Below are 140,855 nucleotides of genomic sequence, written 5' to 3'. Positions count from 1 at the left end.
AAGTTTCAGTTTTGGACATATATCCTCAATCTCAAATGAGAAAATTATTAATTGTTGTTACATGCTTATGCATAAAAGAGGAGTCCATTATCTGTTGTCTATGTTGTCCCGGTATGGATGTCTAAGTTGAAGAATAATCAATAGCGAGAAATCCAATGCGAGCTTTCTCCTTAGACCTTTGTACAGGCGGCATAGAGGTACCCCTTTGTGACACTTGGTAAAAACATGTGCATTGTGATGATCCGGTAGTCCAAGCTAATTAGGACAAGGTGCGGGCACTATTAGTACACTATGCATGAGGCTTGCAACTTATAAGATATAATTTACATGATGCATATGCTCTATTACTACCGTTGACAAAATTGTTTCATGTTTTCAAAATCAAAGCTCTAGCACAAATATAGCAATCGATGCTTTTCCTCTATGGAGGACCATTCTTTTACTTTCAATGTTGAGTCAGTTCACCTATTTCTCTCCACCTCAAGAAGCAAACACTTGTGTGAACTGTGCATTGATTCCTACATATTTGCTTATTGCGCTTATTATATTACTCTATGTTGACAATATCCATGAGATATACATGTTACAAGTTGAAAGCAACCGCTGAAACTTAATCTTCTTTTGTGTTGCTTCAATGCTTTTACTTTGAATTATTGCTTTATGAGTTAACTCTTATGCAAGACTTAATTAATGCTTGTCTTGAAGTGCTATTCATGAAAAGTCTTTGCTTTATGATTCACTTGTTTACTCATGTCATATACATTGTTTTGATCGCTGCATTCACTACATATGCTTTACAAATAGTATGATCAAGATTATGATGGCATGTCACTCCAGAAATTATACGTGTTATCGTTTTACCTGCTGGACGAGCAGAACTAAGCTTGGGGATGCTGATACGTCTCCGACGTATCGATAATTTCTTATGTTCCATGCCACATTATTGATGTTATCTACATGTTTTATGCACACTTTATGTCATATTCGTGCATTTTCCTGGAACTAACCTATTAACAAGATGCCGAAGTGCCGATTCTTTGTTTTCTCTGTTTTTGGTTTCAGAAATCCTAGTAAGGAAATATTCTCGAATTGGACGAAATCAACGCCTAGGGGCCTATTTTTCCACGAAGCTTCCGTAAGTCCGAAGACGAACGAAGTGGGGCCACAGGGTGCCCAAACCCTAGGGCGGCGCGCCCACCCCCGGCCGCGCCGGCCTATGGTGTGGGGCCCCTGTGCCCCCTCTTGACTTGCCCTTCCGCCTACTTAAAGCCTCCGTGGACGAAACCCCCGGTCACCGAGAGCCACGATACGGAAAACCTTCCGTAGACGCCGCCAACGCCGATCCCATCTCGGGGGATCCAGAGATCGCCTCCGGCACCCTGCCGAGAGGGGAATCATCTCCCCGGAGGACTCTACGCCGCCATGGTCGCCTCCGGTGTGATGTGTGAGTAGTCTACCCCTGGACTATGGGTCCATAGCGTAGCTAGATGGTTGTCTTCTCCCCATTGTGCTATCATTGTCGGATCTTGTGAGCTGCCTAACATGATCAAGATCATCTATCTGTAATTCTATATGTTGCATTTGTTGGGATCCGATGAATAGAGAATACTTGTTATGTTGATTATCAAAGTTATATCTACGTGTTGTTTATGATCTTGCATGCTTTCCGTTACTAGTAGATGCTCTGGCCAAGTAGATGCTTGTAACTCCAAGAGGGAGTACTTATGCTCGATAGTGGGTTCATGCCTGCATTGACACACAGGACGATGTGAGAAAGTTCTAAGGTTGTGTTGTCTTGTTGCCACTAGGGATAAAACATTGATGCTATGTCTAAGGATGTAGTTGTTGATTACATTACGCACCATACTTAATGCAATTGTCTGTTGCTTTGCAACTTAATACTGGAGGGGGTTCGGATGATAACCTGAAGGTGGACTTTTTAGGCATAGATGCAGTTGGATGGCGGTCTATGTACTTTGTCGTAATGCCCAATTAAATCTCACTGTACTCATCATGATATGTATGTGCATGGTCATGCCCTCTTTATTTGTCAATTGCCCAACTGTAATTTGTTCACCCAACATGCTGTTTGTCTTATGGGAGAGACACCTCTAGTGAACTGTGGACCCCGGTCCAATTCTCTTTACTGAAATACAATCTACTGCAATACTTGTTCTACTGTTTTCTGCAAACAATCATCTTCCACACAATACGGTTAATCCTTTGTTACAGCAAGCCGGTGAGATTGACAACCTCACTGTTTCGTTGGGGCAAAGTACTTTGGTTGTGTTGTGCAGGTTCCACGTTGGCGCCGGAATCCCTGGTGTTGCGCCGCACTACATCCCGCCGCCATCAACCTTCAACGTGCTTCTTGGCTCCTCCTGGTTCGATAAACCTTGGTTTCTTTCTGAGGGAAAACTTGCTGCTGTGCGCATCATACCTTCCTCTTGGGGTTCCCAACGAACGTGTGAGTTACACGCCATCACTCCCCAGCTCAGCGGCGGCCACCATGTCACGGCGAGCGGTGGGCTTGATTTTCCGCGTGGCTCCCCAGCTCGACATCGGCGGCCTCCAGGGCGTGGCGAGCAACAAGTTTGCTACGTCTGCGTCACACCCAGTCGACAGAAACGACCTCGCTAAATATGTGCGGGTAGTGACCTTGCTAGGCACGGGTAGGCGGCCGCCCGCTAGGTCCGGCCTCCACGACAAAGGGAAAAGGACCCGTTAATTACATATTAACCGGTGTGTTAATGCATATTTATCATTTTCTATTAATCGTTAATTAAACATATTTTATCCCATCTCATCCCGTACATGTTTGCCCATGAACCAAACACACATGTTAAGTCAACCCACGAAGGAGTATCAGCAGATCCTAGCCGTCTAAATAGAACAAAGTTTAGAGGGGGGGACACCGGAGCTAAAATGCCGACATTGATGAAGGTAGAGCAGGAGCGCATCCATCAGGCGCAGGCGTCGGGCCCTGGAGGTAGTTTTGGAGCCAGCCTACTTCCATTGATAGCTAGAGGAAGAAGGTCATTGGGCCGCTGCAGTGCCAAGGCATTGGTTCCCCAAATTTGGTGGGCCGATGTGTCACGGCGAACGGGTCGGTCCGTTTAGATCGCCCCGATGAAGATGCCATAAGGAACTTTTGTATAGAAGGAAACAGTTGAACTGCTTTTTTTAGAGGGACTGAGTGAGTAGGTTGATGAACCGATAGACAACATGACACACTGTCCCTCTCTCTTGCACCAGCACCTAGGGGCATGTACCTCCCCCAAAAGAAGAAAGAAGGAAAAAAAAATCTATTCTAAACCCTAAACTCATAGAGGTTTAACGAAATGAACCCTGAACTCTAAATCCCTGTCGTCTGAACTATTGAATCCCAGTCTAAATTAAACACTGAAACAGTTTGGCGCACCGGGAAAAGAAACAATCCCATTCGTGTCACTAACTAGACGGGGCCGCATATCCGATTCGTCTTTTACACCAATCAGTATGTCTTAATTAACGTCTTCCAGTACTATGACAAACAATTAAGAGAAAAGACATATAATACTTAGTTCCCGAGAAAAGACATATAATACTTACAGTTAGTTGCCAAGAAAATACTTTCCATTTATTTGACCCTCCGATTCATATTAGTTAATATACTTTTTTTAGATCATATTAGTTAATATACTAATATAGATATATCTAGACACATTCTAATGGTAGATAGATCCACTTTAACATCAAATAATATGGATTGGAAGTAGTACAAATAGAAATGCTATAAGAGGCCCTGCACCAGCGCCAGAAAACAAGAATAAGATGTGCTGAAGTAACTTGTGACCTCAAAGCAGGGGCTACTATGCCTAGTTTCTTCGACGATCATTATCCAGTCTTTTGTTTCTATCAGTCGCTCATCCCATTTTACATAAAAACACTAATTGGATTTCATAACACAGCCTAATTGTTTCCATAGCAAACCTTTTCTTCTACGAATATTAGAAACAAATCACAAGCAGAAGCACAGGCCCCGCTTGCCTACAAAACAGAGCATGGCCGTAAATGAAGATACAGGAGGACACAGGCTAAAAGCCATGTTTGCAGGACACAGATCATTCAGTCCACGAGATCTTTTTGCAAGACAAAACTAGTTGAACAGGTCAAGCAATGATCTTACAGAACCCCACATTCACCACCAAGGGCATACATTAGACACAAAGTAAATGTATACAGATACAGCAGCAGCTCAAACAACATTACAACAAGACCCTAGTCCTCACATAATCTGACATCAGGATTTATTCAGAATGTATTAATTTGGTTCCAAGCAAGACAAAAGAGTAAGATGCACATGATGCTTAAGCTACGATTTTGTTCTACATGAAAGATGGGATGTAGGCTCGCTACAATGCATCAAGTTCGGAAACATGCACGGATGCTACTGGCTAGCTACTGCATATACAACAAAACAGGAGAATACAGCAGAAAAATGAACCCGAAACTGGTTCTCTACTGCCTCTCTCTTGATTCTGACCTATCAGCCTTCCTATTCCCAGTCATCCCATGACTGCTCTCTGTCGTCATTCCTGTCATGCTGCCTCTCGCTGCCTGAAGGTTGCTGGTCAAAGTGTTGATCTTTTTGCCTGTCGTACTGAGGTCTATTGTTGCTGGAAGGTTGCCTATCAAAGCGGCGATCATTTCTCGGTGCAGATCCGTCAACCGGTTGGTCATGTACAAAGCGGCACTGCTCTCCTTTGTAGCAGCGACCATTCCTCTTGAAGGCATAGCAGATTCCCTTCTTAAAAGGAGGTGTCCTCCGTGACCCTCCACCGCCAGACTGAGGCCTCCATGGCCACCCATCTGAGTTACCACCGTTAAAGTCCTGCTGGTTATTCCAAGTCTCATTCCCACTTGGTGAATTCCAGTTCATAATATCATTCCCCTGTCCTGTCACGGGAGCGCTCCAACCAGCATTTTGATTCTTGTTCCCAACCTGGGGTAACCAACCAGGATTAGAATTTGCATTTCCTTGTGACATGGCACTCCCCCAAGGGGCCATGGCAACTCCTTGCATCTGAGCCCAAGTCATAGCAGCCGCATTTGGAGTCCTTTGGCCTTGAGCTGTGGTCCACATCATATTCATGTTGGCGTTTCCCGGATTCGGTGTGACCCAACCCATGTTCTGGACTGCATTTTGCTGTGTCGGCATAATCACCCCCATGTTGTAGCCTGTGGCACCTTGTTCTGGTGCTGCCCAAGGGGCCATCGCAACTCCCTGCATCTGAGCCCCCATCATAGCAGCCGCATTTGGAGTCCCTTGGGTTTGAGCTGTGGTCCACATCATATTCATGTTGCCGTTTCCTGGATTCGGTGTGACCCAACCCATGTTCTCGACTGCATTTTGCTGTGTCGGCATAGTCATCCCCATGTTGTAGCATGTGGCGCCTTGTGCTGGTGCTGCCCAAGGCATGTTCGGTGCGACCCAACCCATGTTGTGAAGTGCCGATCCCCAGTCCATATTTCCAGCCACGTGAGCTTGGCCAGATGTGTTTGCAACTTGTGCAGGCGTGGACCAGCCACTGCTTTGACCATCTCCTCCGGCAGCACCTGATGTTGACATCAGCTGAGCCGAGTTGGAGGCATCAGTTGATTGGTTCCTTGCATCTGCAGGTGATACCACAATAATGTCATTAGGTAGGTTTGTACTTAAAAACCATAATTCCAAGGAGCACAACAGTTGTTTAAGATTAAAACCCTTTAGACTTTAACATGGAACTAATGGCAAACAAGATTTCAGAAGAAAACAAGCCATGTAAATGGACAAGCAATGAGCTAATCCTTCAAATTGCTAAGTGTTTGATTGTGCAGCACCGGCCTGTGCACCTACTGCAAACGGAAAGAAATAATGTATATCAAAACAAAAATACATCTGTACTACAAATTATAAGCTTCAACCAAATTGCAAAGGAACTTAATTTCACCTGAAGACTGCAAATTAACTGTTTTTGTGCCAACTGTTGCAGAGCAGGCTGAGAAAGTGTCGTCAGATGTACTGTAGTACCAAACTGACTTGAGGAGGCATTCCAACTTCCAATAAGAGATTGTTGACTTGCAAAAACTGCTTGAGAATTTTGCATCCTATAATAACTTAGTGCACCAGACTGGATCATGGTTGATCCAGGATTTGTTGTGTCCTGCATTTGACTAACTACATCCGGGAAAGACTATGACTTATTTAGAACCCCTGATTTTCCGTCACAAAGGGAGTCACTAAATGGTCTAGCACCAACATTTGAGTTGCCAAGTGGCCCTCTCCGCCGCTATCGACCTCCAGCACGATATTCGGGGTGGCCGGCATGCCCTTGACCGGCTGGGGACAAGGGTGGGCCTGAAAGAACCCAGAGTTTGCGGAAGTTAGACCATCTCCAGTTGCGCCCCCCTAAATCGTCCCTCAAAGCCTTTTGGGGCACGCCGGACACTTAACCATGCCTAGCCGCGCGCCCCAAAGGCATTTGTGGTCCGGCAAGGCCCAATACCATGTTCGGTGCCCCGAGGCCGTCCCGCTACACAGGGGTCGACGCAACACAGGGCGACGTGGCAACCCACGGGCCAGCCAACTTTTCTATAATGGCGGGAGGCAGGCGAGACATCCCGTCGTTGCTACGCCTTCTCCATGCGTCGTGGTGGCGTTAATGCCGCAGCGCTGCTTCCCGCCCTTTCCCTGCCACTTCCCGCGTCGCCTCCACCTATACAACCCGCTCTTCTTCTCTATCGCCACTAGAGTCGCCGCCGTAGCACAAGACCTTCCATCCACCTCCACGAAAATGCCGCACCGCCACGCAACAACCTACTCCATGCTGCGCCGCAATGGTTGCATTGCGCCTACACTGGCAGAAGAACCTGTGCTCAAGCCCGAGCTCGACGAGGCGGATATGGAGGAGTTCGCGCCATTGAGGCGCAGTTCATGGCAAGCGCAGAGCAAGAGGTGGCGGCCGAGGCGAAAGCGTATGCAGCAGACGGGCGGCAAAGGAGGAAGAGGAGGAGGGGGACGACGACGATGACCTGGAGGAATCGAGCGACGGGCCAGACACAAAGGAGAAGTCGGCGCAACTGAAGGCGGTCAACTCCTACGAGTTATTGAAGAAGCTCCAGGACGACTCCCGCGCCTCCGAGAGTAGGAGTTCGAGGCCACATGGCGCCGCATCGTCAGAATGTCCGTCGAACAGGAAAATTTAAATGAAAACATTAATTTTCGCTATATTTTATTGCTGGTAGGCAGCTTTTGGGGGGCACGCGACTGGAACATGCGCGCCCCAAAATCGGCGGCGCCTCCAAACGCTCGATCCCGGTACTTCTTTCGGACGCCGTTTGGGGGCGACGACTGGATGCTCTTAGTTCGGGATTGGAGTAAGAAATCGCTGGATATTATCAAACGGTTAGCTCATACCTCAAAAACCAATGCCCGAGACTGACCCGGGCGGGGGCGGCAGAGGGGCGACGAGGTAGGGCGGGGGAGGCGACGCGGGTGAGCGGCGCCGGAGTGTTTCTGGGGGCGCGAAGCGTCGGCGGCGCGGCGCGGCGACGTCGGCAGCTCTAGGGCACGGCGGCGGCTGGGATGGGCTTGGACTGCTGCTGTGGTAGTCGGGTTTTTTTTTGGCATGTGCTGTGGTGGTCGTTGGTGGGCCTAAAGGACTGTGTATACAAGGAAACGGTTGAAGTTTCTCTAAAAAAAGGGGGAAAACGGTTTAACTGCTTTCGTTTTTTTTTAAGGGAACTGCTTTCGTTTTTAGAGGGAGTCAGGGAGCGGGGGTTGAACTGAGCTGATAGAAAAACATGATGCAAAATCCCCTCTCTTGCACCCGCAGCTAGGGGGCGTACCTAAAGTTCTGATTATAGCTATTTAGATTTTTTTTTTGAATGTTGATTCTCACCATTCAAACGTTTTAAATATCGCCGCTTATCTCATTTGATTATCCAAAGTTATGGGGAGCATTTCCCTTCTTGGCCACCTTGTTAATGAAAGGTTGGAGTAATTTTATTTTCGGAGCAAAATTATAAATAAAATTAGTTGCCCTTGCCTACTTTTTTGGTGACAGGAGAATACATGAATTTTAGCTTTAACAGCTTGTAGTCGTTTTTTCCAGAGAAAAAATGTGTGGACAACTAAGTGTTACCGTTGATAGCTTGTTGCTTTTGTTGGGATGTACTAGTGTGTGTGGGCATTCCGTGTGTGTGGGTGCAGTTGGAGGACCTACTGACATCAATTGGTCCGGAAACTCCCGTGCTATTTACTAGGTGAGGTCTCCGGCCCCAAATTTTATATGATATCAGTGGTTTACCTCGCCCACATATTGTGTGAAATAATCATAGAGACTTTTTTTAGAGAAAACACAACCGCTTGTCCTACTTTACAGAGAACGCACACATATTACGGACACACACACCACCAAAAACAACCACACAAAGAAACATCGGGCTAGCAAACAGCTACAGGTTTAACATGAAGGAAGAGCCCAAGCAAGAGCCGACAACACCCGATGAACATAATTATCCAATCCCTCCACGGTCCACGCGGTCTGACAAGGAAGTAGGAGTTCTTCACGGCTAACTTCACAGGATCCATCATCATGAAGGCTTTGGACACTGGTGAATTGCTTACGTGATGTATTTGGGAGCCTGCAGTGATTTAAATCACTACGGGTGAGGGCATGCTGCAACTGAACGTCTATAATGCTTGTCAACAGTGAGTATCACCACTGACCGACACGGTGACACCTATCCAGTAGTGGTGACGATACCTCTTACCCATAACTTTTTAAGGCCCAAAACTGGTTAATTATTTGGTTTTCAGGCAGGTGAGTAGTTTGATGGTTTGTACTAGTGGTCGATACACCTTTACTGTGTGATGGAAGCATTTTCTTGCCATGCAAATTTTTGGTATGCAATTATAACGATACTCACTACAAGAAAAGTTGCCATGGCCGACGAAGTTGAAGTCGCGCCGTGGTTGCTGGTGTACCATGGCCGACGATTTTGGGTATGTCCGTTGTGCATGTTAAAACGTTTTTTTCTCGTTTTTGAGGCCACCTAGCCCGACGAAAACGGCCAAAACGTTGCGTATGGTGGCCCGGGACGTGGTGCATCTCGAATTCTTGGGTTCGCCGGCCGAGTCAACGCAAATCCGCACCGCCGAGGGATGTAGGGCCCAGATGGCAGCCTCTCTGGCATTGTTTTTTTTCTCGATCGCGCCATCTCGTTCAACGCTCTCCGATCGAGCCGTTTACGATGCAGGATCATGGGTCCCGCATGTAATCCTCTATGAACCGAAATTCTTTCTATTCTTGGATTTTTTTTTACCCCCTGATTTCTAGCTACTTCCTTTTTCTTTTGATCCCTTGCCGCCTTGGAAACATTGAGACCGCTGCTGCTAATTGGGACCCGCATGTCATCCTCTATGAGCAATCAACTTTCTTTTCTTGGAGTTTTTTTTGGCACCTCAAATTTGGTCACTTGCCTTTTTCTTTCGATCACCTGCCGCCTCTCAAACGGTGATACCGCTGCTGCTAAATGGGACACGCATGCCATCCTCTATGTACTATAAAACTTTCTTTTCTTGGATTTTTTTGGCATCTCGTATTTGGTCACTTACCTTTTTCTTTCGATCCCCTGCCGCCTCTCAAACGGTGAGACCGCTGCTGCTAAATGGGACTCGCATGTCATCCTCTATGTACTATAAAACATTCTTTTCTTGGATTTTTTGGCACCTCATATTTGGTCACTTGCCTTTTTCTTTCTATCCCCTGCCGCTTCTCAAACGGTGATACCGCTGCTGCTAATTGGGACCCGCATGTCATCCTCTATGTACAATCAAGTTTCTTTTATTGAATTATTTTTGGCTCCTGATATTTGGTCACTTGCCTTTTTCTTTCGATCTCATGCCACGTTTGAAACGTTGAGGAACCTGCAGGCTCATGGGACCCGCATGTCATCCTCTATGTACTATAAAAGTTCATTTTCTTGGTTTTTTTCACCCTCTGATTTTTGGCTATTTCCTTTTTCTTTTGATCCCCTGCCGCCTTTGAAAAGTTGAGGACTCTGCTGGCTCATAGGTCCCACATGTCAGCCTCTATGTACAATCAAGTTTCTTTTCTTGAATTATTTTTCGATCCTGATATTTGGTCACTTGCCTTTTTCTTTCGATCTCATGCCACGTTTAAAACGTTGAGGAACCTGCTGGCTCATGGGACCCACATGTCATCCTCTATGTCCATCAACTTTCTTTTCTTGGATTTTTTTGACCCTCTAATTTCTGGCTACTTTCTTTTTCTTTTGATCTCAAGTCGCATTGAAAACGTTGGGACCGCTGCTGCAAAATGGGACCCGCATGTCATCATGTATGTACAATAAAAGTTTTTTTTTCTTGGATTATTTTCCACCCTCTGATTTTTGGTCACTTGCCTTTTTCTTTCGATCTCATGCCGCCTTTGAAAACGTTGAGGAACCTGCTGGCTCATGGGACCCGCATGTCATCCTCTATGTACTATAAAAGTTTTTTCTTGGATTTTTTTCTTTTGATCCCCTGCCGCCTTGGAAACGTTGAGTAAGCTGCTGACTCATGGGACCCGCATGTCATCCTCTATGTACAATCAACTTTCTTTTTCTTTTGATCTCAAGCCGCATTTGAAACGTTGAGACCGCTGCTGCTAAATGGGACCCACATGTCATCCTCTATGTACAATAAAGTTTCTTTTCTTGGATTATCTTTGGCTCCTGATATTTTGTCACGTGCCTTTTTCTTTCGATCTCATGCCGCCTTTGAAACGTTGACTAAGCTGCTGGCTCATGGGTCCTGCATGTCATCCTCTACGAACAATAAAAGTTTCCTTTCTTGGAGTTATTTTTTGACCCCTAATTTCTGGTTATTTGCCTTTTTCTTTTGATCCCCTGCCCCTTTGAAATGATGAGGACACTGTTGGCAGGTTGGTCCCACATGTCATCCTCTATGAACAATAAAAGTTTCCTTTGGTGGATTTATTTTTGACCCCTAATTAATTTCTGGCTATTTCCTTTTTTTTCTTTTGATCCCCTGCCGCCTTGGAATCGTTGAGGATGCTGCTGCCTCATGGGTCCCGCATGTCATCCTCTCAGAACGGTAAATATTTCTTTACTTGGATTTTGTTTACCAACTGATTTTTGTCTTATTTTTCCTTTCGATCTCCTGCCGCCTTTAAAACGTTGTCGAGAGGCTGCTGGCTCACGGGTCCCACATGTCAGCCTCTATAAACAATAAACGTTGAGGATGCTGCCTCATGTGTCCCGCATGCCATCCTCTCAGAACGATAAATGTTTCCTTTTCTTCGATTTTTTTACCAACTGATTTTTGGTTTTTTTTTCATCCCCTGCCGTCTTTAAAACGTTGACGACGCTGCTGGCTCATGGGACCCCGATGTCAGCCTCCCCGTACAAGAAACATGTGATATCTTGATTATTTTGCAGACAATTGATACGTCTCCGACGTATCGATAATTTCTTATGTTCCATGCTTGTTTTATGACAATACCTACATGTTTTGTTCACACTTTATGATGATTTTATGCGTTTTCCGGAACTAACCTATTGACAAGATGCCGAAGTGCCAGTTCCTGTTTTCTGCTGTTTTTGGTTTCAGAAATCCTAGTAAGGAAATATTATCGGAATTGGACGAAATCAACACCCAGCATCTTAGAATCCCACGAAGCTTCCAGAACACCCGAGAGCCACCAGAGGAGGGCCTTGTGGGCCCCACACGTGTGCCCGGCGCGGCCAGAGGGGGGGGGCACGCCCCCCTACTGTGTCGTCGCCTCGTCAGCCCTCCGACTCCGCCTCTTCGCCTATTTAAAGGTCCCTGACCTAAATCTTCGATACGGAAAAGCCACGGTACGAGAAACCTTCCAGAGCCGCCGCCATCGCGAAGCCAAGATCTGGGGGACAGGAGTCTCTGTTCCGGCACGCCGTCGGGACGGGGAAGTGCCCCCGGAAGGCTCCTCCATCGACACCACCGCCATATTCATCAACGCTGCTGTCTCCCATGAGGAGGGAGTAGTTCTCCATCGAAGCTAAGGGTTGTACCGGTAGCTATGTGGTTCATCTCTCTCCCTATGTACTTCAATACAATAATCTCATGAGCTGCCTTACATGATTGAGATTCATATGATGATGCTTGTAATCTAGATGTCATTATGCTAGTCAAGTGGATTTTACTTATGTGATCTCCGGAGACTCCTTGTCCCACGTGTGTAAAGGTGACAGTGTGTGCACCGTGTGGGTCTCTTAGGCTATATTTCACAGAATATTTATTCACTGAGTTATGATTTGAGTTGGATGTCTCTATGAAATTGTGGTGTGTTAGTACCTCCTGTGAATGCTCAAAGTGACAGCGTGGGGTGTTCATTAGTACTTGGGAATACATCTTTAAGGTTTGCCTACATGATGAATTAGAGTTCGTTATCTTGCCAGAGAGTAATTCGGAATAGCATAGTGAAGTGCTTATATTTATATTCCTTTATGATTGCAATGTTGAGAGTGTCCACTAGTGAAAGTATGATCCCTAGGCCTTGTTTCCAATACTGCTATCGCTGCTTGTTTACCGTTCTACTGCATCTGTACTGTCTGCAATATTACCACCATCAACCACACGCCAGTCCTGGACAGCAAAGCACTTTTCTGGTGTCGTTACTACTGCTCATATATATTCATACCACCTGTATTTCACCATCTCTTCGCCGAACTAGTGCACCTATTAGGTGTGTTGGGGACACAAGAGACTTCTTGCTTTGTGGTTGCAGGGTTGCATGAGAGGGATATCTTTGACCTCTTCATCCCTGAGTTCGATAAACCTTGGGTGATCCACTTAAGGGAAACTTGCTGCTATTCTACAAACCTCTGCTCTTGGAGGCCCAACATTGTCTACAAGAATAGAAGCACCCGTAGACATCAAGCACTTTTCTGGCGCCGTTGCCGGGGAGGAAAGGTAAAAGGTACTCACACTCCGGATCTCGGCTACTAAGCTATTTTCCGGCACCGTTGTAAGTGCTCAAAGCTATTTCCTTTAGATCCTGCAATTGCATCTTTTTGTTTCTTGTTTTACACCAGTTTGGCATAATGGAAAGCAACATGGAGCTTTTTATTCTTTTTCCTGAGTTAAGACATGGATGGTTTGATCCGAAAATTAAAAAACCCATGGAACATATTAGTATGAACACTTTGAATACCATTGTTGCTAATGATATGGAAAATTATAAGCTTGGGGAAGCTGGTTTTGATGAGCATGATCTTTTTAGTCCCCCAAGCATTGAGGAGAAAATTTACTTTGATGATACTTTGCCTCCTATTTATGATGATTATAATGATAGTAGTCTTTTGGTGCCACCTACTATGGAGAGTGAATTTGATTATGATTATAATATGCCTCCTATATTTGATGATAGCTACTTTGTTGAATTTGCTCCCACTACAACTAATAAAATTGATTATGCTTATGTGGAGAGTAATAATTTTATGCATGAGACTCATGATAAGAATGTTTCATTTGATAGTTATATTGTTGAGTTTGCTCGTGATACTACTGAAAGTTATTATGAGAGAGGGAAACATGGTTATATGCATCTTTATAATATTAAGTTTCCCCTCTTTATGTTGAGAATCTTGAAGTTGCGCTTGTTTTATCTTCCTATGCTTGTTACTTTGCTCTTCATGAACTTGTTTATTTACAAGATTCCTTTTCATAGGAAGCATGTTAGGCTTAAATTTGTTTTCAATTTGCTTCTTGATGCTCTCTTTTGCTTCAACGCTTACTTCTTGCGAGTGCATCATTAAAACTGCTGAGCCCATCTTAATGGCTATAAAGAAAGCACTTCTTGGGAGATAACTGATGTCTACGCCCCCCTCCTTTTCCTGTAGACAGTGTTGGGCCTCCAAGAGCAGAGGTTTGTAGAACAGCAGCAAGTTTTCCCTTAAGTGGATCACCCAAGGTTTATCGAACTCAGGGAGGAAGAGGTCAAAGATATCCCTCTCATGCAACCCTGCAACCACAAAGCAAGAAGTCTCTTGTGTCCCCAACACACCTAATAGGTGCACTAGTTCGGCGAAGAGATAGTGAAATACAGGTGGTATAAATAAGTAGTAGCAACGGCACCAGAAAAGTGCTTTGCCCAAGACAGTAAACAAGCAGTAGTAATGCAGCAGTAGTAACGCAAAGAAACAAAGAAACAAGCAGCGATAGCAGTATTTAGGAACAAGGCCTAGGGATTAGACTTTCACTAGTGGACACTCTCAACATTGATCACATAACAGAATAGATAAATGCATACTCTACACTCTTGTTGGATGATGAACACATTGCGTAGGATTACACGAACCCTCAATGCCGGAGTTAACAAGCTCCACAATTCAATGTTCATATTTAAATAACCTTAGAGTGTAAGATAGATCAACACAACTAAACCAAGTACTAACGTAGCATGCACACTGTCACCTTCATGCTAAGAAAGGAGGCATAGATCACATCAATACTATCATAGCAATAGTTAACTTCATAATCTACAAGAGATCATAATCATAGCCTACGCCAAGTACTAACACGGATGCACACACTGTCACCATTACACCGTGCAGGAGGAATAAAACTACTTTAATAACATCACTAGAGTAGCACATAGATGAATAGTGATACAAAACTCATATGAATCTCAATCATGTAAAGCAGCTCATGAGATTATTGTATTGAGGTACATGGGAGAGAGATGAACCACATAGCTACCGGTACAGCCCCGAGCCTCGATGGAGAACTACTCCCTCCTCATGGGAGCAGCAGCGGTGATGAAGATGGCGGTGGTGTCGATGGAGAAGCCTTCCGGGGGCACTTCCCCGTTCCGGCGGCGTGCCGGAACAGAGACTCCTGTCCCCCAGATCTTGGCTTCGCGATGGCGGCGGCTCTGGAAGGTTTCTGTGGGTTTCGTCGAACGTGATAGGGTTTTCGCGACGGAGGCTTTAAATAGGCGGAAGAGGCGGCGTCAGAGGGTCGAAGGGGTGCCCACACCATAGGGTGGCGCGGGCCCCCCTGGCCGCGCCGGCCTAGGGTTTGGTGGGCCTGTGCCCCCTCTCTGGCGGCTCTCGGGTGTTCTGGATGCTTCCGGGCAAAATAGGAACCTGGGCGTTGATTTCGTCTGATTCCGAGAATATTTCGTTACTAGGATTTCTGAAACCAAAAACAGCAGAAAACAGGAACTGGCACTTCGGCATCTTGTTAATAGGTTAGTTCCAGAAAATGCACGAATATGACATAAAGTGTGCATAAAACATGTAGATAACATCAATAATGTGGCATGGAACACAAGAAATTATCGATACGTCGGAGACGTATCAATAACCCATGTGTTTATTTTACTACAGCAATTTTGTTTTGTATTTGTGTCTTGGAAGTTGTTACTACTGTAGCAACCTCTCCTTATCTTAGTTTTGTTGCATTGTTGTGCCAAGTAAAGTCTTTGATAGTAAGGTTGATACTAGATTTGGATTACTGCACAGAAACAGATTTCTGTCTGTCACGAATCTGGGCCTAATTCTCTGTAGGTAACTCAGAAAATTATGCCAATTTACGTGAGTAATCCTCAGATATGTACGCAACTTTCATTCAATTTGAGCATTTTCATTTGAGCAAGTCTGGTGCCTCAATAAAATTCGTCTTTATGGACTGTTCTGTTTTGACAGATTCTGCCTTTTATTTCGCATTGCTTCTTTTGCTATGTTGGATGGATTTATTTGTTCCATTGACTTCCAGTAGCTTTGGGCAATGTCCAGAAGTGTTAAGAATGATTGTGTCCCCTCTGAACATGTGAATTTTGATTATGCACTAACCTTCTAATGAGTTGTTTCGAGTTTGGTGTGAAGGAAGTTTTCAAGGGTCAAGAGAGGAGGATGATACAATATGATCAAGGAGAGTGAAAGCTCTAAGCTTGGGAATGCCCCGGTGGTTCATCCCTGCATATTTCAAGAAGACTCAAGCATCTAAGCTTGGGGATGCCCAAGGCATCCCCTTCTTCATCGACAGATTATCAGGTTCCTCCCTTCAAACTATATTTTTATTCGGTCACATCTTATGTACTTTACTTGGAGCGTCTGTTTGTTTTTGTTTTTGTTTGAATAAATGCTTGTGTGGGAGAGAGACACGCTCCGCTGTTTCATATAAACACACGTGTTCTTAGCTTTTAATTTTCATGGCGAAGGTTGAAACTGCTTCGTTAATTGTTATATGGTTGGAAACGGGAAATGCTACATGTAGAAATTGGTATGATGTCTTGAATAACTTGATACTTGGCAATTGTTGTGCTCATGTTTAAGCTCCTGCATCATATACTTTGCACCTATTAGTGAAGAAATACATAGAGCTTGCTAAAATTTGGTTTGCATGATTGGTCTCTCTAGAGTCTAGATATTTTCTGGTAAGGTGTTTGAACAACAAGGAAGACGATGTAGAGTCTTATAATGCTTGCAATATGTTTTTATGTGAGTTTTGCTGTACCGGTTCATACTTGTGTTTGTTTCAAACAACCTTGCTAGCTTAAGCCTTGTATTGAGAGGGAATACTTCTCATGCATCCAAAATCCTTGAGCCAAACACTATGCCATTTGTGTCCACCATACCTACCTACTACATGGTATTTCTACGCCATTCCAAAGTAAATTGCTTGAGTGCTATGATACGTCTCCGACGTATCGATAAATTCTTATGTTCCGTGCCACATTATTGATGTTATCTACATGTTTTATGCACACTTTATGTCATATTCGTGCATTTTCTGGAACTAACCTATTAACAAGATGCCGAAGTGCCAGTTGCTGTTTTTTGCTGTTTTTGGTTTCAGAAATCCTAGTAACGAAATATTCTCGGAATTGGACGAAATCAACGCCCAGGGGCCTATTTTGCCACGAAGCTTCCAGAAGTCCGAAGAGGAGACGAAGTGGGGCCACGAGGCGGCCACACCCTAGGGCGGCGCGGCCCCCCCTTGGCCGCGTGGCCCTATGGTGTGGGGCCCTCGTGCCGCCTCCTGACCTGCCCTTCCGCCTACTTAAAGCCTCCATCGCGAAACCCCCAGTACCGAGAGCCACGATACGGAAAACCTTCCAGAGACGCCGCCGCCGATCCCATCTCGGGGGATCCAGGAGATCGCCTCCGGTACCCTGCCGGAGAGGGGAATCATCTCCCGGAGGACTCTACGCCGCCATGGTCGCCTCCGGAGTGATGTGTGAGTAGTCTACCCCTGGACTATGGGTCCATAGCAGTAGCTAGATGGTTGTCTTCTCCCCATTGTGCTATCATTGTTGGATCTTGTGAGCTGCCTAACATGATCAAGATCATCTATCTGTAATTCTATATGTTGCGTTTGTTGGGATCCGATGAATAGAGAATACTTGTTATGTTGATTATCAAAGTTATATCTATGTGTTGTTTATGATCTTGCATGCTCTCCGTTACTAGTAGATGCTCTGGCCAAGTAGATGTTTGTAACTCCAAGAGGGAGTATTTATGCTCGATAGTGGGTTCATGCCTGCATTGACACACAGGACAAGGATGAAAGTTCTAAGGTTGTGTTGTGCTGTTGCCACTAGGGATAAAACATTGATGCTATGTCTAAGGATGTAGTTGTTGATTACATTACGCACCATACTTAATGCAATTGTCTGTTGCTTTGCAATTTAATACTGGAGGGGGTTCGGATGATAACCTGAAGGTGGACTTTTTAGGCATAGATGCAGTTGGATGGCGGTCTATGTACTTTGTCGTAATGCCCAATTAAATCTCACTATACTCATCATGATATGTATGTGCATGGTCATGCCCTCTTTATTTGTCAATTGCCCAACTGTAATTTGTTCACCCAACATGCTGTTTGTCTTATGGGAGAGACACCTCTAGTGAACTGTGGATCCCGGTCCAATTCTCTTTACTGAAATACAATCTACTGCAATACTTGTTCTACTGTTTTCTGCAAACAATCATCTTCCACACAATACGGTTAATCCTTTGTTACAAGCAAGCTTCGGTGAGATTGACAACCTCAGCATTTCGTTGGGGCAAAGTACTTTGGTTGTGTTGTGCAGGTTCCACGTTGGCGCCGGAATCCCTGGTGTTGCGCCGCACTACATCCCGCCGCCATCAACCTTCAACGTGCTTCTTGACTTCTACTGGTTCGATTAAACCTTGGTTTCTTTCTGAGGGAAAACTTGCTGCTGTGCGCATCATACCTTCCTCTTGGGGTTCCCAACGAACGTGTGACTTACACGCCATCAAGCTCTTTTCCCCGGCGTCGATTCTTGCAAAGATCAAGACACGCTACAAGGGGAGTCTCCACTTCTCAATCTCTTTACTTTGTTTTTGTCTTGCTTAGTTTTATTTACTACTTTGTTTGCTGCACTAAATCAAAATACAAAAAAATTAGTTGCTAGTTTTACTTTATTTGCTATCTTGTTTGCTATATCAAAAACACAAAAAAATTAGTTACTTGCATTTACTTTATCTAGTTTGCTTTATTTACTATTGCTAAAATGGCCAACCCTGAAAATACTAAGTTGTGTGACTCACAACCACAAATAATAATGATTTCTTATGCACACCTATTGCTCCACCTGCTACTACAGCAGAATTCTTTGAAATTAAACCTGCTTTACTGAATCTTGTTATGCGAGAGCAATTTTCTGGTGTTAGTTCTGATGATGCTGCTGCCCATCTTAATAATTTTGTTGAACTATGTGAAATGCAAAAGTATAAGGATGTAGATGGTGACATTATAAAATTAAAATTGTTCCCTTTCTCATTAAGAGGAAGAGCTAAAGATTGGTTGCTATCTCTGCCTAAGAATAGTATTGATTCATGGACTAAATGCAAGGAAGCTTTTATTGGTAGATATTATCCCCCTGCTAAAATTATATCTTTGAGGAGTAGCATAATGAATTTTAAACAATTAGATACTGAACATGTTGCTCAAGCTTGGGAAAGAATGAAATCTCTGGTTAAAAATTGCCCAACCCATGGACTGACTACTTGGATGATCATCCAAACCTTCTATGCAGGACTAAATTTTTCTTCGCGGAATTTATTGGATTCAGCTGCTGGAGGTACCTTTATGTCCATCACTCTTGGTGAAGCAACAAAGCTTCTTGATAATATGATGATCAACTACTCTGAATGGCACACGGAAAGAGCTCCACAAGGTAAGAAGGTAAATTCTGTCGAAGAAACCTCTTCCTTGAGTGATAAGATTGATGCTATTATGTCTATGCTTGTGAATGATAGGACTAATATTGATCCTAATAATGTTCCATTAGCTTCATTGGTTGCACAAGAAGAACATGTTGATGTAAACTTCATTAAAAATAGTAATTTCAACAACAATGCTTACCGGAACAATTCTAGTAACAACTATAGGCCATATCCTTATAATAATGGCAACGGCTATGGTAATTCTTATGGGAATTCTTACAACAATAATAGGAACACACCCCCTGGACTTGAAGCCATGCTTAAAGAATTTATTAGTACACAAACTGCTTTTAACAAATCTGTTGAAGAAAAGCTTGGGAAAATTGATATACTTGCTTCTAAAGTCGATAGTCTTGCTGCTGATGTTGATCTTTTGAAATCGAAAGTTTTGCCTAATGAAAATCATCATAATAAAATTGTTACTACAGCAAATGCCATCCAAGTTAGAATTAATGAGAATATAAGATTAATGGCTGAACTGCGTGCTAGGTGGGATAGAGAAGAAAATGAAAAACTAGCTAAAGAGAAGAATGTAGCTAAAGTTTGGACTATTACCACCACTAGTAATGCTAATGCTACACATGTTGCTGCACCTCCTACTATTGATAATAAAAGAATTGGTGTTAGCAATGTTTCCACTTCTAATGCAAAGCGCGAGAAACTGCCTGAAACTGCTAAAATCATTAAACTCGCCTGTGATAAAACTGCTGAAATTTTTTCCAACATTGGGGATGATGATCCCATTGCTTTAGATTATAATGGTTTGAATTTTGATGATTGCCACATCTCTGAAGTTATAAAGTTCTTGCAAAAACTTGCTAAAAGTCCTAATGCTAGTGCTATAAATTTGGCTTTCACACATCATATTACAAATGCTCTCATAAAAGCTAGAGAAGAGAAACTAGAGCGCGAAGCCTCTATTCCTAGAAAGCTAGAGGATGGTTGGGAGCCCATCATTAAGATGAAGGTTAAAGATTTTTATTGTAATGCTTTATGTGATCTTGGTGCAAGTATTTCTGTTATGCCTAAGAAAATTTATAATATGCTTGACTTGCCACCGCTGAAAAATTGTTATTTGGATGTTAATCTTGCTGATCATTCTACAAAGAAACCTTTGGGGAAAGTTGATAATGTTCGCATTACCGTTAACAATAACCTTTTCCCCGTTGATTTTGTTGTCTTGGATATTGAATGCAATGCATCTTGTCCCATTATATTGGGAAGACCTTTTCTTCGAACTGTTGGTGCTATCATTGATATGAAGGAAGGTAATATAAAATATCAATTTCCTCTCAAGAAAGGTATGGAACACTTCCCTAGAAAGAGAATGAAGTTACCTTTTGATTCTATTATGAGAACAAATTATGATGTTGACACTTCGTCTCTTGATAATACTTGATACACACTTTCTGCGCCTAGCTGAAAGGCGTTAAAGAAAAGCGCTTATAGGAGACAACCCATGTTTTTACCTACAGTACTTTATTCTTATTTTGTGTCTTGGAAGTTGTTTACTACTGTAGCAACCTCTCCTTATCTTAGTTTTGTGTTTTGTTGTGCCAAGTGAAGCCTCTAATCGAAGGTTGATACTAGATTTGGATTTCTGCGCAGAAACAGATTTCTTTGCTGTCACGAATCTGGGCTGTTTTCCCTGTAGGTAACTCAGAAAATTATGCCAATTTACGTGAGTGATCCTCAGATATGTACGCAACTTTCATTCAATTTGAGCATTTTCATTTGAGCAAGTCTGGTGCCTCGATAAAATTCGTCAATACGAACTGTTCTGTTTTAACAGATTCTGCCTTTTATTTCGCATTGCCTCTTTTGCTATGTTGGATGAATTTCTTTGATCCATTAATGTCCAGTAGCTTTATGCAATGTCCAGAAGTGTTAAGAATGATTGTGTCACCTCTGAATATGTTAATTTTTATTGTCGCTAACCCTCTAATGAGTTGTTCTAAGTTTGGTGTGGAGGAAGTTTTCAAGGATTAAGAGAGGAGTATGATGCAACATGATCAAGAAGAGTGAAAGCTCTAAGCTTGGGGATGCCCCGGTGGTTCACCCCTGCATATATCAAGAATACTCAAGCGTCTAAGCTTGGGGATGCCCAAGGCATCCCCTTCTTCATCGACAACATTATCAGGTTCCTCCCCTGAAACTATATTTTTATTCCATCACATCTTATGTGCTTTTTCTTGGAGCGTCGGTTTGTTTTTGTTTTTTGTTTTGTTTGAATAAAATGGATCCTAGCATTCACTTTATGGGAGAGAGACACGCTCCGCTGTAGCATATGGACAAGTATGTCCTTAGTTTCTACTCATAGTATTCATGGCGAAGTTTCTTCTTCGTTAAATTGTTATATGGTTGGAATTGGAAAATAATACATGTAGTAATTGCTATTAATGTCTTGGGTAATGTGATACTTGGCACTTGTTGTGCTCATGATTAAGCTCTTGCATCATATGCTTTGCACCCATTAATGAAGAAATACATAGAGCATGCTAAAATTTGGTTTGCATATTTGGTTTCTCTAAGGTCTAGATAATTTCTAGTATTGAGTTTGAACAACAAGGAAGACGGTGTAGAGTCTTATAATGTTTTCAATATGTCTTTTATGTGAGTTTTGCTGCACCGGTTCATCCTTGTGTTTGTTTCAAATAAGCCTTGCTAGCCTAAACCTTGTATCGAGAGGGAATACTTCTCATGCATCCAAAATACTTGAGCCAACCACTATGCCATTTGTGTCCACCATACCTACCTACTACATGGTATTTTCCACCATTCCAAAGTAAATTGCTTGAGTGCTACCTTTAAAATTCCATCATTCACCTTTGCAATATATAGCTCATGGGACAAATAGCTTAAAAACTATTGTGGTATTGAATATGTAATTATGCACTTTATCTCTTATTAAGTTGCTTGTTGTGCGATAACCATGTTTACTGGGGACGCCATCAACTACTCTTTGTTGAATTTCATGTGAGTTGCTATGCATGTCCGTCTTGTCTGAAGTAAGAGAGATCTACCACCTTATGGTTAAGCATGCATATTGTTAGAGAAGAACATTGGGCCGCTAACTAAAGCCATGATCCATGGTGGAAGTTTCAGTTTTGGACATATATCCTCAATCTCAAATGAGAAAATTATTAATTATTGCTACATGCTTATGCATAAAAGAGGAGTCCATTATCTGTTGTCTATGTTGTCCCGGTATGGATGTCTAAGTTGAGAATAATCAATAGCGAGAAATCCAATGCGAGCTTTCTCCTTAGACCTTTGTACAGGCGGCATAGAGGTACCCCTTTGTGACACTTGGTTAAAACATGTGCATTGTGATGATCCGGTAGTCCAAGCTAATTAGGACAAGGTGCGGGCACTATTAGTATACTATGCATGAGGCTTGCAACTTGTAAGATATAATTTACATGATACATATGCTTTATTACTACCGTTGACAAAATTGTTTCATGTTTTCAAAATCAAAGCTCTAGCACAAATATAGCAATCGATGCTTTTCCTCTATGGAGGACAATTCTTTTACTTTCAATGTTGAGTCAGTTCACCTATTTCTCTCCACCTCAAGAAGCAAACACTTGTGTGAACTGTGCATTGATTCCTACATATTTGCTTATTGCACTTATTATATTACTCTATGTTGACAATATCCATGAGATATACATGTTACAAGTTGAAAGCAACCGCTGAAACTTAATCTTCCTTTGTGTTGCTTCAATGCCTTTACTTTGAATTATTGCTTTATGAGTTAACTCTTATGCAAGACTTATTGATGCTTGTCTTGAAGTGCTATTCATGAAAAGTCTTTGCTTTATGATTCACTTGTTTACTCATGTCATATACATTGTTTTGATCGCTGCATTCACTACATATGCTTTACAAATAGTATGATCAAGGTTATGATGGCATGTCACTCCAGAAATTATCTGTGATATCGTTTTACCTCCTGGACGAGCAGAACTAAGCTTGGGGATGCTGATACGTCTCCGACGTATCGATAATTTCTTATGTTCCATGCCACATTATTGATGTTATCTACATGTTTTATGCACACTTTATGTCATATTCGTGCATTTTCTGGAACTAACCTATTAACAAGATGCCAAAGTGTCAGTTGCTGTTTTTTGCTGTTTTTGGTTTCAGAAATCCTAGTAACGAAATATTCTCGGAATTGGACGAAATCAACGCCCAGGGGCCTATTTTGCCACGAAGCTTCCAGAAGTCCGAAGAGGAGACGAAGTGGGGCCACGAGGCGGCCACACCCTAGGGCGGCGCGCCCCCCCTTGGCCGCGCGGCCCTGTGGTGTGGGGCCCTCGTGCCGCCTCCTGACCTGCCCTTCCGCCTACTTAAAGCCTCCGTCGCGAAACCCCCGCATCGAGAGCCACGATATGGAAAACCTTCCGGAGACGCCGCCGCCGCCGATCCCATCTCGGGGGATCCAGAGATCGCCTCCGCACCCTGCCGGAGAGGGGAATCATCTCCCGGAGGACTCTACGCCGCCATGGTCGCCTCCGGAGTGATGTGTGAGTAGTCTACCCCTGGACTATGGGTCCATAGCAGTAGCTAGATGGTTGTCTTCTCCCCATTGTGCTATCATTGTTGGATCTTGTGAGCTGCCTAACATGATCAAGATCATCTATCTGTAATTCTATATGTTGCATTTGTTGGGATCCGATGAATAGAGAATACTTGTTATGTTGATTATCAAAGTTATATCTATGTGTTGTTTATGATCTTGCATGCTCTCCGTTACTAGTAGATGCTCTGGCCAAGTAGATGCTTGTAACTCCAAGAGGGAGTATTTATGCTCGATAGTGGGTTCATGCCTGCATTGACACAGGACAAAGGATGTAAAGTTCTAAGGTTGTGTTGTGCTGTTGCCACTAGGGATAAAACATTGATGCTATGTCTAAGGATGTAGTTGTTGATTACATTACGCACCATACTTAATGCAATTGTCTGTTGCTTTGCAACTTAATACTGGAGGGGGTTCGGATGATAACCTGAAGGTGGACTTTTTAGGCATAGATGCAGTTGGATGGCGGTCTATGTACTTTGTCGTAATGCCCAATTAAATCTCACTATACTCATCATGATATGTATGTGCATGGTCATGCCCTCTTTATTTGTCAATTGCCCAACTGTAATTTGTTCACCCAACATGCTGTTTGTCTTATGGGAGAGACACCTCTAGTGAACTGTGGACCCCGGTCCAATTCTCTTTACTGAAATACAATCTACTGCAATACTTGTTCTACTGTTTTCTGCAAACAATCATCTTCCACACAATACGGTTAATCCTTTGTTACAGCAAGCCGGTGAGATTGACAACCTCACTGTTTCGTTGGGGCAAAGTACTTTGGTTGTGTTGTGCAGGTTCCACGTTGGCGCCGGAATCCCTGGTGTTGCGCCGCACTACATCCCGCCGCCATCAACCTTCAACGTGCTTCTTGACTCCTACTGGTTCGATTAAACCTTGGTTTCTTTCTGAGGGAAAACTTGCTGCTGTGCGCATCATACCTTCCTCTTGGGGTTCCCAACGAACGTGTGAGTTACACGCCATCATGCTACCTTTAAAATTTCCATTCTTTGTCTTTGCAATATATAGCTCATGGGACAAATAGCCTAAAAACTATTGTGGTATTGAATATGTACTTATGCATCTTATCTCTTATAAGTTGCTTGTTGAGCGATAACCATGTTCCTGGGGACGCCATCAACTATGCTTTGTTGAATATCATGTGAGTTGCTATGCATGTCCGTCTTGTCTGAAGTAAGGGCGATTTACCATGAGTTGAATGGTTTGAGCATGCATATTGTTAGAGAAGAACATTGGGCCGCTAACTAAAGCCATGATCCATGGTGGAAGTTTCAGTTCTGGACAAATATCCTCAATCTCATATGAGAATATTAATTGTTGCTAAATGCTTATGCATTAAAGAGGAGTCCATTATCTGTTGTCTATGTTGTCCCGGTATGGATGTCTAATTGAGAATAATCAAAAGCGAGAAATCCAATGCGAGCTTTCTCCTTAGACCTTTGTACAGGCGACATAGAGGTACCCCTTTGTGACACTTGGTTAAAACATATGTATTGCGATGATAATCCAGGTAATCCGAGCTAATTAGGACAAGGTGCGGGCACTATTGGTATACTATGCATGAGGCTTGCAACTTGTAGGATATAATTTACATAACACATATGCTTTATTACTACCGTTGACAAAATTGTTTCTTGTTTTCAAAATCAAAGCTCTAGCACAAATATAGCAATCGATGATTCCCTCTGCGAAGGGCCTTTCTTCTACTTTTATGTTGAGTCAGTTCACCTATTTCCTTCTATCCTAGAAGCAAACACTTGTGTTAACTGTGCATTGATTCCTACATACTTGCTTATTGCACTTGTTATATTACTTTGCATTGACAATTATCCATGAGATATACATGTTACAAGTTGAAAGCAACCGCTGAAACTTAATCTTCCATTGTGTTGCTTCAATGCCTTTACTTTGAATTTATTGCTTTATGAGTTAACCCTTATGCAAGACTTATTGATGCTTGTCTTGAAAGTACTATTCATGAAAAGTCTTTGCTATATGATTCAGTTGTTTAATCATTGTCTTTACCATTGCTTAGAATCGCCGCATTCATCTCATATGCTTTACAATAGTATGATTAAGATTATGTTGGTAGCATGTCACTTCAGAAATTATCTTTGTTATCGTTTACCTACTCGGGACGAGTAGGAACTAAGCTTGGGGATGCTGATACGTCTCCGACGTATCGATAATTTCTTATGTTCCATGCTTGTTTTATGACAATACCTACATGTTTTGTTCACACTTTATGATGATTTTATGCGTTTTCCGGAACTAACCTATTGACAAGATGCCGAAGTGCCAGTTCCTATTTTCTCTGCTGTTTTTGGTTTCAGAAATCCTAGTAAGGAAATATTCTCGGAATTGGACGAAATCAACGCCCAGCATCTTAGAATCCCACGAAGCTTCCAGAACACCCGAGAGCCACCAGAGGAGGGCCCTGTGGGCCCCACACGTGTGCCCGGCGCGGCCAGGGGGGCACGCCCCCCTACTGTGTCGTCGCCTCGTCAGCCCTCCGACTCCGCCTCTTCGCCTATTTAAAGGTCCCTGACCTAAATCTTCGATACGGAAAAGCCACGGTACGAGAAACCTTCCAGAGCCGCCGCCATCGCGAAGCCAAGATCTGGGGGACATGAGTCTCTGTTCCGGCACGCCGCCGGGACGGGGAAGTGCCCCCGGAAGGCTCCTCCATCGACACCACCGCCATCTTCATCAACGCTGCTGTCTCCCATGAGGAGGGAGTAGTTCTCCATCGAAGCTAAGGGCTGTACCGGTAGCTATGTGGTTCATCTCTCTCCCTATGTACTTCAATACAATAATCTCATGAGCTGCCTTACATGATTGAGATTCATATGATGATGCTTGTAATCTAGATGTCATTATGCTAGTCTGATACGTCTCCGACGTATCGATAATTTCTTATGTTCCATGCCACATTATTGATGTTATCTACATGTTTTATGCACACTTTATGTCATATTCGTGCATTTTCTGGAACTAACCTATTAACAAGATGCCGAAGTGCCAGTTGCTGTTTTCTACTGTTTTTGGTTTCAGAAATCCTAGTAACGAAATATTCTCGGAATTGGACGAAATCAATGCCCAGGGGCCTATTTTGCCACGAAGCTTCCAGAAGTCCGAAGAGGAGACGAAGTGGGGCCACGAGGCGCCCAAACCATAGGGCGGCGCGGCCCCCCCTTGGCCGCGCGGCCCTGTGGTGTGGGGCCCTCGTGCCGCCTCCTGACCTGCCCTTCCGCCTACTTAAAGCCTCCGTTGCGAAAACCCCAGTACCGAGAGCCACGATACGAAAAACCTTCCAGAGACGCCGCCGCCGCTGATCCCATCTCGGGGGATCCAGGAGATCGCCTCCGGCACCCTGCCGGAGAGGGGAATCATCTCCCGGAGGACTCTACGCCGCCATGGTCGCCTCCGGAGTGATGTGTGAGTAGTCTACCCCTGGACTATGGGTCCATAGCAGTAGCTAGATGGTTGTCTTCTCCCCATTGTGCTATCATTGTCGGATCTTGTGAGCTGCCTAACATGATCAAGATCATCTATCTGTAATTCTATATGTTGCGTTTGTTGGGATCCGATGAATAGAGAATACTTGTTATGTTGATTATCAAAGTTATATCTATGTGTTGTTTATGATCTTGCATGCTCTCCGTTACTAGTAGATGCTCTGGCCAAGTAGATGCTTGTAACTCCAAGAGGGAGTATTTATGCTCGATAGTGGGTTCATGCCTGCATTGACACCTGGGACAGTGACAGAAAGTTCTAAGGTTGTGTTGTGCTGTTGCCACTAGGGATAAAACATTGATGCTATGTCTAAGGATGTAGTTGTTGATTACATTACGCACCATACTTAATGCAATTGTCTGTTGCTTTGCAACTTAATACTGGAGGGGGTTCGGACGATAACCTGAAGGTGGACTTTTTAGGCATAGATGCAGTTGGATGGCGGTCTATGTACTTTGTCGTAATGCCCAATTAAATCTCACTATACTCATCATGATATGTATGTGCATGGTCATGCCCTCTTTATTTGTCAATTGCCCAACTGTAATTTGTTCACCCAACATGCTGTTTGTCTTATGGGAGAGACACCTCTAGTGAACTGTGGACCCCGGTCCAATTCTTTATATTGAAATACAATCTACTGCAATACTTGTTCTACTGTTTTCTGCAAACAATCATCTTCCACACAATACGGTTAATCCTTTGTTACAGCAAGCTGGTGAGATTGACAACCTCACTGTTTCGTTGGGGCAAAGTACTTTGGTTGTGTTGTGCAGGTTCCACGTTGGCGCCGGAATCTCTGGTGTTGCGCCGCACTACATCCCGCCGCCATCAACCTTCAACGTGCTTCTTGACTCCTACTGGTTCGATTAAACCTTGGTTTCTTTCTGAGGGAAAACTTGCTGCTGTGCGCATCATACCTTCCTCTTGGGGTTCCCAACGAACGTGTGAGTTACACGCCATCAAGGTCTTTTTTCTCTCGCGCTGCGTTGCGGAGATCAAGACACGCTGCAAGGGGAGTCTCCACTTCTCAATCTCTTTACTTTGTTTTTGTCTTGCTTAGTTTTATTTACTACTTTGTTTGCTGCACTAAATCAAAATACAAAAAAATTAGTTGCTAGTTTTACTTTATTTGCTATCTTGTTTGCTATATCAAAAACACACAAAAAAATTAGTTACTTGCATTTACTTTATCTAGTTTGCTTTATTTACTGTCTTGCACTCTATATTAAAAATACAAAAAAAATAGTTACTTTTATTACCATGTCTAGCTCTGAACCTGTTACTTCTTCGCCTGAAGAATTAGTCTTCACTTTCAAACAAGGGGATGAGGAGAGTTTTAAGGATGCTTGGTCTAGAATTTTTACTTCTTATCGTAAAACTGAACCTCAAATGACTCTAAGTTTGCTCCTTAGTAATTTTTATTTTGGTCTTATGGTCCGCTATAGATATGCTTTGGATACTTTAGTGGGAGGAGATTTCCTTCATTGCAATGGGGATCAAGCTTTTAATGCCATAAAGAAGTTGGTTGCATCACATGATTCAGCTAATAACTTTGATTCAGCCCTCACTAGCATTTATAATAGATGAAACAATCTCGAGATAAGTACATCTCGCTTGGATGACAACTATTGCCATGTTCGTAATCGTCTTGAACAAGTTTTAGTGAACTCTAAACTTTCATTGTGGGATCCTACTGTTAAAATTGTTATCGGTGATCGAACTCTTCATGCCAACTGTGATATTATGTCTGAATTTTGCCTTATGCCTGAAAGCATTTATAAATCTTTGAAACTTTGGGGAGTCGAGGAAGGAGGAGAAGAAATAACTCTCATTGATAACTCTGTTATAATTCCTAAGGGAATAGCTGCAGGTGTGCATACAACCATTCTTGGAAGAACAATATCCATTGACTATCTTGTTATTGAATGTGTAGGGACAGGAAAAATCACACTCGGAAGATCCCTGCTGAAACTATTGGGAGCAGTCATTGATGTGGGAGAAGGCACCCTGAAATTCACCTCTATATCGGGGGGAAATCATATATTCCCTAAATTAAAGGGAAAGAAAAGCAATAAGAAAGGTAAGGGTAAAGCCCAAGGTAAGGTTGACGCACCATCTCTTGATAATACTTGATACACACTTTCTGCGCCTAGCTGAAAGGCGTTAAAGAAAAGCGCTTATGGGAGACAACTCATGTTTTTACTACAGTACTTTGTTTTTATTTTGTGTCTTGGAAGTTGTTTACTACTGTAGCAACCTCTCCTTATCTTAGTTTAGTGTTTTGTTGTGCCAAGTAAAGTCTTTGATAGTAAAGTAAGTACTAGATTTGGATTACTGCGCAGAAACAGATTTCTTTGCTGTCACGAATCTGGGCTGTTTTCCCTGTAGGTAACTCAGAAAATTATGCCAATTTACGTGAGTGATCCTCAGATATGTACTCAACTTTCATTCAATTTGAGCATTTTCATTTGAGCAAGTCTGGTGCCTCGATAAAATTCGTCAATACGAACTGTTCTGTTTTGACAGATTCTGCCTTTTATTTCGCATTGCCTCTTTTGCTATGTTGGATGAATTTCTTTGATCCATTAATGTCCAGTAGCTTTATGCAATGTCCAGAAGTGTTAAGAATGATTGTGTCACCTCTGAATATGTTAATTTTTATTGTCGCTAACCCTCTAATGAGTTGTTCTAAGTTTGGTGTGGAGGAAGTTTTCAAGGATCAAGAGAGGAGTATGATGCAACATGATCAAGGAGAGTGAAAGCTCTAAGCTTGGGGATGCCCCGGTGGTTCACCCCTGCATATATCAAGAAGACTCAAGCGTCTAAGCTTTTGGATGCCCAAGGCATCCCCTTCTTCATCGACAACATTATCAGGTTCCTCCCCTGAAACTATATTTTTATTCCATCACATCTTATGTGCTTTTTCTTGGAGCGTCGGTTTGTTTTTGTTTTTTGTTTTGTTTGAATAAAATGGATCCTAGCATTCACTTTATGGGAGAGAGACACGCTCCGCTGTAGCATATGGACAAGTATGTCCTTGGTTTCTACTCATAGTATTCATGGCGAAGTTTCTTCTTCGTTAAATTGTTATATGGTTGGAATTGGAAAATGATACATGTAGTAATTGCTATTAATGTCTTGGGTAATGTGATACTTGGCAGTTGTTGTGCTCATGATTAAGCTCTTGCATCATATGCTTTGCACCCATTAATGAAGAAATACATAGAGCATGCTAAAATTTGGTTTGCATATTTGGTTTCTCTAAGGTCTAGATAATTTCTAGTATTGAGTTTGAACAACAAGGAAGACGGTGTAGAGTCTTATAATGTTTTCAATATGTCTTTTATGTGAGTTTTGCTGCACCGGTTCATCCTTGTGTTTGTTTCAAATAAGGCTTGCTAGCCTAAACCTTGTATCGAGAGGGAATACTTCTCATGCATCCAAAATACTTGAGCCAACCACTATGCCATTTGTGTCCACCATACCTACCTACTACATGGTATTTCTCCGCCATTCCAAAGTAAATTGCTTGAGTGCTACCTTTAAAATTCCATCATTCGCCTTTACAATATATAGCTCATGGGACAAATAGCTTAAAAACTATTGTGGTATTGAATATGTAATTATGCACTTTATCTCTTATTAAGTTGCTCGTTGTGCGATAACCATGTTCACTGGGGACGCCATCAACTACTCTTTGTTGAATTTCATGTGAGTTGCTATGCATGTTCGTCTTGTCTGAAGTAAGAGAGATCTACCACCTTATGGTTAAGCATGCATATTGTTAGAGAAGAGCATTGGGCCGCTAACTAAAGCCATGATCCATGGTGGAAGTTTCAGTTTTGGACATATATCCTCAATCTCAAATGAGAAAATTATTAATTGTTGTTACATGCTTATGCATAAAAGAGGAGTCCATTATCTGTTGTCTATGTTGTCCCGGTATGGATGTCTAAGTTGAGAATAATCAATAGCGAGAAATCCAATGCGAGCTTTCTCCTTAGACCTTTGTACAAAGCGGCATAGAGGTACCCCTTTGTGACACTTGGTTAAAACATGTGCATTGTGATGATCCGGTAGTCCAAGCTAATTAGGACAAGGTGCGGGCACTATTAGTACACTATGCATGAGGCTTGCAACTTGTAAGATATAATTTACATGATACATATGCTTTATTACTACCGTTGACAAAATTGTTTCATGTTTTCAAAATCAAAGCTCTAGCACAAATATAGCAATCGATGCTTTTCCTCTATGGAGGACCATTCTTTTACTTTCAATGTTGAGTCAGTTCACCTATTTCTCTCCACCTCAAGAAGCAAACACTTGTGTGAACTGTGCATTGATTCCTACATATTTGCTTATTGCACTTATTATATTACTCTATGTTGACAATATCCATGAGATATACATGTTACAAGTTGAAAGCAACCGCTGAAACTTAATCTTCCTTTGTGTTGCTTCAATGCTTTTACTATGAATTATTGCTTTATGAGTTAACTCTTATGCAAGACTTAATTGATGCTTGTCTTGAAGTGCTATTCATGAAAAGTCTTTGCTTTATGATTCACTTGTTTACTCATGTCATATACATTGTTTTGATCGCTGCATTCACTACATATGCTTTACAAATAGTATGATCAAGGTTATGATGGCATGTTACTCCAGAAATTATCTGTGTTATCGTTTTACCTGCTCGGGACGAGCAGAACTAAGCTTGGGGATGCTGATACGTCTCCGACGTATCGATAATTTCTTATGTTCCATGCCACATTATTGATGTTATCTACATGTTTTATGCACACTTTATGTCATATTCGTGCATTTTCTGAACTAACCTATTAACAAGATGCCGAAGTGCCAGTTGCTGTTTTCTGCTGTTTTTGGTTTCGTAAATCCTAGTAACGAAATATTCTCGGAATTGGACGAAATCAACGCCCGGGGGCCTATTTTGCCACGAAGCTTCCGTAAGTCCGAAGAGGAGACGAAGTGGGGCCACGAGGCGCCCAAACCATAGGGCGGCGCGGCCCCCCTTGGCCGCGCGGCCCGTGGTGTGGGGCCCTCGTGCCGCCTCCGACCTGCCCTTCCGCCTACTTAAAGCCTCCGTTGCGAAAACCCCGCATCGAGAGCCACGATACGGAAAACCTTCCAGAGACGCCGCCGCCGCCGATCCCATCTCGGGGGATCCAGGAGATCACCTCCGGCACCCTGCTGGAGAGGGGAATCATCTCCCGGAGGACTCTACGCCGCCATGGTCGCCTCCGGAGTGATGTGTGAGTAGTCTACCCCTGGACTATGGGTCCATAGCAGTAGCTAGATGGTTGTCTTCTCCCCATTGTGCTATCATTGTCGGATCTTGTGAGCTGCCTAACATGATCAAGATCATCTATCTGTAATTCTATATGTTGCGTTTGTTGGGATCCGATGAATAGAGAATACTTGTTATGTTGATTATCAAAGTTATATCTATGTGTTGTTTATGATCTTGCATGCTCTCCGTTACTAGTAGATGCTCTGGCCAAGTAGATGCTTGTAACTCCAAGAGGGAGTATTTATGCTCGATAGTGGGTTCATGCCTGCATTGACACCTGGGACAGTGACAGAAAGTTCTAAGGTTGTGTTGTGCTGTTGCCACTAGGGATAAAACATTGATGCTATGTCTAAGGATGTAGTTGTTGATTACATTACGCACCATACTTAATGCAATTGTCTGTTGCTTTGCAACTTAATACTGGAGGGGGTTCGGATGATAACCTGAAGGTGGACTTTTTAGGCATAGATGCAGTTGGATGGCGGTCTATGTACTTTGTCGTAATGCCCAATTAAATCTCACTATACTCATCATGATATGTATGTGCATGGTCATGCCCTCTTTATTTGTCAATTGCCCAACTGTAATTTGTTCACCCAACATGCTGTTTGTCTTATGGGAGAGACACCTCTAGTGAACTGTGGACCCCGGTCCAATTCTTTATACTGAAATACAATCTACTGCAATACTTGTTCTACTGTTTTCTGCAAACAATCATCTTCCACACAATACGGTTAATCCTTTGTTACAGCAAGCCGGTGAGATTGACAATCTCACTGTTTCGTTGGGGCAAAGTACTTTGGTTGTGTTGTGCAGGTTCCACGTTGGCGCCGGAATCTCTGGTGTTGCGCCGCACTACATCCCGCCGCCATCAACCTTCAACGTGCTTCTTGACTCCTACTGGTTCGATTAAACCTTGGTTTCTTTCTGAGGGAAAACTTGCTGCTGTGCGCATCATACCTTCCTCTTGGGGTTCCCAACGAACGTGTGAGTTACACGCCATCATAGTCAAGTGGATTTTACTTATGTGATCTCCAGAGACTCCTTGTCCCACGTGTGTAAAGGTGACAGTGTGTGCACCGTGTGGGTCTCTTAGGCTATATTTCACAGAATATTTATTCACTGAGTTATGATTTGAGTTGGATGTCTCTATAAAATTGTGGTGTGTTAGTACCTCCTGTGAATGCTCAAAGTGACAGCGTGGGGTGTTCATTAGTACTTGGGAATACATCTTTAAGGTTTGCCTACATGATGAATTAGAGTTTGTTATCTTGCCAGAGAGTAATTCGGAATAGCATAGTGAAGTGCTTATATTTATATTCCTTTATGATTGCAATGTTGAGAGTGTCCACTAGTGAAAGTATGATCCCTAGGCCTTGTTTCCAATACTGCTATCGCTGCTTGTTTACTGTTCTACTGCATCTGTACCATCTGCAATATTACCACCATCAACCACACGCCAGTCCTGGACAGCAAAGCACTTTTCTGGTGCCGTTACTACTGCTCATATATATTCATACCACCTGTATTTCACTATCTCTTCGCCGAACTAGTGCACCTATTAGGTGTGTTGGGGACACAAGAGACTTCTTGTTTTGTGGTTGCAGGGTTGCATGAGAGGGATATCTTTGACCTCTTCCTCACTGAGTTCGATAAACCTTGGGTGATCCACTTAAGGGAAACTTGCTGCTGTTCTACAAACCTCTGCTCTTGGAGGCCCAACACTATCTACAAGAATAGAAGCACCTGTAGACATCAACAATAAACATTGTATTTCGCTCTGAGCTATTGCAAACGGATAAATTAAATATTTATTTTTATATAAACAAACTTATATGTTGAATCTCCTTGTTTTGTGTTTTTGCGAAGCATAGGACTTTCCTTTTTTTTAGATAAATCCGAACTTTCCTGTTTTGGAGTGGGCTGAAATTGTACGAGTCAAAAGGCCCAGCAGGATAGTTCGAATGCCAGATGTCCAGATGCAGCCCAATTGAAATCTTTCTTTTCTTGGATTTTTTTCACCCCTGATTTCTGGCTACTTCATTTTTCTTTTGGTCCTGTGCCGCCTTGGAAACGTTGAGACCGCTGCTGCAAAATGGGACCCGCATGTCATCCTCTATGTACAATAAAATTTCTTTTCTTGGATTATTTTTTGCTCCTGATATTTGGTCACTTGCCTTTTTCTTTCAATCTCATGCCGAGTTTGAAACGTTGAGGAACCTGCTGGCTCATGGGTCCCGCATGTCATCCTCTATGAACAATAAAAGTTTCCTTTGTTGGATTTATTTTTTACCCCTAATTTCTGGTTATTTGCCTTTTTCTTTTGATCCCCTGCCCCCTTTAAAACGATGACGACGTAGCTGGCAGGTCGGTCCCACATGTCATCCTCTATGAACAATAAAGGTTTCCTTTGATAGATTTATTTTTGACCCTAATTAATTTCTGGCTATTTCCTTTTTTTATTTTGATCCCCTGCCGCCTTGGAATAGTTGAGGGTGATGCTGCCTCATGGGTCCCGCATGTCATCCTCTCAGAAAGGTAAATGTTTCATTTCTTGGATTTTGTTTACCAACTGATTTTTGGCTTATTTTTTTGTTTCGATCTCCTGCCGCCTTTAAAACGTTGACGACGCTGCTGGCTCATGGGTCCCCAATGTCAGCCTCCCGTCTTGCAAATCCTCTTTACGCAAAGGTTGTATTTCTAGCTAGATAGCTAAGGTGGATTTGAATCTGCCGTGGTTCGGGCAGCTGTAAGCCTTTTTGCCTTTGATTAATGGAACTAGTGTATAGCAAGGTCAAGACATGTGGCTCGGTGTAATGAATCTATTTGAATCATGTTGTGGATTCAATCTGATAGTTCTCTAACAGGTCAGCCAAAATAGAAATTAAGTTTTTTTCTAAAACGGAAATGCAAATTAAGATGAACACAAACATTAGATATCATAATAGCCGATCATACATACATACTTGCTAAGAGAAAAAGCTTGCCAGAGTTTTACCACCCATACAATTAATTAGCAGTTCAGATAAGATAACCTTATATAAATATAACTACAAATGCATTTGCTAAGGGCTCATGGGACAACAGAACTAGACAACCGCAAACTTTATGACCAGCATGTCACAGTGGCATCGAAATATCTTGACCTTCAACTTTGATCCAATGCGAAGTTTGGCACCGCCAATGAACTTTTTCCACCTGGAAGTAACAGCCAAGCGGCCATCTATGAGACTGACGAAGTACCGTCCCTCCACGGTGAGACCTTCACTCTCCATGACGAGGGAAATCTTGCCCCTTCGGCCAGCATTGAGATCCTTGGAGATACTTTTCAAAGCAAGAGATACCACCAAAAATTAGTCAATGGCACCAATGCACTAAAGACTGAACCATGTGAGGCTTTGAGCAGAGAAGACATCAAGATAAGAGCAGTTATGCTGTCATATACTAATGAACATAGGCTTCTGATGCGTCCTGGTCACCACACGGGTGGCCACAACAATGAGCTGAGACCTCGGTGATCTGGCTGGGGCAGGTGCAGGAGCAAAGGCTGGTACACGAGCTGGTGCTGATGCAGGAGACTGCTGGGCAGGTGCAATAAACGGTGCCTCTAGAGGAACTGGTGCTGATGCAGGAGACTGTTGGGCAGGTGCGAACGGTGCGGCTAGAGGAACCGATGCTGATGCAGGAGCCTGCTGGTAGGTGTAGTATATGGGGCCTCTACGGGAACCAATGCTGATGTAGGGGCTCTTGGGTAGATGCAATAAACGGAGCTGGTACAGAACCGGTGCTGATGCGGGAGAGTGGGAAGCCGGTGCGGTCTTGGTGTGGGTGCCCTTTGTGACATCCGCTCTGTTCCATCGGGATCTGCAGCTTTGATCATGTTAAACCCAGCAAGCTAGAACAGAGGGAATGGTTTAGAACAACTGCTCGAGAATGCAGTAATCAAAGGATATGAGTACAAAAAGTTACATATTATATATTTGGAAGTGTCTCCAACTACGTAGCGATTACGTATATCTGCCCGTTTGAGTTTCTGATCCTCAGCTCGTCGCCCTTCTTCAGACCGTAGTCAAAAGCAAACTTTCTCCAATCATGTCTATACAAATATGTGATGGCATGCGTCTTGTAGACATACACCTCATAGACCGTGTAGGTGTTCATCAATTTGCCATTGCCATGCATAGTGAAAGACCCTTCATGCGGACACATCTGGTTAATCATTGGACGAAGTTCACAAGGTACAGTCTGCAGGTGAAAATTGATACTAATGTAAGAAGCCGGAAGACTAAAAACAAGACTTTACTATATGTCAATTCATGCTAAACCACTGAGAATACATACCTGTAACTCTGTGAAGGAGTTATTAGAAAGGTAGATAGAGCCATAGGAAGTGTTATATGTGGGGTATGTACATGGGCCCGCCATATTCCCACAAGCTCGGCATCGGGATGGTGAAGGAAACATGGGAGGTACTACTGGTGCGTAGCGCTGAATGTAAGTGGAAGAATTATGTTGTGTAAAGTGCATAGTTCAGAGCAATGCAAATGTTGACAAGCGAGTGCATAACACTATGTTACAAACTGAAAAGTCAAAATTTAGTGTATGATGAATATAAGCATGCTAATTTGGCGTTTCCGAATTCCAAAAAGCATTAGACAGAGCCGGTGATAATATCAGACATAAATCATGGCATGTATATGTGGCTTAAGAAAATATACCCGAACCCTTGGATGGTTACGGCTCGGCTGGTCCTTGGACTTGATCTTATATAAGCATCCAAAAGGTGGGGCTGACAGTAACTTGGTGGCAGCCTCTGCAGATGCCTCATCAGCAGCAGTTGCAGTCCTTTTGACCAATGAAGGCTTAGCAGTTTCAGTCTGCATATGAAAATTGAAGAGCAACAGACATCAGCAGTGATATATAAAATGAATCTATGATACACTGATGCATATAGTGCTGGATGTAAGTGGAAGAATAGGGTTGTGTGTGTTTCTGAACTATTGGTAAGCATTAGACAAAGCCGACAATAAACAGACAAATCAAATCATGTATGAGGATTAAGAAAATATACCTGCTTACTGAAAAGAATACCACCCAGCTGGCCTGTGGCCTTGTGCTTGAGGAGGTTTTCAGAAGATGGTGGCGGCACCATTGTCTTCACAGCAGCCTCATCAGGATCATTTTTTTCCATTTGAGTGGAGGCACAGAAGCTTCATCCTGCATATGAATAGCAACATAACTCATCATTGATATTTAATAAATCTATGAGATAGACTGATGCAAGTAGTGCGGGATGTAAGTGGAAGAATAGGGTTGTGCATAGACAACAGTTGACAACAGTGCGAATGATTACAAAAGAGGCCAACGGAACTCAACAGTTTATATACTGGATGAGACAGACTGAAAAGTGAAAAGTTAGTGTATGATGATTGTAAGCAAACGCAGTGTTTCTGAACCTTTGCTAAGCATTAGGCAAAGCCAACAGTAATTAAACAGATAATAATAAAATCATGTATGTGGATTAAGAAAATATACCAGATTCATTAAAAGGTCACCACCCAGCTGGCCCATGGCCTCGTGCTTGTAGAGGTTTTCGGATGATGGTGCCGGCACCATCGTCCTCACAGCAGCCACATCAGCCTCATTTTGCATCCACTTGAGTAAAGGCACAACAGTTTCAGCCTGCATAAGAATGAGAACATATCTCAGCAGTGATATTGAATGACTCTGAGACAGACTGATGCATATAGTGTTGGATGTAAGTGGAAGGGTATGGCTGTGTATGGACAACAGTTCACAACAATGCAAGGGTGTGTTCGGTTCTGAAACAGTGTGGAATGGAATAGAATGGTTCCATTTCAGAGGAATGGAATGGTTATATTTTTTTCGGTTGGGAAAAATGGAGAGCAGAACAGATCGAGGTTAAACTAATCATTTGTCTCAAAATTGTAATTAGCAATTGCAAATGACATTTTAATCTCAAAGTCGTAATTAACAGCGCCTAATGGTGCTCTTTTAATCTAAAAATCGTAATTAACATCATTTTTTGTTGGGTTAGGGGAACTGGAGAGTAGATGAACATTACTGTATGATGATTGGAAGCAAACGAATTTGGTGTTTCTAAACTTTTGGCTTCGAGATCTTATGGGCTTCAACTCTAGCCTACCCCAGCTTGTTTGGGACTGAAAGACTTGGTTGTTGTTGTTGTAAACTTTTGGCAAGCATTAGAAAAAACCGACAATAAACAGACAAAAATCAAGGCATGTTTTGTGGAGTAAGAAAATATACCATTTTTATTAAAAGATCACCACCCAGAATGCAGTTTTAGTGAAGCAGTTATCATTAGAAGATAGTCGCCAAAGCGACCCTGTGCAACATTATGATGTAAGTCTGCTTAGTACAAGTTCCATACATTGTCTTATTTATGCAACTTGTTATTATCTTATATCTACATTGCATAATAAATGTTCGAATAGTTCACTGTTGTAACTATGTTTGCAATATTACTAGAATGCAGTTGTAATGAAGAAGTCCTTAGTAGAAGATAGAGCGCAAAAAAGGTTCCGGGGTGAGCCTATGCAACGATATAATGTAAGTTTGTGCTTAGTACTTGTGACTATCTCATATCGACAATGCTTAATACATGTTTGCATAGTTCACCGTTTAACTCTTTTTGCATTATTATCAGAATGCAGTTGTGATGAAGCAATCTTCATCAGAAGAGAGGCCCACAAAAAGTTCCGATCTTTCTTCTGATGCATCCTCTCATAGCCGTCAACCTAGACCATTCCTTTCATCAAACAGTAAATATCTCAAGGCTGTACTTTACAAAAGACATGGTATTGCTGCTTTAAGATCTGTAGCTGATATGTTGACCAAGAGTACACAAGATTCAATCAAGGCGATTGCCAAATGTCAACGTGTTATTGATGATGCTAATAGAAGTCCTCAATGATTCTATGTAATTTTTTATTTGGGCACATTAATTGCCTTGTAATTTTCCTAGTTATTTTATTTGTGTATGTAATTGTGTGTATCATTGATATCAGATTTTAGGCTCATGAAATTTAATGCAAGTTGACTAGTCAAACAACCAGGGCCCTACAACAGATTGGGCCGGCCCATTTACAGTAGTGTGGGACCCACTTTCATTTTGGGCCGGCTCACTTACTTATTGGGCCGGCCCATTAACATGATAGTGGGCCTACCTGCTTATTGGGCCGGCCCACTATCTTGTTGGGCCAGCCCACTTGCTAAATGGTGGACCCCACATACTAAATGGGCCGGCCCTTTAACAGGCAAGTGGGACCCACCTGTGTTTTTGGCCCGGCCCACTTTCTTGTTGGGCCAGCCCACTGGCTATGTGGTGGACCCCACATACTAAATGGGCCGGCCCTTTAACAGGAAAGTGGGACCCACCTGTGTTTTTGGCCCGGCCTACTATCTTGCTGGGCCGGCCCATTTGCTATATGGTGGACCCCACATACTAAATGGGCCGGCCCTTTAACAGGAAAGTGGGACCCACCCGTGTTTTTGGCCCGGCCCACTATCTTGCTGGGCCGGCCCATTTGCTATATGGTGGACCCCACATACTAAATGGGCCGGCCCTTTAACAGGAAAGTGGGACCCACCCGTGTTTTTGACCCGGCCCACTTTTTTGTTCGGCCAGCCCATTTGATCTATTGTGGACCCCACGTACTAAATGGGCCGGCCCGATAGCAGGAAAGTGGGACCCACAGGCTAATTGGGCCGGCCCAATAACTTCTTGGGCCGGCCCACTTGCTTTAAGGTGGACCCCACTTGTAAAATGGGCCGGCCCGATAACAGGAAAGTGGGTCCCACATGGCTTGAGGGCCGACCGTTTTGCTCGTTGGACCGGTCAAACGAGTGCATTCGGCCCGGCCCACATGCTTAGTGGGCCGGCCCATTAATGTTTTGACCAGTCAACCTTAGAGGTTAGGCCCGACCCACGTAACTAATGGTCCAGCCCAGCTATATAGTTGACCGGTCAAACTAAGTCAGCTGGCCCGGCCCGCAAACTTAATGGGCCGGCCCGCAAACTTAATGGGCCGGCCCGCTTAAGATGTGGCAGGCCTCGTGTGGGCCTACCATCTACCATGGGGTTTCAGCCGGTTAACGCCGTTAACTGACAGTTAACGGCGTCTGCCACGTGGCAGTTTGCATGACGTCAGCAGTCAACGGGCTCCCGGAAACACTTCTGCAACGGTCCGATTTTCCGTGGCGGAAGGGCGCCCAAGCGCGACGGACCGAAAAAACGTGGTAGGACTTTGCCTGACGCAGTTTCGACAACAGAACCCATATCGTCGGGTTAGGCCCATAGGCGACGAAAAATACCCCTTAGTACGATTTTGGGACGTTGTCTATCAGAACTTTTCTTGTAGTGACTCTTAGATGACCCATGATCCGTTATGTAATACAACATTTTAGTGTGATGAAAACATAAACTCATGGACCGTAAGAATTTTTTCAAGGTGGCGTGAGAATTGTTTTATGTGACATGATCAATGAAAATATTCATGTTCTGTTTTGGAATCAATTTCCCCTTACTATGGGAACAATCATCTACATTTGTTGTCACGAAAGTAGTGACCATATCTAACAAGTTTTTATGATGTGAGTGGATTGCCCCTAACCAAAGCATACCCAGGAGACATCATCAAGGACAATGCATCACACAAAGAAGGCACATAATGCCATCACCGTTGGTGAGGCTCTCATAGGGGCGTAGCCATGTTTTTGTTGCACGAAGGCAGTGATGAAGCTTGGGCTGGTTTACTGGGGGAATAGGCTCAGGGGACAAAATTGCACTATCTTGGGCTAAATTGGGGAGGCAAATGGGCTAGACATGCATATGGGGTTCAACATAGCTCCGTCACTATGAAGGCATCTACCTGCTCCGGCACTGCTAACTACTTCATTGATGTGCACAACATATAACTTAGGCCATGTCACAGAAGTTCTTGTGTGTTGTAGCTAGGCGTCTGCTAGATGCGGCCAATTATTTGACCCGGCAATCCTCAATCCACCTGTAGATCGGCAGAAAATGACCCACACACGTATGTGGTATGCTAAGCTAGCCAACTTTGTGGTGTCGAACTAACCTTTGGCAAGTATCACAATTGCGCCAACTTTTTGGCATGCCTACCTTTGGCTCATAACCAAACGTTCTCTATGTGTGTGTGCTGGGGGGGGGGGGGGGGAGGATGACAACTTGGGGGAGGATGTTACCGTTTGCTGATGGATGGAATATGGATTAACAAATTATGTAATTGTTCGATGCATCATGTGTAATTCATGACAATATGCTAGTCCTAAAAAATATTGCATCGAAAGTATGGGAGAAAGAGTTCTGCTATGTACGTCTTGTTGGTTTGAGGTTTTTTTTTTTGAACAGGGGGCAGTCCCGAAGGACCGAGAAGCCGTATAAATTGAAAGCGGTGGGAGTACATCTTACAAAGTAGACCATAAGGAAAAATAAAATTACAAACAAGTCCACACTTTTTTGCACTTAGGACCCTAAATCTAAAACAGAAAGCACAAGCGGGCCCAGATCCATCTCCACCGCTTCGCCGCCACACACCACAGCCAAGAACACCGCCGCCGGGGACGCTACCACCTGGGACGGAGCTCCGGGGAGCTTGTTGTGATGGAGCTAAGAGGCCTCCTTGATGGCATGGCAGCCCGGAGGTTGTTGAACACCTGCAAACACCGGTAGGAAGAAACCGTCGCCGGTGACTGAGGGTGGAGGGGTCGCCCTCCAAGCGTCAAAGGCGTCAGCCCAGCCATGACTGCCGCGGATTTCCTCCAGAGAGAAGCTACAGAGCTCCCCTACCCCTGGACCGCCACCCAGCAGCCAAGAAAGACAATAATCTAGCCTTGAACATCACCACGACGAGAAAGACAGAGCTTGAAATCTTGGCCGAGATCTGAGGCAGTAGCACCAGCAGAAACCCCATCAAGATCTTGCAACTCCTCTCTCCCTCCACCACCTTGATGACCAGGACGAAATCAGGGCAAGAAATTTGGGGGCTCCATCTTTATTCAGAGAAGAGAAAAGAGGGGAAAAAGGAGCAAGGAGAGCTGAAGCTACTCATCGCCATGGATCCGGCCGGGAGGTGTCAGCATAGGAGCCAACCGTTACCTCTCCCCAACCAAGAATGGCAGGAGGAAGAAGAACCGAGGTTCCAGATCTAACCGCCAGATTATTCGCCGGGGAAGAAACTAAAACTAAAGAACCTACAACTACTAGGAGCCAGACCTCTCTGGCTCTCTCCCACCCAGCACCGGCCACCATGGCCGCCGACGGCGAGGGAGAGAGAGGCCGACGATGGGAGCAAAGGCAGAGGTCAAGGATGAGAAGCTCCCCACGGGTATTCTCCACGGGGGTAGGAGCACAGGGTAAAGCGTGTTGTGTCCCTTGTTGGTTCGAGTTGGTCTCGACTATCCCATCTTCTCATTTCTCCTCCAATTAAACAACCGGCGAAAACCGGTGAGAACCAAATAAAATCATCTATCGAGGTTTCTATTTTTTTTGAAACAAAACATAGTATGTTGCCAAAGTGGTGTTCTATAAACATGAAAGATTTGAAGTTCAAAATAAAAATCCGTTCATTTGGATGGTACACCAAAACAAAATTTAGTAGTGAATATCGACAAATAGTAGACCACCACTATTCATGCAAAACAAAATTTCTTACCTCCCAAATGAATACGAATTCGATCTTCAAAATTTATGTATTCATACAACAGCACCTTTACAACCTGCTTTTAACTTGTGGAGTTTTTTTTTGGGAACTTGTAGACGTGGCACTCTCTCTTCCTCCTCCTGGTGTGTCATTCTCCCGCCCCCCGCGACCGAAAGGACAACCGCTGCTGTCGGTGGGTTGCCGGCCGCCGGCCGCCGGCTGGCTTGCTGCACCGCACTCCTGCGACGAATCCACGCCTCCATCACGCCCAGCCCGCCTGGTCTTCTACTCCTCTCCTTTCCCCAAGCCCATCTCTCGTCTGTAGTCGCTCAGGGACCAGATGCGCGCCACCCTCTGTGCTCCAGTCCATCTCGCCGGCTGTTCGGTTCCGTGCCGCGACAACTGCAATGTGCCGAGGAGCGCGAGCGAAGGCTTGTGGGCGAATGCGCCGCGCGCCGTCACGCGCCCGCGGCCTGTTCGACGTAATTCCTCGCCGGGGCACCTCGTTGTGGGGCTCCGCCGCGCGAGCGCAAGATGCTCTTGCGGGTGTACGCGGGAATTCTGACACGCGGAACCAGGCCCGGCGCGTGCACGTTCCGCCCTTGCAAGGCGGTGACAGCGCACCAGGGACATTCCAAGTTCGAGCTGGAGCTTACCGTCCGACGTCCGTGTGGATGTAGTGAGGGCTGGTGTCCTGCCAACGACAGTCACCTACAGGCTTACATCACGGCGCTGTCAGGTTTGTGGGAAAGGCAATGACATCCTGCTTCGAATGCAGGTACACAAGTGCATCATGGAGAGTGGGATGCTGCCTGGCCTCAAGGTGGAGAATGCGCTCATTGATATGTACACCAATGTTGCGAGATGGAAACAGCTTGGGAGTTCTCTGAGGGCATGCAGGTGAGGAATGAGGTGTCCTGGACGTCGGTAATCTCTGGGTTTCTTACAGTAGGTCAGATTGATTGAACCATAGTACTGTTTGATCGTTTGCCTGAGAGGAACACTGTTTCATGGACAGCAATTGTTGATGGTTATGTAGAAGCTGGCCAGTTCACAGAGAGGCATTGGAGATTTTAGCAAAGTGATGGAGATGAGTTCACCATGGTGAGCATAGTAGCGCCATGCTCACAGCTTGGTGCTGTGGAGGCAGGGCAATGGGCGAGGATTTGCATGGGATCAAGATGGATACTTTCGTTGGCACCTGGCAATGCATTCATAGAATTGAGCGGGCATCGGACATGTTCAAAGAGATGCACAGTACAGCTAAGTTTAGCTGGACCACAGTTATGCTTGAGCATGTGTGGAATGTCCATGCTGAAGAGGCTATCGATATATTTTACAAGATTCTCAGGGCGTTTGAAGCTCCAGATGGAGTGACATTCTTTGGTGTTCTAACTGGCTGTGTTCATGCTGGCTTGGTTGACAACGGGTGAGAATTCTTTATCAGCATGATTGGGACCTATGGGATTGCTCCTAATGTGATGAAAAATGAATGCATAATCGACCTCCTTGGCCGAGCTAGGAAACTAAGAGCAGCACTTGAAACAACTGGTCAAATTCCCATGAGACCCAACTCTGGTATTCGGGGGGGCCTGCTGGCAGCTTGTAGGGTCCATGGTAACTCAGAGATAGGTGAATTAGCCGCAGAGAATCCCCTTGAATTGGATCCAGAGAAGAGCATGGCTTACATCCTTTTGTCCAACCTCTATGCAAAGTCTAATAGATGGGAAGATGTCCGGTGGCTTCGGCAGGTAATAGTTGAGAAAGGAATCAAGAAAAAACCTGGTTGCAGTCTGATTGAAATGAACGGCTTAATTCACGAATTTGTAGCTGGTGATATATGTCATCCTATGAGCAAAGAAATCTATTCCAAATTGGACAAGGTACTCACTGACTTGAAGGATATTGGGTATGTGCCTGCTGTAACTAAGGTGTTTGTTCAACTCACAGAAGAAGACAAATAGAAAGTTCTTTATTGTTACAGCAAAAAGTTGGCAGTCGCTTTTGCATTACTCGGATTAGAATTTAGTTCGACGATAAGGTTTTTGAAAAACTTGAGGATGTGTTTGGAACTTTGGATTGTCACAATGCAATTAAATTGATCTCCAAGTTGTATATGGGAGAGGTCGTTGTGAGGGACAGACACACTTCCATCATTTTAGACATGGACTCTGTTCTCGTAAGGATTACTGGTAACTCTTTATCCATCGATGATATAAAACAATGGAACATCTGTAGTAAGTCTTGGTGATCACTCAATGGTTAACTATTATTTCTCATTTCAAACGTTGTACATGCTGCTGATTTGTAGTTCTGAGAATGAAAATACAATCAACACAATATTCTCGCACCATTGGAAGCTACACATCTTGGTATAATCCTGTCCGTTGCTGAACGTTTATTGGGGCCGCAGCTTTTATTTATAGAAGGTGAGGTACATGTTATTGTTGCATGTCATTCAGAAATCTGTATTCTTTTTGCTGGTTTTATATTAGTAATTTTTAATTTGCTCATTTGAATAATTTGTTGTTTCTTTCTCAGAGTATTATTTTTTGAGAATTCCGATTCAAAACTTAAATGTTATAAGTAACAAAATGTATTTGATGTCCTTAAGGTTCCTTTACTAATGTGTCATACATGAATTCACTTATGAACTCACTGAGTTATCTTATACTTGGAACCTTTTCCAGATTTGCGTGTACTTCAACAGAGGAAATTCCGCATAGATTGATCTATCTTCTTCCCCAAAGTTGATTATTTCGGTGCAACAGTGTTCTTGCGGAAGTTCTACTGTTTGGTGATTAGGAAAACCAGGTCTTTTTCTATTCAAAGTCTGCAGCTTTCATATGTTTGATCCTGTTGCCATTTGAGCCTGAAATGAACTCAAAACATTGACCTACTTTAAACATAGGGTGTTATAATTACATGCTTGCTTAAAATTTCTGGGTATATCTTGACATTTCTTACGGCATTCATTCCATTTATACGCTTTTATTTTGAAGTTACATTTTTTTTCACCAACATACCATAGGGAGCCCCCTGCGGTTTAATATTTTCAAATTATCCTCATGCCTTTGTCCCATGGTTCTAAATAAATGCATATTATCCCTATAAAATATTCAAAGACTAAACCACATATTTAGCACATTTTTTCGTACCATGAGAATGAAGCTACACATTCAAAACCATGGGTTTCTTCATTAGTTTTGAGTCCGATCCTTTTATTTTCATATAATCAGGATAGGACAACTGTTGTTTGAGGTGATGGTTGAACCTCCTTTTAGGACAGGAGAGGTCCTTGTATTTTCTTGTTTGCCACACCATTAAGTCAGAAGTTTTTTTTTTAGTTTCGTATGTGCTTTATGCTGGTTCCATTTCCTTCTCTTCGGGTTATTCACTTCTAATCACTCGCTCTAACTGTCGGTTTCCATACTGTGTACATTGTATTTCACGTTTTATCCTTTACTGAATCTTAAAAACTCTGATACACAACTTGTTAGAGAGCTAATTTTATGTACTAGGATTCATTGTATTTTCCTTAGTAGTCTAGGGTTTTGGGAGTGATGTTTTGGCACATGGGATCATATGCTCCCTTTATTTTCAAATACATGTTAAACACATTTTAAAATGTCAAAAAAATTTAAACAAAAATTTCGCACATACATCTTCATGTGCTACACGCTCACAAAGTCGTTTCATGAAAAATCGACATGTCATGTGACGTGTGTAAAAAAAGACAAAATTTGGTGCTGAAACAAAGACTTGTCACAAGATAAATTTTCTCTTTTTCTCTTAGACTACAAAAAATATCATTTTTTCGTGAAACTTGACGAACACACATATATTATGGAGATGTACATGTAAAACTTTTTGTCAAAAAAATTCAACACTTGGAAATATGTTTTTATGGTAGAGAGATCATACGCACTTGGGAGCCGAATTGAGTTTCTGGTTTTTGTCTACTTGTACTTGTAACAGAGAGCTAAATATATTGGCTTGAGGCCTGAGAGGTAACAGAACAAGCTGCTCCCCTTATAACATTGAACATTATGTTGACTGCCATGAAACATGCGCAAGTGTTCTCCTCGGCGAAAAGAAGGTAACATGGGCAACAATGGGGGAGACAGATATTGCTGTCATTTATACCATGGCTAATCACTAAAAATCAAGCCACCGCCACTAAACAAACAATCAAGCTTAAGGTGCAACCGCTAGGTCTCTGGGGTCCTGACTTTGATCATGGATCTGTAGGCAAAGAAGCTCATGACACCCTTGATGCTAGAGGCAATTCGAAGTGCACAAGCTTTGATTGGATATCTTCCTGGACTCCTGCAACGAAAATGCATCCAGGAGGATATTCAATCCATGTCGTGCCGTGAAGCTTTGCTCCTAGTTTTGCAGCGCAGAGCCGCTGTGTGCCTTCAGTTGTTCCCTCAGCGTTTGATCAGCGCTTTGCCTGCGAGGCATTGTATACTCCCAGTTTCTATGGTTGAGTAGCTGTAGTTGATCTCTGTAGCTTTCTTTAAAAAGTGGGACTTTGGTTTATTTTTGAAATGAAATGGAACCAGGGATGTATACTCCCTGTGAATCTAAGAAAAAACAGCCATGGCCTCCAAAGCCTAGCAGCTGCCGCGCTTACTGCGGTGTCACAAAATTCTGCAGCGTTTAGCTTGCCGGCCCAATAACACGGGCAATGCTGTCGATGGCGTAAGCACCGGCAGGATTATTACCAGATAGATAGATTCTAAATTTAGATATCACAAGATCGTCTAGATTTAGATTTCTGAATAGTACTATTTCTGCCAGTGGGCAGTAGCACCGCTACTGCTGTGCGCAATTAAGCAAGCGCTCTACACTTGGGGACGAGGCGCAGAGGAGCCAGAGGCGGCGTGGTCAGCCCCGACGCCTCGCTCATGTCCAGATGCGTCCCGACGGGAAGCTCCCAGTCGAAGTGGCGCACGAGGTTAGCGAGCGCGAGCTCCAGCACTGGCATTGCGAAGCTGATGCCGGGGCAGAGCCGCCGGCCTGCGCCGAAGGGGAGGAGCTGGTAGTCGTTTCCTCTCATGTCCACATCCGCTGCGCTGCCGCCGCCCAGGAACCTCTCCGGCTGGAACTCGTCTGCCCTCTCCCCCCACGCGGCTGGGTCCCTCCCGACCGCCCACGCGTTGATGAAGAGCGCTGTCTTTGCCGGGATCTCGTAACCCTGTACAACCGCCGGCGCCGTGGACTCGTGTGGGATGAGGAGCGGTGCCGGCGGGTGAAGCCTGAGCGCCTCCTTCTGCACCGCCTTGAGGTACTCCATGTTGTTAAGATGGTTTTCCTCGATGGCCGGGCTGTCGCCGGTGACTCTGGCTATCTCTTCCTGCAGCTTGGCCATTGCCCGATGGTTCCCGACAAGCTCCACCATGGCCCATTCCAGCGTGACCGAGGATGTCTCTGTTCCGGCGGCGATCATATCCTGCACACGCGCGAAATCAACACAGAGCAGAAGGTTAGTTCAAATTTCTTGAGAAATCTTGGTGGAATTGCTCGGATGTGATTGAGGATCTGATCACCTTGACGATGCTTTTGATGTAATCGTCGGTGAGCTCGAATCCGGCGGCTCCTTCTTCTCTCAGCCGCAGCAAGACGTCCAGGAAGTCCTCCTCCCTCGGGCCACCGTCTCCCTTCTCCATGTGCTCGGCAACTATCTCCGACAGGAACTCGTCCCACGCCTCAACCTCACCGTCGAGCTTCTTCTCGAACCCCGTCGCCCACCTCACCACCTTCGCCGCCGCTTGCGGCATCACGTCCTCCGCCTGGAGGCCCGACATGAACGCCGCGGAGTTCCCCAAGAGCCGCTTAATCCTCTCCGCCGTGGCACCCGCGGCGCCGGTGGTGGCGCGGGTGACCACCGCGTTGCTGTACTCGTAGAGGAGCTCCCTCAGCTCCACGGCGCCATCCCCAGATGCTGCCGCCATCTCGCGGCGGATCCCGGCAACGAGGGCGGCCGCCTCGGCGGCGCGCACGGGGGCGAAGGAATCGGCGCGGCGCGGGGAGAGGAGGTGGATGACGGCCATCTTCTTGCTGCGGCGCCAGGCATCGCCGTGGGGCGCGAAGGATATGCTGTTGCAGCCGTAAGTGAGCTTGCTCACCGCCGCGCTGGGCATGCGGGAGGCGAAGGCGAGGTCGTGGTTCCTGTACAGGTCCGCAGCCGCCGCGGCCGTGGACACCACCAGCGTGCGCCTGCGCCCGAGCTGCAGTAACAGGAGGCCGCCGTCGGTGCCGTACCGAGCGTGCAGCTCGCGCAGGGAGCGGTGCGGGAGGCGGCCCAGGAGGTGGAGGTGGCCGAGCAGCGGCAGCCGAGGAGGCGAGGGCGGGAGCTTGCGGTTGCTGGCTCGAGCTTTTTTGATGACATAGCAGAAGACGAGGAGAACGGCGGTAAGGAGGACGGCGACGGCGTACGGAGACATCCTCCCGGCCTCCACCGGCCGGGAAAATGTGTTGTCCGATCAACCTCAGCTCGGTGATAATAGTCAGAACTGGAATTGTCCTGGCACCGTGTGGCGCTGTGAGGTTGAGGAGCAGCCACGGCAGCGTATTTTGTCTCCTCAGATCACTCCATTTTATCACTTGTGATTTCGTCCACGTGATAGTGTCAAACAAGCCAACCAGTGGCGGCTGTATAGAGCAAAATGGATTGGTTCAGATCTATCTTAATCATCATATTTTTTAAAAAGGAAGTCTTTCTATTTCTACTTTCTATTGAATCAAATAAAACTTAAGTTTGGATCTGAAATAACTTATGCTGTGTTTGGATGCACAGAATTTGCCCGTGGAATTGAATTGGACTAAAATTCCAAATCTGAGATGGAAAGGAAATGGTCTCCATTTCAATTCTGTTGTTTGGGTGTACATGATATTTGGTGTTGGAATAAAAAATTGGCACCAATTCTAATTTCTTGTTTGGATGCGCAATCATGGAATCGAATCGGAGAGAGGCAGGGAGGGCAAGAAGAGGCCTACCGTCGTCGTCCCCTACCGCCGTTGTTCCCCTATCGACCACCGTCGTCGTTCCCCTACCGCCGCCGTTACCCTACCGGCCAGGGAGAGGGCATCGCCCGCCACCATTCCCTGCCTGCCGCCGTTCCCCTACTGGCCAGGGGGAGGCCGCCGCCCGCCGCCCCACCCCTACTGGCCAGGGGGAGGCCGCCGCCCGCCGCCCCACCCCTACTGGCCAAGGAGAGGCCACCGCCCGCCGCCTGTCGTTCCCCTCCCAACCGCCGCCGTTCTAGGGTTAGGGGGGGTCGCTGAGGACGACCAGAGCCGGAGAGGAGGGCGCAGATTGGGAGAGGAGAGAATAGTTGGGGAGAGGACGACGCAGATTGGGTGGCTTACCGGAGCCGGAGACGCCGCCGCCGCCGGGAACGCCCGCATCGCTGGCCGGCGGAGGAGGCCGAGCTCCCGACGCCCTCGCATCCTCGATGTGTCACGCGTTGACGAAGGGGTACATACGAGTTGCGATTCCACACCTTTCCGAGGTACCGAGCTCGGAAAGTTTGCAAGTGAAACGGTACGCGCGCGGGGTGGCTCGGAATTGGCCCAAAGTTTCCAGGCCTCAATTCTATGGCGATCCAAACAGTCGAATTGGGCCAATTGGCTCCAAATTCCAATTCCATGGCCAAATTCTGTGCATCCAAACACAGCAGCAAGAAAGGTAGACACTGTCAATCCTTAAATATTAGTGAAAACACGCTTTCCTGCTGGGAAAGGAGCTTATATTCATGAATGCTATGTATCTAGATCATCAAACATGCATTATGACAGACCACGACCAAGCAATGATGGGTGTTATTATAGATGTGGTGCTTCTCGGGTTAGTGCACTGTTGTTTCCTGTGGCATGTGCTTCGGATAGCAAAGGATAAACTTGGAACAATATTTCGTACACACAGGGGTTTGAGAATGAGTTTTTTTACTGTATATATGGATTAGATATAGTACTAGAAGAATTTGAGAATATGTGGTAAGCCTTTTTTGGGAGATAGCCAAGACCTTATTACAATGTGTAGATGTAGGGATACTTGTAGCATATAATCCATCATTATCCGGTACTCCTTATGAATCTGGAAGCTTAGATCAAATAGGGAGCAGCCCCCTAGGCACTACCTAAACAAGTGTCTTGCACTTGGGGAGGAGGCGCAGCGGAGCTAGCGGCGGAGTGGTCAGCCCCGGCGCCTCGCTCATGTCTAGACGTGTCCCGATGGGGAGCTCCCAATCGAAGTGGCCGACGAGGCTGGCGAGCGCGATCTCCAGCGCCGGAAGCGCGAAGCTGATGGCGGGGCAGACCCGTCGACCGGCGCCGAAAGGGAGGAGCTGGTAGTCGTTCCCCCGCAGGTCGATGCTCGCCACGCCACCGCCGTCGAGGAACCGCTCCGGTTGGAACTCCTTTGCCGCGTCGCCCCACGCCGCCGGGTCCCGCCCGATCGCCCACGCGTTGATGAAGAGCGCGGTCTTGGCCGGGATTTCGTATCCCTGGACGACGGCGGCGGCCGTCGACTCGTGCGGGACGAGGAGCGGCGCCGGCGGGTGGAGCCGGAGCGACTCCTTGAGCACTGCCTTGAGATACTCCATCCTGTGCAGGTCGTCTTCCTCGGTGGTCGGGTTGCCGTTGGAGACTCGTGCTACCTCGTCTGCAGCTTGGCCATTGCCCGCGGGTTTTGGATGAGCTCAGCCATGGCCCATTCCAGCGTGATAGATGTCGTCTCGGTTCAGTAGAAGATCATGTCCTGCGTATGCAAGAAATGGCTTAGCCGTGGAGCAGAGGATCAAAAGGAATAGGAGTAGATAAAATTTGTTGAGAAACTATAATCAAGAGCATTATGAAACTATAATCAAGAGCATTATGCGATTAGTTGATTGATGGCCACCTTGACGAGGCTTTTGATGCTATCGTCGGTGAGCTCTAGTCCGGCGGTTCCTTCTTCTCTCTCAAAGCGACAGACGTCCAAGAAGTCCTCCTCATCTTCCATTGCGCTCGTAGTCACACTTGTTCTCAAGGTGCTTGTGCGATAATCTCGTTCAGAACTGATGCCACGCTTCGAGCTCTGCCGTCGTGTCAAAACAGCCACCGAGTGGCGGTTGGGCCTTTCAGCCTTGAAACATTCGCGTTCCAATAGTCGTCAAATCAAAGGAAAGTAAAAAGAAAAAGAAGAAGAGCAAAGCAGCCCAACTCGGCGTAGTCTTGAAAGCCCGGTGTGAGGTGAGGAGTAGTCCGATTAGATTTCGCGCGTACGCCAAAGGCGAAACGCAGCCCAAGGCACTAGTAGGCGGGCGAATTAGACGCGGACGCACCGTCGCGCCTCTCCTCCCGAAACGCACGCACAACCCCCTTTCCCACCCAACCAAACCCTAACGCACCAGCCCCCGGACAGGCGGCGGCGGCGCACCGGATCCAACGAGCGCCGCGCCGGGCTTGCTCGCCGGCGCGCGCGTGAATCCCTTCCTGCGCGCCTCGCAGCGGCATCGCGCGACTCGTGGAGCCGAACCAGGACGCGGCAGCAGCGACCCATCAGCACCAACGAACGACCCCCAACTTACTTGCCGCCGCCGGTGCTGCTCCTCGTCGCAGCCACGGTTTACCGGCCTCTCACGCGCCCTCGCCGTGGTAACCTCCCCATCCGACCCCCTCCATCGTCCGGTTTCTACTACCTCGGGCTTAATTAATTGACACCATTCCTCCCTAATAACATGCATGGATAGGTCTCCCTCCGCGTCGATTAAATCCGACCGGAGGGAGTACCACTCAAAATATGCAACATTTACTCTTTCTGTCCGCGGGAATAAAATCTCCAGAATATCGGTATGGGTCGTCAAATTTTTGGATGAAGTTGCTGATTAATGTTCCGTTGGTATATGTGCTTAACCATGTCTTAGTTACTTGCTTCTTAGGATTCCCGAAAATTAACTTGCGGCCATTACTAGTCATCCGAGCATGTGCCAATTTGCGGGCACAGTTCCATTCACTACAAAAACACATTGGATGCAAAATTAACTTGCTCTAAAAACATTTCGAGTCTTGTCATGCCTATAATACCGTGTACACCGCAGAAAATATTTGCATACAGTAGTGCTTCTCTCACTTGCGACTCTCTAATTGAGCTTAGTCCGTGCATTTTGCATTAATTCCCTTTCACTATTATTACTTTTGTCCGTAAAAGAATGCAAAATTCTGGAGATAGCCAAGACCTTATTACAATGTGTAGATGTAGGGATACTTGTAGCATATAATCCATCATTATCCGGTACTCCTTATGAATCTGAAGCTTAGATCAAATAGGGAGCAGCGTAGGTTCAAGCACTCGCACCCGTTTCATCCCTAGCCCTAGGCACTACCTAAACAAGTGTCTTGCACTTGGGGAGGAGGCGCAGCGGAGCTAGCGGCGGAGTGGTCAGCCCCGGCGCCTCGCTCATGTCTAGACGTGTCCCGATGGGGAGCTCCCAATCGAAGTGGCCGACGAGGCTGGCGAGCGCGATCTCCCGAGCCGGAAGCGCGAAGGCGATGGCGGCGCAGACCCGTCGACCGGCGCCGAAAGGGAGGAGCTGGTAGTCGTTCCCGCAGGTCGATGCTCGCCACGCCACCGCCGTCGAGGAACCGCTCCGGTTGGAACTCCTTTGCCGCGTCGCCCCACGCCGCCGGGTCCCGCCCGATCGCCCACGCGTTGATGAAGAGCGCGGTCTTGGCCGGGATTTCGTATCCCTCGGACGACGGCGGCGGCCGTCGACTCGTGCGGGACGAGGAGCGGCGCCGGCGGGTGGAGCCGGAGCGACTCCTTGAGCACCGCCTTGAGATACTCCATCCCGTGCGTGTCGTCTTCCTCGGTGGTCGGGTTGCCGTTGGAGACTCGTGCTACCTCGTCCTGCAGCTTGGCCATTGCCCGCGGGTTTTGGATGAGCTCAGCCATGGCCCATTCCAGCGTGATAGATGTCGTCTCGGTTCCAGCGAAGATCATGTCCTGCGTATGCAAGAAATGGCTTAGCCGTGGAGCAGAGGATCAAAAGGAATAGGAGTAGATAAAATTTGTTGAGAAACTATAATCAAGAGCATTATGAAACTATAATCAAGAGCATTATGCGATTAGTTGATTGATGGCCACCTTGACGAGGCTTTTGATGCTATCGTCGGTGAGCTCTAGTCCGGCAGTTCCTTCTTCTCTCAGGAGCAGCAGACGTCCAAGAAGTCCTCCTCATCTTCCATTGCGCTCGTAGTCACACTTGTTCTCAAGGTGCCGTGCGATAATCTCGTTCAGAACTGATGCCACGCTTCGAGCCTGCCGTCGTGTCAAAACAGCCACCGAGTGGCGGTTGGGCCTTTCAGCCTTGAAACATTCGCGTTCCAATAGTCGTCAAATCAAAGGAAAGTAAAAAAGAAAAAGAAGAAGAGCAAAGCAGCCCAACTCGGCGTAGTCTTGAAAGCCCGCTGTGAGGTGAGGAGTAGTCCAGTTAGATTTCGCGCGTCTGCCAAAGGCGAAACGCAGCCCAAGGCACTAGTAGGCGGGCGAATTAGACGCGGACGCACGGTCGCGCCTCTCCTCCCGAAACGCACGCACAACCCCCTTTCCCACCCACCCACACCCTAACGCACCAGCCCCCGACAGGCGGCGGCGGCGCACCAGATCCAACGGCGCCGCGCCGGGCTTGCTCGCCGGCGCGCGCGTGAATCCCTTCCCTGCGCGCCTCGCAGCGGCGTCGCGCGACTCGTGGAGCCGAACCGTAATGCGGCAGCGACCCATCAGCACCAACGAACGACCCCCAACTTACTTGCCGCCGCCGCCGGTGCTGCTCCTCGTCGCAGCCACGGTTTACCGCCCTCTCACGCGCCCTCGCCGTGGTAACCTCCCCATCTGACCCCCTCCATCGTCCGGTTTCTACTACCTCGGGCTTAATCCATTGCCACCATTCCTCCCTACTCACATGCATGGATAGGTCTCCCTCCGCGTCGATTAAATCCGACCGGAGGGACTACCACGCAAAAGACGCAACATTTACTCGTTCCTGGCCCGCGGGAATAAAATCTCCGTAATATCGGTATGGGTCGTCAAATTTTTGGATGAAGTTGCTGATTAATGTTCCGTTGGTATATGTGCTTAACCATGTCTTAGTTACTTGCTTCTTAGGATTCCCGAAAATTAACTTGCGGCCATTACTAGTCATCGAGCATGTGCCAATTTGCGGGCACGAGGTTCCATTCACTACAAAAACACATTGGATGCAAAATTAACTTGCTCTAAAAACATTTCGAGTCTTGTCATGCCTATAATACCGTGTACACCTGCAAAATATTTGCATACAGTAGTGCTTCTCTCACTTGCAGCTCTCTAATTGAGCTTAGTCCGTGCATTTTGCATTAATTCCCTTTCAGCTATTATTACTTTTGTCCGTAAAAGAATGCAAAATTCTGGAGATAGCCAAGACCTTATTACAATGTGTAGATGTAGGGATACTTGTAGCATATAATCCATCATTATCCGGTACTCCTTATGAATCTGGAAGCTTAGATCAAATAGGGAGCAGCGTAGGTTCAAGCACTCGCACCCGTTTCATCCCTAGCCCTAGGCACTACCTAAACAAGTGTCTTGCACTTGGGGAGGAGGCGCAGCGGAGCTAGCGGCGGAGTGGTCAGCCCCGGCGCCTCGCTCATGTCTAGACGTGTCCCGATGGGGAGCTCCCAATCGAAGTGGCCGATGAGGCCGGCGGCGAGCGCGATCTCCGCCGGAAGCGCGGTCGATGGCGGGGCAGACCCGTCGACCGGCGCCGAAAGGGAGGAGCTGGTAGTCGTTCCCCCGCAGGTCGATGCTCGCCACGCCACCGCCGTCGAGGAACCGCTCCGGTTGGAACTCCTTTGCCGCGTTGCCCCACGCCGCCGGGTCCCGCTCGATCGCCCACGCGTTGATGAAGAGCGCGGTCTTGGCCGGGATTTCGTATCCCTGGACGAAGGCGGCGGCCGTCGACTCGTGCGGGACGAGGAGCGGCGCCGGCGGGTGGAGCCGGAGCGACTCCTTGAGCACTGCCTTGAGATACTCCATCCCGTGCGTGTCGTCTTCCTCGGTGGTCGGGTTGCCGTTGGAGACTCGTGCTACCTCGTCCTGCAGCTTGGCCATTGCCCGCGGGTTTTGGATGAGCTCAGCCATGGCCCATTCCAGCGTGATAGATGTCGTCTTGGTTCCAGCGAAGATCATGTCCTGCGTATGCAAGAAATGGCTTAGCCGTGGAGCAGAGGATCAAAAGGAATAGGAGTAGATAAAATTTGTTGAGAAACTATAATCAAGAGCATTATGAAACTATAATCAAGAGCATTATGCGATTAGTTGATTGATGGCCACCTTGACGAGGCTTTTGATGCTATCGGCGGTGAGCTGTAGTCCCGCGGTTCCTTCTTCTCTCAAAGCGCAGCAGACGTCCAAGAAGTCCTCCTCATCTTCCATTGCGCTGTAGTCACACTTGTTCTCAAGGTGCTGTGCGATAATCTCGTTCGAGAACCGATGCCACGCTTCGAGCCTGCCGTCGTGTCAAAACAGCCACCGAGTGGCGGTTGGGCCTTTCAGCCTTGAAACATTCGCGTTCCAATAGTCGTCAAATCAAAGGAAAGTAAAAAAGAAAAAGAAGAAGAGCAAAGCAGCCCAACTCGGCGTAGTCTTGAAAGCCCGCTGTGAGGTGAGGAGTAGTCCAGTTAGATTTCGCGCGTCTGCCAAAGGCGAAACGCAGCCCAAGGCACTAGTAGGCGGGCGAATTAGACGCGGACGCACTGTCGCGCCTCTCCTCCCGAAACGCACGCACAACCCCCTTTCCCACCCAACCAAACCCTAACGCACCAGCCCTGCACAGCGGCGGCGGCGCACTGGATCCAACGGCGCCGCGCCGGCTTGCTCGCCGGCGCGCGTGAATCCCTTCCCCGCGCGCCTCGCAGCGGCGTCGCGCGACTCGTGGAGCCGAACCAGACGCGGCAGCAGCGACCCATCAGCACCAACGAACGACCCCCAACTTACTTGCCGCCGCCGGTGCTGCTCCTCGTCGCAGCCACGCTTACCGCCCTCTCACGCGCCCTCGCCGTGGTAACCTCCCCATCTCGACCCCCTCCATCGTCCGGTTTCTACTACCTCTGGGCTTAATTAATTGACACCATTCCTCCCTAATAACATGCATGGATAGGTCTCCCTCCGCGTCGATTAAATCCGACCGGAGGAGTACCACTCAAAATATGCAACATTTACTCTTTCCTGTCCCGCGGGAATAAAATCTCCGTAATATCAGTATGGGTCGTCAAATTTTTGGATGAAGTTGCTGATTAATGTTCCGTTGGTATATGTGCTTAACCATGTCTTAGTTACTTGCTTCTTAGGATTCCCGAAAATTAACTTGCGGCCATTACTAGTCATCCGAGCATGTGCCAATTTGCGGGCACAGTTCCATTCACTACATAAACACATTGGATGCAAAATTAACTTGCTCTAAAAACATTTCGAGTCTTGTCATGCCTATAATACCGTGTACACCGCAGAAAATATTTGCATACGGAGTGCTTCTCTCACTTGCAGCTCTCTAATTGAGCTTAGTCCGTGCATTTTGCATTAATTCCCTTTCAGCTATTATTACTTTTGTCCGTAAAAGAATGCAAAATTCTGGAGATAGCCAAGACCGTATTACAATGTGTAGATGTCGGGATACTTGTAGCATATAATCCATCATTATCCGGTACTCCTTATGAATCTGGAAGCTTAGATCAAATAGGGAGCAGCGTAGGTTCAAGCACTCGCACCCGTTTCATCCCTAGCCCTAGGCACTACCTAAACAAGTGTCTTGCACTTGGGGAGGAGGCGCAATGAGCTAGCGGCGGAGTGGTCAGCCCCGGCGCCTCGCTCATGTCTAGACGTGTCCCGATGGGGAGCTCCCAATCGAAGTGGCCGACGAGGCTGGCGAGCGCGATCTCCAGCCGGAAGCGCCGGCGATGGCGGGCGGGGCACCCGTCGACCGGCGCCGAAAGGGAGGAGCCGGTAGTCGTTCCCCCGCAGGTCGATGCTCGCCACGCCACCGCCGTCGAGGAACCGCTCCGGTTGGAACTCCTTTGCCGCGTCGCCCCACGCCGCCGGTCCCGCCCGATCGACCACGCTTTGATGAAGATCGCGGTCTTTTCCGGGATTTAGTTTCCCTGGACGACGGCGGCGGCCGTCGACTCGTGCGGGACGAGGAGCGGCGCCGGCGGGTGGAGCCGGAGCGACTCCTTGAGCACCGCCTTGAGATACTCCATCCCGTGCGTGTCGTCTTCCTCGGTGGTCGGGTTGCCGTTGGAGACTCGTGCTACCTCGTCCCGCAGCTTGGCCATTGCCCGCGGGTTTTGGATGAGCTCAGCCATGGCCCATTCCAGCGTGATAGATGTCGTCTCGGTTCCAGCCGAAGATCATGTCTCCGCGTATGCAAGAAATGGCTTAGCCGTGGAGCAGAGGATCAAAAGGAATAGGAGTAGATAAAATTTGTTGAGAAACTATAATCAAGAGCATTATGAAACTATAATCAAGAGCATTATGCGATTAGTTGATTGATGGCCACCTTGACGAGGCTTTTGATGCTATCGTCGGTGAGCTCTGGTCCGGCGGTTCCTTCTTCTCTCAAAGCAAGCAGACGTCCAAGAAGTCCTCCTCATCTTCCATTGCGCCGTAGTCACACTTGTTCTCAAGGTGCCGGTGCGATAATCTCGTTCAGAACCGATGCCACGCTTCGAGCCTCGTCGTGTCAAAACAGCCACCGAGTGGCGGTTGGGCCTTTCAGCCTTGAAACATTCGCGTTGCCCAATAGTCGTCAAATCAAAGGAAAGTAAAAAGAAAAAGAAGAAGAGCAAAGCAGCCCAACTCGGCGTAGTCTTGAAAGCCCGCCGTGAGGTGAGGAGTAGTCCAGCTTAGATTTCGCGCGTCGCCAAAGGCGAAACGCAGCCCAAGGCACTAGTAGGCGGGCGAATTAGACGCGGACGCACCGTCGCGCCTCTCCTCCCGAAACGCACGCACAACCCCTTTCCCACCCAACCAAACCCTAACGCACCAGCCCTGACAGGCGGCGGCGGCGCACCGCATCCAACGGCGCCGCGCCGGGCTTTGCTCGGCCAGCGCGCGTGAATCCCTTCCTCGCGCGCCTCGCAGCGGCGTCGCGCGACTCGTGGAGCCGAACCAGGACGCGGCAGCAGCGACCCATCAGCACCAACGAACGACCCCCAACTTACTTGCCGCCGCCGGTGCTGCGCCGCGTCGCAGCCACGCTTACCGCCTCTCACGCGCCCTCGCCGTGGTAACCTCCCCATCCGACTCCCCTCCATCGTCCGGTTTCTACTACCTCTCGGGCTTAATTAATTGACACCATTCCTCCCTAATAACATGCATGGATAGGTCTCCCTCCGCGTCGATTAAATCCGACAGAGGGAGTACCACTCAAAATATGCAACATTTACTCTTTCCTGTCCCGCGGGAATAAAATCTCCGTAATATCGCATGGGTCGTCAAATTTTTGGATGAAGTTGCTGATTAATGTTCCGTTGGTATATGTGCTTAACCATGTCTTAGTTACTTGCTTCTTAGGATTCCCGAAAATTAACTTGCGGCCATTACTAGTCATCTGAGCATGTGCCAATTTGCGGGCACAGGTTCCATTCACTACAAAAACACATTGCATGCAAAATTAACTTGCTCTAAAAACATTTCGAGTCTTGTCATGCCTATAATACCGTGTACACTGCAGAAAATATTTGCATACAGTAGTGCTTCTCTCACTTGCAGCTCTCTAATTGAGCTTAGTCCGTGCATTTTGCATTAATTCCCTTTCAGCTATTATTACTTTTGTCCGTAAAAGAATGCAAAATTCTGGAGATAGCCAAGACCTTATTACAATGTGTAGATGTAGGGATACTTGTAGCATATAATCCATCATTATCCGGTACTCCTTATGAATCGAAGCTTAGATCAAATAGGGAGCAGCGTAGGTTCAAGCACTCGCACCCGTTTCATCCCTAGCCCTAGGCACTACCTAAACAAGTGTCTTGCACTTGGGGAGGAGGCGCAGCGGAGCTAGCGGCGGAGTGGTCAGCCCCGGCGCCTCGCTCATGTCTAGACGTGTCCCGATGGGGAGCTCCCAATCGAAGTGGCCGACGAGGCCGGCGAGCGCGATCTCCGCCGCCGGAAGCGCGGCCGATGGCGGGGCAGACCCGTCGACCGGCGCCGAAAGGGGAGGAGCTGGTAGTCGTTCCCCGCAGGTCGATGCTCGCCACGCCACCGCCGTCGAGGAACCGCTCCGGTTGGAACTCCTTTGCCGCGTCGCCCCACGCCGCCGGTCCCGCCCGATCGCCCACGCGTTGATGAAGAGCGCGGTCTTGGCCGGGATTTCGTATCCTCGGACGACGGCGGCGGCCGTCGACTCGTGCGGACGAGGAGCGGCGCCGGCGGGTGGAGCCGGAGCGACTCCTTGAGCACCGCCTTGAGATACTCCATCCCGTGCAGGTCGTCTTCCTCGGTGGTCGGGTTGCCGTTGGAGACTCGTGCTACCTCGTCCCGCAGCTTGGCCATTGCCCGCGGGTTTTGGATGAGCTCAGCCATGGCCCATTCCAGCGTGATAGATGTCGTCTCGGTTCCAGCCGAAGATCATGTCCTGCGTATGCAAGAAATGGCTTAGCCGTGGAGCAGAGGATCAAAAGGAATAGGAGTAGATAAAATTTGTTGAGAAACTATAATCAAGAGCATTATGAAACTATAATCAAGAGCATTATGCGATTAGTTGATTGATGGCCACCTTGACGAGGCTTTTGATGCTATCGTCGGTGAGCTCTAGTCCGGCGGTTCCTTCTTCTCTCAAAGCAGCAGACGTCCAAGAAGTCCTCCTCATCTTCCATTGCGCCGTAGTCACACTTGTTCTCAAGGTGCCGTGCGATAATCTCGTTCAGAACCGATGCCACGCTTCGAGCCTGCCGTCGTGTCAAAACAGCCACCGAGTGGCGGTTGGGCCTTTCAGCCTTGAAACATTCGCGTTCCAATAGTCGTCAAATCAAAGGAAAGTAAAAAGAAAAAGAAGAAGAGCAAAGCAGCCCAACTCGGCGTAGTCTTGAAAGCCCGCCGTGAGGTGAGGAGTAGTCCAAGCTTAGATTTCGCGTGTTCCGCCAAAGGCGAAACGCAGCCCAAGGCACTAGTAGGCGGGCGAATTAGACGCGGACGCACCGTCGCGCCTCTCCTCCCGAAACGCACGCACAACCCCCTTTCCCACCCAACCAAACCCTAACGCACCAGCCCTGCATAGCGGCGGCGGCGCACCGTATCCAACGGCTGCGCCGCGCCGGCTTGCCAGCCGGCGCGCGCGTGAATCCCTTCCCCGCGCGCCTCGCAGCGGCGTCCGCGCGACTCGTGGAGCCGAACCAGGACGCGGCAAATGACCATCGCACCAACGAACGACCCCCAACTTACTTGCCGCCGCGTGCTGCTCCTCGTCGCAGCCCACGCTTACCGCTCTCTCACGCGCCCTCGCCGTGGTAACCTCCCCATCTCGACCCCCTCCATCGTCCGGTTTCTACTACCTCTGGGCTTAATTAATTGACACCATTCCTCCCTAATAACATGCATGGATAGGTCTCCCTCCGCGTCGATTAAATCCGACCGGAGGGAGTACCACTCAAAATATGCAACATTTACTCTTTCCTGTCCCGCGGGAATAAAATCTCCAGAATATCAGTATGGGTCGTCAAATTTTTGGATGAAGTTGCTGATTAATGTTCCGTTGGTATATGTGCTTAACCATGTCTTAGTTACTTGCTTCTTAGGATTCCCGAAAATTAACTTGCGGCCATTACTAGTCATCTGAGCATGTGCCAATTTGCGGGCACAGGTTCCATTCACTACAAAAACACATTGGATGCAAAATTAACTTGCTCTAAAAACATTTCGAGTCTTGTCATGCCTATAATACCGTGTACACTGCAGAAAATATTTGCATACAGTAGTGCTTCTCTCACTTGCAGCTCTCTAATTGAGCTTAGTCCGTGCATTTTGCATTAATTCCCTTTCAGCTATTATTACTTTTGTCCGTAAAAGAATGCAAAATTCTGGAGATAGCCAAGACCTTATTACAATGTGTAGATGTAGGGATACTTGTAGCATATAATCCATCATTATCCGGTACTCCTTATGAATCTGGAAGCTTAGATCAAATAGGGAGCAGCGTAGGTTCAAGCACTCGCACCCGTTTCATCCCTAGCCCTAGGCACTACCTAAACAAGTGTCTTGCACTTGGGGAGGAGGCGCAGCGGAGCTAGCGGCGGAGTGGTCAGCCCCGGCGCCTCGCTCATGTCTAGACGTGTCCCGATGGGGAGCTCCCAATCGAAGTGGCCGACGAGCGCGATCTCCAGCGCCGGAAGCGCGAAGCTGATGGCGGGGCAGACCCGTCGACCGGCGCCGAAAGGGAGGATGTGGTGACCCGGCATACCACTGCATGGTGTAGTATGCAAGTCTGATATAATACCAATGAAACACAGTTCCACTCGTATTATATCGCTCAGAGTGGTACAACAGAAACATATGCGGGTCCAAGGCATGTCTATAGAATTACAGCATTTACTTTGTTACATAAGATCATCACAGCCTCCTACTTTACAATGAGGTAAATCTGCAAATAAACTCCAGAAGAACGACTCGTAGTCTAATCCTATCACGAACTCTATTTGTAGAGTATTTGACTAGCTGTAGGGGCTATGAATAGATTCTAGCTAAATAGGAGCTAGGTTTAGGAAGCTAGTTCCTTTCTATGGCTAAACTAGGTTTTCTCCTTGTTGGACGTGGTATCTGACTCCTCTGACATGGTCCTGTCTCTTGAAGTAGTTGTTGACTCCTCGGTCTTCGAGTTGCACTGTAGATCCTCCATCGTGGCCTCCATATCTAAGCAGGGGATTTAAGAGTGGGATGAGTACGAGCGTACTCAACAAGTTCATTATAGGAAAGAGGTGTTTAATGCACTAGCTACGGCATTAGACCAGAAAGTCTAATACCAATGCAGGTTTTCATAATCATTTCTTCAAAAGATTGATTTTATTCAGAAGAACTATGTCCGTCAGCCTTCACCGGTTTACTAGAACTTCATGGAGCTCCTTTCCGGCCGCGTTCGCAGTTCCATATCCCGGAACAGGGAGTGACAGGTCACGGTTCTTTACACTCTGCAGAGGTGTGTTGCTTTACCCATAAGAGATCTTAACCTTGGTGCCAACCGGGCAATTTCCCCGTCCACACTTCCTTTGGTGTGAGGCCCGGTATAAGGTCTAGCCAATCATGTTCCTCCGCTACCTCGAACACCCACCCTTTGTTGCATGCGCCGACCCTGGGTCCACGTCGGTCCCATTATTCCCGTAATTTCAGGGTGGACCCCGACCACGACAACAGTGCTGGGCTCTACCATACACTCCTACGCCGGTGGCTGCAACCCATCATAGACCGCAATACCGTGGGGAATTAGAATGGGATCCCTACCCTACCGCTTGCACTTCGAACGACAAGTGTCTACGGACTTTGCCGTGGGGACTTAAGGCTTCCCCAGCCTACCGCTTGCCGCCGACAGATACAAGTGTCTACGGTAAAGCGCATCCGTTGATGAACGAGAGGTGGAAACACTTTTGACTACTCCGTCCCACTCCAGATCTTATGGTTAACACGGGTATTACTAAGACAAGAATCACTGGCGACATTTGTTGTTTAATCCTAGATGGATATAAACCCGTGCAATGGAACCTCCACCATATCAACACAATCCATGGTTCCATTGCCCACCACATAGTCATATTCATAGTTATGAAAGTAGTGGTTTTGATTTTTGTGCAATAGTGATAACCATAATATTTTGCAAGTAATTTGATAAAAATACTCAATTGACATGAGCAAGTGATGAACTTGCCTTTCTTGACTGCAAGATTATGCAGACAAGGTCTTCGATACGCAATAACTCCAAATTCTGAAATAGCACCATCGTCCGGTAAGGACGATGTTTAAAAGATTGGCAAGGATGCAATAATGCATAAGAATGAGATGCAATCGCTCTAAGCGTGACCTAACCCCGATGATTTAAGATTAGTGAGTGGTGATAATTGATTCAGGGTGTGTTGCACTTTTAGATTGATTCACTAACAAGGTTCTTATTCAGGTGTGATTACTTGGTATTATCAACAGGTAGATAATAAAGCATAGTAATCAATTGAGCACACAAAGAATAACAATTGTCATCATGTTATCAAGTAAAGAGCAGTGGTCAGTTTTAGTACTATATGGCATGGTTAATGATTGATTAAGGTAAGCCTAGGCATCCTAAGCAATTCATGATACATGGTTGTGGTCAAGGTTGGTTTATCTTGCTAGTGATGGCTGGCTAGGACTTATAGGTTCTTATAAGCAGGGTTGATGATGGTTCTCTGTTTACTTCAAAAGAATAACTTTTGAAGAACATACTTCTTAGATAATAAGAAGTATAACAATTAAGGTTGAGGTTGTCTTGTATTAGCTATTGGGTTTCTAAGTAGAGAATGGCTGGTTCTTAAATAGGATGGTTCATAAGTATCTCACACTAGTAGGGTTTAGTGGAATATGGTTAGGTAATGCACAATATTTGGTATAGTTGTTATTAGGGTTCATCACAATGGTGTGATGCTAAGCATGGATGAATAAGGATGATGGTTTTGACAGTAGAGGCTAGGGTTTAAACTTGGTTGATCCTACTTGATCAACTAGGTTTAGTGATATGCATACATGGAATACTAAATTGCTAGTGATAGGGTTCTACATTTTATGTAGACATAGGTATGTCTTTTAGTTGCTAATGATGGCTCTATGACTTGAAATAAAGTACCATGATCACCTGTTCTAACCTTGGGTTTAGGTTAGAAACAAATTAGGGTTCACATGTAATAATGGAACTAGGTTTTCTAATTAATTTAGGGTTTTAGGAGTCACATGAAAGGATAGGATTTTAATATCATTCCAAATGGAATTAGGGTTTTCTAATTACCATATATGTCTATGATTAATAACTTCAATTTAAAGTTGAAGTTATTAATAATTTTGAAATAAAAATAATATTGAATTTGGCATTTTATTATTTTTAAATAATTAATAATCAAGATAATTATTAATCAGGATTTAATTCCTATTAATAAAGATTTAATAAATTCTAAATAAAGAAAATTAGTTTTATTGTTTTCTATATTTATTTCACTGGTTTTTATTTATTTTATACCTTTTTCCTAATTATTGAATTTTAATTGAATTTAGAATTAAAATTAAAGGCTTAAATAACAAGTATTAATAATTAAATTTTTATTAAAAAAAAAATTTCATTTTATATTTTTATTGGATAGGATTTATCTTTATAAGAATTTTGATATCTTATATTTATTTTTCTGAGCTATATTGGATTTTCTACAATTTATCTAAGTTTCAGCAATTATTGGATTTGAAATAAAACAAAGGAAATGCTAATTGCACCCGGCTATCTACTCACAGAGTCTCTGACTCGTGGGCCGCTGGTTATGTCACCTCGCCACACGTGCATTGACTAAGGTCAAAATTGCCACGGTGGCAGGGAGGCTCACTGCCGGCGGGAATTGGCGACGATCGCCGGCGGGATAAGGTTCCCGCGGGGGTGTGCGGGTACTTGCTGGAAAGAGGACGACGAGGCGATCCTGGTGGTGGTGGCGCCGCCACCAAATGGTCGCCGGAGCTTAACCGGCGGCGAGACCTAGCGGCAGAAGCTCACGGTCTACGGTGCTAGGCATGCTATGGATGGCTAGTGGCGGAACTAGGATGCTCAGGCGAACCAGGAACTCACCGCGAACACGACATGCTTGTCGGCGAGACGAAAGGGGGTCGACATCGCCGGAGTTCGTCGTTCCCGGCGTTGGGGAAGACGAGGTCGACGGAGAAGCTACGGCTCGCCCCAACTCGATTCCTCTTGCAGGTAGAGCAAGTCGAGGACGACGGAGATGATGGTGGTCACGGCGAGGTCCGGGGTGCTCCGAACGGCGGCGATTGGAGATGGTCAAGGTTAGGGTTTCGGATTTTTGGGGAAAATTGGACAGCGAAGGAGAAGAAGACGTCTAGGGTTCGTCCAGAACTTTTATACGGCGCCTGGGCGCGTGCCTCGTCACACCGTCGAGGAAGGAGGAGGCGCCAGCGCGAGGAGAAAAGCTCCACGGCGTCGTGCTGTCCTCCAGCACACGGTGAAGATGAGGACGACGCCCCTCCTCTGTTATTTTGGCGAAAGGGTATCTTGGGCTGGCGTTGGGCCGTGGTGGTGGGCACTTCTTTGGGTTGCTACGGGCTTGGTTGCTTGCTGCGGCTGCTGTCAGTGCGTAAGGTCCAGGTAAGTTTTTTCCCTTCTTTTTCTTTTTCTGTTTTTATTTTCTGTTTTCTATTTTATTGTTTGAATTCAAATTTTGAATTCAGGTTATACTTGCAGGTTCTAAATTATCTGAGTCTCCAAAAGATTTGAGAATAATGCTTATAGCATAATTGTTTTGCTCAACAATAATTATTACTTGATTAAATTGGGATTGTTGTGAGAGTTATGCCAAATTAGAAATAAGCATGGGTTGAGGTAATTATTTCAATTCCCTAACCAATTTGGGAACTAGATCTATTTAGATGATTTGAAGTTTCTAACATGTGCAGGGTGAGCACATTTCTAGGTTTTCTAATACTTAGCAATATTGAAGGTTCACATATATTTTGATTAAGGCTAGGTTTTAGGATGAATGGTAATGAGGTTGGATTGGACCATGATTTTATGTGAAGAATTATTTCTAAGATGTTGTATGGTTTATCCTATTTCAAGGTTGGCATTATCATCATATTTTAATAGCACCATGAATTACCTAAGTTAGAGATTACCCTCATTATGGTTTGGTCTTGATTATAATGTTAAGTGGTTGAAAACCATACATGGTTTAACTAAAAGGTTTAGACCAGGTTTATCTTATACTCCATAATTAAGTATTGGTTTTATCTTCTACTATTTGGCTTCTATTATTAACCTGAATTTATCATTTAAGTAACTACATTGGTTATAGTTCTTTTTATAGTTAACTTTGGTCATATGGATATATGGTTTCTCACCATATGAAGTATAGTGTTTAACTCTAAGGTTTCCTTAGGTTCATAAACTGATGAATGAATGAGAAAATAGATGTGGTAAGATTCTACTTATTATCACCAATTGATTTACAATTATAGGTTGGAATATCAGCCTAGGGTTGCTTATTAGTTTCCTCCCTATGATTTCATGTGGTGAACGATATCCTCTTATCCTATTAAGATTTAACTTATCCTCACATACCTCAAGAGCATGATCATGGATTAGGCATGATCCACTTGTTCTTAATATCCTTACCTCAAGTTCTTAGGGTTTATGATCATTACCCAATTTATAATGATCAAAGTTTTACTTCCTAAGATATCTCTTATTTAATAGGTTTCCCACTCTCAAGATCAAGTGTTGTCTTGATCAATTAATTAAATACTTTCTTTTATAGTTTCTTGAATTGGACTACTATGGTTCCCTCTTAAGTTTATATCCCAGGAGAATGCCTGAGATATTATGTTAGGGTTCTACTTAATCAATGATGATATAATCATCAAGTGTATGGATAGTTATCTCCCTCATATTCAATTGTTTCCTTAACTACTTAAGTGTAACACCATAGCTTGGGGCTTTCTTATAAAAGAATGGTTTATCCTAGAGTTTATGGTGTACTCACCATATCTCAATAGGTATCTAGTCTAAACTCCACTTGGCTATCTTGGTTGAATTAATCTCCTCCTTACTTTATCAATTCATGGATATGTTATTATTCCATGTGATACTAGGTTGTCTCACCACTCCAAGATGTAATGGTTAATCTCCTAATACTTTTAGTTCACAGGTTGTCCTTTATTCTTAATTAGGTAAAGCTAGGATTGATATGAATGGACTCTCTCATTTGGAAAGGACTTCAATGCTAACCTAAGGTTATTCTCCAAAGATAATGATGTGGTCACCAATATCTATGGTTACATAAATGGGTTCTCTCTCTAGGAAATGTCTTCAATAATATCCTAGGGTTTCTCTGAGATGATGATTTGAATACATGGATGTATATTCAAGGTTTTATCATTGATCCTCTAATAAGTAACATAGAACTCTCACTTCTCTAGGTTTGATGTATATTAATATGTAGTAGAGAGGATTATATATTTCTAGAGTTTATCTCCTTGTCTTGCTTCCAAGAATGAAGTAAAATAAATACCATGAGATTAATGGTAGGATCATGGATTAGTTTAAGACATGGAGAAGATAAGTGGAGAATAGTTTCTTCAATTATTGTTACTTGATTTGTAATTGAATAGGTGTTCATATGTTATGACAAGGATTACCATATTATAATCTTTTATAAGATCAAGCAATTGATCATTGGGTAAAGTGTTGTTGTGTTGATTCTAGTTCCATTTGATCTAACCCCTTAGATCAAATCATCTCTACCCAAAACAAGGTTTAAGCAAAATCACATTGAAGTTTGTAGCGCTTGACTTGATGAGCTACTTCAATTCCACCAAGGTCAAGTGAAACTTCAGTTACTGTGACTGTTTTACTTTAAAGCGCGAAAATTCCCCAGATTTTCTATGCATGAATGCAATGCACACATCTGATTCCTCTATTTTTGTAACCCCATTACCTGGGATATTACAGTCTCTACCCCTTAAACTAAACTTCGTCCTCGAAGTTTGATCTCTCTCACGTTTCCGAATTGTGGATCTGACTTGTGCAGACTACTTCTTTTCTCGAACTCCATGGTGATCTCACTGGATATAATTGAATATATCCCTTGTCCAGATTCTTCCTGGAATCCATTAGTGTTTGACATCAAACAACTATTACTTCCTTTACTTCCATGATTTCCTCCAATATTATAAGCTTGTTTCCTTTCTCATTGAAGAATCAATGATAGGACTTCTTCTGGTGCTGCTAGTCTTAACTGAAGACTGATTTGATAGTACACTCCTAATTGATAAATAGGTCTTTGTTTTCCCTTACTACCAAAACTGCAATAATGGTACTAGTAAGGTATTTATCATGGGAATGTTCGTGATGGTTTATTTACCTAGGAATGGATTAGACTCATTTAGTCTATCCAATCATGGTTTATAGTTGATACCTATAACTATTTTGGGTTATTTAGGTTCCATGAAAGGAATCATTCTATTAGTCTGTGTTTCTGGTATGGTCAATTTCCTTCGGTCTTTGGCCTTCTTGAGCTGTATTTGGTCTATGGTATTTTCTTCGTCCAACTTCTTTATGCTTAACTTACTTGAGCTTTCGTACTTCTGAGTAAACACTACTCACTTTCTCAAGTTATAGTCCACTTCTTACTTCCTCGAGGTATGAACCTCGGCTTCCGGTTTGACATTCTTCTGAAAGTAGTGTTCCACAATCTTATGAAAATAAGATCGAACTTCCTCTCAGTTCAGACCTTCTTCATCTATCTTGCTCAAAGTATTGAGTCATTGTACATCCAACTCAATATTTTACTCTACCCCTTAGAGTTTTCTTATGGTCTTCAACTCCTTTTCTTCCAACTATTGGACTTATGGTTGGAATATTGGTCTGGTTCTAACTTATGGGTTTTACTTCTTCTAAGGTCTCGCGAAGAATGTTTGTGGTGTATCCACTCAATTGTGGACATCCAATGTGAATCCTTCGACTAAATGATTATAGATCTAGCTATTTGGCTGATAAGATTTTTATTGGTTCACAAACTTTTGTTACAAATAATTAAATCGTGGACTATTAGTAATACCAACTGATACCAGCTGTGGTTATTATACCATCTGTGGCTATTTGATATCTAAAAATGGATTCTATTATAGGTTCTGATCAACTGGACGAGACATCTTCTGCTTTACCTCGCAGTATTGATCCTATACCAATTGTGGTCTTCTGATATCTACTATGGTCTTCTTATATCTGCTATAGTTTCATATATTATCTTCCTTCCTTTAGGGTTTATTTTGCATGAAATCCACTAGCTGACACTATGAATATAGTATCCTAGGTGATTTCCCATGCATTCCCTCTTCCATAATGACTATGGTTCTACTTCTACTACTCCACAGTCATCATATTTCTCACCTTCATGCTTCCTATGTACTAAAGTACTCCTCTGTTGAGGTAAAGCACGAGTTTCTGATTGTACTTCCTTCAGAGTATTGTGGTTACTTCCCACAACTTTACTTCCTTTCTCTGATGAACCTTCATCTTGTCTTTAAAACCTTTAGAATTCGTCACTTCCTCACACGAATACCATTACCCTCTAGATCTATAGCATCAAGTAAGAACTTGATATTGCAACATGCATTTGCATATCGAAGTCAAACTTCATGTATGGATCTAGTCAAACAATGAAAATCCAATAAAATCCAAGAAGATTCAGCTTTGTGCTTATAATACACACCATCATAAGCCTGAATATACTAGTTGAGTAAGACATCTCTAAACATCAGGCTCTGATGTGTAGTATATAACACCACATAAGATAGGTTTATATCGTGATACTTAGCACGCATATTTGGTATTCTACTATTTGTCTCAACCTTTACCTTAATTGCACAATTGCAATGAGATAAACTTGAACAAAATGGTTTGGGATGGTTAAGGTTAACCTAATTTCCTTTGGAAGTACTAATTTAACTTCCATCTTGTTGAGGACTACTTTACATGCTACCTCTAGATTCTAATATAGCTACTCTAAATACCTAACTATTGGAATATAGCTCCTATACTTCCAAGTGTTTGTACTTATCATGAAACTATGGTCATGATGTGCTTGACACACTTCCCATATTTTTGGAACTCAGTTCTTGCACTATTATTTCACCTTTGGCTTCTTATTGTACTCCTCCTACATACTTTAGATGTTCATCACATAATGATTCACAGATGAATCATATATGATTTCTTTCTCTACCTTTTAAGTAGACATATTTTATTCCATTCACTCTTCCTTAACTCCCATGATTGACTCATCATGGTCTATACTACTCATATCACTTGTTTGTATCACTTACTATCAGTTGTTTCACAAGTTTAGATAAATTTTACTTACCCTATTACTTGTCTGGGTCTACATCTTTTATTAGGATATCTTAATTATCTTCATCACTTGATATTACTTCCATTACAGGTCTGAATAACTCTTATTTATTCATGACAGGTGTTGGTACACATCTTCCAATAGGATATCTTCCTTATGGTTGTATCCTCTCTTTGGGCTACCATGTATTGTATACCAACAGTGATCTACTCATCTATTGTTCTAAGACTTCAGGGGTACTATATGTTTGGGATTAGCTGACTAACTTTACTTTATCTTGGTAAGTTAGGTAAGAAATGTTGACTCAAGTGTGTCAGGATTATTCTCAAGTGAATATCCATCTCAAGTCATAAGAAGTGTGTGGTTTACCTAAAACAACTTCCTATAGACACTACCAATCCTATAGGTCTCCTTTAAAGGGTTTTAATCCTAAGGTCAAAGCATTTGCTCTGATACCAACTGTGGTGACCCGGCATACCACTGCATGGTGTAGTATGCAAGTCTGATATAACACCAATGAAACACAGTTCCACTCGTATTATATCGCTCAGAGTGGTACAACAGAAACATATGCGGGTCCAAGGCATGTCTATAGAATTACAACATTTACTTTGTTACATAAGATCATCACAGCCTCCTACTTTACAATGAGGTAAATCTGCAAATAAACTCCAGAAGAACGACTCGTAGTCTAATCCTATCACGAACTCTATTTGTAGAGTATTTGACTAGCTGTAGGGGCTATGAATAGATTCTAGCTAAATAGGAGCTAGGTTTAGGAAGCTAGTTCCTTTCTATGGCTAAACTAGGTTTTCTCCTTGTTGGACGTGGTATCTGACTCCTCTGACATGGTCCTGTCTCTTGAAGTAGTTGTTGACTCCTCGGTCTTCGAGTTGCACTGTAGATCCTCCATCGTGGCCTCCATATCTAAGCAGGGGATTTAAGAGTGGGATGAGTACGAGCGTACTCAACAAGTTCATTATAGGAAAGAGGTGTTTAATGCACTAGCTACGGCATTAGACCAGAAAGTCTAATACCAATGCAGGTTTTCATAATCATTTCTTCAAAAGATTGATTTTATTCAGAAGAACTATGTCCGTCAGCCTTCACCGGTTTACTAGAACTTCATGGAGCTCCTTTCCGGCCGCTGTCATCAGCTCCATATCCCGAACAGGAGTGACAGTCACGGTTCTTTACACTCTGCAGAGGTGTGTTGCTTTACCCATAAGAGATCTTAACCTTGGTGCCAACCGGGCAATTTCCCCGTCCACACTTCCTTTGGTGTGAGGCCCGGTATAAGGTCTAGCCAATCATGTTCCTCCGCTACCTCGAACACCCACCCTTTGTTGCATGCGCCGACCCTGGGTCCACGTCGGTCTCATTATTCCCGTAATTTCAGGGTGGACCCCGACCACGACAACAGTGCTGGGCTCTACCATACACTCCTACGCCGGTGGCTGCAACCCATCATAGACCGCAATACCGTGGGGAATTAGAATGGGATCCCCACCCTACCGCTTGCACTTCGAACGACAAGTGTCTACGGACTTTGCCATGGGGACTTAAGGCTTCCCCAGCCTACCGCTTGCCGCCGACAGATACAAGTGTCTACGGTAAAGCGCATCCGTTGATGAACGAGAGGTGGAAACACTTTTGACTACTCCGTCCCACTCCAGATCTTATGGTTAACACGGGTATTACGGCACAAGAATCACTGGCGACATTTGTTGTTTAATCCTAGATGGATATAAACCCGTGCAATGGAACCTCCACCATATCAACACAATCCATGGTTCCATTGCCCACCACATAGTCATATTCATAGTTATGAAAGTAGTGGTTTTGATTTTTGTGCAATAGTGATAACCATAATATTTTGCAAGTAATTTGATAAAAATACTCAATTGACATGAGCAAGTGATGAACTTGCCTTTCTTGACTGCAAGATTATGCAGACAAGGTCTTCGATACGCAATAACTCCAAATTCTGAAATAGCACCATCGTCCGTTAAGGACGATGTTTAAAAGATTGGCAAGGATGCAATAATGCATAAGAATGAGATGCAATCGCTCTAAGCGTGACCTAACCCCGATGATTTAAGATTAGTGAGTGGTGATAATTGATTCAGGGTGTGTTGCACTTTTAGATTGATTCACTAACAAGGTTCTTATTCAGGTGTGATTACTTGGTATTATCAACAGGTAGATAATAAAGCATAGTAATCAATTGAGCACACAAAGAATAACAATTGTCATCATGTTATCAAGTAAAGAGCAGTGGTCAGTTTTAGTACTATATGGCATGGTTAATGATTGATTAAGGTAAGCCTAGGCATCCTAAGCAATTCATGATACATGGTTGTGGTCAAGGTTGGTTTATCTTGCTAGTGATGGCTGGCTAGGACTTATAGGTTCTTATAAGCAGGGTTGATGATGGTTCTCTGTTTACTTCAAAAGAATAACTTTTGAAGAACATACTTCTTAGATAATAAGAAGTATAACAATTAAGGTTGAGGTTGTCTTGTATTAGCTATTGGGTTTCTAAGTAGAGAATGGCTGGTTCTTAAATAGGATGGTTCATAAGTATCTCACACTAGTAGGGTTTAGTGGAATATGGTTAGGTAATGCACAATATTTGGTATAGTTGTTATTAGGGTTCATCACAATGGTGTGATGCTAAGCATGGATGAATAAGGATGATGGTTTTGACAGTAGAGGCTAGGGTTTAAACTTGGTTGATCCTACTTGATCAACTAGGTTTAGTGATATGCATACATGGAATACTAAATTGCTAGTGATAGGGTTCTACATTTTATGTAGACATAGGTATGTCTTTTAGTTGCTAATGATGGCTCTATGACTTGAAATAAAGTACCATGATCACCTGTTCTAACCTTGGGTTTAGGTTAGAAACAAATTAGGGTTCACATGTAATAATGGAACTAGGTTTCCTAATTAATTTAGGGTTTTAGGAGTCAGATGAAAGGATAGGATTTTAATATCATTCCAAATGGAATTAGGGTTTTCTAATTACCATATATGTCTATGATTAATAACTTCAATTTAAAGTTGAAGTTATTAATAATTTTGAAATAAAAATAATATTGAATTTGGCATTTTATTATTTTTAAATAATTAATAATCAAGATAATTATTAATCAGGATTTAATTCCTATTAATAAAGATTTAATAAATTCTAAATAAAGAAAATTAGTTTTATTGTTTTCTATATTTATTTCACTGGTTTTTATTTATTTTATACCTTTTTCCTAATTATTGAATTTTAATTGAATTTAGAATTAAAATTAAAGGCTTAAATAACAAGTATTAATAATTAAATTTTTATTAAAAAAAAAATTTCATTTTATATTTTTATTGGATAGGATTTATCTTTATAAGAATTTTGATATCTTATATTTATTTTTCTGAGCTATATTGGATTTTCTACAATTTATCTAAGTTTCAGCAATTATTGGATTTGAAATAAAACAAAGGAAATGCTAATTGCACCCGGCTATCTACTCACAGAGTCTCTGACTCGTGGGCCAGTGGCCATGTCACCTGCCACACGTGCATTGACTAAGGTCAAAATTGCCACGGTGGCAGGGAGGCTCACTGCCGGCGGGAATTGGCGACGATCGCCGGCGGGATAAGGTTCCCGCGGGGGTGTGCGGGTACTTGCTGGAAAGAGGACGACGAGGCGATCCTGGTGGTGGTGGCGCCGCCACCAAATGGTCGCCGGAGCTTAACCGGCGGCGAGACCTAGCGGCAGAAGCTCACGGTCTACGGTGCTAGGCATGCTATGGATGGCTAGTGGCGGAACTAGGATGCTCAGGCGAACCAGGAACTCACCGCGAACACGACATGCTTGTCGGCGAGACGAAAGGGGGTCGACATCGCCGGAGTTCGTCGTTCCCGGCGTTGGGGAAGACGAGGTCGACGGAGAAGCTACGGCTCGCCCCAACTCGATTCCTCTTGCAGGTAGAGCAAGTCGAGGACGACGGAGATGATGGTGGTCACGGCGAGGTCCGGGGGTGCTCCGAACGGCGGCGATTGGAGATGGCTGGGCGGTTAGGGTTTCGGATTTTTGGGGAAAATTGGACAGCGAAGGAGAAGAAGACGTCTAAGGTTCGTCCAGAACTTTTATACGGCGCCTGGGCGCGTGCCTCGTCACACCGTCGAGGAAGGAGGAGGCGCCAGCGCGAGGAGAAAAGCTCCACGGCGTCGTGCTGTCCTCCAGCACACGGTGAAGATGAGGACGACGCCCCTCCTCTGTTATTTTGGCGAAAGGGTATCTTGGGCTGGCGTTGGGCCGTGTTGGTGGGCTGCTGCTGGGTTGCTACGGGCTTGGTTGCTGGGCTGCAGCCTGGGCTGCGGTGCAGGTAAGGTCCAGGTAAGTTTTTTCCCTTCTTTTTCTTTTTCTGTTTTTATTTTCTGTTTTCTATTTTATTGTTTGAATTCAAATTTTGAATTCAGGTTATACTTGCAGGTTCTAAATTATCTGAGTCTCCAAAAGATTTGAGAATAATGCTTATAGCATAATTGTTTTGCTCAACAATAATTATTACTTGATTAAATTGGGATTGTTGTGAGAGTTATGCCAAATTAGAAATAAGCATGGGTTGAGGTAATTATTTCAATTCCCTAACCAATTTGGGAACTAGATCTATTTAGATGATTTGAAGTTTCTAACATGTGCAGGGTGAGCACATTTCTAGGTTTTCTAATACTTAGCAATATTGAAGGTTCACATATATTTTGATTAAGGCTAGGTTTTAGGATGAATGGTAATGAGGTTGGATTGGACCATGATTTTATGTGAAGAATTATTTCTAAGATGTTGTATGGTTTACCCTATTTCAAGGTTGGCATTATCATCATATTTTAATAGCACCATGAATTACCTAAGGTAGAGATTACCCTCATTATGGTTTGGTCTTGATTATAATGTTAAGTGGTTGAAAACCATACATGGTTTAACTAAAAGGTTTAGACCAGGTTTATCTTATACTCCATAATTAAGTATTGGTTTTATCTTCTACTATTTGGCTTCTATTATTAACCTGAATTTATCATTTAAGTAACTACATTGGTTATAGTTCTTTTTATAGTTAACTTTGGTCATATGGATATATGGTTTCTCACCATATGAAGTATAGTGTTTAACTCTAAGGTTTCCTTAGGTTCATAAACTGATGAATGAATGAGAAAATAGATGTGGTAAGATTCTACTTATTATCACCAATTGATTTACAATTATAGGTTGGAATATCAGCCTAGGGTTGCTTATTAGTTTCCTCCCTATGATTTCATGTGGTGAACGATATCCTCTTATCCTATTAAGATTTAACTTATCCTCACATACCTCAAGAGCATGATCATGGATTAGGCATGATCCACTTGTTCTTAATATCCTTACCTCAAGTTCTTAGGGTTTATGATCATTACCCAATTTATAATGATCAAAGTTTTACTTCCTAAGATATCTCTTATTTAATAGGTTTCCCACTCTCAAGATCAAGTGTTGTCTTGATCAATTAATTAAATACTTTCTTTTATAGTTTCTTGAATTGGACTACTATGGTTCCCTCTTAAGTTTATATCCCAGGAGAATGCCTGAGATATTATGTTAGGGTTCTACTTAATCAATGATGATATAATCATCAAGTGTATGGATAGTTATCTCCCTCATATTCAATTGTTTCCTTAACTACTTAAGTGTAACACCATAGCTTGGGGCTTTCTTATAAAAGAATGGTTTATCCTAGAGTTTATGGTGTACTCACCATATCTCAATAGGTATCTAGTCTAAACTCCACTTGGCTATCTTGGTTGAATTAATCTCCTCCTTACTTTATCAATTCATGGATATGTTATTATTCCATGTGATACTAGGTTGTCTCACCACTCCAAGATGTAATGGTTAATCTCCTAATACTTTTAGTTCACAGGTTGTCCTTTATTCTTAATTAGGTAAAGCTAGGATTGATATGAATGGACTCTCTCATTTGGAAAGGACTTCAATGCTAACCTAAGGTTATTCTCCAAAGATAATGATGTGGTCACCAATATCTATGGTTACATAAATGGGTTCTCTCTCTAGGAAATGTCTTCAATAATATCCTAAGGTTTCTCTGAGATGATGATTTGAATACATGGATGTATATTCAAGGTTTAGTTCAAGGTTTATCATTGATCCTCTAATAAGTAACATAGAACTCTCACTTCTCTAGGTTTGATGTATATTAATATGTAGTAGAGAGGATTATATATTTCTAGAGTTTATCTCCTTGTCTTGCTTCCAAGAATGAAGTAAAATAAATACCATGAGATTAATGGTAGGATCATGGATTAGTTTAAGACATGGAGAAGATAAGTGGAGAATAGTTTCTTCAATTATTGTTACTTGATTTGTAATTGAATAGGTGTTCATATGTTATGACAAGGATTACCATATTATAATCTTTTATAAGATCAAGCAATTGATCATTGGGTAAAGTGTTGTTGTGTTGATTCTAGTTCCATTTGATCTAACCCCTTAGATCAAATCATCTCTACCCAAAACAAGGTTTAAGCAAAATCACATTGAAGTTTGTAGCGCTTGACTTGATGAGCTACTTCAATTCCACCAAGGTCAAGTGAAACTTCAGTTACTGTGACTGTTTTACTTTAAAGCGCGAAAATTCCCCAGATTTTCTATGCATGAATGCAATGCACACATCTGATTCCTCTATTTTTGTAACCCCATTACCTGGGATATTATAGAGGAGCTGGTAGTCGTTCCCCCGCAGGTCGATGCTCGCCACGCCACCGCCGTCGAGGAACCGCTCCGGTTGGAACTCCTTTGCCGCGTCGCCCCACGCCGCCGGGTCCCGCCCGATCGCCCACGCGTTGATGAAGAGCGCGGTCTTGGCCGGGATTTCGTATCCCTGGACGACGGCGGCGGCCGTCGACTCGTGCGGGACGAGGAGCGGCGCCGGCGGGTGGAGCCGGAGCGACTCCTTGAGCACTGCCTTGAGATACTCCATCCTTTGCAGGTCGTCTTCCTCGGTGGTCGGGTTGCCGTTGGAGACTCGTGCTACCTCGTCCTGCAGCTTGGCCATTGCCCGCGGGTTTTGGATGAGCTCAGCCATGGCCCATTCCAGCGTGATAGATGTCGTCTCGGTTCCAGCGAAGATCATGTCCTGCGTATGCAAGAAATGGCTTAGCCGTGGAGCAGAGGATCAAAAGGAATAGGAGTAGATAAAATTTGTTGAGAAACTATAATCAAGAGCATTATGAAACTATAATCAAGAGCATTATGCGATTAGTTGATTGATGGCCACCTTGACGAGGCTTTTGATGCTATCGTCGGTGAGCTCTAGTCCGGCGGTTCCTTCTTCTCTCAGGCGCAGCAGGACGTCCAAGAAGTCCTCCTCATCTTCCATTGCTTGCTGTAGTCACACTTGTTCTCAAGGTGCTGTGCGATAATCTCGTTCAGAACCGATGCCACGCTTCGAGCCTGCCGTCGTGTCAAAACAGCCACCGAGTGGCGGTTGGGCCTTTCAGCCTTGAAACATTCGCGTTCCAATAGTCGTCAAATCAAAGGAAAGTAAAAAAGAAAAAGAAGAAGAGCAAAGCAGCCCAACTCGGCGTAGTCTTGAAAGCCCGCTGTGAGGTGAGGAGTAGTCCAGTTAGATTTCGCGCGTCGCCAAAGGCGAAACGCAGCCCAAGGCACTAGTAGGCGGGCGAATTAGACGCGGGACGCACCGTCGCACCTCTCCTCCCGAAACGCACGCACAACCCCTTTCCCACCCAACCAAACCCTAACGCACCAGCCCTGCACAGCGGCGGCGGCGCACTGTATCCAACGGCGCCGCGCCGGGCTTGCTCGCCGGCGCGCGCGTGAATCCCTTCCTCGCGCGCCTCGCAGCGGCGTCGCGCGACTCGTGGAGCCGAACCAGGACGCGGCAGCAGCGACCCATCAGCACCAACGAACGACCCCCAACTTACTTGCCGCCGCCGGTGCTGCTCCTCGTCGCAGCCACGCTTACCGCCTCTCTCACGCGCCCTCGCCGTGGTAACCTCCCCATCTGACCCCCTCCATCGTCCGGTTTCTACTACCTCTGGGCTTAATTAATTGACACCATTCCTCCCTAATAACATGCATGGATAGGTCTCCCTCCGCGTCGATTAAATCCGACCGAGGGAGTACCACTCAAAATATGCAACATTTACTCTTTCCTGTCCCGCGGAATAAAATCTCCGTAATATCGGTATGGGTCGTCAAATTTTTGGATGAAGTTGCTGATTAATGTTCCGTTGGTATATGTGCTTAACCATGTCTTAGTTACTTGCTTCTTAGGATTCCCGAAAATTAACTTGCGGCCATTACTAGTCATCCGAGCATGTGCCAATTTGCGGGCACAGTTCCATTCACTACAAAAACACATTGGATGCAAAATTAACTTGCTCTAAAAACATTTCGAGTCTTGTCATGCCTATAATACCGTGTACACCGTAGAAAATATTTGCATACGGTAGTGCTTCTCTCACTTGCAGCTCTCTAATTGAGCTTAGTCCGTGCATTTTGCATTAATTCCCTTTCAGCTATTATTACTTTTGTCCGTAAAAGAATGCAAAATTCTGGAGATAGCCAAGACCTTATTACAATGTGTAGATGTAGGGATACTTGTAGCATATAATCCATCATTATCCGGTACTCCTTATGAATCTGGAAGCTTAGATCAAATAGGGAGCAGCGTAGGTTCAAGCACTCGCACCCGTTTCATCCCTAGCCCTAGGCACTACCTAAACAAGTGTCTTGCACTTGGGGAGGAGGCGCAGCGGAGCTAGCGGCGGAGTGGTCAGCCCCGGCGCCTCGCTCATGTCTAGACGTGTCCCGATGGGGAGCTCCCAATCGAAGTGGCCGACGAGGCTGGCGGCGCGATCTCCGCGCCGGAAGCGCGAAGCTGATGGCGGGCAGACCCGTCGACCGGCGCCGAAAGGGAGGAGCTGGTAGTCGTTCCCCCGCAGGTCGATGCTCGCCACGCCACCGCCGTCGAGGAACCGCTCCGGTTGGAACTCCTTGCCGCGTCGCCCCACGCCGCCGGGTCCCGCCCGATCGCCCACGCGTTGATGAAGAGCGCGGTCTTGGCCGGGATTTCGTATCCTCGGACGACGGCGGCGGCCGTCGACTCGTGCGGGACGAGGAGCGGCGCCGGCGGGTGGAGCCGAGCGACTCCTTGAGCACCGCCTTGAGATACTCCATCCTGTGCAGGTCGTCTTCCTCGGTGGTCGGGTTGCCGTTGGAGACTCGTGCTACCTCGTCCTGCAGCTTGGCCCTTGCCCGCGGGTTTTGGATGAGCTCAGCCATGGCCCATTCCAGCGTGATAGATGTCGTCTCGGTTCCAGCCGAAGATCATGTCCTGCGGATGCACGAAATGGCTTAGCCGGGGAGCCGAGGATCAAAAGGAATAGGAGTAGATAAAATTTGTTGAGAAACTATAATCAAGAGCATTATGAAACTATAATCAAGAGCATTATGCGATTAGTTGATTGATGGCCACCTTGACGAGGCTTTTGATGCTATCGTCGGTGAGCTCTAGTCCGGCGGTTCCTTCTTCTCTCAAAGCGCAGCAGACGTCCAAGAAGTCCTCCTCATCTTCCATTGCGCTGTAGTCACACTTGTTCTCAAGGTGCTGTGCGATAATCTCGTTCAGAACCGATGCCACGCTTCGAGCCTGCCGTCGTGTCAAAACAGCCACCGAGTGGCGGTTGGGCCTTTCAGCCTTGAAACATTCGCGTTCCAATAGTCGTCAAATCAAAGGAAAGTAAAAAAGAAAAAGAAGAAGAGCAAAGCAGCCCAACTCGGCGTAGTCTTGAAAGCCCGCTGTGAGGTGAGGAGTAGTCCAGCTTAGATTTCGCGCGTCTCGCCAAAGGCGAAACGCAGCCCAAGGCACTAGTAGGCGGGCGAATTAGACGCGGACGCACCGTCGCGCCTCTCCTCCCGAAACGCACGCACAACCCCTTTCCCACCCAACCAAACCCTAACGCACCAGCCCAGACAGGCGGCGGCGGCGCACCAGATCCAACGGCGCCGCGCCGGCTTGCTCGCCGGCGCGCGTGAATCCCTTCCCCTGCGCGCCTCGCAGCGGCGTCGCGCGACTCGTGGAGCCGAACCAGGACGTGGCGCAGCGACCCATCAGCACCAACGAACGACCCCCAACTTACTTGCCGCCGCCGGTGCTGCTCCTCGTCGCAGCCACGCTTACCGCCCTCTCACGCGCCCTCGCCGTGGTAACCACCCCAACTTACCCCCCCCTCCATCGTCCGGTTTCTACTACCTCTGGGCTTAATTAATTGACACCATTCCTCCCTAATAACATGCATGGATAGGTCTCCCTCCGCGTCGATTAAATCCGACCGGAGGGAGTACCACTCAAAATATGCAACATTTACTCTTTCCTGTCCCGCGGGAATAAAATCTCCAGAATATGCGGATGGGTGGTCGCATTTTTGGATGAAGTTGCTGATTATTGTTCCGGTGGTATATGTGCTTAACCATGTCTTAGTTACTTGCTTCTTAGGATTCCCGAAAATTAACTTGCGGCCATTACTAGTCATCTGAGCATGTGCCAATTTGCGGGCACAGGTTCCATTCACTACAAAAACACATTGGATGCAAAATTAACTTGCTCTAAAAACATTTCGAGTCTTGTCATGCCTATAATACCGTGTACACTGCAGAAAATATTTGCATACAGTAGTGCTTCTCTCACTTGCAGCTCTCTAATTGAGCTTAGTCCGTGCATTTTGCATTAATTCCCTTTCAGCTATTATTACTTTTGTCCGTAAAAGAATGCAAAATTCTGGAGATAGCCAAGACCTTATTACAATGTGTAGATGTAGGGATACTTGTAGCATATAATCCATCATTATCCGGTACTCCTTATGAATCTGGAAGCTTAGATCAAATAGGGAGCAGCGTAGGTTCAAGCACTCGCACCCGTTTCATCCCTAGCCCTAGGCACTACCTAAACAAGTGTCTTGCACTTGGGGAGGAGGCGCAGCGGAGCTAGCGGCGGAGTGGTCAGCCCCGGCGCCTCGCTCATGTCTAGACGTGTCCCGATGGGGAGCTCCCAATCGAAGTGGCCGACGAGGCTGGCGAGCGCGATCTCCAGCGCCGGAAGCGCGAAGCTGATGGCGGGGCAGACCCGTCGACCGGCGCCGAAAGGGAGGAGCTGGTAGTCGTTCCCCCGCAGGTCGATGCTCGCCACGCCACCGCCGTCGAGGAACCGCTCCGGTTGGAACTCCTTTGCCGCGTCGCCCCACGCCGCCGGGTCCCGCCCGATCGCCCACGCGTTGATGAAGAGCGCGGTCTTGGCCGGGATTTCGTATCCCTGGACGACGGCGGCGGCCGTCGACTCGTGCGGGACGAGGAGCGGCGCCGGCGGGTGGAGCCGGAGCGACTCCTTGAGCACTGCCTTGAGATACTCCATCCTGTGCAGGTCGTCTTCCTCGGTGGTCGGGTTGCCGTTGGAGACTCGTGCTACCTCGTCCTGCAGCTTGGCCATTGCCCGCGGGTTTTGGATGAGCTCAGCCATGGCCCATTCCAGCGTGATAGATGTCGTCTCGGTTCCAGCGAAGATCATGTCTCGCGTATGCAAGAAATGGCTTAGCCGTGGAGCAGAGGATCAAAAGGAATAGGAGTAGATAAAATTTGTTGAGAAACTATAATCAAGAGCATTATGAAACTATAATCAAGAGCATTATGCGATTAGTTGATTGATGGCCACCTTGACGAGGCTTTTGATGCTATCGTCGGTGAGCTCTAGTCCGGCGGTTCCTTCTTCTCTCAGGCGCAGCAGGACGTCCAAGAAGTCCTCCTCATCTTCCATTGCGCTGTAGTCACACTTGTTCTCAAGGTGCTGTGCGATAATCTCGTTCAGGAACTGATGCCACGCTTCGAGCCTGCCGTCGTGTCAAAACAGCCACCGAGTGGCGGTTGGGCCTTTCAGCCTTGAAACATTCGCGTTCCAATAGTCGTCAAATCAAAGGAAAGTAAAAAAGAAAAAGAAGAAGAGCAAAGCAGCCCAACTCGGCGTAGTCTTGAAAGCCCGCTGTGAGGTGAGGAGTAGTCCAGTTAGATTTCGCGCGTCTGCCAAAGGCGAAACGCAGCCCAAGGCACTAGTAGGCGGGCGAATTAGACGCGGACGCACTGTCGCGCCTCTCCTCCCGAAACGCACGCACAACCCCCTTTCCCACCCAACCAAACCCTAACGCACCAGCCCCAGACAGGCGGCGGCGGCGCACCAGATCCAACGGCGCCGCGCCGGGCTTGCTCGCCGGCGCGCGCGTGAATCCCTTCCCTGCGCGCCTCGCAGCGGCGTCGCGCGACTCGTGGAGCCGAACCAGGACGCGGCAGCAGCGACCCATCAGCACCAACGAACGACCCCCAACTTACTTGCCGCCGCCGGTGCTGCTCCTCGTCGCAGCCACAGTTTACCGCCCTCTCACGCGCCCTCGCCGTGGTAACCTCCCCATCTGACCCCCCCCTCCATCGTCCGGTTTCTACTACCTCTGGGCTTAATTAATTGACACCATTCCTCCCTAATAACATGCATGGATAGGTCTCCCTCCGCGTCGATTAAATCCGACCGGAGGGAGTACCACTCAAAATATGCAACATTTACTCTTTCCTGTCCCGCGGGAATAAAATCTCCAGAATATCAGTATGGGTCGTCAAATTTTTGGATGAAGTTGCTGATTAATGTTCCGTTGGTATATGTGCTTAACCATGTCTTAGTTACTTGCTTCTTAGGATTCCCGAAAATTAACTTGCGGCCATTACTAGTCATCTGAGCATGTGCCAATTTGCGGGCACAGGTTCCATTCACTACAAAAACACATTGGATGCAAAATTAACTTGCTCTAAAAACATTTCGAGTCTTGTCATGCCTATAATACCGTGTACACTGCAGAAAATATTTGCATACAGTAGTGCTTCTCTCACTTGCAGCTCTCTAATTGAGCTTAGTCCGTGCATTTTGCATTAATTCCCTTTCAGCTATTATTACTTTTGTCCGTAAAAGAATGCAAAATTCTGGAGATAGCCAAGACCTTATTACAATGTGTAGATGTAGGGATACTTGTAGCATATAATCCATCATTATCCGGTACTCCTTATGAATCTGGAAGCTTAGATCAAATAGGGAGCAGCGTAGGTTCAAGCACTCGCACCCGTTTCATCCCTAGCCCTAGGCACTACCTAAACAAGTGTCTTGCACTTGGGGAGGAGGCGCAGCGGAGCTAGCGGCGGAGTGGTCAGCCCCGGCGCCTCGCTCATGTCTAGACGTGTCCCGATGGGGAGCTCCCAATCGAAGTGGCCGACGAGGCTGGCGAGCGCGATCTCCAGCGCCGGAAGCGCGAAGCTGATGGCGGGGCAGACCCGTCGACCGGCGCCGAAAGGGAGGAGCTGGTAGTCGTTCCCCCGCAGGTCGATGCTCGCCACGCCACCGCCGTCGAGGAACCGCTCCGGTTGGAACTCCTTTGCCGCGTCGCCCCACGCCGCCGGGTCCCGCCCGATCGCCCACGCGTTGATGAAGAGCGCGGTCTTGGCCGGGATTTCGTATCCCTGGACGACGGCGGCGGCCGTCGACTCGTGCGGGACGAGGAGCGGCGCCGGCGGGTGGAGCCGGAGCGACTCCTTGAGCACTGCCTTGAGATACTCCATCCTGTGCAGGTCGTCTTCCTCGGTGGTCGGGTTGCCGTTGGAGACTCGTGCTACCTCGTCCTGCAGCTTGGCCATTGCCCGCGGGTTTTGGATGAGCTCAGCCATGGCCCATTCCAGCGTGATAGATGTCGTCTCGGTTCCAGCGAAGATCATGTCCTGCGTATGCAAGAAATGGCTTAGCCGTGGAGCAGAGGATCAAAAGGAATAGGAGTAGATAAAATTTGTTGAGAAACTATAATCAAGAGCATTATGAAACTATAATCAAGAGCATTATGCGATTAGTTGATTGATGGCCACCTTGACGAGGCTTTTGATGCTATCGTCGGTGAGCTCTAGTCCGGCGGTTCCTTCTTCTCTCAGGCGCAGCAGGACGTCCAAGAAGTCCTCCTCATCTTCCATTGCGCTGTAGTCACACTTGTTCTCAAGGTGCTGTGCGATAATCTCGTTCAGGAACTGATGCCACGCTTCGAGCCTGCCGTCGTGTCAAAACAGCCACCGAGTGGCGGTTGGGCCTTTCAGCCTTGAAACATTCGCGTTCCAATAGTCGTCAAATCAAAGGAAAGTAAAAAAGAAAAAGAAGAAGAGCAAAGCAGCCCAACTCGGCGTAGTCTTGAAAGCCCGCTGTGAGGTGAGGAGTAGTCCAGTTAGATTTCGCGCGTCTGCCAAAGGCGAAACGCAGCCCAAGGCACTAGTAGGCGGGCGAATTAGACGCGGACGCACTGTCGCGCCTCTCCTCCCGAAACGCACGCACAACCCCCTTTCCCACCCAACCAAACCCTAACGCACCAGCCCCAGACAGGCGGCGGCGGCGCACCAGATCCAACGGCGCCGCGCCGGGCTTGCTAGCCGGCGCGCGCGTGAATCCCTTCCCTGCGCGCCTCGCAGCGGCGTCGCGCGACTCGTGGAGCCGAACCAGGACGCGGCAGCAGCGACCCATCAGCACCAACGAACGACCCCCAACTTACTTGCCGCCGCCGGTGCTGCTCCTCGTCGCAGCCACAGTTTACCGCCCTCTCACGCGCCCTCGCCGTGGTAACCTCCCCATCTGACCCCCCCCTCCATCGTCCGGTTTCTACTACCTCTGGGCTTAATTAATTGACACCATTCCTCCCTAATAACATGCATGGATAGGTCTCCCTCCGCGTCGATTAAATCCGACCGGAGGGAGTACCACTCAAAATATGCAACATTTACTCTTTCCTGTCCCGCGGGAATAAAATCTCCAGAATATCAGTATGGGTCGTCAAATTTTTGGATGAAGTTGCTGATTAATGTTCCGTTGGTATATGTGCTTAACCATGTCTTAGTTACTTGCTTCTTAGGATTCCCGAAAATTAACTTGCGGCCATTACTAGTCATCTGAGCATGTGCCAATTTGCGGGCACAGGTTCCATTCACTACAAAAACACATTGGATGCAAAATTAACTTGCTCTAAAAACATTTCGAGTCTTGTCATGCCTATAATACCGTGTACACTGCAGAAAATATTTGCATACAGTAGTGCTTCTCTCACTTGCAGCTCTCTAATTGAGCTTAGTCCGTGCATTTTGCATTAATTCCCTTTCAGCTATTATTACTTTTGTCCGTAAAAGAATGCAAAATTCTGGAGATAGCCAAGACCTTATTACAATGTGTAGATGTAGGGATACTTGTAGCATATAATCCATCATTATCCGGTACTCCTTATGAATCTGGAAGCTTAGATCAAATAGGGAGCAGCGTAGGTTCAAGCACTCGCACCCGTTTCATCCCTAGCCCTAGGCACTACCTAAACAAGTGTCTTGCACTTGGGGAGGAGGCGCAGCGGAGCTAGCGGCGGAGTGGTCAGCCCCGGCGCCTCGCTCATGTCTAGACGTGTCCCGATGGGGAGCTCCCAATCGAAGTGGCCGACGAGGCTGGCGAGCGCGATCTCCAGCGCCGGAAGCGCGAAGCTGATGGCGGGGCAGACCCGTCGACCGGCGCCGAAAGGGAGGAGCTGGTAGTCGTTCCCCCGCAGGTCGATGCTCGCCACGCCACCGCCGTCGAGGAACCGCTCCGGTTGGAACTCCTTTGCCGCGTCGCCCCACGCCGCCGGGTCCCGCCCGATCGCCCACGCGTTGACGAAGAGCGCGGTCTTGGCCGGGATTTCGTATCCCTGGACGACGGCGGCGGCCGTCGACTCGTGCGGGACGAGGAGCGGCGCCGGCGGGTGGAGCCGGAGCGACTCCTTGAGCACTGCCTTGAGATACTCCATCCTGTGCAGGTCGTCTTCCTCGGTGGTCGGGTTGCCGTTGGAGACTCGTGCTACCTCGTCCTTCAGCTTGGCCATTGCCCGCGGGTTTTGGATGAGCTCAGCCATGGCCCATTCCAGCGTGATAGATGTCGTCTTGGTTCCAGCGAAGATCATGTCCTGCGTATGCAAGAAATGGCTTAGCCGTGGAGCAGAGGATCAAAAGGAATAGGAGTAGATAAAATTTGTTGAGAAACTATAATCAAGAGCATTATGAAACTATAATCAAGAGCATTATGCGATTAGTTGATTGATGGCCACCTTGACGAGGCTTTTGATGCTATCGTCGGTGAGCTCTAGTCCGGCGGTTCCTTCTTCTCTCTGGCGCAGCAGGACGTCCAAGAAGTCCTCCTCATCTTCCATTGCGCTGTAGTCACACTTGTTCTCAAGGTGCTGTGCGATAATCTCGTTCAGCAACTGATGCCACGCTTCGAGCCTGCCGTCGTGTCAAAACAGCCACCGAGTGGCGGTTGGGCCTTTCAGCCTTGAAACATTCGCGTTCCAATAGTCGTCAAATCAAAGGAAAGTAAAAAAGAAAAAGAAGAAGAGCAAAGCAGCCCAACTCGGCGTAGTCTTGAAAGCCCGCTGTGAGGTGAGGAGTAGTCCAGCTTAGATTTCGCGCGTACGCCACAGGCGAAACGCAGCCCAAGGCACTAGTAGGCGGGCGAATTAGACGCGGACGCACTGTCGCGCCTCTCCTCCCGAAACGCACGCACAACCCCCTTTCCCACCCAACCAAACCCTAACGCACCAGCCCCAGACAGGCGGCGGCGGCGCACCAGATCCACCGGCGCCGCGCCGGGCTTGCTCGCCGGCGCGCGCGTGAATCCCTTCCCTGCGCGCCTCGCAGCGGCGTCGCGCGACTCGTGGAGCCGAACCAGGACGCGGCAGCAGCGACCCATCAGCACCAACGAACGACCCCCAACTTACTTGCCGCCGCCGGTGCTGCTCCTCGTCGCAGCCACAGTTTACCGCCCTCTCACGCGCCCTCGCCGTGGTAACCTCCCCATCTGACCCCCCCCTCCATCGTCCGGTTTCTACTACCTCTGGGCTTAATTAATTGACACCATTCCTCCCTAATAACATGCATGGATAGGTCTCCCTCCGCGTCGATTAAATCCGACCGGAGGGAGTACCACTCAAAATATGCAACATTTACTCTTTCCTGTCCCGCGGGAATAAAATCTCCAGAATATCAGTATGGGTCGTCAAATTTTTGGATGAAGTTGCTGATTAATGTTCCGTTGGTATATGTGCTTAACCATGTCTTAGTTACTTGCTTCTTAGGATTCCCGAAAATTAACTTGCGGCCATTACTAGTCATCTGAGCATGTGCCAATTTGCGGGCACAGGTTCCATTCACTACAAAAACACATTGGATGCAAAATTAACTTGCTCTAAAAACATTTCGAGTCTTGTCATGCCTATAATACCGTGTACACTGCAGAAAATATTTGCATATAGTAGTGCTTCTCTCACTTGCAGCTCTCTAATTGAGCTTAGTCCGTGCATTTTGCATTAATTCTCTTTCAGCTATTATTACTTTTGTCCGTAAAAGAATGCAAAATTCTGGAGATAGCCAAGACCTTATTACAATGTGTAGATGTAGGGATACTTGTAGCATATAATCCATCATTATCCGGTACTCCTTATGAATCTGGAAGCTTAGATCAAATAGGGAGCAGCGTAGGTTCAAGCACTCGCACCCGTTTCATCCCTAGCCCTAGGCACTACCTAAACAAGTGTCTTGCACTTGGGGAGGAGGCGCAGCGGAGCTAGTGGCGGAGTGGTCAGCCCCGGCGCCTCGCTCATGTCTAGACGTGTCCCGATGGGGAGCTCCCAATCGAAGTGGCCGACGAGGCTGGCGAGCGCGATCTCCGCCGCCGGAAGCGCGAAGGCGATGGCGGGGCAGACCCGTCGACCGGCGCCGAAAGGGAGGAGCTGGTAGTCGTTCCCCCGCAGGTCGATGCTCGCCACGCCACCGCCGTCGAGGAACCGCTCCGGTTGGAACTCCTTTGCCGCGTCGCCCCACGCCGCCGGGTCCCGCCCGATCGCCCACGCGTTGATGAAGAGCGCGGTCTTGGCCGGGATTTCGTATCCCTGGACGACGGCGGCGGCCGTCGACTCGTGCGGGACGAGGAGCGGCGCCGGCGGGTGGAGCCGGAGCGACTCCTTGAGCACTGCCTTGAGATACTCCATCCTGTGCAGGTCGTCTTCCTCGGTGGTCGGGTTGCCGTTGGAGACTCGTGCTACCTCGTCCTTCAGCTTGGCCATTGCCCGCGGGTTTTGGATGAGCTCAGCCATGGCCCATTCCAGCGTGATAGATGTCGTCTTGGTTCCAGCGAAGATCATGTCCTGCGTATGCAAGAAATGGCTTAGCCGTGGAGCAGAGGATCAAAAGGAATAGGAGTAGATAAAATTTGTTGAGAAACTATAATCAAGAGCATTATGAAACTATAATCAAGAGCATTATGCGATTAGTTGATTGATGGCCACCTTGACGAGGCTTTTGATGCTATCGTCGGTGAGCTCTAGTCCGGCGGTTCCTTCTTCTCTCAGGCGCAGCAGGACGTCCAAGAAGTCCTCCTCATCTTCCATTGCGCTGTAGTCACACTTGTTCTCAAGGTGCTGTGCGATAATCTCGTTCAGCAACTGATGCCACGCTTCGAGCCTGCCGTCGTGTCAAAACAGCCACCGAGTGGCGGTTGGGCCTTTCAGCCTTGAAACATTCGCGTTCCAATAGTCGTCAAATCAAAGGAAAGTAAAAAAGAAAAAGAAGAAGAGCAAAGCAGCCCAACTCGGCGTAGTCTTGAAAGCCCGCTGTGAGGTGAGGAGTAGTCCAGTTAGATTTCGCGCGTCTGCCAAAGGCGAAACGCAGCCCAAGGCACTAGTAGGCGGGCGAATTAGACGCGGACGCACTGTCGCGCCTCTCCTCCCGAAACGCACGCACAACCCCCTTTCCCACCCAACCAAACCCTAACGCACCAGCCCCAGACAGGCGGCGGCGGCGCACCAGATCCAACGGCGCCGCGCCGGGCTTGCTCGCCGGCGCGCGCGTGAATCCCTTCCCTGCGCGCCTCGCAGCGGCGTCGCGCGACTCGTGGAGCCGAACCAGGACGCGGCAGCAGCGACCCATCAGCACCAACGAACGACCCCCAACTTACTTGCCGCCGCCGGTGCTGCTCCTCGTCGCAGCCACAGTTTACCGCCCTCTCACGCGCCCTCGCCGTGGTAACCTCCCCATCTGACCCCCCCCTCCATCGTCCGGTTTCTACTACCTCTGGGCTTAATTAATTGACACCATTCCTCCCTAATAACATGCATGGATAGGTCTCCCTCCGCGTCGATTAAATCCGACCGGAGGGAGTACCACTCAAAATATGCAACATTTACTCTTTCCTGTCCCGCGGGAATAAAATCTCCAGAATATCAGTATGGGTCGTCAAATTTTTGGATGAAGTTGCTGATTAATGTTCCGTTGGTATATGTGCTTAACCATGTCTTAGTTACTTGCTTCTTAGGATTCCCGAAAATTAACTTGCGGCCATTACTAGTCATCTGAGCATGTGCCAATTTGCGGGCACAGGTTCCATTCACTACAAAAACACATTGGATGCAAAATTAACTTGCTCTAAAAACATTTCGAGTCTTGTCATGCCTATAATACCGTGTACACTGCAGAAAATATTTGCATACAGTAGTGCTTCTCTCACTTGCAGCTCTCTAATTGAGCTTAGTCCGTGCATTTTGCATTAATTCCCTTTCAGCTATTATTACTTTTGTCCGTAAAAGAATGCAAAATTCTGGAGATAGCCAAGACCTTATTACAATGTGTAGATGTAGGGATACTTGTAGCATATAATCCATCATTATCCGGTACTCCTTATGAATCTGGAAGCTTAGATCAAATAGGGAGCAGCGTAGGTTCAAGCACTCGCACCCGTTTCATCCCTAGCCCTAGGCACTACCTAAACAAGTGTCTTGCACTTGGGGAGGAGGCGCAGCGGAGCTAGCGGCGGAGTGGTCAGCCCCGGCGCCTCGCTCATGTCTAGACGTGTCCCGATGGGGAGCTCCCAATCGAAGTGGCCGACGAGGCTGGCGAGCGCGATCTCCAGCGCCGGAAGCGCCGATGCTGATGGCGGGGCAGACCCGTCGACCGGCGCCGAAAGGGAGGAGCTGGTAGTCGTTCCCCTGCAGGTCGATGCTCGCCACGCCACCGCCGTCGAGGAACCGCTCCGGTTGGAACTCCTTTGCCGCGTCGCCCCACGCCGCCGGGTCCCGCCCGATCGCCCACGCGTTGATGAAGAGCGCGGTCTTGGCCGGGATTTCGTATCCCTGGACGACGGCGGCGGCCGTCGACTCGTGCGGGACGAGGAGCGGCGCCGGCGGGTGGAGCCGGAGCGACTCCTTGAGCACTGCCTTGAGATACTCCATCCTGTGCAGGTCGTCTTCCTCGGTGGTCGGGTTGCCGTTGGAGACTCGTGCTACCTCGTCCTGCAGCTTGGCCATTGCCCGCGGGTTTTGGATGAGCTCAGCCATGGCCCATTCCAGCGTGATAGATGTCGTCTTGGTTCCAGCGAAGATCATGTCCTGCGTATGCAAGAAATGGCTTAGCCGTGGAGCAGAGGATCAAAAGGAATAGGAGTAGATAAAATTTGTTGAGAAACTATAATCAAGAGCATTATGAAACTATAATCAAGAGCATTATGCGATTAGTTGATTGATGGCCACCTTGACGAGGCTTTTGATGCTATCGTCGGTGAGCTCTAGTCCGGCGGTTCCTTCTTCTCTCAGGCGCAGCAGGATGTCCAAGAAGTCCTCCTCATCTTCCATTGCGCTGTAGTCACACTTGTTCTCAAGGTGCTGTGCGATAATCTCGTTCAGGAACTGATGCCACGCTTCGAGCCTGCCGTCGTGTCAAAACAGCCACCGAGTGGCGGTTGGGCCTTTCAGCCTTGAAACATTCGCGTTCCAATAGTCATCAAATCAAAGGAAAGTAAAAAAGAAAAAGAAGAAGAGCAAAGCAGCCCAACTCGGCGTAGTCTTGAAAGCCCGCCGTGAGGTGAGGAGTAGTCCATTAGATTTCGCGCGTACGCCAAAGGCGAAACGCAGCCCAAGGCACTAGTAGGCGGGCGAATTAGACGCGGACGCACTGTCGCGCCTCTCCTCCCGAAACGCACGCACAACCCCCTTTCCCACCCAACCAAACCCTAACGCACCAGCCCCCAGACAGCGGCGGCGGCGCACCAGATCCAACGGCGCCGCGCCGGGCTTGCTAGCCGGCGCGCGCGTGAATCCCTTCCCTGCGCGCCTCGCAGCGGCGTCGCGCAACTCGTGGAGCCGAACCAGGACGCGGCAGCAGCGACCCATCAGCACCAACGAACGACCCCCAACTTACTTGCCGCCGCCGGTGCTGCTCCTCGTCGCAGCCACAGTTTACCGCCCTCTCACGCGCCCTCGCCGTGGTAACCTCCCCATCTGACCCCCCCCCTCCATCGTCCGGTTTCTACTACCTCTGGGCTTAATTAATTGACACCATTCCTCCCTAATAACATGCATGGATAGGTCTCCCTCCGCGTCGATTAAATCCGACCGGAGGGAGTACCACTCAAAATATGCAACATTTACTCTTTCCTGTCCCGCGGGAATAAAATCTCCGTAATATCGCATGGGTCGTCAAATTTTTGGATGAAGTTGCTGATTAATGTTCCGTTGGTATATGTGCTTAACCATGTCTTAGTTACTTGCTTCTTAGGATTCCCGAAAATTAACTTGCGGCCATTACTAGTCATCTGAGCATGTGCCAATTTGCGGGCACAGGTTCCATTCACTACAAAAACACATTGGATGCAAAATTAACTTGCTCTAAAAACATTTCGAGTCTTGTCATGCCTATAATACCGTGTACACTGCAGAAAATATTTGCATACAGTAGTGCTTCTCTCACTTGCAGCTCTCTAATTGAGCTTAGTCCGTGCATTTTGCATTAATTCCCTTTCAGCTATTATTACTTTTGTCCGTAAAAGAATGCAAAATTCTGGAGATAGCCAAGACCTTATTACAATGTGTAGATGTAGGGATACTTGTAGCATATAATCCATCATTATCCGGTACTCCTTATGAATCTGGAAGCTTAGATCAAATAGGGAGCAGCGTAGGTTCAAGCACTCGCACCCGTTTCATCCCTAGCCCTAGGCACTACCTAAACAAGTGTCTTGCACTTGGGGAGGAGGCGCAGCGGAGCTAGCGGCGGAGTGGTCAGCCCCGGCGCCTCGCTCATGTCTAGACGTGTCCCGATGGGGAGCTCCCAATCGAAGTGGCCGACGAGGCTGGCGAGCGCGATCTCCAGCGCCGGAAGCGCGAAGCTGATGGCGGGGCAGACCCGTCGACCGGCGCCGAAAGGGAGGAGCTGGTAGTCGTTCCCCCGCAGGTCGATGCTCGCCACGCCACCGCCGTCGAGGAACCGCTCCGGTTGGAACTCCTTTGCCGCGTCGCCCCACGCCGCCGGGTCCCGCCCGATCGCCCACGCGTTGATGAAGAGCGCGGTCTTGGCCGGGATTTCGTATCCCTGGACGACGGCGGCGGCCGTCGACTCGTGCGGGACGAGGAGCGGCGCCGGCGGGTGGAGCCGGAGCGACTCCTTGAGCACTGCCTTGAGATACTCCATCCTGTGCAGGTCGTCTTCCTCGGTGGTCGGGTTGCCGTTGGAGACTCGTGCTACCTCGTCCTGCAGCTTGGCCATTGCCCGCGGGTTTTGGATGAGCTCAGCCATGGCCCATTCCAGCGTGATAGATGTCATCTTGGTTCCAGCGAAGATCATGTCCTGCGTATGCAAGAAATGGCTTAGCCGTGGAGCAGAGGATCAAAAGGAATAGGAGTAGATAAAATTTGTTGAGAAACTATAATCAAGAGCATTATGAAACTATAATCAAGAGCATTATGCGATTAGTTGATTGATGGCCACCTTGACGAGGCTTTTGATGCTATCGTCGGTGAGCTCTAGTCCGGCGGTTCCTTCTTCTCTCAGGCGCAGCAGGACGTCCAAGAAGTCCTCCTCATCTTCCATTGCGCTGTAGTCACACTTGTTCTCAAGGTGCTGTGCGATAATCTCGTTCAGGAACTGATGCCACGCTTCGAGCCTGCCGTCGTGTCAAAACAGCCACCGAGTGGCGGTTGGGCCTTTCAGCCTTGAAACATTCGCGTTCCAATAGTCGTCAAATCAAAGGAAAGTAAAAAAGAAAAAGAAGAAGAGCAAAGCAGCCCAACTCGGCGTAGTCTTGAAAGCCCGCTGTGAGGTGAGGAGTAGTCCAGTTAGATTTCGCACGTACGCAAAGGCGAAACGCAGCCCAAGGCACTAGTAGGCGGGCGAATTAGACGCGGACGCACTGTCGCGCCTCTCCTCCCGAAACGCACGCACAACCCCCTTTCCCACCCAACCAAACCCTAACGCACCAGCCCCAGACAGGCGGCGGCGGCGCACCAGATCCAACGGCGCCGCGCCGGGCTTGCTCGCCGGCGCGCGCGTGAATCCCTTCCCTGCGCGCCTCGCAGCGGCGTCGCGCGACTCGTGGAGCCGAACCAGGACGCGGCAGCAGCGACCCATCAGCACCAACGAATGACCCCCAACTTACTTGCCGCCGCCGGTGCTGCTCCTCGTCGCAGCCACAGTTTACCGCCCTCTCACGCGCCCTCGCCGTGGTAACCTCCCCATCTGACCCCCCCCTCCATCGTCCGGTTTCTACTACCTCTGGGCTTAATTAATTGACACCATTCCTCCCTAATAACATGCATGGATAGGTCTCCCTCCACGTCGATTAAATCCGACCGGAGGGAGTACCACTCAAAATATGCAACATTTACTCTTTCCTGTCCCGCGGGACTAAAATCTCCGTAATATCGGTATGGGTCGTCAAATTTTTGGATGAAGTTGCTGATTAATGTTCCGTTGGTATATGTGCTTAACCATGTCTTAGTTACTTGCTTCTTAGGATTCCCGAAAATTAACTTGCGGCCATTACTAGTCATCTCAGCATGTGCCAATTTGCGGGCACAGGTTCCATTCACTACAAAAACACATTGGATGCAAAATTAACTTGCTCTAAAAACATTTCGAGTCTTGTCATGCCTATAATACCGTGTACACTGCAGAAAATATTTGCATACAGTAGTGCTTCTCTCACTTGCAGCTCTCTAATTGAGCTTAGTCCGTGCATTTTGCATTAATTCCCTTTCAGCTATTATTACTTTTGTCCGTAAAAGAATGCAAAATTCTGGAGATAGCCAAGACCTTATTACAATGTGTAGATGTAGGGATACTTGTAGCATATAATCCATCATTATCCGGTACTCCTTATGAATCTGGAAGCTTAGATCAAATAGGGAGCAGCGTAGGTTCAAGCACTCGCACCCGTTTCATCCCTAGCCCTAGGCACTACCTAAACAAGTGTCTTGCACTTGGGGAGGAGGCGCAGCGGAGCTAGCGGCGGAGTGGTCAGCCCCGGCGCCTCGCTCATGTCTAGACGTGTCCCGATGGGGAGCTCCCAATCGAAGTGGCCGACGAGGCTGGCGAGCGCGATCTCCGCGCCGAAGCGCGAAGGCGATGGCGGGGCAGACCCGTCGTCCGGCGCCGAAAGGGAGGAGCTGGTAGTCGTTCCCCCGCAGGTCGATGCTCGCCACGCCACCGCCGTCGAGGAACCGCTCCGGTTGGAACTCCTTTGCCGCGTCGCCCCACGCCGCCGGGTCCCGCCCGATCGCCCACGCGTTGATGAAGAGCGCGGTCTTGGCCGGGATTTCGTATCCCTGGACGACGGCGGCGGCCGTCGAATCGTGCGGGACGAGGAGCGGCGCCGGCGGGTGGAGCCGGAGCGACTCCTTGAGCACTGCCTTGAGATACTCCATCCTGTGCAGGTCGTCTTCCTCGGTGGTCGGGTTGCCGTTGGAGACTCGTGCTACCTCGTCCTGCAGCTTGGCCATTGCCCGCGGGTTTTGGATGAGCTCAGCCATGGCCCATTCCAGCGTGATAGATGTCGTCTTGGTTCCAGCGAAGATCATGTCCTGCGTATGCAAGAAATGGCTTAGCCGTGGAGCAGAGGATCAAAAGGAATAGGAGTAGATAAAATTTGTTGAGAAACTATAATCAAGAGCATTATGAAACTATAATCAAGAGCATTATGCGATTAGTTGATTGATGGCCACCTTGACGAGGCTTTTGATGCTATCGTCGGTGAGCTCTAGTCCGGCGGTTCCTTCTTCTCTCAAAGCAGGACGTCCAAGAAGTCCTCCTCATCTTCCATTGCGCTGTAGTCACACTTGTTCTCAAGGTGCTGTGCGATAATCTCGTTCAGGAACTGATGCCACGCTTCGAGCCTGCCGTCGTGTCAAAACAGCCACCGAGTGGCGGTTGGGCCTTTCAGCCTTGAAACATTCGCGTTCCAATAGTCGTCAAATCAAAGGAAAGTAAAAAAGAAAAAGAAGAAGAGCAAAGCAGCCCAACTCGGCGTAGTCTTGAAAGCCCGCTGTGAGGTGAGGAGTAGTCCGATTAGATTTCGCGCGTCGCCAAAGGCGAAACGCAGCCCAAGGCACTAGTAGGCGGGCGAATTAGACGCGGACGCACCGTCGCGCCTCTCCTCCCGAAACGCACGCACAACCCCTTTCCCACCCAACCAAACCCTAACGCACCAGCCCTGCACAGGCGGCGGCGGCGCACCAGATCCAACGGCGCCGCGCCGGGCTTGCTAGCCGGCGCGCGCGTGAATCCCTTCCCTGCGCGCCTCGCAGCGGCGTCGCGCAACTCGTGGAGCCGAACCAGGACGCGGCAGCAGCGACCCATCAGCACCAACGAACGACCCCCAACTTACTTGCCGCCGCCGGTGCTGCTCCTCGTCGCAGCCCCAGGTTACCGCCCTCTCACGCGCCCTCGCCGTGGTAACCTCCCCATCTGACCCCCCCCTCCATCGTCCGGTTTCTACTACCTCTGGGCTTAATTAATTGACACCATTCCTCCCTAATAACATGCATGGATAGGTCTCCCTCCGCGTCGATTAAATCCGACCGGAGGGAGTACCACTCAAAATATGCAACATTTACTCTTTCCTGTCCCGCGGGAATAAAATCTCCAGAATATCAGTATGGGTCGTCAAATTTTTGGATGAAGTTGCTGATTAATGTTCCGTTGGTATATGTGCTTAACCATGTCTTAGTTACTTGCTTCTTAGGATTCCCGAAAATTAACTTGCGGCCATTACTAGTCATCTGAGCATGTGCCAATTTGCGGGCACAGGTTCCATTCACTACAAAAACACATTGGATGCAAAATTAACTTGCTCTAAAAACATTTCGAGTCTTGTCATGCCTATAATACCGTGTACACTGCAGAAAATATTTGCATACAGTAGTGCTTCTCTCACTTGCAGCTCTCTAATTGAGCTTAGTCCGTGCATTTTGCATTAATTCCCTTTCAGCTATTATTACTTTTGTCCGTAAAAGAATGCAAAATTCTGGAGATAGCCAAGACCTTATTACAATGTGTAGATGTAGGGATACTTGTAGCATATAATCCATCATTATCCGGTACTCCTTATGAATCTGGAAGCTTAGATCAAATAGGGAGCAGCGTAGGTTCAAGCACTCGCACCCGTTTCATCCCTAGCCCTAGGCACTACCTAAACAAGTGTCTTGCACTTGGGGAGGAGGCGCAGCGGAGCTAGCGGCGGAGTGGTCAGCCCGGCGCCTCGCTCATGTCTAGACGTGTCCCGATGGGGAGCTCCCAATCGAAGTGGCCGACGAGGCTGGCGAGCGCGATCTCCAGCGCCGGAAGCGCGAAGCTGATGGCGGGGCAGACCCGTCGACCGGCGCCGAAAGGGAGGAGCTGGTAGTCGTTCCCCCGCAGGTCGATGCTCGCCACGCCACCGCCGTCGAGGAACCGCTCCGGTTGGAACTCCTTTGCCGCGTCGCCCCACGCCGCCGGGTCCCGCCCGATCGCCCACGCGTTGATGAAGAGCGCGGTCTTGGCCGGGATTTCGTATCCCTGGACGACGGCGGCGGCCGTCGACTCGTGCGGGACGAGGAGCGGCGCCGGCGGGTGGAGCCGGAGCGACTCCTTGAGCACTGCCTTGAGATACTCCATCCTGTGCAGGTCGTCTTCCTCGGTGGTCGGGTTGCCGTTGGAGACTCGTGCTACCTCGTCCTGCAGCTTGGCCATTGCCCGCGGGTTTTGGATGAGCTCAGCCATGGCCCATTCCAGCGTGATAGATGTCATCTTGGTTCCAGCGAAGATCATGTCCTGCGTATGCAAGAAATGGCTTAGCCGTGGAGCAGAGGATCAAAAGGAATAGGAGTAGATAAAATTTGTTGAGAAACTATAATCAAGAGCATTATGAAACTATAATCAAGAGCATTATGCGATTAGTTGATTGATGGCCACCTTGACGAGGCTTTTGATGCTATCGTCGGTGAGCTCTAGTCCGGCGGTTCCTTCTTCTCTCAGGCGCAGCAGGACGTCCAAGAAGTCCTCCTCATCTTCCATTGCGCTGTAGTCACACTTGTTCTCAAGGTGCTGTGCGATAATCTCGTTCAGGAACTGATGCCACGCTTCGAGCCTGCCGTCGTGTCAAAACAGCCACCGAGTGGCGGTTGGGCCTTTCAGCCTTGAAACATTCGCGTTCCAATAGTCGTCAAATCAAAGGAAAGTAAAAAAGAAAAAGAAGAAGAGCAAAGCAGCCCAACTCGGCGTAGTCTTGAAAGCTGATGCGTGTGGTTGGCACGTCCGTTGGGAACCCCAAGAGGAAGGTGTGATGCGCACAGCGGCAAGTTTCCCTCAGTAAGAAACCAAGGTTTAATCGGACCAGTAGGAGTCAAGAAGCACGTTGAAGGTTGATGGCGGCGTAGAGTCCTCTGGGAGATGATTCCCCTCTCCGGCAGGGTGCCGGAGGCGATCTCCTGGATCCCCCGAGATGGGATCGGCGGCGGCGGCGTCTCTGGAAGGTTTTCCGTATCGTGGTTCTCGGTACTGGGGTTTTCGTCACGGAGACTTTTTATAGGCGGAAGGGCAGGTCAAGAGGCGGCACGGGGGCCCCACACTACAGGCCGGCGCGGCCAAGGGGGGGGCCGCGCCGCCCTATGGTGTGGCCCCTCCGTGGCCCCTCTTCGTCTCTCCTTCGGACTTCTGGAAGCTTCGTGAGAAAATAGGCCCCTGGGCTTTGATTTCGTCCAATTCCGAGAATATTTCCTTACTAGGATTTCTGAAACCAAAAACAGCAGAAACAAGAATCGGCACTTCGGCATCTTGTTAATAGGTTAGTTCCAGAAAATGCACGAATATGACATAAAGTGTGCATAAAACATGTAGATAACATCAATAATGTGGCATGGAACATAAGAAATTATCGATACGTCGGAGACGTATCAGCATCCCCAAGCTTAGTTCTGCTCGTCCCGAGCAGGTAAAACGATAACACAGATAATTTCTGGAGTGACATGCCATCATAATCTTGATCATACTATTTGTAAAGCATATGTAGTGAATGCAGCGATCAAAACAATGTATATGACATGAGTAAACAAGTGAATCATAAAGCAAAGACTTTTCATGAATAGCACTTCAAGACAAGCATCAATAAGTCTTGCATAAGAGTTAACTCATAAAGCAATAATTCAAAGTAGAGATATTGAAGCAACACAAAAGAAGATTAAGTTTTAGCGGTTGCTTTCAACTTGTAACATGTATATCTCATGGATATTGTCAACATAGAGTAATATAATAAGTGCAATAAGCAAGTATGTAGGAATCAATGCACAGTTCACACAAGTGTTTGCTTCTTGAGGTGGAGAGAAATAGGTGAACTGACTCAACATTGAAAGTAAAAGAATGGTCCTCATAGAGGAAAAGCATCGATTGCTATATTTGTGCTAGAGCTTTGATTTTGAAAACATGAAACAATTTCGTCAACGGTAGTAATAAAGCATATGCATCATGTAAATTATATCTTATAAGTTGCAAGCCTCATGCATAGTGTACCAATAGTGCCCGCACCTTGTCCTAATTAGCTTGGACTACCTGGATTATCACCGCAATACATATGCTTTAACCAAGTATCACAAAGGGGTACCTCTATGCCGCCTGTACAAAGGTCTAAGGAGAAAGCTCGCATTTGGATTTCTCGCTTTTGATTATTCTCAACTTAGACATCCATACCGGGACAACATAGACAACAGATAATGGACTCCTCTTTTAATGCTTTAAGCATTCAACAACAATTAATAATTTTCTCATTTGAGATTTGAGGATTGTTGTCCAAAACTGAAACTTCCACCATGGATCATGGCTTTAGTTAGCGGCCCAATGTTCTTCTCTCACAATATGCATGCTCAAACCATTCAACTCAGTGTAGATCGCCTTACTTCAGACAAGACGAACATGCATAGCAACTCACATGAAATTCAACCAATGAATAGTTGATGGCGTCCCCAGTAAACATGGTTATCGCACAACAAGCAACTTAATAAGAGATAAAGTGCATAATTACATATTCAATACCACAATAGTTTTTAAGCTATTTGTCCCATGAGCTATATATTGCAAAGGTGAATGATGGAATTTTAAAGGTAGCACTCAAGCAATTTACTTTGGAATGGCGGAAAATACCATGTAGTAGGTAGGTATGGTGGACACAAATGGCATAGTGGTTGGCTCAAGTATTTTGGATGCATGAGAAGTATTCCCTCTCGATACAAGGTTTAGGCTAGCAAGGCTTATTTGAAACAAACACAAGGATGAACCGGTGCAGCAAAACTCACATAAAAGACATATTGAAAACATTATAAGACTCTACACCGTCTTCCTTGTTGTTCAAACTCAATACTAGAAATTATCTAGACCTTAGAGAAACCAAATATGCAAACCAAATTTTAGCATGCTCTATGTATTTCTTCATTAATGGGTGCAAAGCATATGATGCAAGAGCTTAATCATGAGCACAACAATTGCCAAGTATCACATTACCCAAGACATTTATAGCAATTACTACATGTATCATTTTCCAATTCCAACCATATAACAATTTAACGAAGGAGAAACTTCGCCATGAATACTATGAGTAGAAACCAAGGACATACTTGTCCATATGCTACAGCGGAGCGTGTCTCTCTCCCATAAAGTGAGTGCTAGGATCCATTTTATTCAAACAAAACAAAAAACAAACCGACGCTCCAAGAAAAAGCACATAAGATGTGATGGAATAAAAATATAGTTTCAGGGGAGGAACCTGATAATGTTGTCGATGAAGAAGGGGATGCCTTGGGCATCCCCAAGCTTAGACGCTTGAGTCTTCTTGATATATGCAGGGGTGAACCACCGGGGCATCCCCAAGCTTAGAGCTTTCACTCTCCTTGATCATGTTGCATCATACTCCTCTCTTGATCCTTGAAAACTTCCTCCACACCAAACTCGAAACAACTCATTAGAGGGTTAGTGCACATTATAAATTGACATATTCAGAGGTGACACAATCATTCTTAACACTTCTGGACATTGCATAATGCTACTGGACATTAGTGGATCAAAGAAATTCATCCAACATAGCGAAAGAGGCAATGCGAAATAAAAGGCAGAATCTGTCAAAACAGAACAGTTCGTATTGACGAATTTTAAAATGGCACCAGACTTGCTCAAATGAAAATGCTCAAATTGAATGAAAGTTGCGTACATATCTGAGGATCATGCACGTAAATTGGCTTAATTTTCTGAGTTACCTACAGGGAGGTGGACCCAGATTCGTGACAGCAAAGAAATCTGGAACTGTGCAGTAATCCAAATCTAGTACTTACTTTTCTATCAACGGCTTAACTTGGCACAACAAAACTCAAAACTAAGATAAGGAGAGGTTGCTACAGTAGTAAACAACTTCCAAGACACAAAATAAAAACAAAGTACTGTAGGTAAAAACATGGGTTGTCTCCCATAAGCGCTTTTTTTAACGCCTTTCAGCTAGGCGCAGAAAGTGTGTATCAAGTATTATCAAGAGATGAAGTGTCAACATCATAATTTGTTCTCATAATAGAATCAAAAGGTACCTTCATTCTCTTTCTAGGGAAGTGTTCCATACCTTTCTTGAGAGGAAATTGATATTTTATATTACCTTCCTTCATATCAATGATAGCACCAACAGTTCGAAGAAAAGGTCTTCCCAATATAATGGGACAAGATGCATTGCAATCAATATCCAAGACAACAAAATCAACGGGAACCAGGTTATTGTTAATGGTAATGCGAACATTATCAACTTTACCCAAAGGTTTCTTTGTAGAATGATCAGCAAGATTAACATCCAAATAACAATTTTTCAGCGGTGGCAAGTCAAGCATATTATAAATTTTCTTAGGCATAACAGAGATACTTGCACCAAGATCACATAAAGCATTACAATCAAAATCTTTAATCTTCATCTTAATGATGGGCTCCCAACCATCCTCTAACTTTTTAGGAATAGAGGCTTCACGCTCTAGTTTCTCTTCTCTAGCTTTTATGAGAGCATTTGTAATATGATGCGTGAAAGCCAAATTTATAGCACTAGCATTAGGACTTTTAGCAAGTTTTTGCAAGAACTTTATAACTTCAGAGATGTGGCAATCATCAAAATTCAAACCATTATAATCTAAAGCAATGGGATCATCATCCCCAATGTTGGAAAAAATTTCAGCAGCTTTATCACAGGCAGTTTCAGCAGTTTTAGCAGTTTCAGGCAGTTTTTCGCGCTTTGCATTCGAAGTGGAAACATTGCTAACACCAATTCTTTTATTAGTATGAGTAGGAGGTGCAGCAACATGTGTAGCATTAGCATTACTAGTGGTGGTAATAGTCCAAACTTTAGCTATATTCTTCTCTTTAGCTAGTTTTTCATTTTCTTCTCTATCCCACCTAGCACGCAGTTCAGCCATTAATCTTATATTCTCATTAATTCTAACTTGAATGGCATTTGCTGTAGTAGTAATTTTATTATGATGATTCTCATTAGGCAAAACTTTTGATTTCAAAAGATCAACATCAGCAGCAAGACTATCGACTTTAGAAGCAAGAATATCAATTTTCCCAAGCTTTTCTTCAACAGATTTGTTAAAAGCAGTTTGTGTACTAATAAATTCTTTAAGCATGGCTTCAAGCCCAGGGGGTGAACTCCTACTATTGTTGTAAGAATTCCCATAAGAATTACCATAGCCGTTGCCATTATTATAAGGATATGGCCTATAGTTGTTACTAGAATTGTTCCGGTAAGCATTGTTGTTGAAATTATTATTTTTAATGAAGTTTACATCAACATGTTCTTCTTGTGCAACCAATGAAGCTAATGGAACATTATTAGGATCAATATTAGTCCTATCATTCACAAGCATAGACATAATAGCATCAATCTTATCACTCAAGGAAGAGGTTTCTTCGACAGAATTTACCTTCTTACCTTGTGGAGCTCTTTCCGTGTGCCATTCAGAGTAGTTGATCATCATATTATCAAGAAGCTTTGTTGCTTCACCAAGAGTGATGGACATAAAGGTACCTCCAGCAGCTGAATCCAATAAATTCCGTGAAGAAAAATTTAGTCCTGCATAGAAGGTTTGGATGATCATCCAAGTAGTCAGTCCATGGGTTGGGCAATTTTTAACCAGAGATTTCATTCTTTCCCAAGCTTGAGCAACATGTTCAGTATCTAATTGTTTAAAATTCATTATGCTACTCCTCAAAGATATAATTTTAGCAGGGGGATAATATCTACCAATAAAAGCATCCTTGCATTTAGTCCATGAATCAATACTATTCTTATGCAGAGATAGCAACCAATCTTTAGCTCTTCCTCTTAAGGAGAAAGGGAACAATTTTAATTTTATAATGTCACCATCTACATCCTTATACTTTTGCATTTCACATAATTCAACAAAATTATTAAGATGGGCAGCAGCATCATCAGAACTAACACCAGAAAATTGCTCTCGCATAACAAGATTCAGTAAAGCAGGTTTAATTTCAAAGAATTCTGCTGTAGTAGCAGGTGGAGCAATAGGTGTGCATAAGAAATCATTATTATTTGTGGTTGTGAAGTCACACAACTTAGTATTTTCAGCGTTGGCCATTTTAGCAATAGTAAATAAAGCAAACTAGATAAAGTAAATGCAAGTAAACTAATTTTTTTGTGTTTTTGATATAGCAAACAAGATAACAAATAAAGTAAAACTAGCAACTAATTTTTTTTGTATTTTGATTTAGTGCAGCAAACAAAGTAGTAAATAAAACTAAGCAAGACAAAAACAAAGTAAAGAGATTGAGAAGTGGAGACTCCCCTTGCAGCGTGTCTTGATCTCCCCAGCAACGGCGCCAGAAATTTGCTTGATGCGTGTGGTTGGCACGTCCGTTGGGAACCCCAAGAGGAAGGTGTGATGCGCACAGCGGCAAGTTTCCCTCAGTAAGAAACCAAGGTTTAATCGGACCAGTAGGAGTCAAGAAGCACGTTGAAGGTTGATGGCGGCGTAGAGTCCTCCGGGAGATGATTCCCCTCTCCGGCAGGGTGCCGGAGGCGATCTCCTGGATATCCCCCGAGATGGGATCGGCGGCGGCGGCGTCTCTGGAAGGTTTTCCGTATCGTGGTTCTCGATGCGGGGTTTCGTCACGGAGACTTTTATAGGCGGAAGGGCAGGTCAAGAGGCGGCACGGGGCCCCACACTACAGGCCGGCGCGGCCAAGGGGGGGCCGCGCCGCCTATGGTGTGGCCCCTCCGTGGCCCCTCTTCGTCTCTCCTTCGGACTTACGGAAGCTTCGTGAGAAAATAGGCCCCTGGGCTTTGATTTCGTCCAATTCCGAGAATATTTCCTTACTAGGATTTCTGAAACCAAAAACAGCAGAAAAACAAAGCGGCACTTCGGCATCTTGTTAATAGGTTAGTTCCAGAAAATGCACGAATATGACATAAAGTGTGCATAAAACATGTAGATAACATCAATAATGTGGCATGGAACATAAGAAATTATCGATACGTCGGAGACGTATCAAAAGCCCGCTGTGAGGTGAGGAGTAGTCCAGTTAGATTTCGCGCGTCTGCCAAAGGCGAAACGCAGCCCAAGGCACTAGTAGGCGGGCGAATTAGACGCGGACGCACTGTCGCGCCTCTCCTCCCGAAACGCACGCACAACCCCCTTTCCCACCCAACCAAACCCTAACGCACCAGCCCCAGACAGGCGGCGGCGGCGCACCAGATCCAACGGCGCCGCGCCGGGCTTGCTGCTCGCCGGCGCGCGCGTGAATCCCTTCCCTGCGCGCCTCGCAGCGGCGTCGCGCGACTCGTGGAGCCGAACCAGGACGCGGCGGCGGCGACCCATCAGCACCAACGAACGACCCCCAACTTACTTGCCGCCGCCGGTGCTGCTCCTCGTCGCAGCCACAGTTTACCGCCCTCTCACGCGCCCTCGCCGTGGTAACCTCCCCATCTGACCCCCCCTCCATCGTCCGGTTTCTACTACCTCTGGGCTTAATTAATTGACACCATTCCTCCCTAATAACATGCATGGATAGGTCTCCCTCCGCGTCGATTAAATCCGACCGGAGGGAGTACCACTCAAAATATGCAACATTTACTCTTTCCTGTCCCGCGGGAATAAAATCTCCAGAATATCAGTATGGGTCGTCAAATTTTTGGATGAAGTTGCTGATTAATGTTCCGTTGGTATATGTGCTTAACCATGTCTTAGTTACTTGCTTCTTAGGATTCCCGAAAATTAACTTGCGGCCATTACTAGTCATCTGAGCATGTGCCAATTTGCGGGCACAGGTTCCATTCACTACAAAAACACATTGGATGCAAAATTAACTTGCTCTAAAAACATTTCGAGTCTTGTCATGCCTATAATACCGTGTACACTGCAGAAAATATTTGCATACAGTAGTGCTTCTCTCACTTGCAGCTCTCTAATTGAGCTTAGTCCGTGCATTTTGCATTAATTCCCTTTCAGCTATTATTACTTTTGTCCATAAAAGAATGCAAAATTCTGGAGATAGCCAAGACCTTATTACAATGTGTAGATGTAGGGATACTTGTAGCATATAATCCATCATTATCCGGTACTCCTTATGAATCTGGAAGCTTAGATCAAATAGGGAGCAGCGTAGGTTCAAGCACTCGCACCCGTTTCATCCCTAGCCCTAGGCACTACCTAAACAAGTGTCTTGCACTTGGGGAGGAGGCGCAGCGGAGCTAGCGGCGGAGTGGTCAGCCGGCGCCTCGCTCATGTCTAGACGTGTCCCGATGGGGAGCTCCCAATCGAAGTGGCCGACGAGGCTGGCGAGCGCGATCTCCAGCGCCGGAAGCGCGAAGGCGACGGCGGGGGCAGACCCGTCGACCGGCGCCGAAAGGGAGGAGCTGGTAGTCGTTCCCCCGCAGGTCGATGCTCGCCACGCCACCGCCGTCGAGGAACCGCTCGGTTGGAACTCCTTTGCCGCGTCGCCCCACGCCGCCGGGTCCCGCCCGATCGCCCACGCGTTGATGAAGAGCGCGGTCTTGGCCGGGATTTCGTATCCCTGGACGACGGCGGCGGCCGTCGACTCGTGCGGGACGAGGAGCGGCGCCGGCGGGTGGAGCCGGAGCGACTCCTTGAGCACCGCCTTGAGATACTCCATCTGTGCGGTCGTCTTCCTCGGTGGTCAGGTTGCCGTTGGAGACTCGTGCTACCTCGTCCTTCAGCTTGGCCATTGCCCGCGGGTTTTGGATGAGCTCAGCCATGGCCCATTCCAGCGTGATAGATGTCGTCTTGGTTCCAGCGAAGATCATGTCCTGCGTATGCAAGAAATGGCTTAGCCGTGGAGCGAGAGGATCAAAAGGAATAGGAGTAGATAAAATTTGTTGAGAAACTATAATCAAGAGCATTATGAAACTATAATCAAGAGCATTATGCGATTAGTTGATTGATGGCCACCTTGACGAGGCTTTTGATGCTATCGTCGGTGAGCTCTAGTCCGGCGGTTCCTTCTTCTCTCGGTAGCGACAGGGCGTCCAAGAAGTCCTCCTCATCTTCCATTGCGCTGTAGTCACACTTGTTCTCAAGGTGCTTTGTGCGATAATCTCGTTCGAGGCGATGCCACGCTTCGAGCTGCCGTCGTGTCAAAACAGCCACCGAGTGGCGGTTGGGCCTTTCAGCCTTGAAACATTCGCGTTCCAATAGTCGTCAAATCAAAGGAAAGTAAAAAGAAAAAGAAGAAGAGCAAAGCAGCCCAACTCGGCGTAGTCTTGAAAGCCAGCTGTGAGGTGAGGAGTAGTCCGATTAGATTTCGCGCGTCTGCAAGGCGAAACGCAGCCCAAGGCACTAGTAGGCGGGCGAATTAGACGCGGGCCTGCACCGTCGCGCCTCTCCTCCCGAAACGCACGCACAACCCCTTTCCCACCCAACCAAACCCTAACGCACCAGCCCCAGACAGGCGGCGGCGGCGCACCAGATCCAACGGCGCCGCGCCGGCTTGCTCGCCGGCGCGCGCGTGAATCCCTTCCCTGCGCGCCTCGCAGCGGCGTCGCGCGACTCGTGGAGCCGAACCAGGACGCGGCAGCGGCGACCCATCAGCACCAGCGAACGACCCCCAACTTACTTGCCGCCGCCGGTGCTGCTCCTCGTCGCAGCCACGGTTTACCGCCCTCTCACGCGCCCTCGCCGTGGTAACCTCCCCATCTGACCCCCTCCATCGTCCGGTTTCTACTACCTCTGGGCTTAATTAATTGACACCATTCCTCCCTAATAACATGCATGGATAGGTCTCCCTCCGTGTCGATTAAATCCGACCGGAGGGAGTACCACTCAAAATATGCAACATTTACTCTTTCCTGTCCCGCGGGAATAAAATCTCCAGAATATCAGTATGGGTCGTCAAATTTTTGGATGAAGTTGCTGATTAATGTTCCGTTGGTATATGTGCTTAACCATGTCTTAGTTACTTGCTTCTTAGGATTCCCGAAAATTAACTTGCGGCCATTACTAGTCATACGAGCATGTGCCAATTTGCGGGCACAGGTTCCATTCACTACAAAAACACATTGGATGCAAAATTAACTTGCTCTAAAAACATTTCGAGTCTTGTCATGCCTATAATACCGTGTACACTGCAGAAAATATTTGCATACAGTAGTGCTTCTCTCACTTGCAGCTCTCTAATTGAGCTTAGTCCGTGCATTTTGCATTAATTCCCTTTCAGCTATTATTACTTTTGTCCGTAAAAGAATGCAAAATTCTGGAGATAGCCAAGACCTTATTACAATGTGTAGATGTAGGGATACTTGTAGCATATAATCCATCATTATCCGGTACTCCTTATGAATCTGGAAGCTTAGATCAAATAGGGAGCAGCGTAGGTTCAAGCACTCGCATCCGTTTCATCCCTAGCCCTAGGCACTACCTAAACAAGTGTCTTGCACTTGGGGAGGAGGCGCAGCGGAGCTAGCGGCGGAGTGGTCAGCCCCGGCGCCTCGCTCATGTCTAGACGTGTCCCGATGGGGAGCTCCCAATCGAAGTGGCCGACGAGGCTGGCGAGCGCGATCTCCAGCGCCGGAAGCGCGAAGCTGATGGCGGGGCAGACCCGTCGACCGGCGCCGAAAGGGAGGAGCTGGTAGTCGTTCCCCCGCAGGTCGATGCTCGCCACGCCACCGCCGTCGAGGAACCGCTCCGGTTGGAACTCCTTTGCCGCGTCGCCCCACGCCGCCGGGTCCCGCCCGATCGCCCACGCGTTGATGAAGAGCGCGGTCTTGGCCGGGATTTCGTATCCCTGGACGACGGCGGCGGCCGTCGACTCGTGCGGGATGAAGAGCGGCGCCGGCGGGTGGAGCCGGAGCGACTCCTTGAGCACTGCCTTGAGATACTCCATCCTGTGCAGGTCGTCTTCCTCGGTGGTCGGGTTGCCGTTGGAGACTCGTGCTATCTCGTCCTGCAGCTTGGCCATTGCCCGCGGGTTTTGGATGAGCTCAGCCATGGCCCATTCCAGCGTGATAGATGTCGTCTTGGTTCCAGCGAAGATCATGTCCTGCGTATGCAAGAAATGGCTTAGCCGTGGAGCAGAGGATCAAAAGGAATAGGAGTAGATAAAATTTGTTGAGAAACTATAATCAAGAGCATTATGAAACTATAATCAAGAGCATTATGCGATTAGTTGATTGATGGCCACCTTGACGAGGCTTTTGATGCTATCGTCGGTGAGCTCTAGTCCGGCGGTTCCTTCTTCTCTCAGGCGCAGCAGGATGTCCAAGAAGTCCTCCTCATCTTCCATTGCGCTGTAGTCATAATTGTTCTCAAGGTGCTGTGCGATAATCTCGTTCAGGAACTGATGCCACGCTTCGAGCCTGCCGTCGTGTCAAAACAGCCACCGAGTGGCGGTTGGGCCTTTCAGCCTTGAAACATTCGCGTTCCAATAGTCGTCAAATCAAAGGAAAGTAAAAAAGAAAAAGAAGAAGAGCAAAGCAGCCCAACTCGGCGTAGTCTTGAAAGCCCGCTGTGAGGTGAGGAGTAGTCCAGTTAGATTTCGCGCGTCTGGCAAAGGCGAAACGCAGCCCAAGGCACTAGTAGGCGGGCGAATTAGACGCGGACGCACTGTCGCGCCTCTCCTCCCGAAACGCACGCACAACCCCCTTTCCCACCCAACCAAACCCTAACGCACCAGCCCCAGACAGGCGGCGGCGGCGCACCAGATCCAACGGCGCCGCGCCGGGCCGCTCGCCGGCGCGCGCGTGAATCCTTCCCTGCGCGCCTCGCAGCGGCGTCGCGCGACTCGTGGAGCCGAACCAGGGCCAGCGGCAGCAACGGCCATCAGCACCAACGAACGACCCCCAACTTACTTGCCGCCGCCGGTGCTGCTCCTCGTCGCAGCCAGTTTACCGCCCTCTCTCACGCGCCCTCGCCGTGGTAACCTCCCCATCTGACCCCCCCCTCCATCGTCCGGTTTCTACTACCTCTGGGCTTAATTAATTGACACCATTCCTCCCTAATAACATGCATGGATAGGTCTCCCTCCGCGTCGATTAAATCCGACCGGAGGGAGTACCACTCAAAATATGCAACATTTACTCTTTCCTGTCCCGCGGGAATAAAATCTCCAGAATATCAGTATGGGTCGTCAAATTTTTGGATGAAGTTGCTGATTAATGTTCCGTTGGTATATGTGCTTAACCATGTCTTAGTTACTTGCTTCTTAGGATTCCCGAAAATTAACTTGCGGCCATTACTAGTCATCTGAGCATGTGCCAATTTGCGGGCACAGGTTCCATTCACTACAAAAACACATTGGATGCAAAATTAACTTGCTCTAAAAACATTTCGAGTCTTGTCATGCCTATAATACCGTGTACACTGCAGAAAATATTTGCATACAGTAGTGCTTCTCTCACTTGCAGCTCTCTAATTGAGCTTAGTCCGTGCATTTTGCATTAATTCCCTTTCAGCTATTATTACTTTTGTCCGTAAAAGAATGCAAAATTCTGGAGATAGCGAACACCTTATTACAATGTGCGGATGTAGAGATACTTGTAGCATATAATCCATCATTATCCGGTACTCCTGGCGTATCTGAAAGCTTAGATGAAATAGGGAGCAGCGTAGGTTCAAGCACTCGCACTTCCGTTTCATCCCTAGCCCTAGGAACTACCTAAACAAGTGTCTTGCACTTGGGGAGAAGGCGCAGCGGAGCTAGCGGCGGAGTGGTCAGCCCCGGCGCCTCGCTCATGTCCAGACATGTCCCGATGGGGAGCTCCCAATCGAAGTGGCGGACAAGGCTAGCGAGCGCGATCTCCAGCGCCGGAAGCGCGAAGCTGATGGCGGGGCAGACCCGTCGACCGGCGCCGAAAGGGAGGAGCTGGTAGTCGTTTCCCCGCAGGTCGATACCTGTCACGCTGCTGCCGTCAAGGAACCGCTCCGGCTGGAACTCCTCCGCCGCGTCGCCCCACGCCGCCGGGTCCCGCCCGATCGCCCACGCGTTGATGAAGAGCGCGGTCTTGGCCAGGATTTCGTATCCTTGGACGGCGGCCACCGTCGTGGACTCGTGCGGGACGAGGAGCGGCGCCGGCGGGTGGAGCCGGAGCGACTCCTTCAGCACTGCCTTGAGATACTCCATCCTGTGCAGGTCGTCTTCCTCGATGGTCGGCTTGCCGCTGGAGACTCGTGCCACCTCGTCCTGCAGCTTGGCCATTGCCCGAGGGTTTCCGATGAGCTCCGCCATGGCCCATTCCAGCGTGATAGATGTCGTCTCTGTTCCAGCGAAGATCATGTCCTTCATATGCAAAAAAATGGCTTAGCCGCGGAGCAGAGGATCAAAGAGAGTAGATAAAATTTGTTGAGAAACTATAATCAAGAGAATTATGCGATTAGTTGATTGATGGCCACCTTGACGAGGCTTTTGATGCTATCGTCGGTGAGCTCTAGTCCGGCGGTGCCTTCTTTCCTCAGGCGCAGCAAGACGTCCAAGAAGTCCTCCTCTTCCCCTGCGCTGTAGTCACACTTCTTCTCAAGGTGCTCTGCGATTATCTCGTTCAGGAACTGATGCCACGCTTCGACCCTGCCGTCGAGTCTCTTCTCGAGCCCCGTCGCCCACCTCACCACCCTCGCCGCCACGTCGGGAAGCACGTCCTCCGCCTGGAGCCCCGACATGAGCGCCGTGGTGTTCCCCATAAGCTGCTTCATCTTCTCCATCGTTGCCCCCGCTGTGCGAGCAGCCGCGCGGGTGACCACCGCGTTGCTGTAGCTGTACAAGAGATCCCTTAGCTCCACGGCCTCACCCGCCTCGGCGGCGCGGCGGGCTCCAGCGACGAGGGCAGCTGCCTCAGCGGCGCGCACGGGGCCGAACGAGTCGGCGCGGCGCGGGGACAGTAGGTGGACCACGGCCATCTTCTTGCGGCGGCGCCAGGCGTCGCCATAGGGCGCGAAGGAGATGTTCTTGTCGGGGCCGAAGGAGAGCTTGTCCACCGCCGCGTTGGGAACGCGGGAGGCGAAGGCGAGGTCGTGGTTCTTGTACAGGTCCGCCGCCGCCGCCGCCGTGGACACCACCAGCGTCGGCCTGCGCCCGAGCTGCAAGAACAGGAGGCCGCTGTCGGTGCCGTATAGGAGGTGCAGCTCGCGGAGGGAGCGGTGCGGGAGGTGGCCCAGGAGGTGGAGGTGGCCGAGCAGCGGGAGCGACGGCGGCGAGGGCGGGAGCTTGCTGCTGCGGCCTCGGGCCTTCCTGACAACGGCATAGCACAAGGCGAGGAGCACAGTTGCGACGACGGCGTAAGGAGACATCCTACCTCAACTGGAAAATCCAATCAACTTTGAATCGAAGATAATCGCGCGACCTTGTGAGGTTGAAGAGCAGCCAGCCAGCCAGCCACGGCAGTGTTCTCTTTGGATCAATCCACACTTGTGTTCTTGTCAAAATAGCCGCCGGCTGGCCCCATCTTACAATGGACTTTGACGACCATTTTTTTAATTATTCTCAACTATTTCATTTTTGTTTCTAAGGATAAGGCAATTTTTTTTTTGAAAGTAAAGCGGTAGAGTAAGCCTCTACAGCTCTACCAACATTTTTTTTCAAATAGAAAACGGCTGCATCAATCCGGTCCCTGAAAGAAAACAAATCACCATCAACACTACTATTAAAAGAGCGAGAGGGTGGTGATCTAAAAGATCTTAACCTTACAAACACTATCATCAACGCTCAAGATCACGTATGTTCAAGGCTAAACATCCATGTGTAGCTCGCGGAGGGAGCGGTGCGTGAGGTGGGCTAGGAGGTGGAGGTGGCCGAGGAGCCACGGCGGCGAGGACGGGAGCTTGCTGCTGCGGCCTCGGGCCCTCCTGACGACGGCATAGCAGAAGGCGAGGAGCATGGCGATGACGGTGTACGGAAACATCCTTCCTCAACTGGAAAATCTGATCAACTTCGAATCGTAGGTAAGGTAATTGTGTTGAATAATTGAAAATCTTGGCCCTGATATATATCGCGTGACCTTGTGAGGTTGAGGAGCAGCCACGGCAGTGTTCTTGTCTTTGGATCAATCCGCACTTGTTTTCGTGTCAAAATAGACGCCACCCCAATGACCGTTGCATGGTGAATACTTGAAAATCTTGGCCCGGATATATATCGCGTGCGTGACCTTGTGAGTAGGTTGAGGAGCAGCCACGGCATAGTGTTGTTGTCTTCGGATCAATCCATTTTTATGTGCATGTGAAAAGAGAGAGAAATGATTCCTGCATGTGAGCCTGCATGTAGGCATGTGAGGAAAGAGAATAAAATATCATTTGCATGCAAGCCGCTCTATGGGCTGGGTTTTGATTGGGACCGCGGGCTCAAATTTGTTATTCTGGGAGGACGAGTGGTGCCTTTTTTTGCCGCCGGCGTCTCCCATTTTAGCTTTTCTAGTCTTTGGGAAGACGAGTGAAGATGCTCTTACAACGATAGTTGCACGGTGAAGTACTGTAAAGCTCGTGCTACATGCTATTCCCTTCGTCCCACAACCACGTTTTTTTTTGTCATAGGCACATGTCTTAGTGTTTTAGGCACCAAAACCATTTTTTGCTTTTCCAAATGCCCTATTTTAGGGCACACCTATTTCAGCAGTTGCCCTATTTTAGGCCACCGCGGTCACACCAATACCCTCATCTTTTATATTTAGAAGATGAAAACTAACATATGAATTAAATATGAACTTCAAATTGTAAAATTAACACATATGAATTTAGTTCAATCCATAGCATACACTAGTTTAAAGCACAACAAAGTTTCACACAAACAAACCATAGTTTATAGCATAATTTCTCTTCGTGCATCATTGCTCTTGTCGCCATCGTCGGGATCGACATCTGTGGTGGTTCCATCATGAGCACGGTTCGAAGCATCTCCCATGTCACCACCCATGTTGCCCATAGGAGGTGCCATGAACCCTCCCATGCTGCCCATGGCACCTCCCATGAATCCCATGCATCCCATGTAAAATTTAACAATCTCAAAGAGGAACATTGAATAAAAATTCAATAGAAAAAACTGAAAAATTCATACCTTGTTGACATGTTGTCGAACACGTAGTACGCGCTAGGAGTGCGCATCGGTGACGCCGAGACTGTTAAAAGCCAAACTTCTAGGCCCGTTTGAGAGTTTCAGGGCCCGAACAATCAAGAGAGGCCTAAGCCAACATGAGGAGTAGCAGCCCAGCCAAAAGCTGGTCTATCTAAGGTGATCCAACGACCGAACGGGCTGATCATGGGGAGTTCGATAATACTAATTAGTTGTACACCATTAGATGGCCTAATCGGATGGCTAAGAATACCTAAACGCTGTGGTGACTCCTAGCTAGCGAGCATCCATGAACACGTTGTGGTGGATGCCACTACTCGAGGAGGCTCTGCCATTCTTGATCGTCATCACCATCGTCAACGGTCAAAGAGGGGAGGGGGCACTAGGGGAACACAAAGAGGACTCTTTTTGTTTCCTATTCGGTCAATTGACTATGATGGATCACCTATTTTGATGGCTTGCATTGTGGAGATTTGGCACAAATAACCAAGAATGGCCTAGCTCAGTTTTTGAAGTAGCAGCCCAACAATGAACGCCGTCCTATCTAACTCGAGAAAACAGAGTAAGGAAGTGCTCAATGATTGTTCGGGATTAGTGAGTTGATGAAGACCATTAGATGAGCGAATCGGACGGTACACGCATCACCAAAAATGCTGCGAGGGGTCGTAGGTAGTTGAGTTTTACTGTTACTCAATAAGATGAACTATACATCTATATCGAAAAATCTATATAGCGTGTACGAGGCTCGCATGAAGCATCAAAGGATTTAAGACTTTGAACGCTTGACGGTGCAGCTAGCAAACTAGTGAATAATAAAATCTATTTTTTCTGAATTGATTTTCCTTTGCAGCGAGATAAATATTCTACCCTATGCCCTAGGATGATGTAGATTTGAATCATCATGAATTCTCTTCTTGATTTTTTTTTCTATTTGCACATTCTCTAAAAGGCCTTAGTAGTACAACAACCAAACTAACTCTTTTTTTTCAAAAAAATATACTAAATTATAGTTGATAATTTTGTAAGTGTATTTAAGTATAGTTACAATGTTATCAATTTTTAATAAAATCATAATAATTTCATTTGTAGGATGTGCATCAGTGACAACCTTTTTAGGAAAAAAGAAGACCAAATTGTTAACGCTAACAACATTAACTGCGACATATGTAAATTAAAAATATTTTGCCACTCAGAATGTTTATTCTTCTAAAAGTTCGAGTTTCATCGACACATTTGTTTCACTCAGAATATAAGTATTCTACCCTATGTAGGATGGTATAGGTTTGAGTCTTCATGAGTTCTCATCTTGATTTTATATTTCCTATTTGTACATTCTCTGAAAGGCCTTACTCTTATAACGGGACTTTAATATTTAATATATAATCTCTTCGATTCACTCTTATAAGGAGGTATCCTAAAAATCTTTGATTTAGTTTCCAGTAATAAATTAATAAAACCTTAATCAAAACTACTCAACTAGCCTAACCTAAAAATAAAAACCACCCTTCAATGAAAGAGTTTATGTTTTTTTTTGCAATTTTTTTGTAAGTTTGAATTGAACTTACTTGAACAAGTCAAGCAATTCTATTTGCTCACAATCACAACAAAATTTGTCCACTACCTCGCCTGAACCTAAGAAAAAGAAAAAGAGATCTAAGAGACATACCCTTTAGCCCTATGTCTCTTATCCCTAGGAGGCCTTCCTCCACTAGCAGTTTTTTTCGGAAAACTCTATCTATTCTGGTGTGGATGGCAAGCAGGCCTATGCCTATATTTCTTGGTTAAGTAGGGCTCCTTACGAGCGTTTTTTCTATCTACTATTATCTAAAAATAATCAAGTTATTAATGACTGAACAGAACCAAGAAATTACCTCTTATGTGCAAAATTATAGAAGATCCCCTTTAAGATCAAACAGTTCCATCCAATTGAGTATAACTGTATGTGTGAGAGCATCTACTATACCAGGAATATCAATGAACCCTATTCTTGCAATTGCTCGGGATACCCTGTTTTAGCTGCTAGGTCTATTTCTTTCTTAGTTCAAGATCCCTCTTACTAACTGGAATAAAATAATTAGTAGATCTGTTCCACCCAAAATGGGAATGGGCGCTAGGGTTATGAACTTATAATCATGAAATCAAGTCGATCATCAAATTATAAGTTCATTCCATTTACATAGAAATCCCTACATCCTTACATTCTATTTAGGATTAGGAATCCTACATCCTTACATATGCAAATTTAAAATATTTTGCAACTCAGACAGTTTATTTTTCTCAAAGCCCGGGTTTCACCAATATTTGTTTATCTAGTGAAACTATACCTAACTAAGAAGAGACTTATAAATCTTTGAAGTTAGATTATCATCGACATATTTGTTTTTCCTAAATAATTTAATTTATGAAAAAGATAAGTACAAACACAACTAATATTGTGTGACTTGTTGATTCTGCAACACTAACCAGTTCCCTCATTGTCGAATAAAGCTGATGAGTTTTTTCTGAAGTCAAACTTTGCAAACTTCAACTAAGTCTTGAGAAAAATATAAACATTTGTAATATCAAATCAATATCATTAGGCGAAATAAATATTCATGTTGTATTTCTTTGGTTTTGTAGATGTTTCAGTTTTACTTAATATAAAATTAATATGCACTATATTTTAACTTGGAGGGAGGAGTTGAATTGCCAAGCATGAACATTTGCACTGTGAAACTCTCGAACAATACTGACACTCAAAACCCTCTGTACTATAATTGCCTTCTTGATCTCAAGTATAAGAGTACCTTTCATACCAAAATGATTTTGCGAAGCGCAAACGTTCTTCGCTAATGAAATTAAATTGCACTATGCCATATCCACACAAAATACAGTTCAAATCGACACAAGAAAGAACATGCATGGAAGATAAACTCTCATTTATTTCATAGAGCATGTGCTCTTCAATCCACTCGTATGAATATGTAGTGCCATCTAAACACAAGCCTACACGTTTCATTTGTACCTATTGATTTGTATTTCTTTCACTCCTCTATCTACATGGCAAAGTACTAATGCTCAATGTCTGATATGTCCTGTATTTGGGTTGCCAACAAAGTAGGCAAGAACCCCTACCAAGGGAGCGTTGATGTAGGTAGTTGGTTCAGATTTCCTGAAATCAGCACGCTCGTCCCCATAAGCATCATCCTCCCCCGGCCCTCCAACGACTGCTCCGACCAATGGGTTAGGGTTTGGGCTAGATGAATCAAAGTAAGGCGTGCCGTCTTTGCACGCCAAGCGCTCAGGGTGGCTCTTGATGGAAGGGACAGATGATCCTCGGTGGTGGATCCGTTGAGGATATCGATCGCCATACCCGACCATGTACGACATTTTCATCGGGTTGTCTCCTAATAGATAATCAACCTGGGAAGACAACATGCGAAAGTGACGTTAGTAATTTCAGAGTGTAACTTACTAGTCAGCGTCCCTGCACTGGATGTTATACAAGTAGACATATAGGTGAAAATTTGCAGTACCTGTTTTTTGGCTTGCAGCCGAAGAGTGTCTGGACCAACTGAAATATCCCCACAGTTAACAGTGTGAGAGGACTTGGAAAGGTACTTGGCATAGGTTAGGAGCAGGAACGAAATGGAGGTGACATGCTGCATATTGCTGCCTCCTGGCTTGTAGATCATGCCCCCAGGCGTGTACTGTATGTGCGGCGATGACGACTCCGGGATGAGCGTGCAGATGAAGCTATCTGCAGACTCTTTGTAGGACTGCATAGACATGGCCACTCCGTCTATGAACTCCTGTAAACCAGCCACTCATGTAAGTTAGGAGTAGAGTTTGCATTCAGTAAGTGTACAAATCTGATGGAGACATTTTTCAGAACCTTGGAAACAAGAACGTTGAGACCAGCGTGTTTGTTGTCCCAACCAAACTCGTTGATGTTGTCCTCTGCTCCGAGGGTTTTGCCGTTAACCTGGATGTATTCCTGGAATTTGTCGTCTCCAGAGGCCCTCCGTAGCCATGCCGCACTCCACAGCAGCTCATCCTGTCGAGGATGTCAGCTTGGTCAGTTCTGAAACTTTTATTCTTCTGAAAATGGCGATCTTGGAATTTGTGAGAACAGAGCTTCTTTTATGGCAAAATATTTGCTTCTTGCCGCACAACACGGTATCAGAAATACATGAGCCTATATGATGCAGAAATGAATGAGCGCTGAAGGTGATCAAGCTGAGTTATTAGAAACTAGAATTCTGCAAGTTCAGAGATAGAAGTTCGAGTCTGCTGTTTACGGCACAGAATTCATCTGCAGTATGCTGATACCTTTTGCATTTGCACTTCTATTCTTGTGCTAATTGCTAAATGATGTAAGCTGAAGTCATGTTATTTTTTTATAAAACCCCCGGCAATCTTGTTCCAAAACTTCAGAGAATTCCGTAACTTCTTCTATTCTTGTGCTCATTGCTAAATGATGTAAGCTGAAGTCATGTTATTTATTTAACAAAGCCCCCCGATGACTTGTTCCCAAAGTTCAGACAATTTCTGTAAGTTCAGCACTACTAGTGTCTTTCATTTTTGCTATTCTGACGCTAATTATGCTTCAGCAATTACTTCGCATCAAGGTACTACCAAAGTAGTAATGCTGCAACACAAAGTATTGTAAAGCTGCCTTGTTTCTTTTGGTCAGACACACGGAACCTGATGCTAATTAAACTTTGTCTTGTGTGTTGTCATTTTTATGTCAGGCAAATGGCTACAGGGGTACACATAAGCAGAGCATAACGCTTTGCACGGTGCCATGTTACCAACTTAGCCGCACTGCGACACCATGTGTGTACGCTGCAGTGTTTCTCGTGATCAAGCAGAGGTCTGGCCATCGCGCCGACAGGAGCAAGAAGACAGTAGCTAGACTGACCTGATACCCGTCGAAGTCGCAGTAGAAAGGGCAGCCGGCGGCTTTGAGGTCCGGGTCGTCGCTGTACGCGCCCCTGTACGTGTCGGCGAACTCGAACGCCTTCTTGGCGTTGGCGAGCAGCAGCTCGGCGTACTCCCGGTCACCCTCGCCGCGGAACACGATGGACGCCGCAGCCAGCGCCGCCGCCGTCTCCCCTGCCACCTCCGACCCCGGCCGCCCCGTGGTGACGTTGTACACGGTGCGCTCCGTGTCCATGTCCTCCGGCCTCTCCCAGCACTGGTGGTCCTTCCACGGGTCGCCCACCTGCATCACACACACAATGCCGCCGGGGACCGGTCACTCTCCGTTTCTCACGACTCACTCTGCCGTGGCATGGCATGGAGGTGAGAGGACGGTGCAATGTGGGTGCTTGCCTGCATGAAGATGACGCCGGGGTGGGCGACGGTCTTGAGGAGGTAGTCGGTGGCCCAGCGCACGGCTTCGGCGGCGTGGCGGCGCTCGTCGCGGGGCATGTCGTCGCCGAACTCGAGGACGCTCCAGGCCAGCATGGTGGTGGTGAAGGCCATGGGGAAGCCGAACTTGACGTTGTCGCCGGCGTCGTAGTAGCCGCCCTCGAGGTCGACGCCCGCCGCCTGGCCGTCGGTAAGGCCGGAGTCGCCGCGCCACGCGGCGCGCTGCGACGGCGGCAGCCGCCCCGACCGCTGCCCCTCGAAGAAGAGTATGCACTTGGAGAGCGCGTCGCGGTAGTCGTGCTGCGCGCTCAAGGTCCGCCGCCACGGCCACGACGGCCACGCCGACGCCGAGGCGAGGTACAGCGCGAGCAGTAGTAGGACGCGCACGCGCCAGTGGTGGACGGGAGAAGAGGCCATCTCGAGCTCACTCTACAGTACAGTATAGGCTGCTGGAGCACGTGAATGGCGACTGATCGGTGCATTCTCCTCGTATTTGGCGCGTATTTATAGACCCCATGATCGGCCCGTCGTAAAGGCATTCCGCAGCAGCGAGGCTCTCTGGTGCTGTCAACGGTGCATTGACGAAATTTGAGGCAAGATTTGATTCGAATTCACGGTGGAAACCGCTGGCGATGAATGCCCTCCATAATTCCCAGAGGAATAAATCCATGACATTTGTGGGTGCATTCGAGAGAGTTGAACGTATACCCCATATAGGGGAGTATATACAGCCGGTGGAATTAAGTTGGATTTATTGGCGCGAATCCATCGCGAGGGTTAAAGGACAAAGGTGGGGGTCACGGGAGTGATGGTAAGTAGAGGTGATGCCAAAGTTTTTTCAGGGTTCTTCATGGACGACACGGGAGGACAGCAGCTAGCAAGGCTCATTCTCAGTGTGGTCACATGCAGCGGTTCAGCAAGGGCACGTAGTAGTAGAGTGTAGGACCAAATGGACCATACGGTTGGAATCCTGCATGGAGTGTAGTAGTGGTGTACCTTCATTGGTTAGTTCATTTTGTTTTCATAGGTAATAGAGCAGATTTTGCCATAAGCAGCAAAAGAGCAAAAAAGTCTAATTGCAAAATAAGAGAAAATGTAATGGTATTCAATAGTGGCATTGTTGTCACCAGTGTCGATGGGAACACTTCTATCTTTTTTTCAAAAAGGAAAAGCCTGGCCTCAACGTCAAGTAGTCAACCAATGAATATGGCTTTTATTAACTCAAAGTGTCACACCTAGAAGATACGACTAAAAAAAGGTAACACATGTTCTTGCGACAATTAGCTTCTCTAGTAATAGCCACAACCCCGTAAACATAGAAGTTCTTCTCCTTTGAAGGGCATGTACCAGTCTACTATTTGCTCCGTTTTTGGCTATCTCTATAACATTTGGAGAATAGAGACATATTTATGGAGATCTGTACACGGTTGAAGAAGATGGCGAGGGATATATTTACCCAACATCGATTTCAGCATAGTGTATGGATCGGCCCTTCATGCACCACCTTAGGCGCCCTTATGTGTCTTCCATGTACAAGTATTGTGTTGACATTTTTGTTTTATTTTTGTTATGTGGCCGTGTGCATTCTAGCAATGTCGAGGTCAAGTATGAACACTTGTGTCCTTTATCATCTTGATATGAACCTTTAAATCTAATGAAGTGTCCTTTATGGGGAAAATAAGCTTTATTTCCTAACGGCGCATTAATGCTATGTTACGTAAAAAATGTCTATCCCAATTAGATTCCACATAAAAAAGTCCATGGGTGTTTGGTGCGATCAACCAGATTTAGGTCAAAACTCATGTGTTTATTTATATAAGTTTGAAATAAGAAAATCTAACAACATGACATCTTTGTTTTAGTTTTTTCCCGTGACTCACTTATGCAATTTAAGATGTGAGAAGAGTGTCACCGTCATCACTAATATGAGGTGCATAAATGACAATCCCCTTTGACAAAATAAAGACCAAATAAGTGATGGAAGTAGAAATTAATTGCGAGATATAAAAATTAAAAATATTTGAAGTTAGAAAGTTTATGTCTCCAAGTTTGAGTTTCAATGCCAAGTCACAAAATTTTATCGTTGGGAAAGTGTCACTCTACTGAAATTATTGGACACATTTCATATTTAGGAGAGTTCTTCTATTTATAATTACACATATCAGTGGGAATTCGTTGGAATCATTTGACACCAATGATTTTATCCTAGCTCCGCCTTTGACCTCTACATTTCACCTCGAGGAAGTGACGAAGGATATCGATTGAACAAAGTCTCATGTTTGAAGTTGACTTCCATCACTTGAATTGTCGCACTTGAGATCGGAGTCCTAGACCCAATGAGCTATGATGGTATAGTTTTGAATGCTCATGCATATTTTGCTTACTTTTATTTTTTTAATTTGTATTTTCTACAAAAATTTAATGTAAGCCAAAAACCATAATACTCTCTTTTAGAAAAATATGTTAATTTTTTAGCTGATCATTTTTTATGTATGCAAGTATAGTTTCATCGTTGTTTAGTTTGCAATAAAACCATAATACTTTCTTTCAAGAAAAGATAAGTAGAAACATAACTAATGTTATGCCTTGTTGGTTCCGCAACACTAATTAGCATACATATTTGGTGGATTGTGCAATAAAGTATATATGTTATAGTGAGATAGGTATGCATGTCTAACGCTACATTGTTAGCACATAGTCATGGATTTCTATTGGCCAACCTATCTCTTATAGGGCTTCTCATGGATATACTAAGTTCGTAACCCTCTCAAATTTTATAGCTCTTTTTAATTCTTGTTTGTATTTACAAGAGGACGGACGTTACACCTATTTGTACTTGAAAGGTGTCATTTAGTTCTTAACACATATAGAACATGTATTTATAAGTTGTATTAACTTTAGAATATCTTCGAAAAATATGCAGCTATAATTAGTTCTCATGTTGGTCATGACTCACGAAGAATAGCTAAATATTTTATTCTACAACATTCATTGAAAATGTGCAATTTCTTGTAATTATTTTGAATATATATAACCTCCCTTATAATACATTACCATAAAAAAGTATGTTCAGGATATCTCATGGAGAATATCTTTGTAATCATGAAATCTCACAAACCTTCCAGATTAAGACGGATTCCTTTTGAGAGGTCGGAGACTACATGGGAGAGATTGGTTTGGGCAGAGCTTTCATCAGACCATGGCGTTCCTGATGACCTAGATTTTCCAAAGGAGCGTGAGAGCCATTGTTGGCCATGTTGAGGATGGAAGCGATGAGTGGGGTGGCAGTCGCCACATGTCTGAGAACTCGCGTATTTGGCAACATTCTACATGGCATGTCACGCCTTGTTTTCTCATGGCACTGTTATCGGGTTTGTTTTTCGATAAACAATATTTTATTACTCAAAAGTTAGTATTGCGAAGATACTGCTTAAAGTATGTTACACCCTGTTTCTACATAGTTAGGATGCATGCAACCCCACAAATCTAAGATAACAAGAAAAAAAAGATAAGATGTGAAACAAAGCTCAATAAGCTATCTTAGGATGCCTATGGTGGTGCTGGATGATTAATTTGAAGATCACACAATCATCTTTATGAGATAAAAGAATATTCCTTACAATATTCGCCAACTGTGTAGACATATTTATAGGCGACTTTATTTTGCTCATATTATACAGACTAGAGATAGAGACTACCGTGAAACAGATACACCGGTAGATGCAATAAACCTTTTTTTTTCGAAGTAGATGCAACGAACATAGCTAAAAGTCTAGACTAGCACCGCACGAAACTTAGCAAAATAACACGGACGCTTATCTTCACTCGATCAACCTTACATTTTCCAATTCCATCCATTGGTGCCGTACGTATCTCGCAAAGGTCAGTAGTCCAGCTCGGACACCCACGCTAGCTTCCACTCAACCGCAGCAACGCCGTCTTCGTGCATGCCGAGGTACGTACGTCCCGATCCAGCAAGAGGACAAGCGAGAAGTTCTCCGCGATCTTGGTGAGGGCGGCACCCAGGCCGGAAAGGCGCGAGACATCGTTGCTTCTCGCCGGAGGTCCTGGCCGGCGAATGTCGTTGATCGGGACCGACCGGGCGGATGAGGCGTGCTCGCTGCGTCTCCCAGCTAGCGAAAGTAAAGCTGTTGGGATCGATCATGGAATCGGGGCGGCGCGCGAGTCATCTGATTCTCTACCCGTTTGGACGTTGCCGGCCGGCCGGGTTGGCATAAACGGTTTGGGGATCATATCGGCGGATTCGCGGAGGATTGGTGGCGATGGGGACCCTGCCCTGCTCCGTTCGGGAATACGGACATGCGGGACACGGCGAATGCAAACTCGGCTTGCTCGCGCGCGCCACATCCACATGCAGTTTATGTTACCAGGGGATTTACTGACCAGTCTTTGTCCTGCTACCTCTGCTAGAAACATTCGCTTTGCTCCTCTTGTAAGCTAGCTAACTACCTACAGGGCAAAGGGAACACGTGAACATTTTCAATCATGGCCATGATTCCTCAATCCCGTCTGAGGTCTAAGTCCTGCGTTAAATTAATAACACTTGAATTGGCAACTAGTTACAAGATGCCGAGGGATCAGCTTACAAGACAACAACCCACAAAAGCAAACAAAAAAACACTAGACACGCAGCTTGATCGTTGAAGTCCTCATCCACCAAGGCGAAGCCATACACGCGAAGTGACGAAAGCTAAATCATGGAGGGAGCTTGACGTCGAAGAGATACCAGCCCGGGCATACTCCAAAGGGCCAAATGCCATGATCCATCTACGAAGCCGAAGAGAGCCCCTGCTCCCTCCGCCATGCATGGATCGAAGGGCTCGAATGTAAATCAGGGACACCAGAGACTAAACACCAAGCATTACCACCAACAACAGCAAAGATCACCACCAAAGCAGCTCCACCACTCGACATGAGAACTCACCTGGTCTGACGCAAGCATCTGGTGCCCCGAAGGAACAATAACTCCAACAAGATATGGCACCCTCGTCAAAGAACCGAAGAGAGGCGCCGCAGAAGAAACCAGCCGCTACCACCAATCGAACTTGGACCAACATATCGTTGCCCCCTTTACCCAAGGAGGCGCCTCCAAGGAGTACCATCACCTGCTACCGAAACGCTGCCCACGAGGTCGGCAGCCACCATCCGTGCGAGCGCCACCCCGCTGGAGAGTCGACCCCGCATACCAGCCCAGAGCCGCCACACTGGCTTTCTAGAGCCCCCACCGAGGAAGCCATCGGCAAAACCCTCACTTACCAAATGCCACTCCAGAGGAGCCAGTGCCGGTGCGTGAGAAGGCCACCGAGCAGCCGCATCGGCAACTGCGAGCCTAGCGCGGAGGTCATGCACCTATTCACCGTGTGAGGAGTCTAGGGCCCATATCCCCGCCACCCCCTTCACTGGCACCGCGAGCTTGGCTGGTAGTGTCTCGGGGGCAACGAGGAGGCGGGGAGATGTTGTGGGGGTCAGCGGTGGATGGGCTAGGGTTTCAACCCCTGGTCGCCTGAAGGGGGCGACGTGACGGAAACGGTTAATCAAAAGGGTGCGCGCCATCGTACATTTCCAAGCCGCAACATAAAAAAAGTAGAAGATCTAGATCATCAATCCGCCTTCTTTCTGTTCCACATAGTACGTTATTCGCAGTGAAGTGATACGTGTGCTCCCGTTGTGTCTAAAACTGGTTTGGATCTTCTTTTTTCGTCTGACAATGCGCGATGCTGCTAAATGCGGACGTACGCAAAGCTTTAATTTTCAGCCGAGCTACAAGTACCGGATTGATCTGGAGTGTCTTTTTTTTGAACTGGTACCGGATTGATCTGGAGTGTCTTGGTGACACTTGGTGCACTGCAGAAAGCAAGTGCTGATAGATGTAATGTAATAGATCGGTGCGCTTTCTCACGGAAGCAGAGAAAAGACTAAAGAGAGATCGAGATCAAACCTGAATTCGGCTGCTCAGTTTTACGAGACATGGCGCGTGGGGCTTTGCAACCGGTGGTCTTTGCGTGCGAGGGTCCAAAGCTTGAGATACTGTCGAGGCATCAAGGACAACACAACCAAGCTGACAATGGGGCAATCGATCACTAATTGTGGTAACTGAACTTACATTGACGGATTGGCCCACACCAGTTCATAGTGGGTACTGCGAGTGCGACTGTGGCAAGAAACTCGAGCGGATCGATCAGCAACAATAACACAGCATATGCTCCATGTGAATAAGTACTCACACTCTCACTTTTCTTTTTGGCAACGAACAGTGCCACTTTTTTTTTTGGTTTCTACACTGCCTGTGTCGCCTTGAGATCACGGGCCTTTTGTCCCACACGGCCACACTAGTCCAACACAGGTTAAAGAGATGCTGCTGCGACGTCACACTCATGGTGGGCGGTTCAGGCCTGTGCGGCTGTGCGGTCGACCATTTCGGCCCAGCAGGCCGATCGAGATGATGTCCGTGAAAACTACATAACTTACCCTAACGTTTCCTGGGTCAATGGTGGGCTTGGCCCGTGGGATCATCTATGGCAAGGAAGACATTGTCAGCCCAGTTTACAGCGACGAGAATATATTTGCGAATTATAAGGTTTTTTTTTATAGGTGAAAACTCTACCTTCTATTTTGCGGGCAGAAACACTTTGCATTTTAGTTAATATAAAGAAGAGGCGTTTCAAGTGTTTAGCCAACAGTGCGGCTAAAGGCTGAAAAATGAAAGCCTACTCTCCCGCCATCACACGACCCAAAAACACATGCACCAGCCAACATCCAAAGGGATGCCTCATGATTTATGGTTGAGAAGACCCCAAGCGATGTAGAGTGATGGTTGCGGAAGACACTAGCATTGTAGCCACTCCAAAATTCTCATGATACGAGAATTAGAATGGAGGTTGTAACCTTCTTCAGAGATCTCGGAGAGGTAGCTAAAGATTTCACCAACCTTTGACATTATAAAATCGGTTTCATCCCCTCAATTGAATGTAGGATTGGAAACCAATTGGCTGGCATGCTCCAAATTCTTTTTGAGAAGCCACATTGGAAGAGATAGTGTGCGGATGTCTCCGAAGATGAAAAGAGCAAAGGGGATAAGCCCCATAGTTAGGCCAACCAAAAGGCGCAAGGAAGTTGGTAGTCTAAATCCATTCCTGGATGACAAGCCATGCGAAAAACTTGCATTATGATGGCACCCATGCCTTGCAATAGTTTGAGATGAAAGTTTGTCTCATTGCAAGTGTTTCTCGGCACTGCCACTTTCTTTCTAAAGCGATTCACTCAAGCCACGAATATCGCAAGGACAAAGCACATGTGATGCTCCAAAAATGAAGGGTGCCAAGTCCACCAAGCTTGGTCGGTCTACGCAATTGAATTTACATTACTCCCCTGACACATTGTCAGACCCCGCCTAAAGAAAGGCCCTCTCGAGCTTCTCAAATTTATTATTCACTCTTGGGAGAATCACGAGTAACGTGAGGTCGTAAATGACCAATGACGTGAAAACCAATCAAACATTAACTTAGACTGCTTATAGTGGGAGTAACATAGCTAGTAACATCACATATCTCAAGGCATTTTGGTGACATGGCATGCGAATAAATGAAGAAAGAGAGTGAGGTGGTAACTAGCTATGTTACCATAACATCACACACCCCAAGGCAAAATGAGTCTACAACATAATAAATAACACAATGTATGACACCACATATAAGTTACTACCCACTATGAAGGTAGTAACCTAGACTAGTAACATGGCATATGTTACTAGTCTAAGTTACTCTCCACTATGAGCAGGCTTAGGGATCCTATAGTGCTCATTTATATCATATTTTATTGTGGCGGATAGTGATATTGACCGCATACATAGAGGGGACCGCCAATCCAGGTTTCACTATCATATTAAAAAAAGTTTGACTCATCTAGAGCCCAAACGCTAAAAAAGCGAAAGAAGGCAAACCCAAAAATACCATAGATATATATAGTTTACGTCATTCTATACTTTATTGTGTTCTTCTTAACTTCCAACGTAATATAAACCGTACTCCCTCCGTCCAGGATAACAAGGCTTCTAAGGAAAAACAGCGCGACCAAGGCAGCAGATTAGTGGTTTGTTTCCTGGAGCCAAAATCAGCAGTTTCAACAATTCAGCGTCAGTTTTCATATTTTCTCCATAAAAGCCCAATAATTACGGCCATGCAAATCGTCGCATCGATGCAGGAAAAAACCCGAACGAAATCTGCGCGGGCGAGAGAAATTTCTGGCGCTATTTTTTCGTGGCATGCATTGGCAGTTTGGATTTAGGAGAATTAAGGGAGAGAGAGGGAGGAAGGTGCGGTGGAGAAGAATTCACATGCATGCGGTGGAGAGAATTAAGGGACAGAGAGAGGAAACCATGCGGTGGTGGAGGAGATTAGTCATAATTAGGCCCACTGATTTAGGAGCAATTAATTCTAACAAGCCTTGTGGAGGTGGAGTTTCTGGACAAATAGATTTCCACTAGAGGCCTAGTTATCCTGGACGGAGGGAGTAATAATCATATAATGTGTGGAAGTATATGGATTGATCTTGTCTATGGGCTGAATGCTCTATTTACTCCTCTTGTCTAACCATGAATACATCCTACAAGTAGACCACTTCGTTAACACTAGTAGAAAACCTCTCATCCGTCTAAGCCTTTAGTACCGGTTCCCTTACGAACCGGTACGAAAGGCTTTATTAATACCGGTTCCATGGGTGGGACATCTATACCGGTTCGTAACGGACCTTTAATACCGGTTCGTGTTACGAAACGGTATTAAAGGGTGTATGCCCAGTTTCCAGGCGGTGGTGGGGCCAAGGCTGCACCTTTAGTACCGGTTCATGTAAGGAACCGGTACTAAAGGGTCCATGCCCTATATCAGCGCGCGGCAGCGCGCCCGACCTCCCTGCATATCTCATTTCCTTCTCATCCTCTCTCACATTCCAAATATTTTGCACCTCTCACACTCCAATAATTTTCATTTTTCTCCACCATTTTAACAAGATTAACGGCATACATCTATCCAGGGTTAGCAATATCATCCTTCCTTCCGGCGTTTCTAATTTAGCTCATTTCTTTGGTAGTTTTAACTCGTACTATTTTTCTAGTGCAAGCAAGGTGTTCGATGAAATGCCTAAGTTAGTGATTTTATTTTTTTATATGCAATTTGAGCTGAAATTATGGTATGTTTTGTAGGTTTTAATTAGTATCATCCCCGTCCTTACCGCCGTCGATCGCCAGCGTCGTCCCCTAGCCGGCACGGTACCACCTCGGTGAGCCCCTCTTCTTTTTTATAAAAACAATTAGTTTTATGTGATGAACTTGAATATTAATTAAGTTGGTCACTCATATATCCATGATGTTGTGTATTTAATGATTTTTGATATACATATAAAATGCAGATGAGTCGACAATGGATGTACGGTGACCGGTGCCATCCCGAGTTCATTAATGGCATGCATTATTTTCTCAACGTGGCTGAGGCAAACAGACGGTCGAATGGTTTCATGTATTGTCCATGTAGTTCCTGTAAGAATATGAAGGATTACTCTACCTCGAAGACCCTTCACGTCCACCTGCTGGAGAACGGTTTCATGCCCAGCTATAATTGTTGGACCAAGCACGGAGAAAGAGGGGTTATATTGGAAGACAACGAAGAAGAAGAGGATATTGACAACTATCCCTTATTCACTGAAGACGGTGATAGTAGAATGGGGGAAGACGAAGCTGAAGAAGAGCCCATTTTCGATGAGCCGATTTTTGATGACCCGGATGACGATTTGGGTCGGGCCATTCTTGATGCGAAGATGAACTGCGGAAATGAAAAGGAGAGGTTGAAGTTGGAGAAAATGTTAGAGGATCACAACAAACTGTTGTACCCAAATTGCGAAAATGGTCGAAAAAGCTGGGTACCACGCTGGAATTGCTGCGGTGGAAGGCGTAGAATGGTACTTGACAAGGGATTTGAAAAGTTGCTGAAAATAATAAAGAAGATGCTTCCAGGGGAGAACGTGTTGCCCTCTAGCACGTACGAAGCAAAGAAGGTTGTCTGCCCTCTAGGATTAGAGGTGCAGAAGATACATGCATGCATCAATGACTGCATCCTCTACCGCGGGGAGTACGAGAATTTCAATGCATGTCCGGTATGTAGTGCATTGAGGTATAAGATCAGGCGAGATGACCCTGGCGATGTTGAGGGTGAGTCCACCCCGTGAAGAGGGTTCTGCGAAGGTGATGTGGTATGCTCCTATAATACCACGGTTGAAACGTTTGTTCAGGAACAAAGAGCATGCCAAGTTGTTGCGATGGCACAAAGAGGACCGTAAGAAAGATGTGATCTTGAGACACCCCGCCGACGGGTCGCGGTGGAGAAAAATCGACAGAGAGTTCAAGTCATTTTCAGATGACGCAAGGAACTTAAGATTTGGTCTAAGTACGAGATGGCTTTAATCCTTTCGGGAGCGAGCTCCAGTCCTGCACCTGGCCAGTGACTCTATGTATCTATAACCTTCCTCCTTGGTTGTGCTTGAAGCGGAAGTTCATTATGATGCCAGTGCTCATCCAGGGCCCGAAGCAACCCGGCAACGACATTGATGTGTACCTGAGGCCATTGGTTGAAGAACTTTTAGAGTTGTGGCGTGACGAAGGTGTACCTGTGTGGGATGAGCATGAACAAAAGGAATTTAACCTACGAGCGTTGTTATTTGTAACCATCAATGATTGGCCTGCTCTTGGTAACATTTCGAGGCGATCAAACAAGGGATACAATGCATGCACACACTGTTTAGGTGAGACTGACAGTAATTATTTGGGAAACAAGAATGTGTACAGGGTATCGTCGATTTCTTCCAAAACAACATCACGTAAGAAAGAGAGGAAAGCATTTCGGAGGTGAGGCAGATAACCGAACGAAGCCTACCCGCCCTACGGGGGAAGTTATATATGATATGGTCAAGGATTTAAAAGTGATCTTTGGAAAGGGTCCCGTGGACAATCATTCCGCATGATGTTGACGGACACGTACCCATGTGGAAGAAGAAGTCGATATTTTGGGAGCTACCCTACGGAAATTCTTAGAGGTTCACTCTGCAATCGACGTGATGCACGTGACGAAAAATCTTTGCGTGAACCTGCTAAACTTCTTGGGCGTGTATGGGAAGACAAAAGATACACCGGATGCACGGCAGGACCAGCAAAGTATCCACGAAGGAAACAACCTTTGAATCCAGAGAAGTATCAAGGTCCTGCCACTACGCTCTTACCAAAGAGGAGAAGGAGATCTTTTTGAAGTCCCGAGTAGCATCAAGGTCCCGTCGGCTTCTCATCGAATATAAAGGGAATAATAAACATGTCGAAGAAAAAGTTTCAAAACCTAAAGTCTCATGAGCGCCACGTGATTATGACACAATTACTTCCGGTTGCATTGAGGGGGCTTCTGCCGGAAAATGTTCGAGTACCCATTGTGAAGCTATGTGCGTTCCTCAATGCAATTTCTCGAAGGTGATCAATCCACTTACTCTACAAAATTTACGTAAGGATGTGGTCCAATGTCTAGTCGGCTTCGAGTTGGTGTTCCCACCATCCTTCTTCAATATTATGACACATCTCCTAGTTCACCTGGTCGAAGAGATTGGCGTTCTCGGTCTGTATTTCTACACAACATGTTCCCCTTTGAGAGATTCATGGGAGTCTTAAAGAAGTACGTTCATAACCGTGCTAGGCCGAAGGAAGCATCTCCAAGGGCTATGGAACAGAGGAGGTCATTGAGTTTTGTGTTGACTTTATTCCTGACCTTAAGCCGATCGGTGTTCCTGAATCGCGCTATGAGGGGAGACTGCGTGGAAAAGGCACGCTAGGAAAGAAATCAGCAACGTGTATGGACGGACATTCTTTCACTCAAGCACACTACACAGTTCTACATAATTCCATCTTGGTGGCTCCGTACAAAGAGGAACACAAGGAGATCTTACGCTCTAAATACCCGGAGCAACGTGAAGATTGGATTGATGGAGAACACATGAAGACTTTCGGCGGTTGGTTGCAAACACGTCTCATGAATGTCACCGATGACGAGCAGCTGTACTTGTTGGCCAAGCAACCATCTTCTACTATATCGACTTTTCAAGGGTACGAGATTAATGGGAACACATTTTACACTTTCGCCCAAGACAAAAAGAGCACCAACCAAAACAGTGGTGTCCGCTTTGATGCAGAAGATGGCAATGGGAACAAGGTCACATATTATGGGTACATAGAGGAGATATGGGAACTTGACTATGGACCTAATTTCAAGGTCCCTTTGTTCCGGTGCAAATGGTTCAACTTTGAAAGACGAGGCATGGTAGACCCGCGATGCGGAATGACTACAGTGGATTTCAAGAATCTAGGGTACGACACCGAACCATTCGTCCTAGCCAGTGAAGTGGCTCAGGTTTTTTATGTGAAGGATATGTCTAGCAAACCGAAAAAATAAAAGAAAGGCAAGAGGACACATCATACGATGAGCCAAAGCGGCACATAGTTCTTTCAGGAAAAAGAAACATCGTGGGAGTAGAGGACAAGACAGACATGTCAGAAGATTATAATAAGTTAAAAATTGACCCAAGCATCATCTTAAACAATGAAGATTGTCCATGGTTGCGTCGCAGTAAGAAGAAAGGGAAACGGACGAAGAAAACTCAGAAGACTAGCTAGCTAAATATAGGGATCATAACTTGTGTATCTCAATATGGAAATCACTTTTGTGTAATGATGTTACTGTATGTAAGATATTAACAATGGAGATGGTTGGCTTGTTTTACTAGTTAAGTAGCTTTCACGGGCTTGCAGGGAAATTTTTCCGAGGCGGAACTTCTGAATATGCCATATATAGGGCATGTGCAACAAGGGCATATTCGAGAAGTTCCGCCACGGGAGATTTCCCAACCCTTTCCCCAACATTGTTAGAGGAGATGGAGTCTTCCACGGGCTTGCAGGAAAAAAATTCCGAGGCGGAACTTCCGAAGATGCCATAGGGCGTGTGCACCAAGGGCATCTTCGACAAGTTCCGCCACGGGAGATTTCCCAACCCTTTCCCCAACATTGTTAGAGGAGATCGATGGAGTCTTCCACGGGCTTGCAGGGAAATTTTTCCGAGGCGGAACTTCCGAAGATGCCATAGGGCGTGTGCACCAAGGGCATCTTCGACAAGTTCCGCCACGGGAGATTTCCCAACCCTTTCCTCCATCCATGGTGATGAAACTCTCCATCCATGTTGGCTTGTTGAGCTGCTTCCCATGGTGTATCGATGCTCCTTTTATAGGCACGGCGCCGCTTCTACTTTGTCTTCTTCTTCCTCCGACAGGGCGTCGTGCGCTACATACTTTATCTCATCGAGCAGGGCGTCCTTATCCCGCCGACAGCTTTAGTACCGGTTGCACCCACCAACCGGTACTAAAGGTTACCCACGCGTCCTTATCCCACCGACAGGGCGTCGTGCGCTACATACTTTATCTCATCGAGCAGGGCGTCCTTATCCTGCCGACAGCTTTAGTACCGGTTGCACCCACCAACCGGTACTAAAGGTTTGCCTCTGTCTTCCCGCCTATTTTCTTCCCGCGCTTTCCACCGGTTCCCGCCTCTGTCTTCCCGCCATTTTTTCACTATATATATGTAGGCTTGGCCACCATTTACATATCACATCTAGACTCATATCTGCAAACCTCATCATTCTCTCCCATGGCTTCCATCGCATCTCTAACCCCCCGGGAGGCGGAGGTGCTTTGCGCCTCGAACTACCCCTGCCCGCCGGGCTACCGCGTCCCGACCGGCTGGTTGCTAAGCGTCGGAGGCGTACCGGTCCCTCCAATCCCTCTAGGTGTGGCGCGCGAGATGGCCATCACGAACCACTACTACTTCGAGCTCACGCCAGAGCAGTGGAGGAATCCCCAGTGGCATCCCGACTACAGCCCGACTTGGGAAAGCTTCTTCATCAATCGGCGTGAGAGGGCGCTTGCCAGGCACGAGGAGGGCGGCCCGCCTCCTCCGAACTTCAACGAGGTCGGTCGTCGGCTGTGGTGGCGCGGCCGGACTCTCTAGGGCGTCATGGCCTACCGTGGCCCCCGCCTGCGCTACCCTGATGTCTACTTCCCCCTCCTTTTCCTGTAGACAGTGTTGGGCCTCCAAGAGCAGAGGTTTGTAGAACAGCAGCAAGTTTTCCCTTAAGTGGATCACCCAAGGTTTATCGAACTCAGGGAGGAAGAGGTCAAAGATATCCCTCTCATGCAACCCTGCAACCACAAAGCAAGAAGTCTCTTGTGTCCCCAACACACCTAATAGGTGCACTAGTTCGGCGAAGAGATAGTGAAATACAAGTGGTATGAATGAATATGAGCAGTAGCAACGGTGCCAGAAAATAGCTTGCTGGCGTGTAGTTGATGGTGGTAGTATTGCAGCAGTAGTAACACAGTAAAACAGTAAACAAGCAGCGATAGCAGTATTTAGGAACAAGGCCTAGGGATTACACTTTCACTAGTGGACACTCTCAACATTGATCACATAACAAAAAAGATAAATGCATACTCTACACTCTTGTTGGATGATGAACGCATTGCGTAGGATTACACGAACCCTCAATGCCGGAGTTAACAAGCTCCACAATTTGTTCATGTTTAAGTAACCTTATAGTGTAAGATAGATCAAAAGACTAAACCAATTACTAACATAGCATGCACACTGTCACCTTCATGCATATGTAGGAGGAATAGATCACATCAATATTATCATAGCAATAGTTAACTTCGCAATCTACAAGAGATCATGATCATAGCATAAACCAAGTACTAACACGGTGCACACACTGTCACCTTTACACACGTGCAGGAGGAATAGAACTACTTTAATAACTTTGTTAGAGTAGCACATAGATGAATAGTGATACAAAACTCATATGAATCTCACTCATGTAAAGCAGCTCATGAGATTATTGTATTGAGGTACATGGGAGAGATGAACCACATAGCTACCGGTACAGCCCCGAGCCTCGATGGAGAACTACTCCCTCCTCATGGGAGCAGCAGCGGTGATGAAGATGGCGGTGGAGATGGCAGCGGTGTCGATGGAGAAGCCTTCCGGGGGCACTTCCCCGCTCGGCGGCGTGCCGGAACAGAGACTCTGTCCCCCAGATCTTGGCCTCGCGATGGCGGCGGCTCCGGAAGGTTTCGTGGTTTTCGTCGAACTTATCGTGGTTTTCGATCCAGGGGCTTTATATAGGCGAAGAGGCGGCGCAGAGGGTCGAAGGGCGATGACACCATAGGGCGGCGCGGCCGGGGCCTGGGCCGCGCCGGCCTATGGTGCAGGGGCCCGATGCCCCCTCTGGTCCTTCCCGGGTGTTCTGGATGCTTCCGGTGAAAATAGGAACTTGGGCGTTGATTTCGTCCGATTCCGAGAATATTTCGTTACTAGGATTTCTGAAACCAAAAACAGCAGAAAACAGCAACTGGCACTTCGGCATCTTGTTAATAGGTTAGTTCCAGAAAATGCACGAATATGACATAAAGTGTGCATAAAACATGTAGATAACATCAATAATGTGGCATGGAACATAAGAAATTATCGATACGTCGGAGACGTATCAGCATCCCCAAGCTTAGTTCTGCTCGTCCCGAGCAGGTAAAACAATAACACAGATAATTTCTGGAGTGACATGCCATCATAACCTTGATCATACTATTTGTAAAGCATATGTAGTGAATGCAGCGATCAAAACAATGTATATGACATGAGTAAACAAGTGAATCATATAGCAAAGACTTTTCATGAATAGTACTTCAAGACAAGCATCAATAAGTCTTGCATAAGAGTTAACTCATAAAGCAATAAATCAAAGTAAAGGTATTGAAGCAACACAAGGGAAGATTAAGTTTCAGCGGTTGCTTTCAACTTGTAACATGTATATCTCATGGATATTGTCAACATAGAGTAATATAATAAGTGCAATATGCAAGTATGTAGGAATCAATGCACAGTTCACACAAGTGTTTGCTTCTTGAGGTGGAGAGAAATAGGTGAACTGACTCAACAATAAAAGTAAAAGAATGATCCTCCATAGAGGAAAAACATCGATTGCTATATTTGTGCTAGAGCTTTGATTTTGAAAACATGAAACAATTTTGTCAACGGTAGTAATAAAGCATATGTATCATGTAAATTATATCTTACAAGTTGCAAGCCTCATGCATAGTGTACTAATAGTGCCCGCACCTTGTCCTAATTAGCTTGGACTACCGGATCATCACAATGCACATGTTTTAACCAAGTGTCACAAAGGGGTACCTCTATGCACTTTGTACAAAGGTCTAAGGAGAAAGCTCGCATTGGATTTCTCGCTATTGATTATTCTCAACTTAGACATCCATACCGGGACAACATAGACAACAGATAATGGACTCCTCTTTTATGCATAAGCATGTAACAACAATTAATAATTTTCTCATTTGAGATTGAGGATATATGTCCAAAACTGAAACTTCCACCATGGATCATGGCTTTAGTTAGCGGCCCAATGTTCTTCTCTAACAATATGCATGCTTAACCATAAGGTGGTAGATCTCTCTTACTTCAGACAAGACGGACATGCATAGCAACTCACATGAAATTCAACAAAGAGTAGTTGATGGCGTCCCCAGTGAACATGGTTATCGCACAACAAGCAACTTAATAAGAGATAAAGTGCATAATTACATATTCAATACCACAATAGTTTTTAAGCTATTTGTCCCATGAGCTATATATTGCAAAGGTGAATGATGGAATTTTAAAGGTAGCACTCAAGCAATTTACTTTGGAATGGCGGAAAATACCATGTAGTAGGTAGGTATGGTGGACACAAATGGCATAGTGGTTGGCTCAAGTATTTTGGATGCATGAGAAGTATTCCCTCTCGATACAAGGTTTAGGCTAGCAAGGCTTATTTGAAACAAACACAAGGATGAACCGGTGCAGCAAAACTCACATAAAAGACATATTGAAAACATTATAATAATCTACATCGTCTTCCTTGTTGTTCAAACTCAATACTAGAAATTATCTAGACCTTAGAGAAATAAAATATGCAAACCAAATTTTAGCATGCTCTATGTATTTCTTCATTAATGGGTGCAAAGCATATGATGCAAGAGCTTAATCATGAGCACAACAATTGCCAAGTATCACATTACCCAAGACATTATAGCAATTACTACATGTATCATTTTCCAATTCCAACCATATAACAATTTAACGAAGAAGAAACTTCGCCATGAATATTAAAAGCTAAGAACACAGGTGTTCATATGCAACAGCGGAGCGTGTCTCTCTCCCACAAAAGCATGATGTAATCCAATTTATTCAAACACAAACAAAAATAAAAGCATACAGACGCTCCAAGTAAGGCACATAAGATGTGACCGAATAAAAATATAGTTTCAAGAGAAGGAACCTGATAATTTTGTCGATGAAGAAGGGGATGCCTTGGGTATCCCCAAGCTTAGACGCTTGAATCTTCTTGATATATGCAGGGGTGAACCACCGGGGCATCCCCAAGCTTAGAGCTTTCACTCTTCTTGATCATAGTATATCATCCTCCTCTCTTGACCCTTGAAAACTTCCTTCACACCAAACTCGAAACAACTCATTAGAGGGTTAGTGCACAATAAAAATTAACATATTCAGAGGTGACACAATCATTCTTAACACTTCTGGACATTGCATAATGCTACTGGACATTAATGGATCAAAGAAATTCGTTCAACATAGCAAAAGAGGCAATGCGAAATAAAAAGCAGAATCTATCAAAACAGAACAGTTCGTATTGACGAATTTTAAAATGGCACCAGACTTGCTCAAATGAAAATGCTCAAATTGAATGAAAGTTGCGTACATATCTGAGGATCATGCACGTAAATTGGCTTAATTTTCTGAGTTACCTACAGGGAGGTAGACCCAGATTCGTGACAGCAAAGAAATCTGGAACTGCGCAGTAATCCAAATCTAGTACTTACTTTTCTATCAAAGACTTTACTTGGCACAACAAAACACTAAACTAAGATAAGGAGAGGTTGCTACAGTAGTAAACAACTTCCAAGACACAAATATAAAACAAAGTACTGTAGCAAAATAACACATGGGTTATCTCCCAAGAAGTTCTTTCTTTATAGCCATTAAGATGGGCTCAGCAGTTTTAATGATGCACTCATAAGAAATAGTAATTGAAGCAAAAGAGAGCATCAAGAGGCAAATTCAAAACACATTTAAGTCTAACATGCTTCCTATGCATAGGAATCTTGTAAATAAACAAGTTCATGAGGAGCAAAGTAACAAGCATAGGAAGATAAAACAAGTGTAGCTTCAAAAATTTCAGCACATAGAGAGGTATTTTAGTAACATGAAAATTTCTACAACCATATTTTCCTCTCTCATAATAACTTTCAGTAGCAACATGAGCAAACTCAACAATATAACTATCAAATAAAGCATTCTTATCATGAGTCTCATGGATAAAATTATTACTCTCCACATAAGCATAGTCAATTTTATTAGTAATAGTGGGAGCAAATTCAACAAAGTAGCTATCATTATTATTCTCATCATCAAATATAGGAGGCATAGTATAATCACAACAAAATTTACTCTCCATAGTAGGTGGCACCAAAAGACCACTATCATTATAATCATCATATATGGGAGGCAAAGTATCATCAAAGAAAATTTTCTCCTCAATGCTTGGGGGACTAAAAAGATCATGAAAACCAGCTTCCCCAAGCTTAGAACTTTCTATATCATTATCAACAATGGTGTTCAAAGCGTTCATACTAATATTACTACCAGCATGCAAATAAGATTCCATAGGTTTTTTAATTTTCGCATCAAACAATCCATGTTTTAAATCAGGAAATAGAATAAGAAGCTCATTCTTGTCCATTATGCCAAACTAGTGTAAACAAGAAACAAAAAGATGCAATTGCAGGATCTAAAGGAAATAGCTTTGAGTACTTACAGCGCCGGAAAATAGCTTGGTAGCCGAGGTCCGGAGTGTGAGTACCTTTTACCTTTCCTCCCCGGCAACGGCGCCAGAAAATAGCTTGATGTCTACTTCCCCCTCCTTTTCCCAGAGATGTTGTTGGGCCTCCAAGAGCAGAGGTTTGTAGAACAGCAGCAAGTTTTCCCTTAAGTGGATCACCCAAGGTTTATCGAACTCAGGGAGGAAGAGGTCAAAGATATCCCTCTCATGCAACCCTGCAACCACAAAGCAAGAAGTCTCTTGTGTCCCCAACACACCTAATAGGTGCACTAGTTCGGCGAAGAGATAGTGAAATACAAGTGGTATGAATGAATATGAGCAGTAGCAACGGTGCCAGAAAATAGCTTGCTGGCGTGTAGTTGATGGTGGTAGTATTGCAGCAGTAGTAACACAAAGAAACAAGAAACAAGCAGCGATAAGCGATATTTAGGCACAAGGCCTAGGGATTACACTTTCACTAGTGGACACTCTCAACATTGATCACATAACAGAACAGATAAATGCATACTCTACACTCTTGTTGGATGATGAACGCATTGCATAGGATTACACGAACCCTCAATGCCGGAGTTAACAAGCTCCACAATTTGTTCATGTTTAAGTAACCTTATAGTGTAAGATAGATCAAAAGACTAAACCAAGTACTAACATAGCATGCACACTGTCACCTTCATGCATATGTAGGAGGAATAGATCACATCAATATTATCATAGCAATAGTTAACTTCGCAATCTACAAGAGATCATGATCATAGCATAAACCAAGTACTAACACGGTGCACACACTGTCACCTTTACACACGTGCAGGAGGAATAGAACTACTTTAATAACTTTGCTAGAGTAGCACATAGATGAATAGTGATACAAAACTCATATGAATCTCACTCATGTAAAGCAGCTCATGAGATTATTGTATTGAGGTACATGGGAGAGATGAACCACATAGCTACCGGTACAGCCCCGAGCCTCGATGGAGAACTACTCCCTCCTCATGGGAGCAGCAGCGGTGATGAAGATGGCGGTGGAGATGGCAGTGGTGTCGATGGAGAAGCCTTCCGGGGGCACTTCCCCGCTCCGGCAGCGTGCCGGAACAGAGACTCCTGTCCCCCAGATCTTGGCCTCGCGATGGCGGCGGCTCTGGAAGGTTTCTGTGGTTTTCGTCGAACTTATCAGGGTTTTCGATCCAGGGGCTTTATATAGGCGAAGAGGCGGCGCAGGAGGGTCGAAGGGGCGACGACACCATAGGGCGGCACGGCCAGGGCCTGGGCCGCGCCGGCCTATGGTCTGGGGGCCCAGTGCCCCCCCTACTGGTTGATCCATATCCCCTCATTTTCATTGTTCTTCTAACCTGCCAAGTGGATATGCCACTTGGCATAACTTCTTTTTGTTGTGATTATGTGCAGGGATCAACAATTGATCAAAATGGATATGGAGGTCATCAAATCCAAGATCAAGTGAAGATGATCTTGTAGTATTTAGGATAGGATCCATCCTTGTACTTTTCTTTTTATTTTCTTTTATTTTTCAATTTCTCCAATTCTTGTAATGTGTTGTAAAATTCATTTATTTCCATTATGAATATTGTAAAGACAATGTATCTTGTGTGTTAATCAATAAAGCTCAAGGTTTTCTCTAATGAGCTTGTCTTATTGTTTAAATTATTCATAATGTGTGTTATGTATTATTTACTTAATGAATTTCCTCACAATTCAAATATTTAGGGTATTTATTTAATATTTGAATTTGAAATTCAAATTCAACTTTGGTTTGAATTCAACCATGTCACTTAATTTAGAATTCAATCATGCAACTTAAGTTTGATGC

The 140,855-nt window shown here is 46.3% G+C and overlaps 12 protein-coding genes and 6 pseudogenes across 12 annotated transcripts; 1 reads left to right on the top strand and 17 right to left on the bottom strand.

The window, feature by feature from the left end:
* Window positions 1-4,267: 4,267 nt before the first annotated feature.
* On the bottom strand, window positions 4,268-7,666 carry LOC127302568 (uncharacterized; annotated as a pseudogene).
* A 36,109-nt stretch (window positions 7,667-43,775) lies between these two features.
* On the top strand, window positions 43,776-46,943 carry LOC139831795 (pentatricopeptide repeat-containing protein At2g29760, chloroplastic-like; annotated as a pseudogene).
* Window positions 46,944-48,105: 1,162 nt separating this feature from the next.
* Window positions 48,106-49,996, bottom strand: LOC127302567 (cytochrome P450 736A117). The gene is made up of 2 exons (XM_051333053.2): window positions 48,991-49,996; window positions 48,106-48,893 (listed from the first exon to the last, which is right to left on the bottom strand). Exons 1-2 carry the CDS (start codon window positions 49,885-49,887, stop codon window positions 48,273-48,275), a joined length of 1,518 nt encoding a protein of 505 aa, XP_051189013.1. The 5' UTR covers window positions 49,888-49,996; the 3' UTR covers window positions 48,106-48,272.
* A 1,580-nt stretch (window positions 49,997-51,576) lies between these two features.
* Window positions 51,577-55,330, bottom strand: LOC139831794 (cytochrome P450 71A1-like; annotated as a pseudogene).
* Window positions 55,331-55,899: 569 nt separating this feature from the next.
* LOC127304275 (cytochrome P450 71A1-like) lies at window positions 55,900-57,552 on the bottom strand (annotated as a pseudogene).
* Window positions 57,553-60,477: 2,925 nt separating this feature from the next.
* Window positions 60,478-61,043, bottom strand: LOC127304273 (cytochrome P450 71A9-like). Its single transcript, XM_071821128.1, has 2 exons — window positions 60,866-61,043; window positions 60,478-60,683 (listed from the first exon to the last, which is right to left on the bottom strand). The coding sequence occupies exons 1-2, from the start codon at window positions 61,041-61,043 to the stop codon at window positions 60,478-60,480; spliced, it is 384 nt and encodes a 127-aa protein (XP_071677229.1).
* Window positions 61,044-62,565: 1,522 nt separating this feature from the next.
* LOC127304272 (cytochrome P450 71A1-like) lies at window positions 62,566-80,945 on the bottom strand (annotated as a pseudogene).
* A 1,524-nt stretch (window positions 80,946-82,469) lies between these two features.
* Window positions 82,470-83,223, bottom strand: LOC127304271 (cytochrome P450 71A1-like). The gene has a single exon (XM_051334962.2). The coding sequence runs from the start codon at window positions 83,221-83,223 to the stop codon at window positions 82,606-82,608; it is 618 nt and encodes a 205-aa protein (XP_051190922.2). The 3' UTR covers window positions 82,470-82,605.
* A 1,480-nt stretch (window positions 83,224-84,703) lies between these two features.
* On the bottom strand, window positions 84,704-85,703 carry LOC127304270 (cytochrome P450 71A1-like). The gene is made up of 2 exons (XM_071821127.1): window positions 85,602-85,703; window positions 84,704-85,460 (listed from the first exon to the last, which is right to left on the bottom strand). The coding sequence occupies exons 1-2, from the start codon at window positions 85,701-85,703 to the stop codon at window positions 84,840-84,842; spliced, it is 723 nt and encodes a 240-aa protein (XP_071677228.1). The 3' UTR covers window positions 84,704-84,839.
* A 1,234-nt stretch (window positions 85,704-86,937) lies between these two features.
* LOC127304269 (cytochrome P450 71A1-like) lies at window positions 86,938-88,476 on the bottom strand. The gene is made up of 3 exons (XM_051334959.2): window positions 88,316-88,476; window positions 87,836-88,010; window positions 86,938-87,694 (listed from the first exon to the last, which is right to left on the bottom strand). Exons 1-3 carry the CDS (start codon window positions 88,474-88,476, stop codon window positions 87,074-87,076), a joined length of 957 nt encoding a protein of 318 aa, XP_051190919.2. The 3' UTR covers window positions 86,938-87,073.
* Window positions 88,477-89,308: 832 nt separating this feature from the next.
* Window positions 89,309-90,710, bottom strand: LOC127304268 (cytochrome P450 71A1-like). Its single transcript, XM_071821126.1, has 3 exons — window positions 90,550-90,710; window positions 90,071-90,245; window positions 89,309-89,929 (listed from the first exon to the last, which is right to left on the bottom strand). Exons 1-3 carry the CDS (start codon window positions 90,708-90,710, stop codon window positions 89,309-89,311), a joined length of 957 nt encoding a protein of 318 aa, XP_071677227.1.
* A 696-nt stretch (window positions 90,711-91,406) lies between these two features.
* LOC127304265 (cytochrome P450 71A1-like) lies at window positions 91,407-92,944 on the bottom strand (annotated as a pseudogene).
* Window positions 92,945-93,640: 696 nt separating this feature from the next.
* On the bottom strand, window positions 93,641-97,403 carry LOC127304264 (cytochrome P450 71A1-like). The gene is made up of 4 exons (XM_071821124.1): window positions 97,281-97,403; window positions 96,188-96,628; window positions 94,539-94,670; window positions 93,641-94,397 (listed from the first exon to the last, which is right to left on the bottom strand). The coding sequence occupies exons 1-4, from the start codon at window positions 97,401-97,403 to the stop codon at window positions 93,777-93,779; spliced, it is 1,317 nt and encodes a 438-aa protein (XP_071677225.1). The 3' UTR covers window positions 93,641-93,776.
* An 888-nt stretch (window positions 97,404-98,291) lies between these two features.
* Window positions 98,292-99,098, bottom strand: LOC127304262 (cytochrome P450 71A1-like). Its single transcript, XM_071821123.1, has 2 exons — window positions 98,997-99,098; window positions 98,292-98,855 (listed from the first exon to the last, which is right to left on the bottom strand). The coding sequence occupies exons 1-2, from the start codon at window positions 99,096-99,098 to the stop codon at window positions 98,292-98,294; spliced, it is 666 nt and encodes a 221-aa protein (XP_071677224.1).
* A 7,653-nt stretch (window positions 99,099-106,751) lies between these two features.
* On the bottom strand, window positions 106,752-107,225 carry LOC127304261 (cytochrome P450 71A1-like). Its single transcript, XM_071821122.1, has one exon. It carries the CDS (start codon window positions 107,223-107,225, stop codon window positions 106,752-106,754), a length of 474 nt encoding a protein of 157 aa, XP_071677223.1.
* A 1,409-nt stretch (window positions 107,226-108,634) lies between these two features.
* Window positions 108,635-110,495, bottom strand: LOC127304260 (cytochrome P450 71A1-like). The gene is made up of 3 exons (XM_071821121.1): window positions 110,416-110,495; window positions 109,749-109,923; window positions 108,635-109,607 (listed from the first exon to the last, which is right to left on the bottom strand). Exons 1-3 carry the CDS (start codon window positions 110,493-110,495, stop codon window positions 108,987-108,989), a joined length of 876 nt encoding a protein of 291 aa, XP_071677222.1. The 3' UTR covers window positions 108,635-108,986.
* A 372-nt stretch (window positions 110,496-110,867) lies between these two features.
* Window positions 110,868-113,002, bottom strand: LOC127302565 (cytochrome P450 71A1). The gene is made up of 2 exons (XM_051333035.2): window positions 111,956-113,002; window positions 110,868-111,842 (listed from the first exon to the last, which is right to left on the bottom strand). The coding sequence occupies exons 1-2, from the start codon at window positions 112,844-112,846 to the stop codon at window positions 111,222-111,224; spliced, it is 1,512 nt and encodes a 503-aa protein (XP_051188995.1). The 5' UTR covers window positions 112,847-113,002; the 3' UTR covers window positions 110,868-111,221.
* Window positions 113,003-117,514: 4,512 nt separating this feature from the next.
* On the bottom strand, window positions 117,515-120,456 carry LOC127302564 (endoglucanase 23). The gene is made up of 5 exons (XM_051333034.2): window positions 119,934-120,456; window positions 119,521-119,823; window positions 118,492-118,653; window positions 118,133-118,408; window positions 117,515-118,019 (listed from the first exon to the last, which is right to left on the bottom strand). Exons 1-5 carry the CDS (start codon window positions 120,387-120,389, stop codon window positions 117,675-117,677), a joined length of 1,542 nt encoding a protein of 513 aa, XP_051188994.1. The 5' UTR covers window positions 120,390-120,456; the 3' UTR covers window positions 117,515-117,674.
* Window positions 120,457-140,855: the final 20,399 nt, after the last annotated feature.

The sequence above is a fragment of the Lolium perenne genome, chromosome 5 (genome assembly GCF_019359855.2).
Source record: "Lolium perenne isolate Kyuss_39 chromosome 5, Kyuss_2.0, whole genome shotgun sequence".
NCBI lineage: Eukaryota > Viridiplantae > Streptophyta > Magnoliopsida > Poales > Poaceae > Lolium > Lolium perenne.
The sequence above is the reverse complement of the archived record's forward strand: the minus strand, read 5'-3'. Positions and strand labels throughout refer to the sequence as shown.

Excerpts from the sequence above, each read along its gene's own strand:
- LOC127302567 (XM_051333053.2), bottom strand. The coding sequence starts at position 49,887 with ATGTCTCCGTACGCCGTCGCCGTCCTCCTTACCGCCGTTCTCCTCGTC. Across the intron at positions 48,894-48,990 it reads ACATCAAAAGCATCGTCAAG|GATATGATCGCCGCCGGAAC; the intron begins GTGATCAGATCC and ends GCGCGTGTGCAG.
- LOC127304273 (XM_071821128.1), bottom strand. The coding sequence starts at position 61,043 with ATGGCTGAGCTCATCCAAAACCCGCGGGCAATGGCCAAGCTGCGGGAC. Across the intron at positions 60,684-60,865 it reads GCCGCTCCTCGTCCGCACGA|CTCCTCCCCTTTCGGCGCCG; the intron begins GTCGACGGCCGC and ends AACGACTACCAG.
- LOC127304271 (XM_051334962.2), bottom strand. The coding sequence starts at position 83,223 with ATGATCTTCGCTGGAACCGAGACGACATCTATCACGCTGGAATGGGCC.
- LOC127304270 (XM_071821127.1), bottom strand. The coding sequence starts at position 85,703 with ATGGAAGATGAGGAGGACTTCTTGGACGTCCTGCTGCGCCTGAGAGAA. Across the intron at positions 85,461-85,601 it reads GCATCAAAAGCCTCGTCAAG|GACATGATCTTCGCTGGAAC; the intron begins GTGGCCATCAAT and ends TTGCATACGCAG.
- LOC127304269 (XM_051334959.2), bottom strand. The coding sequence starts at position 88,476 with ATGGGTCGCTGCTGCCGCGTCCTGGTTCGGCTCCACGAGTCGCGCGAC. Across the intron at positions 88,011-88,315 it reads TCTGGGGCTGGTGCGTTAGG|GCTCGAAGCGTGGCATCAGT; the intron begins GTTTGGTTGGGT and ends ACACGACGGCAG. Across the intron at positions 87,695-87,835 it reads GCATCAAAAGCCTCGTCAAG|GACATGATCTTCGCTGGAAC; the intron begins GTGGCCATCAAT and ends TTGCATACGCAG.
- LOC127304268 (XM_071821126.1), bottom strand. The coding sequence starts at position 90,710 with ATGGGTCGCTGCTGCCGCGTCCTGGTTCGGCTCCACGAGTCGCGCGAC. Across the intron at positions 90,246-90,549 it reads TCTGGGGCTGGTGCGTTAGG|GCTCGAAGCGTGGCATCAGT; the intron begins GTTTGGTTGGGT and ends ACACGACGGCAG. Across the intron at positions 89,930-90,070 it reads GCATCAAAAGCCTCGTCAAG|GACATGATCTTCGCTGGAAC; the intron begins GTGGCCATCAAT and ends TTGCATACGCAG.
- LOC127304264 (XM_071821124.1), bottom strand. The coding sequence starts at position 97,403 with ATGGGTCGCTGCTGCCGCGTCCTGGTTCGGCTCCACGAGTTGCGCGAC. Across the intron at positions 96,629-97,280 it reads GCGCGGCGCCGTTGGATCTG|GACATGATCTTCGCTGGAAC; the intron begins GTGCGCCGCCGC and ends TTGCATACGCAG. Across the intron at positions 94,398-94,538 it reads GCATCAAAAGCCTCGTCAAG|GACATGATCTTCGCTGGAAC; the intron begins GTGGCCATCAAT and ends TTGCATACGCAG.
- LOC127304262 (XM_071821123.1), bottom strand. The coding sequence starts at position 99,098 with ATGGAAGATGAGGAGGACTTCTTGGACGTCCTGCTGCGCCTGAGAGAA. Across the intron at positions 98,856-98,996 it reads GCATCAAAAGCCTCGTCAAG|GACATGATCTTCGCTGGAAC; the intron begins GTGGCCATCAAT and ends TTGCATACGCAG.
- LOC127304261 (XM_071821122.1), bottom strand. The coding sequence starts at position 107,225 with ATGGAGTATCTCAAGGCGGTGCTCAAGGAGTCGCTCCGGCTCCACCCG.
- LOC127304260 (XM_071821121.1), bottom strand. The coding sequence starts at position 110,495 with ATGGGGAGGTTACCACGGCGAGGGCGCGTGAGAGAGGGCGGTAAACTG. Across the intron at positions 109,924-110,415 it reads AGCAGCACCGGCGGCGGCAA|GCTCGAAGCGTGGCATCAGT; the intron begins GTAAGTTGGGGG and ends ACACGACGGCAG. Across the intron at positions 109,608-109,748 it reads GCATCAAAAGCCTCGTCAAG|GACATGATCTTCGCTGGAAC; the intron begins GTGGCCATCAAT and ends TTGCATACGCAG.
- LOC127302565 (XM_051333035.2), bottom strand. The coding sequence starts at position 112,846 with ATGTCTCCTTACGCCGTCGTCGCAACTGTGCTCCTCGCCTTGTGCTAT. Across the intron at positions 111,843-111,955 it reads GCATCAAAAGCCTCGTCAAG|GACATGATCTTCGCTGGAAC; the intron begins GTGGCCATCAAT and ends TTGCATATGAAG.
- LOC127302564 (XM_051333034.2), bottom strand. The coding sequence starts at position 120,389 with ATGGCCTCTTCTCCCGTCCACCACTGGCGCGTGCGCGTCCTACTACTG. Across the intron at positions 118,654-119,520 it reads GCGACTTCGACGGGTATCAG|GATGAGCTGCTGTGGAGTGC; the intron begins GTCAGTCTAGCT and ends CATCCTCGACAG. Across the intron at positions 118,020-118,132 it reads GGCTGCAAGCCAAAAAACAG|GTTGATTATCTATTAGGAGA; the intron begins GTACTGCAAATT and ends TTGTCTTCCCAG.